General features: G+C 49.3%; 9 protein-coding genes and 1 long non-coding RNA gene across 45 annotated transcripts; 2 read left to right on the top strand and 8 right to left on the bottom strand.

Annotated features, from left to right (window-relative positions):
- The first annotated feature begins 10,657 nt into the window (after positions 1-10,657).
- On the top strand, positions 10,658-13,350 carry Fam240a (family with sequence similarity 240 member A). Its single transcript, XM_087564096.1, is given in 3 exon segments — positions 10,658-11,092; positions 12,517-12,614; positions 12,617-13,350. Coding segments are annotated over 3 exon segments (288 nt in total). The 5' UTR covers positions 10,658-10,949; the 3' UTR covers positions 12,664-13,350.
- Positions 13,351-23,974: 10,624 nt separating this feature from the next.
- On the bottom strand, positions 23,975-44,472 carry Als2cl (ALS2 C-terminal like). 28 transcript variants are annotated; one of them, XM_087562426.1, is made up of 28 exons: positions 44,243-44,427; positions 43,792-44,040; positions 40,666-40,775; positions 39,799-39,927; positions 38,914-39,112; positions 38,522-38,587; positions 38,058-38,223; positions 37,466-37,597; positions 36,728-36,847; positions 35,560-35,618; positions 35,353-35,419; positions 34,797-34,993; positions 34,330-34,395; positions 33,885-33,983; positions 33,630-33,791; positions 33,113-33,224; positions 32,111-32,188; positions 31,344-31,474; positions 30,136-30,309; positions 29,930-30,026; positions 29,589-29,746; positions 28,994-29,059; positions 28,441-28,614; positions 27,633-27,675; positions 26,808-26,869; positions 26,564-26,713; positions 26,256-26,352; positions 23,975-25,901 (listed from the first exon to the last, which is right to left on the bottom strand). In XM_087562426.1, the coding sequence occupies exons 4-28, from the start codon at positions 39,899-39,901 to the stop codon at positions 25,821-25,823; spliced, it is 2,859 nt and encodes a 952-aa protein (XP_087418552.1). In that variant the 5' UTR covers positions 39,902-39,927; positions 40,666-40,775; positions 43,792-44,040; positions 44,243-44,427; the 3' UTR covers positions 23,975-25,820.
- On the top strand, positions 43,548-58,603 carry Tmie (transmembrane inner ear). Of its 5 annotated transcripts, NM_001109299.1 has the most exon segments (6): positions 43,548-44,355; positions 48,328-48,543; positions 50,339-50,721; positions 53,577-53,694; positions 56,701-56,850; positions 57,359-58,282. In NM_001109299.1, coding segments are annotated over 4 exon segments (462 nt in total). In that variant the 5' UTR covers positions 43,548-44,355; positions 48,328-48,543; positions 50,339-50,625; the 3' UTR covers positions 57,457-58,282.
- On the bottom strand, positions 48,241-50,644 carry LOC120094265 (uncharacterized). 2 transcript variants are annotated; one of them, XR_015627395.1, is made up of 3 exons: positions 50,556-50,644; positions 48,996-49,088; positions 48,241-48,535 (listed from the first exon to the last, which is right to left on the bottom strand). It is a non-coding gene; the product is annotated as an uncharacterized LOC120094265 (long non-coding RNA). The 2 variants fall into 2 exon arrangements; XR_015627396.1 differs by lacking the exon at positions 50,556-50,644 and adding an exon at positions 49,928-50,339.
- Positions 58,604-59,456: 853 nt separating the features above from the next.
- On the bottom strand, positions 59,457-65,740 carry Prss50 (serine protease 50). 2 transcript variants are annotated; one of them, NM_001447029.1, is given in 6 exon segments: positions 59,457-59,802; positions 60,144-60,310; positions 61,348-61,631; positions 62,466-62,628; positions 65,228-65,458; positions 65,537-65,705. In NM_001447029.1, coding segments are annotated over 6 exon segments (1,227 nt in total). In that variant the 5' UTR covers positions 65,682-65,705; the 3' UTR covers positions 59,457-59,565.
- A 1,505-nt stretch (positions 65,741-67,245) lies between these two features.
- Positions 67,246-79,060, bottom strand: Prss46 (protease, serine, 46). Its single transcript, NM_001008865.2, has 5 exons — positions 78,937-79,060; positions 74,276-74,453; positions 73,800-74,062; positions 72,498-72,661; positions 67,246-67,682 (listed from the first exon to the last, which is right to left on the bottom strand). Exons 1-5 carry the CDS (start codon positions 79,019-79,021, stop codon positions 67,428-67,430), a joined length of 945 nt encoding a protein of 314 aa, NP_001008865.2. The 5' UTR covers positions 79,022-79,060; the 3' UTR covers positions 67,246-67,427.
- A 3,185-nt stretch (positions 79,061-82,245) lies between these two features.
- On the bottom strand, positions 82,246-88,011 carry Prss45 (serine protease 45). Its single transcript, NM_001008864.2, is given in 6 exon segments — positions 82,246-82,736; positions 82,995-83,158; positions 84,116-84,390; positions 84,829-84,976; positions 86,883-86,909; positions 87,883-88,011. Coding segments are annotated over 6 exon segments (993 nt in total). The 5' UTR covers positions 87,989-88,011; the 3' UTR covers positions 82,246-82,463.
- Positions 88,012-95,692: 7,681 nt separating this feature from the next.
- Positions 95,693-100,177, bottom strand: Prss44-ps1 (serine protease 44, pseudogene 1). Its single transcript, XM_087564095.1, is given in 6 exon segments — positions 95,693-96,073; positions 97,717-97,877; positions 98,482-98,734; positions 99,325-99,425; positions 99,589-99,828; positions 100,054-100,177. Coding segments are annotated over 6 exon segments (864 nt in total). The 5' UTR covers positions 100,133-100,177; the 3' UTR covers positions 95,693-96,043.
- A 2,257-nt stretch (positions 100,178-102,434) lies between these two features.
- Prss44 (serine protease 44) lies at positions 102,435-116,047 on the bottom strand. 3 transcript variants are annotated; one of them, NM_001109298.2, is made up of 6 exons: positions 115,701-116,047; positions 115,266-115,422; positions 114,429-114,688; positions 113,130-113,284; positions 112,535-112,648; positions 102,435-102,659 (listed from the first exon to the last, which is right to left on the bottom strand). In NM_001109298.2, exons 1-6 carry the CDS (start codon positions 116,011-116,013, stop codon positions 102,546-102,548), a joined length of 1,113 nt encoding a protein of 370 aa, NP_001102768.2. In that variant the 5' UTR covers positions 116,014-116,047; the 3' UTR covers positions 102,435-102,545. The 3 variants fall into 3 exon arrangements, with proteins under 3 accessions (NP_001102768.2, NP_001388157.1, XP_087419537.1); NM_001401228.1 differs by lacking the exon at positions 102,435-102,659 and having other exon boundaries at positions 111,735-112,648; XM_087563411.1 differs by lacking the exon at positions 102,435-102,659 and having other exon boundaries at positions 111,735-112,648; positions 115,266-115,409; positions 115,701-116,032.
- Positions 116,048-129,781: 13,734 nt separating this feature from the next.
- Positions 129,782-134,979, bottom strand: Prss42 (serine protease 42). The gene is made up of 5 exons (NM_001106863.2): positions 134,754-134,979; positions 134,266-134,422; positions 133,601-133,863; positions 132,063-132,223; positions 129,782-130,104 (listed from the first exon to the last, which is right to left on the bottom strand). The coding sequence occupies exons 1-5, from the start codon at positions 134,977-134,979 to the stop codon at positions 129,889-129,891; spliced, it is 1,023 nt and encodes a 340-aa protein (NP_001100333.2). The 3' UTR covers positions 129,782-129,888.
- Positions 134,980-139,319: the final 4,340 nt, after the last annotated feature.

Genomic DNA, 139,319 nt, shown 5'->3' with positions numbered 1-139,319 from the left:
TCCAGCATCTATGTCAGATAGCTCAGTACTCCAGGGGTGACAAGGTCCTCTCCTGGCCTCCGAAGGAAGCTGAGCACTGGCAGTCTTCACTCACACAGACACACACCCATAAATAGAAACGAAATAAACCTTAATGAACTGAAAAGCCACGAAGGACAATTTCAACCAAGAGGTCCTTCTCGCTTTGGTTCATTTGACCGGGAGACAACCACTGGTGCCAGCCCTGCTCACATTGGGGGGACAACTACGCAGATCTTGGTCCACGGATTAAGGGCTTTCAAAGAACACCATGGCTCTGTAAGTCATCCTGTAAGGTGACCCCAAACTGTAGCTCAGCATGACAGCCAGAGCTCCTGTACCCCTAGAGAGGAGGCAGCTTTGCCTGCCGCCCCGAGGATTCCTGTTCACACATAATCCACACCATGTTCTGAACATCAGCTCCATATCCAGCCAAGTCATGGCCTCTGCAGGCCTGCCAGGGCTGAAGCTTGCCTGGTGGGCAGTGGGATCAGAGAATGGGGACCATTTTTCATCAGGAATAAGGCCACCTTGTCATCTCCGCACTCTGCTGCTAATTGGTACCTGTAACCTTGACAGGCCCAGGAGCTCCTGTAGCTCTCCCACTTAGTGTATAAAAGGCAGAGACCCTGAGGGTTCAGAACCCAGTGGTGACCTCTGCGGCAGAGCCGAGGGAGGAGGGCTGTGGCATTTGCTGGCTCTAAACCATATCAGACGGCCACAGACTCATCTCAGAGGTAAAAGACGTCAAATGTGATGGAGGTTAGTTTGAAGAGGAAGGGAAGTGGGTTGACCCCTTGTAAGCCTGTTGCTTTTAGCTGCTGAGTCAAATTTAGGTCTTCATAACCAGTATATGCAGGTCTTCATAGCTTCAGGATTCATGGTAGCCTATGGTTCTGACAGTTAACTCAGGCCTGGAATTGACCTTTTCCTCTAAAACTCCCTTCTTGTATCTGCTTATCAGTGACCTCTTTGTATGTATGTATGTATGTATGTATGTATGTATGTATGTATGTATTTATTTAAATTTAAGCCAGGTATGGTGGCACATACTTTTAATCTCAGCAGAAAGGAGGCTAGGGTAAGTGAGTCTCTTACGAATTTGAGACTAGGGGCTGGAGAGAGAGAGCTCATAGGTTAAGAGCACTGGCTGCTTTTTCAGAGGACCTGAGTTCAATTCCTAGCACTCACAAAGGCAGCTGCCTGGAACTGCAGTTCCAGGGGGTCCAACAGACACACATGTAGGCAAAACACTAATGTATATAAATTAAAAGTAAATTATTTAAAAAAGAAGAAGAATTTGAGACTAGCCTGGGCTATGTGGTGAATTTCGGGCCAGCCATGACAGCATAGTGAGACTGGCCACATACTAACAGAGAGACGCCAAAATTACAGACAACAAAGGTCTCTTCCTACTCAGAGGCACATCTCAGTGGCTTCTCAATAAACTGGTGTCGGAGCACTGGCCCTCGCTGTATATCATCCTGAACTAAGCTCCTTAGAAGGCAAAAGAACTGTCTGGGATGAGGTTAAAAGGCAGATTTTGATGGAGATTTCGATCTTGAACCAACGATGCGGTTGTACCAATTCCCGAGCGGCAAGAATACAGCTGGCCCAAGGGACCGAGGGCAGCAGCACTCGGTGGGGGTCCCATAGCAATAAAAAGTCTTCGAGACGTCAATGAGCAAATCCGGTACAATGTGCAAAAACGAAAATTTCCGCTGCTTATTTCATTTCCCTTATTTCATTATACTTTGTTTTAGCTGTGTGTAGCTCTGCCGACTCTGGAACTTGCTACAATTCTCCTGCCTCTGCCTCTCCAGTACTGGGATTGCTCCAATTTTTTTGTTTCCATATTATCACACAGTAAGACACTTGGCTGTGTATGCTTTTTCTGTGAATTTTACTCCACAAACGTACAGTGTATCTCGACTCCCCTGCTCCCAATCAGAAGGCGAGAGAACTTTGTCCCTCCGCACCTCTAATCCCAGCACTCAGGAGGCAGAGGCGAGCAGATCTCTGAGTTCGAAGCCGGTCTGGTCTACAGAGTGAGACCCTGGCAGCCCGGGCTACACAAACCCTGTCTCAGAAAAGAAAAGCAAGAAAAGGAAAACCATTAATATATTCCAGATGAAAGTTCTTTGTCAGGTATTGGCTTTGCAAGCCTTCTCTCCGTTTCTAGCACGCCCCTTCACTCTCTTAGTGTCTGTAACACAGCAGAGGGTTTTTTTTTTCCACTTTGGTGAGCAGTTTTTGCTTTTTCTTTTGTGAATTCTGTCTTTGGTGTTATATCTCAGCTCCCTGTCAAAACCCAAACTATGAGGGCAAAAACAAAAACAAAAACAAAACAAAAAAAACAACAAAAAAATTCTTTCCTTTATTTTGTCTTTATTTATTTTTATTTATTTTTTATTTTTTTATTTTTATTTTTTATTTTGTCTTTAAAAGTTATATTTAGATATATAAACTGCTCTGAGTTGATTTTTGTATTGAGGTCCATTTTTAAAAGATTTATTTATTTCATGTATGTGAGTGCACTGTAGCTGTCTTCAGACACACCAGAAGAGGGCGTCGGATGGCTGTGAGCCACCATGTGGTTGCTGAGCCATCTCTGCAGCCCTGATTGATTATTTTGGTACTATTAATTGAGACATTATCCTTTCCCTGTTGGGCGGCCTGCTGCCGGACTCTGCTTTGAGCCCTGTGTTAGAACTTCAGTCTGTCAGTGCCATTTTCCTCCATTAGGAAGCTTTAGAGCAAGTCAGGTGTTCCTCCAACGTCATGCTTCCCTTCCCAAAGTTCTCTGGTTACCCGGGTTCCTTTACCTTCGGCCGATAAATTTCAGTATCAGCTCGTCTGTATCTGTTTTTACAATCTACCCTGGATTTTTTTTTTTGCGTCATAATACATGCATAAATTAGTTTGGGGAGACTGGCGTATGTACTGTATTGTGTCACAACCTTGTGTATCTCTCATTCTAAAGGAGGTTTCCGGTATTCCCCTCATCAGCCTCTAGCAGACATGTATGTGTTCTCTTAGGTTACTGTCTAACATGTATGTGTTCCATTGAATTAATATTGCAGTGTTTCATGCTGGGAGAATTATTGCAAATGCCATTAAGATTTAAATTTTAGTTTTGGATTGTTCATTGTTCATTGTTAGCATGGGTTGGTTTGGGGGCATTTATATGCCCTACATCTTTGCTAAATTCCTTGATTAGCTCTGGGAATTTATAAATTACATTTATTTATTTATTTATTTATTTATTTATTTATTTATTTATTTATTTATTATTTACTGGGAGAGATGGTCATGTCATACATAGTGCACATGTGGAAGTCTGAAGACAACTTCTGGAAGTCGGTTCTGTTCTTCCATGGACCCGGTACGCTCAACTCATTAGGCTTGAAAGAGCCATCTGGACCCCACCCCTACACCCAATCTGTTAAACGCAGTCTCTTGTAGCTTAGCCTAGCTCTGAGATTATTATGTAGTTGAAGATAGCCTCGAACTTCTGATCTTCCGGCCTCCATCTCCTAAGTGCTGGAATTGCAGCATGGACCAATGCACCCGGCTTTATTCCTTACTGAGGATTGAACCTGGAGCTCCAGGAGCGCTAGGCAAGCATTGGACCCACTAGGCTACATACATCCCTGGCCCCTCAGGAAATTTTGAGTGTTTTATTTTATATATACTTGAAAAGAGTACCTGTTCAGCTTCAATCTAGTCAGGTGACACTCACGTTTTTAAATATCCGTGATTGCCTCTGGATCCTCTCTACGTTTCTTTGATTATTCAGAGAGGAGAAATGTCATTTCTACCACACCCAGATGTGTCTGTTTCTTTGCCCAGCTCTGCCAGGGTTTGTCCGTGTGTCCTGAAAATCCTGCTGCTTTCAGCATTCTCGCCTTTTCCGCGCGTGTCTGGATGTGGTTTCCTTTGGATTCAATCTCTCGAAACTAAAGATAGAGGATTTATGGAGGTTTTTGTTTTGTTTTGGTTTTGTTTTTCCAAATTGGGAGACTTTGGCTTTTATTTGTTCCAATATATTTTCCTGGGCTTCACTCTTTATCCCCTCTAATTCTTTAGCTCTAATTCACAGAATCCCCCTTTTCCAGTCCCTCGGGCTAAAATCTGAGCCTTAGGTGGCCGAGTTTTGCTGGGACAACCGAGAGAAAGTGGCCAGAAAGATCAGCTCCTCCCTGCTGGGCTGCAGCGCCCTCTACTGGAGGTCAGGTGTTTCGACGTCGAAGCATCGGGAACTTTAGTTCTTGCGCCGTTTCTGGGTTTCAGATGGCCTTGAGTCTAAACTGAGGACCGCAAAAACAAACGGAAAGTTTAGCAGTGCTCACTAATCTCGCAATTCTAGTCTTTCCCCACAAGCCTCCTCCGACTACGTGCAGTTCGGAATCTCACATGGCAGCTCACGGTTTGTGTCCACTCCTTATTGGCCTGTTTCTTTGGTGAATAGTGAGGTTTCTGTCCTCCATTTTGTCAGAAACTGGAACCTTTCTATTCAGTACAAGCCATGACTATAGAGGAAAATCCAAGGGATGAGAAAATGGTGCAGGCGTCTTGCTACTCAAGTACGAGGATTTGAATTCCAATCCCAACACCGATGCAAAGTCTAGTGTGATTCTATGCATGCACACCTGTGACTGAGACTGCAGCTTGCGGTTGACCGTGTAGTCAAAACATGAGCTCTAGGTACAGGGACAGAACCTGCTCTAAAGGGACAGGATGGAGAGTGACAAAAGAGAATACCCTACACTGTAGAGGGCCGCAATAACATTCGCCACCGCTAGATGGCGCTGGCTTCCACTGTGCCCCACGTGGAAGGCCAGGATAGCTTCCGCCATTACAAGATGGCGCCAGCCTTCGCCGTGCCAGCCGACTTCCTTTCAGGAAGTTAACTGTGTGTGCATGTGCAAGAGTGCCTTCGTGCCAGGTCTTTGCCCACTCCGGGGCGTGCCTATGAGATCATGGGTAAATAACCAATCAGGCGTGGACACGCCACATTAGGGTGTATATAAGCAGCGCCATTCTGGGGCTCGCTCTCTCCTCTTCAAGATGTAATAAACGCTTTGCTGCAGAAGGATCCTGGTGTCTGCGCATCGTTCTTGCTGGCGAGACGTTGGGCGCGCGACACTACACTCTCTGGCTTTTGTGAGTATGGATGCATCATACACACGCACACACACACCATACGCACCACAATATACACAAATACACACAGACCCCACACACATACACACAGATATCACACACACACACACACACACACACATACACACACACACAAAGACACCACATACACATACACAGACACCATACATACCATACCGTATACAGATATCACACACATGGCACACACATACACACATACAAAGATACCACAAACATATACACAACATACCATACACAGACACATACACAGACACCATACACACTATACCATACACAGATATCATACACACACAAAGCACACACATATATACACAAACACACATACCACACCATACACAGATATCACACATACACACACAAAGACACCACACATACACATAGGTCACACACACACACACACACACACACACACCACACATATAGACATAATACACACTAATACACATGCACACATGCAAGAAGGAAGATGAGGAAGTTAAGAGAACTTGCTGGGGTTGGGGATTTAGCTCAGTGGTACAGCGCTTGCTTAGCAAGCGCAAGGCCCTGGGTTTGGTCCCCAGCTCCGAAAAAAGGAAAAGAAAAAAAAAAAGAGAGAGAGAGAGAGAGAACTTGCTGTAGGACCTGGGTTCAATTCCCAGCACTCACTCTGGGTAACTCACAACTACCTGAAACTCCAGTGTACACACAAGCAAAAATAAAAATAAATCTTTAAAAAATGTCAATAATAATAAGAATCTGGAAAGTGGCTAAACATTTTTAGAAATTTGAAAAGTAATCTTGTTAAAAAGTAGCTCTTAGGAAATGCTGGCCGTGCAGGAAGCTTACTCTTGGTATGCACAATACACTGTGTAACAATGAGGCTTTCTAGCCAAGAGTCATAAGAATGACCAGTATAAGCCAAAACTCTTTAAAAAAAAAAAAAAACCCTCTCAGATTCCTCCATTTGGTCCTAATGCCCTAGGTAACACGAGACCCGAGGGACTGAGCTGTTGGCATGGCATCGGACTCACGGGGGACAAATGTTCTCTTCTTTCATTTGACTCCCTGAGCATGTGTCAGCTCCCCATTCAGAATAGATGCTTCACAGATGTGATCGGTTCAAGTTCTGTGTAACTGAATTAATGCTATGGTTTAAGCATTGATTAATCCGGGGGAGTGGCGCCATGGTGACTGGAAGCCGGAGAGTGAGCAGAATTAACTTCAGGCACAGTCTGGCCCGTGGTCTCCTCAGTGAACAGACACAGGGGGGTCGTTTATTTCTCTAGAACAGTCTCCAGTGCTCCCAAGAGCTTCCCGGTTATTAGCGCCTCTCCCTCACCCTTCTGCAAAGAGAAGCGGTTGGTCTCTGTAAAATCGAGGAAACTAAAACACAAACACAGGAAACACATGCCTGTGACAGAATGTGCTGGCCCTTCAGATGAGATGCTGACTCCAAAGCACACCCGTCCCATCCCCGTGGGTGAAGGCAGTGGGCCAGGACTGAGTCTCTATACCAAGGATAGAAGAAAGAGTTCTTCACCTTTATAGAGCTTAACCAGTGTAGTACGATCTCTCCATTTCAGTGCACAGGTTGACAAATGTTAACAATTGCACCCGGCTACCCAACCAGAATTATAAACAAAGACACAGCATGTTTTCATAACACTACAAAGTAGCCAGGACCTTCTGCCCAGACCAACTAGAAAACTCCATCTGGCTTCTGTAGCAGTGGCTACAGAAGTGGCTCAGCACAGACTCTGAGGAGACCACTTCCCTCCCAGGTTATCCCTGCCTGTCAACCAATATGCATGTCCAACACCCGCCCCCAAGCACCCACAAGCCCCTTGGGCCAGATGTGGATTCACTTTGTCTCAACTCCCACCCTAACAGCTGACACAAGAGATGTTTATGTCTGTGATAAGAATCAGCCCCTGCCCTGGGTTGGAGAGACGGCTCAGTGTTTAAGAGCACTGACTGTTCTTCCAGATGGACCTGAGTTCAAATCCCAGCCACCACATGGTGGCTCACAGACATTTGTAATGAGAACTGATGCCCTCTTCTGGTGTGTCTGAAAACAGCTACAGTGCACTCATATAAATAAAATAAATATTTAAAAAAAAATCAGATGAGGTGGATGGGAGTATTAGGTATTTTTCGTCGTCTTTACTCTCGCTTTCATATTGTCCTGAACGTGTGTTTTTAAAGTTGTCACGTATTTATTTTATTTTACTTATATGAGTGTTTTGCTTGTTTGTCTGTTCACCACATACGTGCCCGGTGCCTGCAAGGTCAGAAGAGAGCATCACATCCTCTGGAAATGGAGTTCCTAATGGTTGTGAGGCACCGTACGGTTGCCGGGGACTGAGCTCAGGTCCTCTGCAAGAGCAACCCCTGCTCTGAGAGGTGGAGCCGCCTCCCTCTCCCGCTCCTGATTTCCCGGAAGTTACAAAGTTACAAACCGCAACCTCTGTAGTCCTGCTCCTCGTGACACTGACAAGGAAAACAGATTGAGGAGTTGAGGGGGATGAAGGTGAGATGCCCTAATAAAAATGATTTTCAGGGGCGTGGCCCCCACCCTAGCGAGCCTGAGAAAGCGGAAGACAACAGGCAGGGAGTCAGTTCTCTCCTTCCACCATGTTGGGCCAAGGAAACCGACTCTGAGCCATCGCTCTGTCTGGGGTGTTTCTTTGTCTGCGTGCCCATATGGAACACCTCTGGGGACGTGGCAGTGTTCCGAGGGCAGAGGGGCGAAAGGGCTTCCCTGATGCTCCTCTGAGTGTGGGCTGTTGGGTGACATTGCTTCACCTAGAAACCATGGTTGCTTGTCACCAAACCATTACGTGGCAGTGAGCAGACCAGGCGTAATGAGAAAGAGTCTCAGTCACATATCCAGGAACCAGACGGTCGTGTTCAAACGAAGAAAATGGAACTCTCTCCTGAGATGCCCATTATGTTCCTCCAGCTTTGGTGACCCCCACCAGACAACAGTCAGAAAGTCTGAGGTCTGAGGCTGTAGTCCTAACTCTGGGAATGCTGAGTGGGCCCAGAAGCTCCTAGCCAAAGCAATGTAGTGAGATTCTCATCACAAAAACAAAACAAACAAACAAACAAACAAACAAACAACAAAAAAACCAACTCATGAATTGCAGTCCACGTCTGTAATCCTAATACTCACGAGGTCAGAACGAAAGAATCAGAAGTTCAAAGTTACCCTCAGCTATGTAGGGACCATAGACCCTGTCTTAAAAAAAAAAAAATCAAAATTCAGAACTTTTTGAGTGCTGACACATTGCCACAGTGGAAAATTCCACATCGTGAAATTGTTTCATGCATGAAATTCTCTAAAACGATGCCTAAAATTGCATCCCCGCCATGTGCACAAGGCGTGCAGCAAACACAAATGAATTTCATGTTTAGAATTGGGAAAGCATTCCATTATGCATATGCAAATATTAAAATATCTTTAACCATTTCTGGTCTCAAGCATTTTGGATAAGATATTCAGCTTGTAAATGTACTCAAAACTTACACGTTGCAGTGTGCTTTAAATCTGTGACCAAGTTGAACTTAAGAGAAATATTGAAGATAAGAAAAGTGGGCACCATAAAAAAACAATTTTTTTTTTGGTTCTTTTTTTTCGGAGCTGGGGACCGAACCCAGGGCCTTGCGCTTCCTAGGTAAGCGCTCTACCATTGAGCTAAATCCCCAGCCCCCAATTTTTTTTTTAAAGCCAAGTCTCACTATGTAGCCCTGGCTAGCTTAGAGCTTGCTATGTAGACCAGGCTGGCTTCAAACTCACAGAGGGCCATCTGTCTTTGCCTCTTGAGCCTGGCAGGAATATTTTTAAATTTAAATTAGAAATAATGTTTTAAGTTTAAATGTTTAAATCAAATAATATTTTAAAGATTTTACTTTATTTGTTCGTCTGTCTGTTAGGCGTCTCGAGACAGAGTTTCTCTGTGTAGCCCTGGCTACCCTGGAATCATTCTGTAGACCGGGCTGGCCTCAAAACTCAGAAATTCCCAGGTACTGGGATTAAAGGCGTGAAACAACCACCAGCTGGCATGATAATTCCTGGATGTGTGACTGTTTCTGTGCACATGATTACAGATATATTTGGGGACCAAAGGAGGGTGTCCATCCCCTGGAGCTGGAGTTACTGGCAGTTGCGAGCTGCCCAACCTGTGTGCTGGGAACTGGGCTGGGATCTTCTGAAAGAATTGTAGCTGTTCATGACAACTGAGGCATTTTTCCAGCCCTCTGAGAATTGTCGTTACGAGCTGAGGACATTGGCTCAGTGAAGACAGAGGTCTGGAAAAAAAACATGTTTTCAATCTCCTCTTTACTTAGACCCCACCCAACTCTCATGGTCGCTGACCTTGAATCATGGGCCAGACCTTTAGGAGCCGCGTTGGCCCTTCATCAGCACCCAGCCGTCACACCCTCATCTCCATCTGACCTGCTGGGCTTGCTCTCCCAAGTTCTGTCCTCTGTCTCTCCCCAAGGGTATTCAGGCCCTAGGCACAGCAGGGGAGTCTTCATTGAAACCCCTCTTCTTCACTGACCCCCTGGGCTGACCACTCTGGATCCCTTGAGAATCAGTGCACACTACAGCATCTCTGCCCCTCATACTCTGGCCTCAGCTAATCCCAGGCTGCCTCCTGCAGCTTGGTCATCTCTCCCCGGGACCCACTCTTACCCGTCCAGTCTACGCCCCAGCACGCCTTGCACAGAGATAGTCTGGGCAGCCCTGATTTCATTCACACACATATGGGCAGACCTTACTGCTCTTAAAATAAGACCCAAATCCTCTCTGGGTGAGCCACAGCTTTCCCTCCAGATTGGCGTCTCCTGTGCATGCCTCTTTGGGGGACTCCAGCAAACAGGAGCCGCTGCTGTCCTTGTTTAGTTCAGATAGGGTCTTTTCATGCAGCCCTGACTGACTGGCACTCTCCATGTAACCCAGACTGGCTTTGAACATACTTGCTGTCTTAGTTGTGTCTTGTTGGCTGGACTTACTGAGCTCTGGGAGTTGAGCAATGTGTGTGTGTGTGTGTGTGTGTGTGTGTGTGTGCGTGCGTGCGTGTGTGTGTGTGTGTGTGTGTGTTAAAAGTGATCCCAGAATTGCCGAGGCAGACTTGAGTGGATCTTTATGAATTTGAGGATAGCATGATCAACACAGCAAACTCCAGGTCACCCGCAGCCACACGGTGATACCCTGTCTATTTTTTTAAGTGAAAATTAGGGCCATCTAGCATGAATGGTGCCCATGTGTGTGCATACTGACTGAAGACAGCTTGGCATTGGTTGCATCAAACCCTGAGATCATTTGTTGTCACACATCCCTTGGGTAGAAGGCTTAAAACTTTCAGAGTTTGTCAGGTCATCATTTGAGATGACACAGGTGACTTCTGTCACTGCTGAGTGAGTCACTGCCTAGCTCCTCATGTGGGTGCCCCAACCCCACAGTGCACATGCCTGTGCTTACTGTGAAGGGATGGTTCTCCTTCCAGTAAGGAATTTTCCTCCAGGCCCGTGTTCACAGCACTCCTGCCCAGGTACACTCCACTCTTCATACTTGGACCTTCTGTCTTCAGTTCTTACTGTGTGTTGACAAGAGATGCCCTCAGGAGGCCGGGTGCCTCAGGTCCTGTGGCTGGCCAGGGTCCTAAGAAAACTGCGGTCTGTTCAAATGGATCCTGTATCCTGCAGAATCCAAGGATCACGCTCTGAAGGGCTTCAACGGCTCCTTTCTTTTTCAGGGGATGAACAATCAGTACGTCCGTCGAGAGGTCTTCTGTAGGAACACCTGCCACGAACTCAAGCGGTTCTGGGAGAGGGAGATCGGCAAGCAGACGTGCTACAGAGAGTCTGAGGAGCACCGCCTGGGAAGGAGCGCGCTGAGAAAGTACGCAGCACGTGTCTCGTTCAAAGCGACTTATGCACTTATATGTTTTCTGTGATGTCTCGCCTGTATGTCTGTGCAGCACGTGCATGCAGTGCCCTGGAAGCCAGAAGAAGGTGCTGGATCCTCTGGAACTGGAATAGCAGACTTGTTAGCTGCCGAGTGGGTGTTCACGATCAACTGTAACTCTAGCTCCAGGGGACCCAACACCTCTGGTGTCTTTGAATACCTCCTCTCTCTCTCTCTCTCTCTCTCTCTCTCTCTCTCACACACACACACACACACACACCCTCATCTACAGGAATTTATATACATCATTTGAAATAATAAAAATAAGTACTGGAGATGGCTCTGAGGCAAGTCTGGGTAATATGAAACTGTTAAAAAAAAGAAGAGGGACGTTGGGAAGGAAAGGGAGAAGGGGGAAGGGAGGGAGAAAGGAAGGAAGAAGGAAGAAAAACAGCTACAAAATGGACAGAGGAGAGGGCTCACTTAGTAAAACATTTGCCACACAAGCATAAAAACCTGAGTTTGATCCCCAGCCAAACAAAGTATTCAGGCACAGCGCGGTGCACACCCATAATCTCTGTGCTGGGGAGACGGAGGCAGGAGAATCACTAGGACCTGCTGGTTAGCCAGTCTAGCTGAATTGGCCAGCTCCAGTATAGCGAGAGATTTCTTTATCAAACAATAAAGTAGGGGCTGGAAAGATGGCTCTGAAAGAGAGAGAGCCTCGGGGGTTGGGGATTTAACTCAGTGGTAGAGCGCTTGCCTAAGAAGCGCAAGGCCCTGGGTTCGGTCCCCAGCTCCGAAAAAAAGAAGAGAGAGAGAGAGAGAGAGGAGAGAGAGAGAGAGAGAGAGAGAGAGAGAGAGAGAGAGGAGAGAGAGAGAGAGAGAGAGAGAGAGAGAGAGAGAGAGAGAGAGAGCCTCTTCCAGAGAGTCCAGGTTCAATTCCCAGCACCCACATGTGTGGCCCACAACTATCTGTAATTCCAGTGCCAGGGGATCCAATTCCCACTTCTGGTCTCTGGGACACCAGGCATGCACGCGGTACACAGACATTCATGCAGACAAAATATTCACACACAACATACAACACACATACAACACACACACACACACATTTAATTTAAAAATAAGGTAAGGGGCAAGAAAGCAAGCCACCAGACATTGATTTCTGGTCTCCGAGCGCAACGCTCCCCCCACCACTCCCCACATGCATACATATATGTACACATGGAAAACCCAGTCAGAAAGTGACTCTGCCCCTTTCCACTCAGGAAAATAAAAACACAAATACATTTGACTTGCAAGTCCTCCATGTACCCTCCTAAAACCCGAACGCTGAATGGCTTCAGGGAGGACGCTTCCCAGGGCCTCAGCTGCAGTGACGAGGAGGGCCCCATCTGTCACGTTTCTATTTCTAGACTCAGGGAAGAATGGAAGCAGAGGCTGGAGACGAAGCTGAGGCTGAGGAACAACCCAGATGAGGCTGAGAAGCAGACAAATGTCAGCTGAGGGCTCCCGCAGCCCCGACCAGGGCACCGGAGGTCACTCCGCTAGAAGCTAGTTGAACCCCAAGCCCCTCTGCTTGCACATCCTTCCCTAATGCCCCATGGCAGCTGCTTGCCAAGTCTTCCTCTCTGCATGGAAGTCAGGCTACTACTCCCAACGCCTCTGAACGTGAGCTTGTTTAATATCAAGGGGTTTGTTTTCATATCACTCCCCTCTAGCTTTAAAATACTTGTGTTTTAAAGTACGAGCATACCAGAAGGGTGCACATCAGAAGGGGTTCCAATCTTCCTGGTCTTACTTTAAGCATTGCCCCACCGTTTCACCCAGGAAACATCACTACATGAAATCTGTTCTCGTATTTCCCTTTGAAGAGAAGAGCCCATCTACAGGAACAGTAGCACCAGTAGTCATAACATAAGGCTTGCGAAAAACCAGCCTCTGTGTGAACTCATGAACCATGTCTCTCAATAAAATATGGAAATAATTTTAATAAACTCAGTCGTGTGCTAGTCCGTGAGCACTCTCTTCTATGTACGCATTTGGTGGGATCTCCACGAGTTTGCACTGGTTAACTTCCAGTCTGTTAGCTCAACCAAGCTGGTGTCAGGCCACACCAAGGGTGCTTAGCACACAGGTGCTAGACTCGGAAGTGGCATTGTCACTCCGTCTCTTGGGTCCAGAATTGTAAGGGTCACCATCAATGACAATGCAGTGGTAACTGGGTCTGGGAAACCTTTTTTTTTTTGTTTTTTGGTTTTTTTTGTTTTTGTTTTTGCACAAAGGAAAAGAGGAGAGAGATTCATGATTGTTGTATATGAGACCTGTAAGTCTTTAAACACAGGGCTAATTCAACTGGTAAACAGAAAAGCAATTCCCTGGTCACATATGCATTTATTACTATTATTATTGTTGTTGTTGTTGTTGTTGTTGCTACCATTTACTACACTTTAAAAATACTTACTTTCGGGGCTGGGGATTTAGCTCAGTAGTAGAGCGCTTACCTAGGAAGCGCAAGGCCCTGGGTTCGGTCCCCAGCTCCGAAAAAAAGAACCAAAAAAAAAAAAAAAAAAACTTACTTTCATTTAAAATTATGTGTAGGCATGTGTACCTGTGTGGGGAATGTGTGGTGTGTGTATGTATCTGGGGGGGTGCATGTGTATCTGGCAGGGGGTGGCATGTGTATCTGTTGGGGGGAGTGTGCGTGTGTACTTGTATGGGATATGCACATGTGTCTGTGTAGAGTGCACATGTGTGTCTGTGTGTGGGTGTGCATGTGTGTCTGTGTGTGGGTGCGCATGTGCGTCTGTGTGGGGTGTGTGCATGTGTGTCTGTGTGTGGGTGTGTGCATGTGTGTCTGTGTGTGGGTGTGTGCATGTGTGTCTGTGTGTGGGTGTGTGCATGTGTGTCTGTGTGCATGTGTCTCTGTGTGTGGGTGTGCATGTGTGTCTGTGTGCATGTGTCTCTGTGTGGGGGTGTGCATGTGTGTCTGTGTGCATGTGTCTCTGTGTGTGGGTGCGCATGTGGGTCTGTGTGTGGGTGTGCATGTGTGTCTGTGTGCATGTGTCTCTGTGTGTGGGTGTGCATGTGTGTCTGTGTGTGGGTGCGCATGTGCATCTGTGTGGGGGTGTATGCATGTGTGTCTGTGTGTGTCTGTGTGTGTCTGTGTGCATGTGTCTCTGTGTGTGGGTGTGCATGTGTGTCTGTGTGGGTGTGTCTGTGTGTCTGCGTGTGGTTGTGCATGTGTGTCTGTGTGGGTGTGTCTGTGTGTCTGCGTGTGGTTGTGCATGTGGGGGTGTACATGCAAGTGCAGGGGACTATGAGAGCTGTAAAGTCTTTGGGAGCTGGCGTTACAGGTGGATTCGAGCCTCCCTCTGCCCGTGCTGGGGATTAAACTCAGGCCCTCAGCAAGAGCAGTATAAACTCTTAAACTCTGAGCCATTTCTCTAGCCCCAACTACTACAGCTTTTTATGGACAAGAAAACAGAGGCTCAGAATCGTGACACAAGTATAAAATGGATTAGTGACAGAGCCGAGATTCGGTATCAGTTCCAAAACCAAAGCAAATCCTCATTTCAAAACATCGCACTAATTAATGACCGCCCAAGTGTCCCTACTTCATGACTTGTGCTTGGTGGTAATGTATTTTAATCAAATACCAAAATCCACGTATAAGATGGTGCTAAAATCCCACTAATTAAAAAATCCTCAGTGGAGTCTGAATTGAAGAGTTCAAGTGTGGGGCGTGCATGTGACCTGTTTCAGATGCCGGGAGCCTGCACCAGCTCCCTAGAAAACGCACGTAGGTCTTGTTAGGGCCGGAAGTGAAACCTCCCAGGAAGGCTCAGGTTTGAAGCACCTGGTCCTCAGCCGAGAGCCCTCTTCTGGGGAGGTTTGGATCCTTCGGGCTAGTGGGTAGCTGCCAAAGTGGGCGCTGGAGAGAGGTTATACCTGAGGGTTGAGCTCCCTTGCCGCTCAGATGTGAACAGCCACGCCACAGGTTCCAGTCACCACAAACTGAGCTGCTCCCAACACCACCCATGATATAGACTCATCCTCTAAACTGTGAGCAGAGATGAACCTTCCCTCCCAGAAGCTGTTTCTGTCAAGAGTTTTGTCTCAGCACCCGGAAGAGAAAGGTTATGTTAGTAACAGCACAAAGAATGTCAGCATGGGGCAGTGTGTGTGTGTGTGTGTGTGTGTGTGTGTGTGTGTGCAACAGCCAGTTCAACTGGTGTTCCAAATCAAGGAGTCCCATCTCCCCGGTGGACGACATGTGTCCCCCTGTCTCATTTTCCATGTTCGTGTTTACATTGGATTAATTTAAAAGGTGGGCACACCGGTGGTGTGAACAGTGCTGAACACAGCTGAGTAGATTAACAAGTCTCCAGTAATGGCAATTTAGGGAATTATATGAGGATAGCAAACTTTTCTTTTTTTTTTTTTTCTGAAGCTGGGGACCGAACCCAGGGCCTTGCGCTTGCTAGGCAAGCGCTCTACCACTGAGCTAAATCCCCAACCCCAAGGATAGCAAACTTATTCCGACTCTTAATATCAAACTTGGACTATCTTATTGTTTGCTCCTCTGATTCTCCAAAAGTGTTTTTCTGGAAGCCTTTCCACTCCCAGTCACAACTCCAAGTGACCCCGACACCATCTTGTTATCTCAATAAACAATGCTTTATTCTCTTGGTTACTCAGGCTAAAATCTAGCCATCCCAATCTTCTCTCTCCCTCACATCTGTCCTGTCTAGGCTACTCAAGGTCCTGTAAGTCAGCTTTGGGCGAGCAACATGGCTCAGTGGGGGGAAGCTACTCACTGAGAGCTCCTGAGGACCTGAGCTTAGTCCTGGAATCCACATTGGAAGCAAAGAACTGGCTACTGAAACTTGTCCTCTGACCTACACGCATGCACCACGGCAACTCAATATACTCAAATATATACATGTCCTATACACATACACACATACACACACACACACACACACACACACACACACACTTACCCACTTACACAAATGATGATAAGCAAGTGTCAAATGTCAGCTTCACTTTCTTAAGGCAGTAAGATTTAGACTCTAAGCCACTATTCCTTGATTCAAACACTTCCAAAAGTTTAACACACTTAAATTTATCATCTTCAGCAAGGCTTAGTAGTACAGGCCTGTGATCCCAGAATGCAGGAGGTGGAGGCAAGGGGGTCAACAGTTTAAGGACGTGCTGACTGCATAGAAAGCTCGAGATCAGCCTGGGCTACAAGAATTCTGTGTCAACTTTTTATAAAAGTTATAAAAGTCCATCATCTTTAGTACAAATTCAGTCTCCCACACTTGAAGGCTTACTCTTGGGAAGGTAGATTGGCCCATCCATTATGAAAAAAAATTTTTTTTCGGAGCTGGGGACCGAACCCAGGGCCTTGCACTTGCTAGGCAAGCGCTCTACCAGTGAGCTAAATCCCCAACCCTGAAAATTCTTAAAAAAAAAAAAAAAACCCTTAAAAACAGAATTACCATACAAACAAGTCAATTACACTACTCCAGGGTCTAGACCTGAAGGGTTCTAAGTCATCACACCACAGAGACATCTGAACGTGCGTTTATTGCAAGACCATTCCCCATACCTGTCATGGAAGCTGCCCAGGTGTCCATTAATGGAGGATGGATAAAGGGCGTATATTATAGATTACATACACAACAGGACATATAGATTAGATAGGAGACAGAATTTTATGTAGCCACAAAGAACAAAATGATATCATTTGCCACAAAATGGTTGGGAAGCTGGAGAGACGACTAAGCAGCTAAGAGCAGTGGCCGCTCTTGCAGAGGACCCTGGTTCAGTTCCCAGCACCCACACGGTGACTCACAACCATTTGTAACTCTAGTCCCAGGGGGCCCAAGACCCTCTTCTGGCATCTGTGTGCACCAGACATGCACACGGTATACAGGCATCCAGGAAAACACTCACACACACGAACTTGAGTAATCATTTTTTTAGTTATGTTGTTTGCTACAAGTATGGATGCAGCCAGAGACCATGACATTACTGGGGGTGAGGGACAGACTCAAAAAGAGAAATATTGGGCTGGAGAAATGGCTCAGTGATTAATAGCACTGAGTGCTCTCCCAGAGGTCCTGAGTTCAAATCCCAGCAACCACATGGTGGCTCACAACCATCTGTAATGAGATCTGATGCCCTCTTCTGGTGTGTCTGAAGACAGCTACAGTGTACTCATAACTAAAATAAATAAAAATCTTTTTTTAAAAAAGGAGAAATATTATATGCTTTCTCTCACATGTGGACTTTAGGTTTTTTTTAAGATTTATTTATTTATTTATTATAAGTACACTGTAGCTCTCTTCAGACACACCAGAAGAGGGTGTCAGATCTCATTACAGATGGTTGTGAGCCACCATGTGGTTGCTGGGATTTGAACTCAGGACCTCTAGAAGAACAATCAGTGCTCTTAACCACTGAGCCATCTCTCCAGCCCCTGGACTTTAGTTTTTATGTAGGTATATGAACTCCTATCTTTGTCTCTCTCTCTGTCTCTGTCTGCTCTATCTTTTCTTAAAGATTTGTTTATTTAATGTATGAGCACACTGTAGCTGTCTTCAGACACACCAGAAGACACTAGGGCATCATATCCCATTACAGATGGTTGTGAGCCACCATGTGGTTGCTGGGAACTGAACTCAGGACCTCAGAAGGGCATTCAGTGCTCTTAACCACTGAGTCATCTCTCCAGCCCCCAGTCTGCTCTGTCTGTCTCTTTCTCTGCATCTCTTCTTCTGCCTGTCTGTGACTCTGTCTCTGTCTCTTTCTGTCTGTCTCTGTCTCTCCCTGTCTTTATCTGTTCTGTCTTTGTCTCTCTCTGTGTCTGTGTCTGTCTCTGTCTGTGTGTGTGTGTGTGTGTGTGTGTGTATACCTAACACATAAATGGTTCATTTAAGCTGTAAATAGAGCCCTGGTAGGTAAATTAGCCTCTGTGTCAATCCCGCCCCATCAATGTGGTGGCCTCCACACAGGGATCTGAGCAGTCCTAGCTGTTGCCGCTGGAAACCTTGATACCCTGGAGATGAGCTGTAGATGCTTCCTTTTGTTTCCTGTGAGCAAAAGCAATTGGATTAACATGCCTAGCAGCCATGATAGCCAGCTTCTGGAGACATTGAGTGATATAATAAGGAAGGGACATGAAGGGAAGGTTGTGGCTACCTAGTCTTTGTATGGAAAAAGAAGACGAATCGAGAAGACAGAGGACTTGAGATGCCCACCACTCAGGGCTTTGAGGCTGAATATGGGTCACACCGCATCTGGAACAGCCCTTAGGGATGGGAACAGCGTCCATGTGATGGGACACAAGGCTGATCTGTGGGGCAAATGAGGGGAACGTTTGCATACAGCACAGCACTATGTTTTATGAGAGCCACTGCCATAATAACCCCATTCAGATCTGGCTGAGGGAGGGGCTGAATGATACCACGTGTTTCCTCTCTCTTGGCAGAGAACCAGCTTAGCACTGAGCTAGTAACAGGAGGCAGGCTGCAGCCTGTGGGTGAGCTTTCGAAGGTCCTTTAGAAGGTCCCCTCCTGACCAGGAAACTTTCCTAATTCTCCAGACATTTCTGTGGAATGGGGAAGGCCATAGGGTGCGGGTCTTCTAGAACCTTCCCGAGGTATGTCCACTCCAGTAGTGCCCACCGGAACCCAGTCACAGTTGTAATTTTCCCTGATAAATATGATTTCTACTCCATGGTGGCTGGCTCATGCCCTGAGTCGTTGACAACTGGCTCCATTCAAACTCTCCAGGAACCCATCAGCTGTCTCGGGGGCAGCTCTCTAATTGAGACTGACTTATCAAGAGGTTGGAGTAGCTGAGACGCTAAATGGGAGGTGTGTTGTGGGGTGACCCACGGTATTAACAGCATGGTAAGCACTTGCAGGAAGGATGACGGGTGAGTTTCCGGGTAAGAACTGGAAACATAGAGAAGGAATTGTTCCAATGAGATGCGGTGAGGAAATGGTGTCCAGTGGGGCTTGAGAGGGAAGAAATGAGCTTCCCGAGATAATCCCCATCTTTTGAAGTTACTGATCCTATAAACAGCCTTGGAATAATCACCTGGAAGAGGGCAGTCAGAGCCACGACTCAAAATAGATACGAAAACTGAAGGCCAAGGGAAAACTGTCTCCCTGCAGTTCCTACCCCCGGCTTCTTTCCTGTCTTAGTTTGAGTCTCTATTGCTGTGAAGAGACACCATGACCACTGGTGACCACTTTTTCTTTTCTTTTTCTTTTCTTTTCTTTTCTTTTTTTCGGAGCTGGGGACCGGACCCAGGGCCTTGTGCTTGCTAGGCAAGCGCTCTACCACTGAGCTAAATCCCCAACCCCAACCACTGCAACTCTTATAAAAGAAAACAGTTATTTGAGGCTGGCCTACAATTTCAGAGGTCTTGTCCATTTTTGTCATGGAGAGAAGCATGGGGACAGACAGGCAGACACGGTACTGGGGAGGGAGCTAAGAGTTCTACATCTTGATCTGCAGACAGCATAAGGACCTGTGAGCCATGCTGGGCATAGCTTGAGCATCTGGAAAGGGTTTTAAAGACCCTTGATAGCATGAAACAGCAGCTCCCAACATCTAATGTCTGTCTCCTTCGTGCCTTGGTGGCTCTCTTCTCTCCTTCCCTCCAACCCTGACCTTAGAAGATTATGAGAGACCTATATCATGACAATCTAAGTCAGGAAGACCCTATCCTAGAGGGCAGGCCTGGGAGCAACAGACCAAGGATCTGGGACAAAAAGGTAGCAGGACTCCCACCAGTGATCCTGGCTCCCACGTAGACCTGAACTCAGGGCTACACCCACCCAGCGCTTTCTCAGTACTAGGGATCCAGCCCCCCAGGCTGCTGCCCTGTGGCTTCCGGGGATACAGGTGAGGAGAGCTCCCAGCTCCTAGAGATAAAGGAAATGCCTCTTCCTCCTGCGTTGATGAGATCCTTTTGTGACAACAGAGCAAGAGAAGATGTCACCACCTCAGTGAATAAATTGGACAAGACTCACCCATCCCTGTCACCACCAACTCCCTCCAGGGGCACTGCAGGCCTTGTTTAGCTCTGTCTCCACACCACCCAGCCAAAACACAGTGTTGTTATGAACCTGGGGGCTGAGGGAGGCAGCTGGATTCACACAGCCTTGTCGCTCAGTTCTCCTTTGCTCAGACTGTGACTCCTCTCTCCTCTTGGAGAAGCTACACATTGTGCCTGCCCCTGGCATGCTTCTGCCCTCTTTCCCTCCATTCAGACCTGGGTTCAGGGATCTCTCCCAGAAGACCTGGGCATCAGGGTGAGGAAAGAAATGGCATGCCAGACTCCTCCTGTCCCCTTCTCCCATGAACAGCAGGGCAAAGGGTCTGAATTCTTGCCAGTCTCCTCTGCTCTGCCCACCCCTTATCCCTCCTCAGTGCCACAGAAACCGGATCTGATTTCCAGTGAAATTTCACTGGGAGATGGTTTGGAATCCTTGTCATTCTCTGTCCCTGCCCGCTCTCATTGACTGTATACCACTCTAAGCTAAGAGCAAGGTTCTTGAAGACTCAGAGCCCGCCGTTCGCTGGGGAGGACAGGGGAGGGTCCTGGCTATCTTAGTCACTACCTCATCCCTGGGGGTTTGATCCACGTTTTGCACTAACTCCATCCAATGAAAACCTGAAGCCCATGTCCCTGCATCTGCCTCCTTCCTCCTTCATGAAGATCAGTAACAACAGTGTTCAAACCACATAACGTGGCACTTGTCTGGGACTAGAGGGAGGGATTCTGTGTGACTCCAGGAGGGGGCTCAAACAGTCAAGGAAATTGAGATGCATCAGTAAAAGCTAAACAGGATGCAGGGAAGAGAAGCGGCAGGGGCTGTGGACCCTGGGGGAGTAGGCCTTTGCAGGAAACGCTGTGGAACCAGGAAACCCGCAGGACACAAGGGAGACTCTTCTGGGAAGAGCAAGGGTCGGGGGGTAAAGGAAGGCCATCAGGGACTCTAGAACTACTAATATAGGTGGCAAGTTGTCTTAGTTTGGGTTTCCATTGCTGTGGAGAGAGAGGCACCATGACCAAAACAACACTTGTAAAGGAAAACATTTAACTGTGGCTCTTTAGAGCTTCAGAGGTTTTAGTCCATTATCTGCCACAGATGCAGGTGGATATGGTGCTGGAAAAGGAGTTCAGAGTTCTACATCTTAATCCACAGGTAGCAGAGCAGACTGTTTTTTCCACACTGGGCAGAGTTTGAGCACATACATATATGAGACCTTAAAGCCTGCCTCCATAGCAACACTTCCTCCAACAAGCCACGCCTACTCCAACAAGCCACGCCTACTCCAACAAGGCCACGCCTCCTAATAGTGTCACTCTCCACGGCCAAGCTTTCAAACATGAGTCTATGGAGGCCATACCTATTCAAACCACCACGTTCCCCTCCCTGACCCCCCCCCCCATGGGCTTATAGCCATAACATAATACAAAAATCCGTTCAGTCCAACTCCAAAATTCCCCATAGTCTACAACAGCCTCAAACTTGCTTAAAAATCCAAAGTTCAAAGTCTCCGAGATTCATGCCATCTCTTAACTATAATCTCCTATAAAATCAAAATAATTAAAAAAAAAAAAAAACCAGATCACGCACTTCTAACATAAAATGGCACAGGATATACGTTACAGTTCCAAACGGGAGGAAAGGCAGCATAGTGAGGAAATACTGGACTAAAATAAGACAGAACACCCGCTGGGCAAGCTCCAAACTCTGCATCTCCATGTCTGATATGAAAATGCTTCTCAGACCTCCAGCTTCTTTCAGCTCTGTTGACTGCAACACGCTTCTTCCCGTCGGGCTGGCTCTGCTCCGTTAGCAGCTTTTCTTAGCAAGGATCCCAAGACTCTGGTATCTCCAAGGCAACCAGGCTTCACCTTCACAGCGTCACACAATGGCTTCTCTGGGCTTCCTTGCAGGGACACCCCTGCCACGCGCCTGGCCTCAGCGACTTTCCCTAGTCACGGAGGGAGATTCCATAAACCTCTTTCTTCTATCCTTGACTCTAAAACCGGAACCACATGGCTGAAGTCGATGAGGTCTGCTGCTAGCTGGGGCTGGAACATGACCTCTTGTTCAATTAAAACGTCGCCAGCTTTCTGTTTTGGATGACTTCCTTTGCTGCCTAAGCTTGGCTGTTTTGGAATTTGCTCTGTAGACCAGATTGGCCTTGAGCTCAGAGATCTGCCTGCCTCTGTCTCCTTAGTGCTTGGATTAAAGACATGTACCACCAAGCCTAGACCTAAGCTTTCCTTTAATTCTGTTTTCCTACCTCATGGGTACAGCATCCCAGGGTGAGGTCTGGACAGCCCCTTAGGCTCCTTGCAAAAACCCTCCCTGCAGGGGCTGGGGATTTAGCTCAGTGGTAGAGCGCTTACCTAGGAAGCGCAAGGCCCTGGGTTCGGTCCCCAGCTCCGAAAAAAAGAACCAAAAAAAAAAAAAAAAAAAAAAAAACCCTCCCTGGGGAGCCTGGGCCTGAGTCGCAGATGAGGTGATTAAAAAGCCTACCAGGACTGTAGTCACAAACCAGAACTATACCAAAAAAACTTCTGCCTTATGAGTAGAGGTGCAGACAGCAGTGCTTGCCCTGGAAAGGATCCTTCCAGGCACAACACAGCTTGTTCAGTTTCACCAGGAGACGGCCAACAGCCAAGGGGATGGCAGTGTGGGCTGGCACCCGTCATTGGAAGCTAGATGATCCAAGCCCGAGCCACGCAGATAGACACTAGGGGTATGGATGGCAAAGGCCTATTTTCTGATTGTGACCCACAGGGATCCTACATTAAAGGAGCCTTCGGCAATGCCTACCAGCAGAAGCATCAAGATGCATGCCCAGGTAAGGACCAGAGTGCCGGGATACAGGCACATAGGTATGGAAACTTTTTGGTGTTAGGACCAGGCCATGAAGCCCGGAGACTCCGGCAAATGTGCCCAAAGACCAGATTCACAGTTGGGCGATAAAGGAACACTAATGCCCAGACCAACTTTACCCAGTCCTGGCAAACAGACTTTGCAGACCCTTTGACCTCTCTGGAGTGCCCCTGGGTGTGGCACACAACACATTCCCTTTATAGGAACGATGCAGTTCCCACTTAGAGAGCAAGCTCCGAATTCCCAATATCCCTGTGTCTGAACAGGGCTTTGGCCCCTCTTGTAGCTGAAAGTTCCATCCATGGGCAGCTACCTGGGCATTTATGAGCATCACAAGCTACTAGTCACCCACAGTCAGGAGACACCATGAAGAGACAAAATGGGGATGTGGGGGCTTCAAGATGGCTTGACTCAGTCAGGTACCTGTGCAAGCCAGAGGGCCTGACTTTTACCCCCAGGACCCACTGGGAAAAGTTGGGCATAACAGGCATGGGAAGGAGTCTCCCCATCCTCTGCCCTCCCAACTTGAGTTGTACTTTCTAAGAAGGTGATTCCCCCTACTGTTGTCCCCATTCCCAGAACAAAACATGTTGATCATTTCTTACTGTGCCAAGAACTGTGCAATGACTGAGATTAAAGCTGTTACACACACACACACACACACACACACACAAACACACAAACACAAAGCTGGGTACAGAGCTGCATAGCTGCAGTCACAGACCTGGGGAGGCAGAGACAAGAGCATCCCTTTGGCTTGCTGGTGAGCCAGTCTAGGCAAATCAGTGAGCCCCAGGTTCGAGGACAGACTGCTTCAAAAGAATAAGGTAGAGAAGAGTCAAGGACAACACCTGATGTTAGCTACTGCCTTTGTATGCGAAAATATGCACATGCCAACACTCACATGTGCACACATGCACCCACATAAAGATGAAATGGGTTTATTAAAAATGCTGAATAAATATGTAGACTGTAGTTGTGGCCATCCCCCAGAGAAGGAGAGAGAGAAAAAACATCATGAGGCAGGAGGGGGGAGTGAAAAGGCCCAGCAAAGCTGTATGAGACTAGCCGTGTCTCAGCTCAGTCTTGCCTCCTGACTCCAGGTCCACCTTCTGGGAAGCCTGGAAGTGGGGTGGAGTGACATCTGGCCTGCTGATTCTCTTATTTCTTGGCCATACCTACTGGATCTAGGCAGTTAGGGGTATTGATGATAACAGCCATGAACTCCTCAGACTGCCCTCTTGCATGGCTCACATGTCGAAAATCAGGAGATGTTCCAGGCTAGACATCTACAGAAGATGGCCTTGCACTGACTGTAGGTGAGCCCATCTGGTCTGCCTCCAAATGCAGATGGCTGACTGGTACTCTCTTCTGCTGTCAGTCAGCTTCCTTCCTGCATGCCCGTCATGTGTCCGAGGGGTCTGCTACAGCCATGGCTGCTTCTGGAACCCACCAGGGCATTCTGGAAACCCTGTGGACTCACAAAGACCAGAGGCCCAAGTTCAGTTAGTGTTGGGGGCAGGAAGGTGGGTGGCAGGGTTTTGTCACAGCTGAACTGTGTCACAGGCACTTAGGGCTGTCTTTGAGGGAGGAGCCTTGGTCAGTTTAACCCTTCTAAGGATCTTCTTGGGACATGGGTTTCTGGTAGAACTCGAGTTCAGGTCCTATATTTGTGATAAAATATTTGGTGGACCCAGCCAGAGAAAGCCTTTTTTTGCTTTTCTAAGGTTTGACGGTGCAGGAGAATCACCAGCTCTCTTCATACATGGCTTCACGATTTCTGAGGGCCTCTGGAGGTGCCCCTCCCTGAGGTTCCCACAGGCCTGTCACAACCTTATTAAGTGTGTACTTTTCTCAGCATCTCTTTCAGTCCTTCACAGGCTGAATTGGTGGGAGGCATACCCAGGAACAGTGACCCAGAGCTCAGGACTGGAACCAGACTTACTCACGGTCCCCAGCCAGAGATGTTTGTCAGTCAGGGTGGTAGCAAGCTCTGGATATGCTGGCTGTCTCTCCCACAGAGAGGTCAGAAAGTGTTTCAGGTATGTCTGCTGGCAAGCTAGGCCAGGTGAATGGCTGCTGGTGTTTACGCCCCTTGCCTTTGCAAAGCCTGCCTGAGGCAACTGAGGCAGCTTGGCATGGACCTGAGGTGTTTCTGCCACAGGCCCTACTGAGAGACTGGCTTAAGCCTGAATCCCAGTCGAGGAGGAGGAAACAGGTTCCCTTGCGGGAAAGAGAACTGAGCAAACAGAGCCTTCTGCAGTTTGGGACCATTTCAGTCCAAAGAGCTGAACGAAGCCAGATCTCGGGGAAGGGCTGCCGTGAACTGGACTGGAAGAGCGGTGGAGACCATCATGCAGCCCCGAGAGTGATGACTGCAGAGTAAGGGCTGAGGTCAAGCGGAGCCAGGGCTCCTCACCTGAGATGGTGCTAAGTCTGGGAAAAGGGTTACCAGAGCCCAGACCAGAGGCCAAAGGAGAGCCATGAACTCTGGGGTCACACTGAGGCAGCTAGGTGTGTCCCCGTAGGAAGCAGAACACCATCTCCTTTGAGAACCATCGCTACAGCCTGCCTCCATCAAGGCAGTGAGGAGCAGGTGTTCAGGAGCAGGTGTTCAGGAGCAGGTGTTCAGGAGCAGGTGTTTAGGAGCAGGTGTTCAGGAGCAGGTGTTCAGGAGCAGGTGTTCAGGAGCAGGTGTTCAGCGCTTGTTTCACCAAAGTCCACGGCGGGCATGTGGCCCCTAGCACCGCACTTGGTCCACAGTGGCCATGTCACCAGAGTTCTCTTGCGTCCCAGTGGCCAGGCAGGTGGTGCAGCCTCATGTCTTCCTTCTGGATGTGCTCATAACAGGACTGGAGAGAGACAGATAGACAGACAGACAGACAAGAGTGGGACCAGCTGGTAGATCTGCTCCCAACAGCATGCATGGTTCTAGGCTCTGAAAGCCATTGTTCCACCTCCCCGTGTGCACACAGCCCCAGCTAGGAACAGCTGTCAGCCACACTCTGTAGGCCAGCAGCCTTCCCTCTGCACACGGCTTGGAACTGTGGCCTGAGGGGCTGTGAGGCTCACTTGCTCTGTGAAAAGCACCAGCCCTGTGAGGACCCTTGCCATGGAGACACACAAGGCGGGGATTTGAGCTCTTTCCACTATGGTGTCTGGGACAGGGAAGGAATTCTCTTGGGCTCATAGCCCCGGTCCCTCACCTCTAAAGCTGTAAGCAGGAAGTCATGGAGGCCACCTGTGTGGATGGGGTCCATCATGTCTCGGATCAGGTGGATCTCAGCTCCCAGATGCTGAATTCTAGAGAAAGTACCATGGCAGCAATGGAGAGAAGGAGGAGGTCGTGGACAGACACCCCACATCTGGGGCAGCAGCCCCCACATAGAGAGCTAGACAGCTCTGAAATGACCCCAGTGGTGTCCCAAGCTCCCACGAGACCGGCTCCTTTCTGGGCCTGGACTCCCTCTCTGTCCTGTGTTTGGTGTAGACAGCGTCCCCAGTCCTCACTCACCGAGCTCGGGACACCACGTAGATAAGCAGTGGTAACAGGTCATCCATGGGCAGTTTGTATTCCCGGCCTAGCACCCGTGACACGGTGGCCTCAATTTCCCCATAGGTCTTCTCAAGCACCTCCAGCTTCTCCCGAGGGTCCACTGTGGTGCTGTAAGCAAGGTGCGACCCCTGGTCAAGGCCTCAGGGCTCAGTCTTAGCAGGAGGAAGATGAGCTCCCCTCCCTGACTAGGGCAAACACTCACATGATCTTCTGCAGACATTCAGTGGCCGACAGGAAACACTTGTCCCGGACTAGAGAGTATCTCTGTAAAGGTGAGAAGCAAACAGAGAACCAGACTGACATCCTTTGGTCCTCAGGGTCCCTTGCCACTCACACCTGCGCCATAACTGAATTAATTACACTCCTGCCCCGGTGGCTAAGTGACCCAGGAAAATCCCACAGCTCCTCTGTGTGCTTCATGGAGGAACTAGGATCAAGGGGTTGAGAGGACCAAGAGGGACAGATCATTTGGTGACACTCAATCCCACAAGCTATTATCAATGGTCGCCAGACGCAAGGGCTTCCTGAAAGCCATGTTCCCAAGTTGACTTCCTGCTTTCTGACTCTACGGGTTATAGGGTAAGATGGGGATGGGTTAGGATTAAGGTTAATGGGCTCAGTGGTAGAATTTTTGCCTAGCATTGCAAAATGCTGTGGGGGTGGACAAGAATCTGTCTCCCTAGGAGGATCCAGATGCTCTGGAGACCGTGGGTAGACTCATGTGCCCTTAACCATGGCTGTCCGGTATGGCTTTTTACACAGGAGAAAACTGAGACTCAAAGCTCATGTAGCCGACCCACTGCCACAGACAGGAGAAGAAGAGCACCTGTGGTTGAGCCTGATCACGTGGGAGCTACATGAGACCGGAAGGAAGCCTGGAGTCTCTCCTCCCACTCCAGTCTCTCCCCAGGCAGTCGGGACTCAGAATCTCCAGGACCACAGGCCCCTCCTCCATCTAGGACCACAGGCCCCTCCCCCCAGGACCACAGGCCCCACCTCCCAGGCAAGCAGAACACAGCCCTCTCACCTGATTGCTTGTTAGCCTGAGGTCCTTGAGGGGCCACAGATGCCTGAAATTGGAGACATGAGGGATGCTTTACTAGTCTGTGCTCAGAGGACCTGTTTCTGTGTCCTCCCCAGGAAGGGCTAAGCATGAGCAAGGGGAAGGGAATGGGGTCACTGTGGTATTTTTGGGTGTATACACACAGCCTAAGGCCGGGAAACCACTGGGTCCTGAAGGAAATCTTCTACTGCTGTGTGACAAAGGAACGCTGGGCTCTGGAGGAGAATGGGGCCGGCTGAGAGCCCAGCTGGGACAATCAAGCACTTGTGAAATGCATGGTTCTGAGGGCACTAAGGAAAAAGGATGTGTTAGAGGGGGTGGGGGTGGAGGAGGGCAGCAAGGCGGGCACTAGATTATGGCAAACACCTGTCTGGCCTGCTCCCAGAGCAGCCCTCAGTTTCCCCTTGGAGACCCCCGCCCCCCCCCCGACTCTCAGTCCAAGTCCAATGGTGGATCTGGAGGCAGGCCCAGTCAATGCTGGCCGGCATTCAGAGTAGAACACCAAGCCAGGAGGGGCTCTAAGAGCACTGTGGGAACTAAGGGACAGGAAAGGCCGACTCTCTCTGGGAGGTGGGGGGACAGTGGAAGCTGGGGTGGCTGGTGCGGAGCTCAGGCAAAGTCAGAGGGGAAAAACAAAGGTGTCTTCCTTGGCGAGATGCTTGAGCACCCAGACCCAGCCACCTCCCCAGGGTTCTGTGGTGTTGGTTGGGTAGAGCCTCTGCAGTGGCCTCCCCCCAAGAGCCCTTAGCTAAGCCGGCAGGGACAAGCTTACTTCTGCACATCCAGGAACTCCAGGAGCTTGGTGTCGGGGAACAGGCTGAGGTTGGCGATGCCCCGGCTGTACAGCCCGTCCTCTCTCTCGTGGAGAAGCAGATACAATGTGAAGAGCTCCGAGTAGAAGCTGGGTAGGAGGAGGGGCAACAGCAACCCGTGCACCTGAAGGTCCCTGAGAGGCCGGGATGGGAGGGAAGCTGCTGTCAGGGCCACCGCTGCTGGAGCCTGACCCGGGGGACAGCTGACTCCTGCTCTGTGTGACTTAGACCCATCTCCCCTACACCTCAGTCTCGGGGTGCACAGGAAGGCGGAGGCCTCTGACAACTGCACCCCTCTCTGTGCAACTCAAGCGTGAGGCTGTGAGGGCACATTTAGAACAGAGATGGGCGCGTGGTGGCCCTGCTCCTGGGTGGCTCCCAGGACCAAGGTCGTATGTCACTGCATTGTATAAATGGTTAATGCGCCATGCTTGGTGAACAGCATACATGCCCAGTGCTCTCCTAAGAAGCATTACCACCCAGAGGGAGGCCCCAGGTACGAAGGCGGGGTACCTTGTCTCCATGCTCTCCTCTTCCAGGGTCTGGCCCTGGCGCAGCAAGGCGACCTTCAGCAGACCTCTGCAAGCCAACGAGATGGGCATGATACGGCTGCTGCCCATGGAAACAGGACCCCATCCTTCCATCCTCCCAAAGCGAGGGCAGGTGGTCCCATCTTCCAGAACTGGCTGGCTAGATATGGACTGAATGCTTGCAGAGTCTAGCCTCTCCTGCCACTGGGAGTCCAAGGCTGGAGCTATAGTGAGTGCTGGGCGGTGCTGGCACTCCTGTCTGTAACATTCGTGGGATCTAGGTTCTACCTGCGACAGGACAGATGGAGCTTGAAATCCAGGGTCACGCTCAGCCTACAGCAAACGTAGGGTTTCTATAGGGTCAGGGGTGTGACAGGGACCAGATAGGGATCGGCCCCTGGCCAGGAGCTAAGGGAGGCCCTTGTTGTCATCTCTTACACCTCTGGCTACCACTGACACACTGACCGACCTGTACCAAACAAGACCTGAGTTAGAGGCGCCCGATAGAGCCAGGCCTTGGAAAGGGCAATCCTGGGCTAGTCCCTAGACAGTGGTCAGGAACCTGTGTACAGGCTCACCTGTAGGCAGCCCAAAGCTCCCGGGCGTGTTGCTTCACCTCCTCCTGGGCCATTGCCTGCAGGTGTTTGTTGGCCCCTATGCCCGAATACGTGGCCTGGAAGGTCAGCATCAGGGTTTGGAGTAACTTCCCCAGGGGGTGTCGGGAATTGCTCAGAGCCTGGATCCATGAGAGACCACAAGGATGCTTAGAGCCAGAGTTTGGAGCACAGTGAGCCCAGACCAAGCCTCCCGGACAGGAGCACCGGACGCCCTCTGAGAACCAGGAGCTCCAAAGGCCTGTCCCCGCCAGTTAGCACCACGCTGTGAGACACAGGAGGCCTCCCCAAGCCTGGGCCCTCACCTTCCTGAGGTACTGCTGCAGGGCCTTGGGCTTTCGGTGCTGCAGCAGCTCCTTCAGGATATCTTCCATGCTGCCCACACAGTCCTTGGGGTGGCTCCTGGAGCACCATGCACAGTGTCCCTCACCCACCCCCGAGTCAGTACCCATCCTCGGGAGCTTCCCAAACCCTCTCTGACCTGCAGGGACATCAGGAGGGTCAGGCTCACCTCTCACAACACAGGTACTCCTGGGACTTGCGTAGCTCCCTGGAGCTCTGCACGTGGAAGCCCAGGAGGGCTTCCTGCAGTTCCCCAGGACAGCCTAAACGCAGGAAGTCCCGGAAGGGGCTGTAGACTCCCTGCCAGCGGCTCTCCACAGGGAAGGCACCCAGTCCCAGCTGTCTGTGATTGGGGAACAGTGAGAGACGCACAAGGTGGAGTCAGAGCCAGGAACCTCCGTGAAGCACTAAGAGGGTTGGTGGGACCAGCCTGGCCCCAGGAATGGGCAGGTCAGAGAACGCAGACAGATGACCTCCAAGGCAAGCAGAGGAGAAGACAAGGCAGAGAGAGAGGGGCGTTGTGTTCTGAGGTGGAGAAGAGACAGGTACACAGTTCTGAAAAGGGCAGAACCCACACGGTAGGTCTTGGATCAAGATAGACCACCGCCCAGAAGTCTGGGATTTCCTTGCTTTTCCCTCTCTCCTGCTTTCTCAGAGCCTCCCTGTGGTTGATCCTGCCTAGCTAGTCAAGTGAGACCCGACTGTACACCTCACAAAGAGAACAGCACCTTGCTATCACCTCACAGGGGTGCCACACCTGCACCCCACCAGGCTGGGACAGACCTCTCCGGGACCACTCTCCTCTCCCAGCTCCTGCTGTCAGCGAGAAGTAGCATAGCATACAGGGACAGTAGGTGGATGAGTCCTCTCTACCCCTCTCTAATCTCTGAAATGCGGCTGGGACCGTTTTCTGCAATTCCCCCTTCGACACAGCCAGAGTCTCAACAAGAGTTATTCGCCTGAACTGACTTTTCGAAAGGGGTGTTCTGTTCTTATAGGAAAATAATCTGTCTCACAAGCTACTGCTTTGAAGCAGGGTGATTTTGCTTACCAAGTTTCTTTTCTTCTTCTCCTTGGCTACCAGGGAGCTCAGAACCAGACCAAGGGGCACTATAACTCTGTCTGTATCTAGGTGTCTATCTCTCTAAGATCAATTCATGATCTTTCTAGAAAAAAGAAAAAAGAAAACCTAAAACCAGGGTCAGAGTGAGACTCACAAATCCTATTTTTCTTCCAGTTTATGCATGGCAGTCTATCCATCTACCACTAGACCTCAATAGCCTCTGGCTGGAACTCTGGTAATAAGGCCCCTGCTGAGCCCAAGGCCTTGGGCGGGAAGAGACACCACACACACTGCCAATTAGGCTGGGCTCTCACCTCTTGCGTGTACTGCTTGGGTTGGGCGGGAGGGCAGTTGTGTCCAGCACTCCCTGTGTGTACAGTCCTTTATCTGTCCCACTGCAGAAAGAACCCTCCAAGGTGAAGCCATTGGGGAAGGTGACCTTGCCCTGAGGGCAGAGAGAAGGAGAGGAGAAATGTCTGTGTGCCCAGCCAGCTGTCCGGGCAAGTATGTCAATGCTGGGCCTGTTTGAGTGGGTCAGATGGAAACCTCTGACCATGTGTCCCACCTGTCTATTCAAGGGGCTAGAATATTCTAGAAGCCTCACCCACCTCTGCTGTGAGGCTAGGTGGCTTGGTCCAGGGATCTAGAAGGGGCAATTCCTCGCTGGGTGGAGTTGCTGAATTCATAGCACTCAGGAGTACCCATAAGGCACCAGACCTGCCTGTCCTTCTGCATCAGAAATTATCCTCAAGTCTCCAAATGCCCAGCGTGAACACAACTACCCTTTACTAGGTCAACTCTGTCGGGGACGTAGGAAGAATGGTGACCCTGGGGACAGCCGTCCAAGACTCAGGTGGGGCTGGCACAGCGCAGACACAACCAGACTGTGCCCTTTGGGCATGAGGCAAATCCTCCAGTTCCTTGTCACCTTGCTCTGTCAAGTCAGTACTGCATGCTTCATACATGGACATGGAGCCCCTTGGAGCTCCCATCCGGTCCTCCAGCTGCCCATCCTCTACCTTCAATCTAGGCTTTGAACCCTGACCTTAAGGGGTGGGGTGAGAAGTGGAAGCCCGCTCACCTTTCCTAAGAGCGTCAGCTCCCTCGTGAAAGTACCTTCATACAGAGAATCATCCTCACACAGCAGGATGCCTGGGCCCTGGAAAGGAAGGAAGAGAACAGAGGAGAGGGAGATGAGATTGGACAGAAAACCAGGGTGGGTGGACACTGACCCACAGGGCCAAGAACCCCCAAGCCCTGGCTCTGCCCTCCTCAGAAGTGTTTCGTCCTGTGAACCCCATCCCTTGCTTTCCCAAGTTAGCCCTCAGACTTGGCTCATTCTCAGCAGCCTCTTCAGGAAGCCCCAGGTTACTCAGGAAGTGCTGGCTTCCTTTCAGCTGTCCCTACTTCCCAGCCACTGCCCTGGGTCCTCAGGGCTGATCAAGTTCCCTTACTACCGCACCTGCCAGAAAGCTCATTGACAAGTTCAAGTTCAACTTGTCCCTGACTCTGCACTGAGGGGTTCTTTTTGCGTTTCCCTCCCCCCTTTCTTTCAGGTCTCCTTTGGTTCTTTCCAGAACAAACTGGAGTCTAAACAAACAAGCGGTAAAACCAGGTACAGCTGCTGCCCAGAGCCCCACCACTGGGCTCATAGAGAGGTAGGAGGCAGGAGGTGGAGGCCCAGGCTGGGCGGACTGGGTTTGATCTCAGTCTCAGCTGGATGTGGCTGTGATGTTGGGCAGGTTCTCTGATGTCTGCCATCCATAAACAGGTGTCATTCTTATGCTAAGGACAATGGCATCTATCACAGGAGTCACTCGAGGACTCCAGAAGATGGTGAAGGTTCAGCCAGGGCCAGTGAGGGGTCCATGAGTGCCACTGGCTGTCCCACGGCACACTTGGCTCTTCCTAGCTCATGTGTGTCCAATCATTGACTTGAGTTGCAAAATGGGGAATCGAGGCTAGAAGCCGGGATGGTGCCAAAGTCAGAGTAGACGGTGGCAGAGCCGGACATCCCTTGTCATCCACCCAGCTTGGCTTTCATTCACCTACAGAGTGCCCAAAGCGGGGGGTACACACTCACAGCCATCTTGTCTCCTTGGAATGTGCCCTGATAGCAGACGCCTGCCTGGGTGACCACGATCCCGGGGCCATGACGCTGGTCAGCCTGCCACATGCCAATGTAGCGCTCACCCCTAAGGGAAGAGGAGTGTGAGAGAGGAGGCTTCTGGATGCTGGGCTGTCAGGGAGATGGATGGCGCTAAATGATGAAGCCCGAAGAGAACAGAAGATGGTAGGAGAAGGGATGCCGGGTGGAGCCCCCTAGAGGTAGCAGGAAGCACAGATGGAGGGAAGCGCCGCCCCCTAGAGGTAACAGGAAGCAGACGGAGGGAAGCGCCGCCCCCTAGAGGTAGCAGGAAGCACAGACGGAGGGAAGCGCCGCCCCCTAGAGGGAGCAGGAAGCACAGACGGAGGGACTAGCCACTATACAGGCAGGTGTCCAGAACAGAACAAGATGAAAAAGCTGGGGGGTGCACAGGGGACAGAGAGACTGCGGCTTGAGCCCGCTGGACCTCTGGCTTCTCTCTACCAGCACTCACCTGTCCCTGTCCTCCTCGATGCCGTAGCCGCTCCTCTGGCCTCTCTCCCAGTGGCCCGTGTACCTGAAGGGCTGGGGGGCCTGCGGGGCGCTGTCGAGGACGCCAAATCCATGCCGCACACCGGCCTGAAAATAGCCCTTGTACACCTCGTCAGTGCCATACCTGGAGAGATTCGCCAACGGTTCCACCTTGAGGAGCTCAGTCCAGAGGACGCGTCTCTCCACACCTTTCCCCAGCAGGCCAAAGGTCACTTACTCACAGATGCCGTACTCACACATCCTGCCTTCCCGCCAGTGACACTTGTAACAGTCAAACTTGTCCTCAGAGGCCTGGGGCACCAGGCAGATGCCAAAGCTGGTCGGGTGGGGTTGGAAGTGAGTATCCAGGCTATTTGCCTGATCAGATGACCCAGTCACATCCCTCCAATGTTACCCAGTTGTTCCTGTCTCCAAGGAGTCCCCCAAGGATATCACAGTCCCCTAGTCCCTTACAAAAGGTCCTCGGGACACCCCTCCCCCACCACGGGAAGGCCGAGAGGCCCACGTTCCTATTTCCCACCAGGTTCTCTTTCTGTGTCTATGTTGTGAGAGGAGCTGGGCCATCTGACCACCCCTGTTTGAGGCTTGGGAATTTGGGGCAGCCAGTGGGTAACAGCCCCTCTGGTTGCCCTACCTGCCAGCACCCGCCCAACCAGCCTTACCCATGCTCCAGGCCCTGGTAGAAATCCCCAACGTGGTTCCGCCCGTCTGGCCACTTCAGGGTTCCCCTGGGACACAGGAGGTCCACAACATCAGGTCACCAGTCCCATCCCCAGAGAGCTGCATCCCCAGATAGCCCTCTTGAAGACCCTCCCTTCCTCTACTCTAATTTCTTCCAACTAGACTTCCTGCTCACCCAGCTCTCGGGAGAGCACCGAGATACCTCACGGAAAGCGCTCCCATCTCCTGGCACAGCTGAACAGACAGCCTTGTGGAGCACTGGGGTACCGTCAGTCAACCCCTTCCCACAGGGAGAGCCCTGGAAGCGTTTAGTCTTCTTTCCCCTTGAACCACAGGAGTTGAAGAACGCAACGTGAAGCTTGAGAAAACCCCTAGTCAATGGGGTCTTTTGTGAGCTCCTTCTTTCTGCTGGAAGTGCTTAGCCCCATCGCAAGCAACGGTGACTTACTTGCCGTGGGGCTTGGCTCGACTCCACTCGCCATCATAGGTAGCCTGGTAGAGCCTGCCCTCACGGTGGAAAGTATAGGCCAGGCAGCGACATTCGGGAGGTACAGATGGCTCCCGGCCTGATCCCAGCACAGGGAAGTCCTTCTTGCCACATAGGGCCTGGCACACAGCCTGGGTCACCTTCCACTGCCAGACAACCTGGTGGGGACGGGGAGGCAGGAAACATGTCATCGCCACTGCAGGTATGTCCTAAAGAGGCCGCATAGGGGACCTAGTCCCTTCCCCTCAACTCCTTCCTCAAGCACAATGCCCTCCTATGTCATGGCAGCAGACCTGACTGACATCCTTCAAGTAGCCCAGGGACTAGACAGCCCAGAGGGCTGCGCAAGGGGGTGGGAGCAGGCCTCCACTCCAAACAATGATGGACAAACTCCTGCTCCTCTAACATCCTGACACCCAAGCCTAGGCGCACCCCTGATCCACTTCAGAGCCTGTGTGATTGGCACTCTGCCCTCCCCGGCTTCTGACTTGACCGCCCTCCCTGTTCCTGCATTCACCTGGCCTTGGGGGTCTCTGGTGCAAAAGGAGAACTCGTCTTCAGGAGTGAGGATGTGGAGCACACACCTAGGTGGACGGGGAGGATCAGTGAGCCCCATTTCTGTGCAGGGTTGGAAGTGGGGCTCATGTGGGGGGCCTGGAGATGTGACCAGATTTCATAGGGCGCAGGGAGGGAAGTCCAGGGCACCTGCAGAAAAGTCACTCACTTGTCTTGGCTGGGGTCCACCCACACCAACTTCAGGTCGAAAGTGTGGACATTGTGGCCCTGGAAGAAGATGGGGACGGTGTTGCCCGGAGCTGTGTTTACAGAGTCACTTGCACTGGACCCTCCCAGATATGTGGTCCTTCCACAGCGTCCTGTTCCCCTTTAGCTGTAGCTCCTCCTCCTCTTCTCATCCTAGGACCAAGACAGGCCTCCCTCACCCTGCGAGGGTGAAAGGGTTTTCTAGAAACACAGCTGGCCCCTGGCAGCCTCTGCTGCGAGCTTCCAAGGCTCCTCTGGCCTGGGGCCTGAGGCCCACTGCTCAGCCTGACATGTGCAGGCTCATGCACCTGCCTCCGCATTCTCCATGCTCTGAGCGTCTGCTGCTCAGCCGCCACGCCCTCCTGGGCTCGCCCTCTGACTCTGAAGGGAAGGCCCTTTCTCTGGAATGCTATCATGTCTCCCACTGGGCCCAAGCAGGCTGCTCACTTGACCTGGAAGTGGAAGGGTCTCAAGGCCAAGCCTGAGAATGGAGGAGTTTATAGGTCATGGCAGAGAGACAAGTGAGTCCCATAGAAACAGAGTAAAGGCCCAGGCTAAAACAAACTCTCTCTCCCTCTCCCCATCCCTCCCTTTGCCCTTCTTCCCTCTCACCCTCTTTCCTCTCCCCTTCCTCCCTCCCTCCTTCCCTCTTCTCCATCTGCTTCTCTCTTCTTCCCTCTCCCTTATTCCCTCTCCCCTCCCTCCCTTTTCCCTCCCTCCTTTTTCCTTCTCCATCTCCCTCTCCTTCCCTTTCCCTCTCCCTCCCTCTCTTATTCCCTCTCCCCTCCCTCCCTTCTTCTCTCCCTTCCTCCTCCCCCCTCCCTCCCTTCCTCAAGTTGTTGTTTTGTGGCAGCAACAAGAAAAGGAACTCAGACAAGCAGGGAAGGGCTAGAAACACCTCTAGCAGACAAGCTGCAACCGCAGGAGAGGAGGCTACAGACATGGTCAGAGCAAACCCCAAGCCAGGCTGACAGGCTGAGGCAGGGGAGACAGTGCTGGGAGCACTGCAAGTGCCAGGTGAGTTTGGCCAAGGTCACTGGCTCTGGGACAAACTCTGACGCCTACTATGGCTTCCTCCTGACCCACCATCCTTGGCCTGTATCCTCTACCTCATGTTACCCTCTCCTAACCTGCAGCAGGACAAGGGTATCATCAAAGAGCAGCACGCGCTCAGCCCGCAGTGGGGTGACCACCACAGGGATGTCCTGGCTGTCCTGTAAGAGGCGGTGAGTCGGGGTACAGAGCACATCCTGGTGGGATAAAGAGGGAGACAAGAAGTTCCAGTGCCTATACTGGAGGCTGCTGGTCAGTGCTGCACCTCTCTCTCTCTCTCTTGTACCCCAGACACCTCCCGGAGACCATCCCAGCATGCCAGGAGTATCACCCAGGTCTGTCTGTCAGTCTGTCTCTCACTGATGCTCCAAGATGCAGGGGGCAGGGAGGGGAGGGGTCACCCTGATCTAGCCCAGAAGATCAGCTCAGTTTCTTTCTCTGTCCTTTCCTGGGTGGTCTCCACACTGGCCCCATCTCAGCCGGCAGGTACTTGATACCATTACCCAGTATGCTATACCCTCTGTCACCCACGGTTATTCTGACCTGCTCTACTCCTGCTATGTCTTCTGGGGACTTTCCTTCCTGCAGGGGCATTATATGCTGTGCTAGACAGTGGCGGGCATGTGTAATTGGTGGTACCGCCAGAAAAGTCAGTTCTGCTGACCCAGCAGATGGCTAAGGGTGACTTGACAGCCACCAGTCCTCCTTCCCAATGGGGAAACTGAGGCATAGAGTTGCTCAAACCACCCAGCACGGCCTCACATCCAATATGGAAAACAGCCCCTTCCTCGACTGTCCCAATGCCCCAGACTCACCCTCAGCCGGCTGCTAAGGCTGTGCCACAGGGCCTGTGTGGCCATGGCTTGGTCCAAGGCCTGTTGCATGAAGGACTGCAGGTTTCCAAACAGGGTAACTGCATGCATCACCAGCTGCTGGGCTGGGTGGTGCTGCGGGAGGACAGGGAAGGAGGGGGGATCTGACATACTTGGAACCAAGCCCCATCCCGGTGAGGGTTATGAGAGCCCCAGCCTGGCCTCAGCCAGTCAGGCCTAAACGGAAGCCACAGCTTGGCTCACTCGCTTCTCCCTGACAACTCTTCTGCAGACAGGAAGTGGGCACAAAGGCACTTCCAGGTGGATATTTCAGTGACTCCATAGCATGGCCCTGAGCCACATGTCCTCGTACTGAGTAGAGAATTCTATGTCTGTACTTTGGGTGTCAACCGTCCCACCCAGGGAAAGCCATGTGCCCAAGATTCCCCAGGGCAGATTCATGGCCTCAGAACCACTCCCCAGGGAAGGGCTACCCTCTCTCAGGCCCCTCCCTAGGACTTAACTTGGTCCCGAGCCTGAGCCCTTTTCCTCCTCTTCCCCACACCTCCGTCCTTGGATTGCTTTTGGTACCCACCTCGTCAAGGGTGTCCCTGAGGCTCAGAAGGAGGAGCACGTATTTCTGCACGTGGTGGGCGAGTGGCTGGCGGAGGGCCTGGCACAGCGTGGTGCCCACGGAGCCCTCAGAGCTCCCGGAGGACAGCAGCTGCCGCAGGGCCTTGCGCTGACTTCTCCAGAACTCACTGCGGTTAGGAAGGGCCACATACTACCTCCCCCTGTTCCAAGCCCACGTCCACCTGTACCATCCCTGGTTGTAACTTCTCTCCCGGCTCCTAGACCCAGGGACACCAACCCTGAACCCCATTGGCCCAGCAAAACAATTAGCTCTCTTCCTGGGGGGCTTTGTACCCTCATCTCAGAGGAGATAGGGACCCTAACTACAGACACCCAAGTGGTGGGTGCTTTGGGGTGGGCTTCCCCAACTTTAACCCTGACACTCAACACCCTCACAGGGGGCTACTGTGGTAGCCCCAAGCTCACCTCCTTTTCTTGGAGACCTTCTGAAAGGCTTGCACCACCAGGCAGTCAGTATAGGATTTGATGTACCTATGAGCGACCCAGGATCACCTTGGAAGTCCAGCTCCCAACTCACACTCAATCCCTGCCCTCTCGGGGTGGAGGGGGGTCCCAGACCCCACCCATTGAGCAGCCAGAATCCTGATGGTCCAGGTAATTGCTTGACGCTCCTCTAGCTGTGACCCACAGTTGTATCTCATAGGCCCGGTCCAGATCTGAGCCTCTAAGCCTGCTGTCAAGCCAACACCCTAGTCCCTAGGAGACCCACTCCAGCTGACCCTCAGGACCAAATGGCAGATGTGGCACTGTGGCCCAGCAGCAGATTGCCCGGGGCCGGGGCGGGGGCGGTGTCTTACTCCATGTGGGCCTGTAGGACATAGTCAGCATTGTTCAGTAACAGGACGGCCTCCAGACTCATGGAAGGTGGGTGATATAGCCTCTGCCTCAGAGAAAGCAGGCTCTGCTCTGTCACATCCCACAACCGCTGGGCACTCTCATGCAGCTGCTGCAGAAGCCGAAGGCACTCTTTGCCACAGGGATCTGAGGGTTCCGGGTCTGTGGAAAGCAGAGCTGCCCTGAGCTGGCATCGATGCATGGGCCTGTAGCGCTGAGTTGCTCAGGACGGTATTACCCATCGTTATTATTATTATTATTATTATTATTATTATTATTATTTTACCCCATATTGCTCCTTGGGGCCAGGGCATGCTGGGGTAAAGGTCTGGACCCTGAGTAGTTAGGGTTAGACTGTGTCTCCTACTTAACAGGACAACCCTAATCATTTTGGGGAACCAAGACTCCTAGCTCCCCTGAGTCTCTGCCTCTTCTCTTTAGAACCAGATGCAGAATGTGGAGCCCTCGAGGTCACCTCCAGCCACCTCAGAGATACACAGACAGGCTGTGAGAGAGGAAAGCACCTGCCCAAGGTCACATTACAAGGAAGACCCCTTACGTGTCCTGCCTTCTAATCAGGGCTTTCCAAAGCATCACAAGGAGCCCTTCGTGGGAACAGGGAGTCCAGTGGATATGTAGGCCTGTGGTCCTCAGGGGCCATTTGGGAAGGTAACAGCCATGACCGGGTGGCCAAGGCATCAGCTCCATCAAAAGATGGCAGCATCAAGTGCCAGCACTTCCACTTGAGTTTGAGAAGGCTGTCTCAGAATGTCTAACAAGAGAGAAATCTCATCCCCGGGGGCCACTCCTGGGCCCCCCTCCCTTCTCCACCGGGGGCCTAAACTCACCAGCTAAGAGCAGAGGCTGCAGGATGAGACTGATGGTTCGAGCAAGAGTGGTTGAGAAGACCTCCTCCAGCCGAAGCAGGTCTGTCTCCTCAGAGCTACACATAGCCAGGGTGTGAGACGCTCGGCCTACTGGGTAGGAAGGACACAGGTCACAACCCAGAGAACGTGACAGCGGCACAGATATCCTCCCCAATCCCCAGAGGTAAGACCTGTCACCACCCATATCAGAGTCAGTGAGTAGCCTAGCTTCTCACAGAGAGATCTATTCTCCCTGACGGGGCCCTGGGGAGGAATAAAAGAGCTGAAAACTACCAAGAGAAGCATCCCTTCCCACCCAAAAGTATGAGCTCTTCCAGCTCGGTTTTGGCCTGCTCAGACACTCCTTGAATCCGGGCACCCAGGGGGATAACTACCTAGTCGGTCTTTGTTCTGGCCATCTTTCCACTGAAGGCCTCCACTCTGTGATCTTTGGGGGAAGGGACAGGCATGCTGTCAGAAGACCTCAACGATACTCTGATATCCAGGTTCAGGGTCCTTGTCACTGAATAGAGCTCAGTAAGCCAGGAGGGATCTGATACTACAGCACTCTGGAGGCCTCCGGATGAAGCCACAGAAGGGAGAGAGACTAGAGACTCGTAGAGAGTAGTGGGGCACACCCTGCCCTGGGGAGGCGGAGTCAGCAGGATTTTGCTATGGACTTGAGGGCAGCCTGGGCTAAGACTGTGACCTTGTCAGAAAGGAAGGGGAAAAGAGAGGGAGGAGGGGAGGGAGGGGAAAGAGCAAGGAGAAAACAGCTTAGTAGTGTGGAGGCAGGGGTAAAAGCAAAGGCTCACTGGAGCGCCTGCCCAGCCCATGAGGATGGCCCACCTTCATTGGCCAGCAGACGAGCTTGACTTTGCCTCAGTCAACCCTGAAGATCGTGGAGAGTTTCAGAACGAGGTAACTGCAGATCAAACGTCAGACTCAGCAAGGCAAACCTGGTGACAGGTGACAGATGGGGCTAGGCAATGAGAAACCTCAGCCTGGACAGGGGCCCAGCCCCACATGTCTACCTCCCCCAACCAGATTAGCCGCCTGGCTGGGTCCCACTCACAGTCACTGGGGTAGGCAGGTAGATCGGCTAGGACTTTGAAATGTTCTGCCCTAACTGAGGGACCGTCTAGGCAAGCAGCAGTGCGGCGTCCTGACATGAGGCAGGGGAAGTGAGGAAGTATGTTTGAGCCTGTCCAACAGTTGGGCTATCTGTGGCTCTGCTCAGCCAAAGCCTCCTGAAGCTAGCTAGCCCCCTTGCTGTCTTCACTTGGCAAGGACGTTCATTCATCTATGCAAATGGCCTGACTGGAGAGACGCCTCAGGGTGGGGTCAAAGTGTCTTCCCTCCGCTTTGTCCTGACACTCTGAAAACTTTTGAAATTAGCAGCCGGGGGTGGGTCAGATGGCACCAGGGTGGCCAACGATGGGCAGATGACATCAGGTGGACCCCAGGAAATGTTATGGGGGGGCTCAGTCTTCCTGAAGGCACCCCAGATGTCACAGGAGCATCACAGATCCCGGGCAGAACCTAGGACTCCAAGAGAATTGGCTCCAAAACAGAGTAGGGCGGGAAGCTCAGAACTCTGGCCCAGACATTCCTGCCCCACCTTTTCCTGCTGCTGGAGAGGAGAGGCAGGAAAAGGAAACTGCTAGATGCCCAGCAGCAGCCATCTTTGCAGGCAGTAAAAGTAGTGCCTCCCAATCCCCCAAACACACACACACACACACACACACACACACATACACACGCGCGGGCTCGGTGGGGAGGGCAGACCATGAGAGCCCAGCTGAAGGATTGAGGTGGGTCGAGTGACCTGGACCTCCCTGACCCTCAACAGTGTTTCCAGACATTGACAGAATGGAAAGTCTATCACTGTAACCTCGAACTACCCTGGTACCCAGCCCACACCTTGCCTGCAATCCACAAGAGATCTCTCTCAGCCTGTTACATCACAGCTTACCCACCCCTGGTCCTCTCTGAAATGGAGATCTAACTAGATCAGGACATTTCAAACTCCTGTGGTTGCCCCTCAAAAGAATAAACCGCAGAGAGAAGCTTCTTTTGGTATAGAACGTGGTCCTTGAGCTCCACAATCCCCAAAAATCCTGAAACATAGACTGGACCTGGGTGGGTGCAACAGACCCAGGTGAGCAGTCCCTAACTCTATAGTACCCTTCAGGTCTGTGGTCCCTGAAGGATTTCCACCCCCAAGAAATGACAACCCCCAGAGGAAAGGGCAGACATTGAGCGGAGTTGGTAAAGGTAACCTCAGAAAGCTGTACCTGAGGCTAGGAGTCTGATGTTGAAGTCTCTGAGCTAGGAGTTCTGGGCTCCTCTGGAAGCAGTGATGTGATTATAAGATCAGACACCGGTGTTGGAGAGCGTGTGTGCCAGCAAGAGTATTCTCCTGTCTAGCCCTAAGCCCAGCCTCTAGCCCACACCACTACCATGTCAACAACATGGGTTCCTCATATTCTCCCTCCTGCCAACTCTGGAGTCTTTAGTGGCAGGCTGTGCAAAACAGATAAACTTGAGGCATGGAAAGTCCAGGAGGGTCTAGAGATAAGATATATAGATGAGGGGAGGAGCTCAGACCCAGGCCCCTTGGTTCCCTAACCCTAACAGGCTCACCAGAACTAGGTGGCTCAGAGGTGCACAGTGACTCACTGACATACACGGTGCATTCCTAGCAGGGCCCAGCCTCCCTTCTCATCCCCAGGTAGACTTGATGCTCACAAACAGGCAGGGTGAGGCCAAAAAAGTTAAGTTGGGCGTGCAGGTGACTCAGCTATTGTCCTTGTGGCCATCTAAACAGTCACTGGACCTTTCCTCTGCATTCCTGGCCTCTGTCCACAAGTTTGCTCCCAAGCAGGGTCACTGGAACTCACCCTGTTCTGGCCCCTCAGGCCCCTAAGCCGCACCCTAGCATAGCACTCACTCTGGTATTTCCTGGTCTAGACTGGCATAGCCTTTATTTCGGCTGTGGAGGCCTTTTCCTGGCTTATGCTGGAAGCCCATTAATCAACCTACATGCCCGGTGGGCAGAGAAGAGTGTGTCTGCCCCAGCCAAGTACACAAAACTGTCACACCCGCCCTCGGGTCTACAGCCCCGGTCTTTGACTCTCCACGGGTCCAAGATTCTTGCCCTACACGCCTCCCAGTCTCTGCAGTCGCTTCCCCTTCCTCAGCCTGCCATGACGCCCAGTCAGTCCCGGGAGTTGCCCGAACTACTCTGCTCCAACATTCGGACATCCGGCTACGCTCGTCCCAGGCAGGCAACACCACCTTCTCGGCTTCTCTGTCAGCCCTTCCGCCCTAACCAGCCAGGTCACCTGCTCCTGGCAGCCTCTCCCTCTGGGTGATTAACTCGCACCAGGTTCTGGCCTGGCCATAGGGCACTGCGCTCGCACTCCGCACTGCTGCTACGTGTTGGACCCCGCGCTGCGTTTAAACCGGAGCTGGGTGTCCACGGGACCCGGAGGAGGAAGCTGAGCCCGAAGATGGACGGCTCGTGACCATGGCAGCGGGAGGAGGCGAGAGCCCCCACCCCACGCCGAGCTCGTGGGGCAGCGGACCCCGCCCACCGACGCGCGCCCTTACCTGCGCCATGCGCCCCGGTGCCCAGAGTAGCCGCGCAGCTCCGCACCCGGCCGCCCTCCCTCTCCTCGCCCCGCCCCGAGGTGTTGCTCGCGCGGGGGCGTCTCCGAGGAGGCGGGGCGCGGCCTCGGAATGTCCCTAAGCAAACAACTCTCTCCCCCGAGCCTCTCCCGCCAGACTTCGAAAACTCCCCTCCGGTCCGCGAGCACCCCGGGATCGCACCCAGGCTGTCTTTTCGCCTCTTACCTCCCTCTCCCGATCTGAGACGGCAGGCAGTGCCTTACCCACCGACTCTGAGCAGGCTGTACCTCTGAGACCTTGCCGACCCCCATTGGGTCACCCGGCCTTTTCACCCCTACACACCGGCGAAGGAGCCCCGGGTAGATTCGGGAAACTTGTTTAGGGCAGTCGGCCATGATGACCCCGCAACCCCTGGACTGGGGGCGCTTCGGTAGCAGCCACTGCTGCGTGTGGCCTTGAAAGAGGCCCCCTGCATTCATTCCGGGTACAGCCTGAAGCTGGCCAGTTTCCTGTGCCAAAGCCTTCGACCTTGGAAAGAGCCGCGCAGTTCCAAACCAAACTCTTGGAAGGAGGAGGGACGATGGTTCAAACCTGTAACAAAGATGCCTGCTGTCCAGCTGCCGGGCTCCCGTTTGGCCAGAAGCAAGTCACCCCTCCGCCTGCAGTGGCACCAGGCCTCTGGGAGCTGACTAGCCTGGCTAAATTGCTTCTAACCCTTCCAAGTCTGAGCACAGAGAGAAGCCTGGGGAAGAGGCAGCTGTGAAAGAGCAAGAATGGTCCACCTGCCCCTTACCCAAGTTTTGGACGGCCTCCATGCGTCCTGCCAGAGAGAAGAGAGACTTCTAAGAGTCTCTGAGAAGGGGCCTGCCAACTTCAACAGCCCTGGCTCCCTTAGGTCGCTTTTTGGTGAGCATTTAAGTTGGGCCAATCTGCCCTACGGCGACAGGCTCTGAATTTGTTGCCCAGTAACCCTATCACAGATGCGGCTCACATTCACTTCCCTACCCCACAATCTTGATCTCCAGTCTCAAGAGCCCTCCCCTAGCCTCTTCCCTCCCCACTTGGCCAAGACCTCTCCTTCCTTCCAGTCCTTTCTTCCTTTCTTTTAAATACTTTAAAAAAAAAAAAGTAAATGTATTACAGGTTCTCTTTTTTTTTTCCGTGTATGATGTGTATGCATTCATGCAGGTGTGTGTGTGTGTGTGTGTGTGTGTGTGTGTGTGTGTGTGTGTGTTTGCGGGCGTGTGCATACATGTTTGGCTGTGTCCTCCAGTGCTGTCCCTTTTCTTTTTGAGATAGTCTCTCATTGGCCTTCACCTAACCACACAGACCAGACTGACTGGCCAGTGAGTACCTGCCTGTCCCTGCTTCCCCAGTGATGGGATTACAAGCGTTCACCACCACACCTGGGTGTTTCACATGGGGTTTGGAGGTCAAACTCAGGTCCTCATGCCTGTGTGCAAGCGCTGAACTGACTGAGCTGACTCTGCTGCTTTCAATACTCTTTCTCCTGTGCACCCCCAAATGTCTGCTTCTCTAACTGCCTTCTGCCTGCCTCTTTTCGGCAGGGAAGGTTTGGTCTTGTGCCAGGTGCCTCTGAGCCAGCCCTTTTCTTCTCTGGGCCTCAGTTCCTTCATCTGCACAAGTATCTGAAGGGAGGCTAGGCTGCCTAGGCTCGCAACAGAAAGGAAAAAGGGAAAAAAGGGGCATCCCAGCTACTTTCATGAGATGCGACTTCCTTATCCACTCGGCCTCCTCCCAGGCATCCCCACTCCCTGTTTTATTATCTGCCACGAGGCAAGGCCTACCCAGCATCTCTTCCAGATAGTTCTTGACTGAGGTCCGGATTCTGCCCCCCTACCGGCACCCCGTAGTACCCAGAGGATAGAGCCCATTGAATCCCCCACCCTTGCCCCTGGCATCACAGGACTCCTGTTTCAGCTCCTCACAGATTTGCACATAGCACCCACATACATGCAGTTCCCTTTTTGAGAAATGTGGCAGGATATGTATTCAACTTGGCCACTTGGGCCCTCCACCACTGGAAAGGCAGTGCCATACATCTCCGTGGTAGCAGCCTCATCCGTGGACACTTGTGCATTCATGGATGAGGACATAGACTGACACCCGGACACACAAGAGCTGCACTCAGAACGCAAGGCACTCCCCTACACGCCAGTGTCTTGGTGCATAAGCTCAAGTTCGTGCTCATACAGGTCTGACCCAGGCTGGGTTCAGCCCTGAGCTATTCTGGGTCGGGCTTAGGGCCAACAAGTTCAGGGACGGCCAGCTCCCAGCACACCCAGCTGCTGTGTCACTGGCCCAAACTATCTACCTCCCACCCCTACCCCAGGCTAAGTCCATGGTGGCCTGGATCCCAGCCTAGCTCTGTGACTGGGTGGGTGGAGGGTTTTCCATTCACCACCCCTCAGCTTCTCCAAAGGGAAGCCTTGAGTTCCATTGTATCAAGCTCCAGGAAAGAAATGTCCACGGGGTCTCCTGGCTGTTGCTCAGTTCCCTACCCATAGCTTCCAACCCAGAGGCCCTGGAGGCTGGCTTTGGTCCCCACAGGAAACACATCAGATATAAAAATAGTACAGGAGGGACAAGTAGTAGTCAGCATGCCGGTGTATATGCCACCACTCGGGAAGTGATGCCCTCTTCCAGGGAGCCAGAACCCCAGTCTTGATGGGCCCAGCTGGTGGGGTGCAGGGACACGTTGAGGGGACCTGGTAAGAAGTCGCACAATACCAGACAGTGGTCAGAGCCCTGAATCAGAGGCAGGAGACTGAGTTGAGTGTTGAAATTTCTGAGGCCTAAGGCCAAACAGAACTCCTCCCCTGGATCCCTCCCTCACTAGAGAACAGGGTAGATCTGGCAAGATGGCTCAGCCAGAATGAGCAAGCAGGCAAGTGCTAGACATCCCGGTATCCCGAGTTCAGTCTGGGGAACCCATATAAACTACAAAGAGAGAAACTACCCCACAAAGTTGGTCTCTGACCTCTACATGCATGACGTGGCACTGGGGTATGCACACAAAGGCACACACAGGCACACACACAAATAATTTAAGGGCTGTAGGCCTTTAACCTAGCACTCTGGAGGCAGAGGCAGGGTGACCTCTTTGAGTTCGAGACCAGCTTGGTCCATATAGAAAGCTCCAGGCCAGTCAATGTCACATCATAGTTTTTTTCTATTAGGGAAAGAAAAAAGAAAAAGAGAGAAAATGGAGGAGACCAAGACTCAAAGTAAAGGCCAGCATTCTGACCACAACGTATATAAGTCTCATTTTCATGGGAAAGCTGGAAACACCCTAAATGTCTAACAATAGAGCACTGATTGACAGAGGTCTATGGCTTTGCTTTTATTCCACTGTCCTTCAACAGTGACAATAAAGACTAGCATTTAGCTATGGCTTGGTATGTGCCTGTTTTTACAGACAAGGACTGATGTAACCAGCTGTGGGCCAGGGTTCACAGCCATCAGCATTGGTGAGGTTTGTTTGTTTGATTTATTTATTTATTTATCTATGTATTCATTCATTCATTCATTCATTCATTTTATGTATGTGAGTACACTGTCACTCTCTTCAGATACCCCAGAAGTGGGCATCAGATCCCATTACAGATGGTTGTGAGCCACCTTGTGGTTGCTGGGATTTGAACTCAGGACCTCTGGAAGAGCAGTCAGTGCTCTTAACCACTGGGCCATCTCCCCAGCTCCCTGGTTAAGGTTCTTGTGGGTTTTTTTTTTTTTTTTGCTTTGTTTTGTTTTTATTTTTTTGAGACAGGTCTCATGAAGCTCAGGCTGGACTTGAACTCCTGATCCTCAACCCACCTTCCAAGTGCTGAGTTTAAGCTTTAATGACTACAGATGTTATATTAAAATAAATAATGCAACGAATTTATTAGAGATGTAATTCAAAACCTTAATTATTTAAATTCTCTTACATTAACTATGTGTTGTGAATTTTGAATAGCATCCCATTTTTGCCAACTTTTCCAACTTCAGAAGGGAAAAACAAGAAATTTTAAATAAGTGAGCTTTCAAACGCTGCTGTTTCTTTTGTCTTGCTTTATAACCCTGGCTGGCCCAGAACTCACTATGTAAACCATGCTGACCTCAGACCCATAGTGATTCCCCTGCCTCTGGCTCCTAAGTGCTGGGTCATAGGTATATGGTATTTAGCTTCAATTATCAGATGGTATTCTTACAAGTTCATAGCTTTTTTTTTCCCTCGGAGCTGGGGACCAAACCCAGGGCCTTGCACTTGCTAGAAGCGCTCTACCACTGAGCTAAATCCCCAACCCCAAGTTCATAGCTTTTATACTTCTTTGGTTAATAGCACTTAAAACTACCTCACTAAGACTTTTCAGATGCCCTGTTATTCTAAGTCAATTGGATTTTGAACCTATAATAGAGTATGACAGTATTATGTGCCCACATGGGCGCATGAGAGAGAGAGAGAGAGAGAGAGAGAGAGAGAGAGAGAGAGAGAATGTGTGAGAGTAAGAGCATGTGTGTGAGAGTGTATGTGAGAGAGTGTGTTGTGAGAATGTGTGTGTGTGAGAGAGTGTGAGAGAGTGTGTGTGTGAAAGAGAGAGAGAGAGAGAAGAGAGAGAGACCCTGCAGAGATGTAACCTGCGTTCCCCTCTCTCTTCTCATCCCTCTCCTTCTGTTTATTTTTATTTATTTTTGCAGTGCTGGTGACTGAACACAGGCACACGCCCTGCCAATGGAGCCACAATTCCAGCTTGCCCCACTTTTTGGCAGACAAACAAGACAATGTACTTTAATTCTTAGAATAAATTTATTTGGTTTTATGTGTATGAATGTTTTGCCTCTATGCCACACCACATGAACTCCTGTCGAGTTCAGGAGAAAGTGTCAAATCTTCTGGAACTGGAGTTACTGATGGTTGAGAGCCACCCCGTGGATGCTGGGAATCAAACATGGGACCTTCGCAAGAGCAACAAATGCTCCAAAACACCGAGCCTCTTCCAAGAGAGCGAACTTTGAACATCAGTGCCCTCCCTGGGCTGAGCAGCAAGGGAAGTCCTGTGAGCAGCAGTCCAGTGACTGTGTCCTGATAAGGTGACAACCGTCTCTGTACCTTGCCCTCTCCCCATAATTAGGCCTGTGATAGCCTCTGGCTCCTTATTCCCAGGCTAGAACTCAGAGGCAGAGAGGACCAACGGTCTTCCCAGTGTCACAACCCAGTGTCCCAGTTCCTCTGGACAAAGTTCAGTCTAGCACAGGCCCTGAGGGTGGTTATCCCCGCCTCCCCCACCCCCACCTGCCTCCTCCCCCACCTGCCTCCTCCCCCATCTGCCCCCTCCCCCACCTGCCTCCTCCCCCACCTGCCTCCTCCCCCACCTGCCTCCTCCCCCACCTGCCTCCTCCCCCACCTGCCTCCTCCCCCACCTGCCTCCTCCCCCACCTGCCTCCTCCCCCACCTGCCTCCTCCCCCACCTGCCTCCTCCCCCACCTGCCTCCTCCAGCTGTGATCAATGTGGCTTTCAGTAGCCTGGTCCAAGCAGGCCTACCCTGTGGCTGGAGTTTGAGGAAGTAGGAGGCAGAGACCTGCTGCTTCTGCTGCTGCTGCTGCTGCTGCTGTTGCTTTAGTTGGAGAAGCATTCCTGGGTGGCGGGAGAGGGGGTTGTCCTGTGTTGTTTTGGGATTTTATTTTGTTTCTTGCTTGCTTTGGGTGAAGCGACCCCTAAGTTTTGCCTGCTACCTTGAGATTGACTTTAATGTGCCCCCTGGGCCTATAGTCCTTTTCAAATAGCAGCTGTTTTCCTGGCTTCCTGGTCATCTGCAGTTCTTGAAGGGCAACTGGCCTTCTGCTCCCTGTTGGGGCCTATGTCCTTATCCATCATGGCACATCCAGGATAAAGCCCTTCGAGATCCAGTTGGAAGGGCCTTGCTGAGAAGCCCCCCCCACTCACACTCACACAACACACTCACACACACATTCTCTCTCGAGCACACACACTCACACTCTCACACACTCACACTCACACAACACACTCACACACATACTCTCTCTCTCTCTCTCTCTCTCGAGCGCGCTCGCGCACACACACACACACACACACACACACACATACACACACACACACACACACACACACAGAGCCTGGCCTCCACAGCTGTTCTTCGTGAGAGGAAGATGCTGGACCTGCTTCTCCCAGCCCTCAGCAAGCAGGTGATGGTGGAAAGAAGGAAGGAGGGTGGGAGAGCAAGGTGGACTATTGCACAGGGATGTGCAAGCCCCCACTCCCTCCAAGACGGCAGCCCCTCTCCTAGGTCTCCACGGCTGCTCAGAAACTCCATCCGTGGGTAGTCAACGTTCCCGCAGGGTTAGGCTCACAATGCAGTGTTGGGGATCAACTTCAAGGATTCGCTAGAGTCAAGGCCCAGGTTATATTGCAGGATATTCAACAGAGTCAGAAAATGATCCTCCAGGGGTAGCTACCTTGTCGGCTGGAGCAGAAGCTCCTTCCACAGCACCAAGATATGGCCAGCTCAAACTGTACTATCCCTGGTTCTCCATATTCTCCCCTCCTTCTGCTTTGGTGTCCAGGGTGACCAGAGCTGCTTCTGGGCAGGAAGCCAACCCAGAAAGTCCAGGATATCCCTCAGTGCCTGTCACCATGGCAACATGCCCGCACTGCCCCCCCTCCCAAGTCCAGTACCATTCCCCCCCCAAATTCAGGACGTCAGAATGGGAAGGGCCTCCTAGATCAGTCGATTTCAGCCCCTCCCTCTGTCCCAAATGGAGAAACTGAGGCCCAAGGGAGAAGGGTCAGGGGCTGGGGGAATATGTTGGTCAAGAGCCTACCCCTAAACCTTTCCCTTTCTCCCTCCCTGCTCCCCACCACGTCAGTGCCCTTGGGATGGAGTAGAAGGTCTAAAAGTCTGATAGCCTAGGCGGGGTGCCACCCACACCTACCCTCACCCCAGTAGTGATGGCGCAGGTGGCGTCCCGGGAACCTGACACCCAAGATGAATAAATGATGCGGACTCAACCGCCCGCAGCCAGAACTCTCCGCGGCCGCTGCCACTACCACCGTCACCGCCTGCCGGTGGCCAGGGGCAGTCACCTGGTAGCTCTGTGCATCAGCCCCCTCTGCTCTCAGGACCTGTAGCGGAGCCCGCGGCAAACAGGAGAACATGGCCGGGAGGCAGCGTGGCTCGGGGCGGCTCTGGGCGCTGGGCGGCGCCGCGCTGGGGGCTTGCCTGGCGGGTGTCGCCTCGCAGCTGGTAGAGGTGAGGCATCGCATCACGGAGGGCTCGGGATGATGGCACCGTCCAGGCAGGGGCGGGCGGGTGCGGGGAGCTGACTCTATCCCTTCATCTAGCTTGGTGGGGGTTGACACGACCCCTTGCCCTTCACGCTTAGAGTCACGCCACTCTGATGGCGGCTGACTTCGGGGACACAAGGAGTTTGTGTTGTGTGGAGGAGAAAAAAACAGCTTTGCCATCCGGTCTTTGTTTTCCTAGAGGATGGGTAGAGGGGACTTTCAGTGCCCTTATCTTTCTCGACTTCTAGTCTCATAGAGGATATTCGGACCCTGTATTTAGGGCATGCTGAGGGAACTGGCCTTTCTCTACACACATCTCCCTACCTTAGGCCTGACCCGGGACTGGAAGATCCAACTAGGTCCTAGTGCTTCCTGCAAGGTTTCTAAGCAGACATGTCCTGAACAGTTCCTCTTTGGAAGAGAATAATGAGAAAAGGACAGAGACTGGGAGGGCTGGGAGGATTCTGCCCATAAAGGAGGTGAAGAAGATGGGTGGGTGGAACAAACTGGCCAGAAGCCTGACGGGGGGCCACCTGCAGCCTTTTTAATAGGAGGTAACAGAACAGACTTAGAAGTCAGGAGCTGCAGGCAAAGGGGCAGGAGGAGAGAGTGGAGGACAGAGCCAGTCACGCTCAGGGTTCTGAGGGGGCAGAGCTTTGAACTGGTGAGTCTGAGGGCAACACCCCATGATACAGAAACCTCTACCCCTGTGTATCGTGTCCCTTCTGCAACTGACCAGTGGTGTGGAAGAGGCTGTTCGAGTCAGGTATCAGTCCCCTGTAAGGGAAGCCAGGCTGGCCTGGGCCCCATGGGGCATGTAGGGCCTCTCACCAACTGCCCTGAGGCCCCTGCACAGAAACTCAGAGCAAAGGCTGTGGCCACAGGCAAGTCAGTTCTGAGGCAAGGAGTCTCCCCACTCCCAGGAGTTCATCTTCTCCCAGCTCAGCCCAGCTCAGCAGAGGAAATCACATTTGGAGGCCATCTGCCTAGATCTCACGCAAAGGCCCATCTTCTAAGGAAGCATGAGAGATAGAGGCAGGATTGGGATCCACGTCTCTTCTCACTCCAATCCTGGTGGTGCCCTCTCGACTGGGCTGTGCCTCTGAAGGAGGCAGGACCTCCAAGTCTGAGAATTTCTACCTTTATCAGGGCCTACCATAAGGTGTCTGGTCGTTGCCTGATACCCTCCACCCAAGAGCCAGATCAGGATCTTCCAGTGAGACAACCAGTGAGGCCAAAACATCGGGCCTGTGAAATGGAGAAGAGCTACTGCCAAGCCCCCAAACTCTGACGCTGCAGTCAGGAGCTGAGCACACACACATTGCTCCAACCACTCATATGCCCTCTGCCCATATATGTCTGCCCATCCGCCCACACATGCTTATCCACAGACTTCCCTGCTCTCACGGGGGTGGAGGGTTCCCAATCCACCAAAGGATAATGCTATTCAGCGCTACACTATCGCCAACTTTGCCATCAGACCGGAGAGTCCCCAGAAGCAGCTGGCACTATCCTATTCCAATTACAGGGAGAGAAACTGAGGTCTGGAGTAAAGAGGTAAGGTCCCAACCCAGTGCCTCTTAGTGAGCAGAAAAGAGCTTAGAAGTCACGTACCAGCCTATGGCTCAGTGACTCTAGGCCTAGCATAGGTTAGTGATCCCCTCTGAGAACCACCCTCCCCATGGGGGGGGGGCAGGCAGCTGCTAGATGAGAACACCTGGAAGGTGTCTATGTTTATGGACCTCAGTGAGTCTGTGGGAACGGGGGAGAGGCTGAGAAACAGGTGGCTTTCCTTTCTCAGATAGCCATGAGGGACATTCCAAGCCTGTTCTTATTGATCATTTAGGAGATGACACGTTGCACAAATGCCTGGCCTCACCCCTCTCCTTGTCCCTTAGCCAAACTTTCTGACAGACAGGATTATATCTCTTCCTAGTCAAAACTAGCCCCTCTCATCTTCCACAAGGCACAGCCATATTCCCGTAGACACTCGGGACAAAGTCATGTAACCTCGAAACATCCGGGACAGGCTGAGAATGAAAAACTCAGTTGATAGAGTGTTTGCCTAGCACACACAACCCCAGGTTCGACCCCCCCCCCCCCCCCAGTGCACCATCTACAAAAACAAACACACCCAGGGCAAAGCCATAGCTCAAAAACACCCAGATAAGTGATATGTTCTCCTTGATTTCTAGAAACATAAGGCGGGATACTATCTTTTAATGCACTGTGGTCAGGTTCTCTTAGACCTGAGGCTTCACTGTGCCTCCTAGAAACCCACGGATCCTGTCCCTTTTAGCCGCACTTATATCATTTAGCCACCTGGTGGCGCTACATTACTATTTTTCTAGGTCTATCCTGGCAGGCCTAGCTGTCTGGTGGCATGGGGCAGGAGCCAGTGTGTGGACAACTGTATGAGGAGAGTCTTATCCATGTAGCCTAGCAGTAGAGCGCCATTGGGAGAGGAGAATTAGTCTACCAGGCAGCACACCTGGCCCGTGAAACCGGTCTTGTCCTGTCTCTGGCCTTGGTCCTGAGACCCCATCAGCACTGGCTAGGGCAGGCTGTCCACATTTGCTTCTTTGAGCCTTGTTTCCCCAAGCAACAGCCTTTCTTCTAGTCGAAGTCCATGGTGACACGGTCTGGGACTCTAATCACTGCTTTTATTCTAAACCTTGGACTTTTTGAGGTCTAGGTTGTTGGCTGTGAAGGTCTGAAACATTTTGGGGATTCTAAAACGGGTGGGCTGAGTCCTTGCTGACCCCATCCCAGCCGGCTGGCCTGTGCCTGGCTCACTCCTTTTTTCTCTTGACCCCACAGCCCAGCACGGCCCCGCCCAAGCCCAAGCCGCCCCCACTGACCAAGGAGACCGTGGTGTTCTGGGACATGCGCCTGTGGCATGTGGTGGGCATCTTTTCCCTCTTCGTGCTGTCCATCAGTGAGTAGCTGTACCCTGCCCTCCCCCACCCCACCACAGGAGGAACACAGCCCTTCTAGCACCCCCCAGCCCCTTCTGTACTCCTTGGATTCAGAGCAGCAATTCTGGGCAGTTCAAATAGGCTAGGCGCTCACAAGAGGCCCACCATGGTCTCTGGCACCTCCTCACTCACACAAAGTCCCTGTGGAGGGCTGACGGGCCAGTGGTGACCCAAAGATTTCTGCTGGACCCGGGGAAGCAGCCACATGGCAATTATGTTAATTATAGGGGACTCCAACTGAATCCAGGACATGTCATCTTTCCTATGGCTGGCCTCCTGATGCTTTTCTTGCAGTTCGGCCAATTCAGAGAGCCCACACCCAGGGGCCCCAGCAAGGACACCCTCTACCAGAGGCTCCCCAGACAGTGAGCACACACAGCTTCCAGACTCTGAGCTCTACCTCTCTAAGTGCCATTTTCCAGAAATGATTCATACCTACTTTTCAAAGCGGGGGTCCATTCCTCTCCTCCAGTCTTACTGATGCAATGGGCTTGGAGTGGACCCCTCTCCCTCTCCATTTCGACGTTGGTCAGTGGAGGGGGGGGTAACAACAAGTTGAATGAACACAAGCTAAATGGGACGCCGAGGCACAAAACAAGGGCAAGGAGTGGGGGAGCAAAGAGAGAAGAAACCCACCCCACTTATAACAGCCCATAGAGGAGGGATCTTCCAGGCTGTAGACCAGAGGGAGGCTGGCTGGGAAAGGTCTTTAGAGGGGACAGTATGAGCAAAAGCTAGGAGGAAGCTGGCCTCTATGCCAGGTTTCAGATAAGACCTGTGGGACATCACCAAAAGGTACCCAAAATAGGCTAAAGTGACATTTGAGTTCTAGTGGCAGCTTTCCCAAGAGATGGCCTAGAGTGCTGGATGGCCACGGAGAAACCATCCAGATGTGAGGGGCTCTCAAGACATCTGATTTGTACAGGCTTCTCCTGGCACACAAAGTCTCCAGTGAGAATACCCTCTCCTCCCAAATCTGGGGAACTAGCTGGTGGTATTCCCAGCTTAGGCCTAGAGAGGAGATTGCTCAGTGATGGCCCCAGAAAAAGGTGTGCCTGCAACCAGAGTCCTTATATCTGGAAGGAGACCTCCCTTGATATCAAGAGGCAGTTAGCAACTGTCCCAAGGAGCCCCAGAGCTGTGAAGAGAACACCTCTGGGGTAGCCCCTCATCCCCAGGGTAACAGTTAGGAACCTGAGGCCTCTCCCAGGCCCTGCTCTCAGAGAATGGCGGAGGTGCCTGGGGCCACACCAGAAATTTGCACAGAGTCAAACTAAAGAGGCACGTGGAAGTTATCTGCAGAGCATTCTTCCACTTCTAACTTCATTCCCTAGCATGCAAAAGGGCAGGGACGGACAGTCCCTGTGCAGCAGGTCAGCGGCGGCCTTCTCCATAGCATAGCTTCTGGGAGCGATGGCAGGGAAACTATCCTCGCTGCTTCCCAGACTGCTTGAACTCCGGCAGGCATTAGTGGAGCATCCCCCTCCCCAAATTCCCTCAGGGATAGGGAATATGGCTGAATAAAGTTCCCCTGGGGCTCTCCAGAATTCTTGGTTCTGCCCCGGGCCTCAGAACTTGACCCCAAATTTTCATTCATTTTCTTTGAAGAGAAGCAAGCAGGCCAGGTCAGGATGGGCGGGCTTAGATGGGTGGGCTTGGCTGGGCAGGCATTTGTGATCTTTGTTGAACTGCCAACAGCTACACGGAGCCTTAGCAAGCAAGGTCCTCAGGGTGCCACTGGGGTGACTAGCAAAGGTGACCCAAGCCAGTAGGATTGGAGCTTGAGAAAAACCTTGAGTCCAAGACATCCACACAGGAGTCTGGGTGAGACCAAAGCAGAGCACTCTGGGTAATGAAAGACCATTGTCTGCTCAGGTCTAACCCCAGAGAGCTGTACACTGGGGCCCTGGTGTAGCCAGCCTCTTCCTACCTCCAGCATATTTCTAGATGCCAGTGGCTCCCACAGGAACCCAATCCAGTTCCCAGCAGTGGAGACTTTTAGACACTCTCTTCCATCCTGTCTATCTGTCCATCCATCCACTCATTCCATCCCATTGCTTCTCCCATTCTAAAGTCTGGGTGAGAGAAATGGGAACAAAATATTTGCCTCAAGGTACACAGTTCTGGTTGAATAAGATGACCCTAGACTACCTAGGTCTGATCCATTTCCTCAAAATAGACCTGGCTTGTCATGCCGGGCCCTTCTGTACCTCAGTAGCCTGCCAGGAAGTTCTGTCGGGTCATATTATTTATAATAAGAACCAGCCCCACCCCCTCCCTAGGGGCTGGGGCCACAGTGGTCAGATTGTGGGAGCCTTAGAAAAATAAACTCTGCCTAGCCAGCCAGGTTCTGGCAGCCCTGCTTTGTCCATCACTGGACAGGCCAGCTCCACGCTCTGCTCAGTTGACGTGGCATAGCTGCCTTTAACCAGAAAAACATCCCTGGGAGAACTCCCTCAGAAGTAAATGCCCGGTGCAGGGTCTGGGCTGTCCTCACCAGTTTCTTCCTAGGCAGGGTCCAGGCTTGTCCTCAGGGAGGCTGAAGAGGATGCAGCCACACCCTTGGGCGTTTACTACACCTCTGTCTGTGACAAGGAGGCTGGAGAAGGAAACCTGGGGTGTCTTAGGAGCACCCAGAGAGGCCTAAGTCAGAAGCACAGTGTGACTCTAGGTAGCCTTGGCTAGAGCTGTACCCTCCTCTGGTACCCAGTGTGGTCAGCGACTACCAGACCTAGACTAGCTATAGAATTTGTGGTCAACTACAATGAAAACACCAGGCTCATGTCCAAGTTGCTAAGAATTTGACAGTGAACCATTACAACTAAGCATGGGCCGGGTCATCTTAGGCTTTTGCAGAAGTCTGACGTGACACACGTCTACGCAGGCAGAATCAGGACGAGCATTTGGGTACCACTCAACCTGTCTGAGACCTCACCCTAGCCAAACTTGCTCTGATATCCATACAGTCATCACGCTGTGCTGTGTGTTCAACTGCCGTGTACCGCGGACACGGAAGGAGATCGAGGCTCGGTATCTACAGCGAAAGGCAGCCAAGATGTACACAGACAAGCTGGAGACCGTGCCTCCCCTCAACGAACTCACAGAAATCCCTGGAGGTAAGTAGTTTCCAGTTCAGTTGCAGCCTGCCCTGGACCCTGCAGCCGGCCACTTCCTCGGTCCCACTATTCCAACTGAACCTGTCCCTGCCCTCTCGCTGCAGCTGGTCCAGAGAAGGGACTGGGCATGATCCCAGGAGAGCAGAGTGCAGAAACTGGTCAGAGCCAGGCAACTAAGACAAGGAGCCTGTTTTCTAGAAGAAACTGTGTGGGGGGTGGGGGTGGGGGTGGGGGTGGAATTTAGTCGGTAAGGTCTCTTTGTCACACAAGCACAGGGACCTGAATTTGCTGTTCCAACACCTATATTAAAGACAGACAGCTATAGAAGACATCCAACACCAACCTCTGGTCTCTACACACATGCCCACACATGTTTGTACTCATAGGCATGTATACACACGTATTCCCAGGTAAAAAAGATCGGAGGAGAAAGGGCAGGAGGAGAGAGGCGTTCTGTGGCCTTTTCCTGTCTCACCACTGTGGCTTGGCCTCTTCTCCCTCCCCTCAGAGGACAAGAAGAAAAAGAAGAAGGACAGTGTGGACACCGTGGCTATCAAGGTAGAGGAGGACGAGAAGAATGAGGCAAAGAAGAAAGGAGAGAAGTGAGGGCGGCGTCCTGGAGATGGCAGCCGGGGCTGGCAGGCCCTGAAGCGTAAGTTCAGGCCGGGATCCAGGCATCAAGACTCCGAGTTCATACATGGACGGCAGAGGCTGTGGTCCAAGGGAAAGCCAAGGTCGTGGGCATTACCTCACGGCCCAAAAGATGTAGGGACAAGACTGGACTCTGTTCATTTCACATGGTCAGTCTGGGCACTTCTCACGGGCCACTGTCCCTCTATAGATATAGAGTGGCCTCAAACTCCTCTCCCCATCCAGGCAAGCTTCTGTCCCACCCTTCTTGCCAGGGGCAGAAGTGGCTATGAAGGAGTCAGGGATTGGTCGATGAGGATGGCAGGATTGAACAGATTGTTCAACAACACAGATGGAGGACTGGAAGGGGACTTGTGACATGGGAGATTCTCTGACATAGCTAGATAGCCACCCCAAAGAGCAAGGAGATTGCCCCAAGTTTGACGGTGATCTGTCCTTGGCTTCTAGGGTGTCCCCATTATCAGGAGAATCCCTGATCTGGCAAATGCCAAGCTCTGAAAACAAGGTAACAGCGTGACAGGGCGGAGACCACTGAGGGGCTGGCAGGAGGCCTAGGGCCTAAGGGCTTCTGGCTCAGGGGTGGGGTCTGAAACATAGAAGAATGAGTTGCGTGGGCCGAGTGAGAAAACCTGGGTCTCCTCACGGGAACCAAGAACTACTCAAGACGCAGTGCATGGGGTACGGACTACTGCGGTTGCCTTTTCTCTGGCCAGGACTCTGTCAGACCACCAGTCTGCCGAACACAGTGGTATGCAGGTCCTCTTCTGCCATGTCCCTTACTTTAAAAAGCATCTCTGCCAAGAAGACGAATGAAACGCCATGGAGGGGCTGGCTCCGGAGAGGGGAGATGTACGAAGGCACTTCTAGCGTCAAAATGAGGAGCTGTGCCCGGAGCTGGGGACTGAGACCCTGGAAGACTTTCCCAGTGTGAAGCCTGCTAGAAAGGTGTCCTGAGGAAATCTATAACTAAAGCTGGGTGCCTTCTCAGCCCCAGGCATATAAAACTTCACCCTGAGATGAACTTCCACCCCGGTCCCACGCTTTGCCTGGTCCTTAAGGATTCCTGTAAAAGTGACACAACATGATAGGTGCCTCAGACAAACCTGACATTCTCTCTTTGTCTGACCCCTGTCCCAGACTAAGTGGGGGGAAAGCCCAGTGGGTGAGGAGCAGTTATAGCCACCCCACCTCACCAAGTGGACAGGGAGAGAAACTGAGGAGCTAAGCGGAACTCTCCTCCACTCTACCCCATGCCCAACAGGCCTCTGACAGTTTGAACCTGGTGCTGGGATTCACGGGAATCATCCCTCATCGTCCTACAAGGAGAGGCATGCCAGGATGGCTTGGGCAAGGAATATTGAGGGGGCGGAGGGATCACAGAAGGCCCTATCATGGACACAGAGGACCCTGACTAGGCATACGCAGCTGGCTGACCTTCAGGGTCCCGTCCATGGGCTTCTCTCAAGACATACCAAAACCGCTCTGTATGCAAGGCAGTGGAAACCCAGAGGGGCTGAGGCCACTCGAGGTCATTCAGAGCATCAGCAGCTGCAGCCTGTGCGAAGTGTGTCAGTTCTGCTGGGTCCTTTGTGTACCTGTATCTCTCCAGGCTGGAAGCAGGACTAGAGGGTCATAGTACTCTATGGAGTTATGGGAACAATATTCTTCAGGGTTCCGGGTCCTGGCCAGAAGGCAGTCAAGACCAGGGAGAGTCCAATTCACACTCAAGTCTCACAGAAGGAGCATGCAGCTCTCCATCTAGGGGTCTGGGAGAGAGGTCTGACAGCCCCAGCTTTAGCCTGGATAGCCCATCCTAACCTTCCCGCCGCCCCTTCATACACCCCTCTGCTTTCCACGGGAGCCACCCCAAAACTTTAGAGGCTCCTTCAGGGGTTATAAGCACACATCACATTGTGTGTTCCCACTTCCCACTAGAGCAGGCTCAGACAGGAGGAGACATGGGAAAAAAGAAGTGTTTAATCTCTGCCAGTCCCTGCTGGCTGAGCGCCTCACCCACAAGCAGCACTCAGGAGGAGGGGAAGGAAGGAGAGAGACATGGCAGTGTCACAGAGTGCCCAGAAGGATGAGGAGCAGAAGGAAACCCAGAAGCAAGGTCCTGGATGGCGCCGGAAGGGCCAGGGGCTCCCCACTAAGGCGGTCCCAGATCCACAGCTGGTAGTGAGAGACCTGGAGAAAGATGGGCGGGGCCTCACTCTTCTTGCAGCCCGGGCCCCAGCTCATCACTCCTACCAGGTACCACATGCCGTCTGAAGAGCAGACCAGGGGCTCACCAGACCTCTCCTGTAAGGAGGGAAGAAGTTAAAAAGGTCAGGGAGGTGAAGCCACGTCTGAGGGGGCCGTGACCCGACTCAGGGACCCCACCCAGGATGTTCCCACCAGGTTATCTCCATACCCCCCCAGAATGAACGAACTGATACTTCCTCCCCATAGGACACTCCGTCCTCAATCCACACCCAATTCCCTCCCAGTCTCATCCCCGTCCTCACCTCCATCCTCTCCCACCCCTACCCCTGCTTACTTTCTCACCCTCTCTCCCTCTCTCCCCTCTCTGTCGCTCTCGGCTCTGCCTCCTGCACCCCTCCACCCCTTGGGATAAGTGAGCAAGGGACAGTGGTCCTCACATAGCAGAACTTTTCCCTGTCGTTGTCCAAGGCACAGATCATCTGAGGGCTGATGATCCGAACCAGAGAGTGGATCCTGGAGAACTTGTGGTAGTAATGCTCACACTCCCTGCTGTTCAGGATAGAGACTTCCTTCTCCTGGAGGGTTTGGAACTGGGGCCATAGGCCTGTGGGACATGTCCCCAGTCAGGTTTAGCCATTGGCTAGTCCACAGCCACCGTCTCTGTCTCTTTTGCATAGCAGAGAGGTCTCCATATCTGGGCTATTTTCCCCTCTGGCCAGCAGGCCCCAAGGTTGTCCCCATGGAGGTGCTGTAACATAGTCCACACCTATTGACCTCTTGGCTCTGCTAGTCCTCTTCCAAGTGCAGCCAGCACTCTCAGGCCTAAGTCTTTCTTTTTAAAGCCATTCCTGGGGCCTCTTTCTCACAGTTTCTCCAGGCCCACCCCACAACTCTACCCTAACCCCCACCCCATCCCACCCCTACATCAGCACTCTTCCATTCCACCCAAAATGTGCCTGAGCTCCTGGAGACAGGAAACTTCTGATCACTCCCAGATAGGCCACAGAATGGCGGTTTAGAGGAGGAAATCGGATCCTAAGGACACAGAGAAGGGTGTGTCTCTTGTGCATTAGTGGCTTCCTAAAGGGAAGAGATATTCCCAGCACCCATCAGAAAAAAAATGATCCCTTGACTGGCCATGAGAGGATGTGCCTGTCTTGAGAGCCTTGCTCCTATAGTGGAATGACAAGGGATGGGGGCGGGGCACTGGAATGACGAGGGATCTGGGACCTTTTGAGACTCTTGGCTTTCCAAACATAACCCGCATCCATTCTGGCAACGTCTTGCGGACAGGAGAACCCGCCCTCTTGTACTCTCTACCTGCCAATGTCCTGCGGTCGTGTGTAGGTGACAAGCTATCGTTCGGAGACCTCCCTGCTCTCAAGAAAGTTTTGTTTACATAAGCTTTCGTGATCCTGAGACTTCAATGGTTCCCAGAGGCCTAACTTGACCCTAGTATGTTCTCTGACAAGACCCTCGAGGAGGAGGAGACTTGAGAGATGAGAAGAAGAAAGTTCCTGGGTCAGTCAGCCCCTTAAAAATGATGATCCAGAAAGGTTCATCCAAGGCGCACCCCAGCCACCCCCAAGTCGGCTCTCCCCACCATGCACCCTAACGATGGGGGGTGGGGCTCTGACTCACCGTTAGCCTTGGGGTATCCCCAGCCTGTCACAGTGCAGAGAGAGCCGTCCTCCACCACATACTCCAGGCCAGGCAGGCAGACAGGCCACACGTATTTGCTGTACTTGAGCCCCCATTTGAGCTTGAGGAGACCAATGTCATGGATCCGGCCAACCCAAGACCAGTACCGCTTGGATTGGTAGCCGCTGTTTATGATGACCTGGTTTACTGGCACATCTGAACTGGTTTCTGTGGTCTGGTTAATCCATGGGCTCCCCACCCTCACGGTATAGTTAACACGGTTCCTATGGGAATGGGATAGGGGCGTATTCCATCACCTCATGCTCCAATCCTGCCCTTCATACCACTGTGGCCCTGTAAGCAAATCCAGGCAGGCCACCTCCTGCTTCAAACTCCCCTCCTCCCAGAGCCTGTTCCTCATGACAGAGTCCTGCACACAACGGGTGGTCCCCTTGTGTGTGGAGGGGAAAAATGGAGATTCAGAGAAATGCCATGGCCTGCTCAGAGATGTGCATGTAGGAAGTGGTCTTGTGATATGGTCTCTGTTTCCTCAAGTCAGAACCTGAGTTTTTCTCCTACGTTTCACCTTGATGGGTAACGGAGTCCCTGTGTAGTGACCATGGCCTGAATCTTAAGCCGCCTTCTATGGGAACATGCTCTCACTGGTCAGTCCTCATGGGAAACACAGATAGATGCTGCTCTCAGGAACTTGCAGGCCCCAGAACATTGGCACACCCACCCCTTGGTCTCTACACAAAGTATGCCTGTCTTCCCATCTCTAGTCCACCTGAGAGGTTCTAAGTCAGGGCCTCTCTCAGAAGAGAAGAGAGGGTAATTGGAATGAAAGACCTAGGGCCTTCTGAGCCTCTGAGCCTCACCTACAGCACAGGACTGAAGGGGAGGTCAAAGGGCAAAGGGCAGGTACAGGCCAAAGGCCAAGCCCCAGGAAAGAATCTGTGAGACCCAACCCTGCCTTGCTCAGGGTGAGGGTGAGGCTGGGCCTGGCTCTGTAGGCTCCACACAGGACACGATTGCTACTTGATGGGTCACCTGGGAGAGTGACTAAGAGTCTGGCATTCCAAATGTCTTTCCACCCACCCACCTGGGCCCCAACTCACTGGCTCAAGCAGTGGGCCACAGCCAACACCCACTGGGAGGCAATAAGGATGCCGGCACAGACATGTGAGCCATTAGTCTGCACGCTGACCATCCATGGCCACCGCCGGGTCATGGCTTCTGGGTCCCTGAGAGTAGGGTCTGGCTCCTGGGAGGAGCCGCACACTGAAGAGAAAGAAAAGAGTTTGAAGAAGGACAAGTTCACCCTGCCACATCTCGTGGCTCTGTCCGCATTTCCCTCAGCCTCTCCAGCCTTTCCCCTGTAGCTATCCAACCTTTTCTACGTTTCGCTATATCACAGAGCCCACACACGGATGAACTTCTGCAGCTCCAGAAAAGCCCCAGCACCATCCAGATGCTATTTCCTTGTTCCTACAGTGTGGGCTCCAGAGCACTCTAATAGCAAGCTTCAGCCAGACCATCACAAATGCATCTGTACTTCTGCCTGTTTGCAGACTGCTCCTTGCTCCTTTTAGTTGACCCAGGGTGGATCCTGGCCCCTTCTCTGGGAATCCCCTCTTGTGATTCACGGAGACAGATGACCCAACAGTAAAGCGGGCTGCATGAGGGAGCAGGCACACCCCGAAGAGGAAATGTAACAAAAGCCACGGAAGCTCGCCCGGCCTCTTGGGGACTGACTCGGGATAGCCAGCATAAGCAGATTCACACACCCGTCTGTCAAAAGCTGGGTATTTGTGACATCAAATGCTGGTGAGAACTCTAGGTCATGACGTACCCTCCTGCGGAGGGGAGTGCCAACTGCTAAAGGGCACTATGAGAAAAGTTGTGAAAACTCAAGAAGGGGGCCAGAGAGATGGTTGGGTTATTAAGAGCACTGGCTCCGCGGGGTGGGGGGTATCAGAGACCACCTTTCAGCCCAGAACTTGGGAGGCAGAGGCAGGTAGATCTCTGAGTTTGAAGCCAGCCTGGTCTACAGAGTGAGTTCCAGGATAGGCATGGCTACACTGAGAAACCCTGTTTTGTGGGAAAAAATAAATAAATAAAAGAAACAGTAGCTGCTTTTCCCTAAGCATAAGAGGAGCTGTTCCCAGCATACACGTGGAGGCTCCCAACCATCCATAACTCCGATTTGGAGATATGGTGCCCCCTTCTGGCTTCCATAGGTGCCAGGCACATAGGTAGGGCAGACACGTGCATGCAGGCAATGTACTATACACATAAAAATAAAGGAAATTGAAGTTAACCCTATCTAGCTTCCCAGTTATTCCCACTTAAGTATGTCTTAACCAAATCAGTGCATTGTGCAACCAAGTCAATGGGCCACGGCTAGTATATATATATATATGTAATATATATATACACACATATATATGTATATATATATGTGTGTATATATGTATATATATGTATATATATATGTATATATGTATTATGTGTTCATTTGTAGTGCTGGGATGGGATTCAGGGCCTGGTGTTATTTATGTGTTATATTTTACCATTCCCGTGTGGATGGGCAGACACACACTCCTGTGCGCGTGTGGAGGCCAGAGTTCCTGTGTGTGTGTGGAGGCCAGAGGAGGATTTGCAGAGTCCCTGTTACTCTGTTACTCTCTTGATACACTTCTCTCACTGAACCCTAAGATAGATTGGCAGCTTCCTCAGTAGGGTGCTGAGGTCCCAGCAATCTCCTGTCTCTGCTCCCCATTCTTCTCTCCCTACCCCTAAAGTGCTGGGGTTACTGGAGCATGAGAACACACACCCATTCAGCTTTTTACATAGGTCCTGGGGTTTTAACTCAGGTCTTCCTGTTTGCACGGTAAGAGCTCTCTTACCCACTGAGTGATTAGCTCCCCAGCCCACCACAGCATTTTAAAATGATACTCGGCTAAGGGACTATCAGCACGCACCACGCACGGTACCATGATGTCTCCTGCTAGACTTTTTGAGTCAATTAAAGTGACTGCATCGAATCCTAGGATAACAACAGTCTCTTATGTGGGTCTTAACCACAGACCATTGTTTACAAGAAAGTATCCTGGTACACTGGTGAGGTTTAATTGCCACCTGGACACAGCACAGAGAGGTCTGAAAGAAAAGCCTACATTGATAAATTGTCTAAATGAGATTGGCTGTGGGGTGAGGGGTAAGGGGTGAAGGCTGTCTTGATTATCAGTTGATGCTGGATGGCACAGCCCTCGGTGGTGTGGCACCATCTCCAGGAGGGGACGGGCTATGTAAGAAAACTAGCTAAGCATGATCCTGTGAGAGTGAGAGTGCCATCGAGCAGCCTTCCTCCATGGTTTCTACCTTGGGTTCTTGCCCTGGTTGCCCTCCCTGATGGACTGGGACCTGGGAACGTAAGCCAAATAAATAAAAGTCCCCACCCCCGAGTGGCTTTATCACACCAACAGCAAGGACATTAAAACACCAGGTGGGCTCTGAAACCCCACAAGAAGTTATGCTGTGGACTCTGGGATGGGAACCTGAGACAAGGGGCAGGCCAGGTCAAAGGACGGCCCGTAGCTGCCAGCGGCCAGCTCTGGGTACGGGGACACCACCTCTGCATTCCCAGCACTAGTTTTGATGGTCCTCAGCCTGCCTCCTATTTACCTCACCACGATGCAAGGCCTGCAAGCAAAAGCAGGCCCAAGGCCTGGCCCAACCTTCTTCAGAGCTCAATAAACACTAGTACAGGGACGTTCCCGACTCCTCCTCGTCCTCTGGGTACTTGGTCCCTCGACCCTTTGACCTCGGAGACCAAAAAAATCTAAGAACTCTCTGACCTCTCCTGCTCAGTACTTACAGGGGAGGTTGCCCGGTTTTGTCTTAGAAACGGACTCAGTAATCCCCACAGTGCTCAGGGCCCCCATCCCTTTCGGTGGAGTCGTGGTCTGTGAAGTGTCTGAAGTCTGGTCCTGCCGAGGAAGGCGAAGCCTGCCTGAGGGACAGATGCCACTGGAGGCACAGGAGGCTCTGGGGCCGGTCGGGACTGCGGTGGACAGCGTCGCCGGGGATTCTCCTGCGGCCAAGCAGCCTGTGGAAGGTCACGAGCGGGTCAGAGGCGGCCACGGGTGGGCGTACTAGGGAGGGCGCTGGGGGCGGACGGGCTCACCTGCTGGCCGCCGAGGCAGGAGCAGCAGCAGCAGCAGCAACAGAAGGAGAAGGGCTCGGGCGCGGGTGCGGGTGCGGGAGGCCCCAGGCACACCGGGACCCTGAGGGCCCTGCCCACGGACCCCGGCCCCGCACCAGGGCTCCATTGCGCCGCTAGGTTCCTCCACAATGGCGCCCTCCATCGGGCGCCTCATGGCGCTCTGGTGCCCAGCCTGCGTGGCGCCCCCTGGATGGCATGCGCTGGTACGCTCCCGCCAAAGGCGCGAAAGGAGTGTCTGGCTTGTGTCTTTCCTCAGACTGGTGGGCCCTTTGCCTCACCTCAGCTAATTTCTAAGCTTCTGTGCTATCTCCACCAGCAGCCACAGCAGCGAGAGGAAGGCCAACCCCGACGTCTCAGTACCCCTACTCCGCTCTGCCAGCATCCATACCGTCCTCCTTGAATACTAACAGCTCAGGCCATCGTCCCAGGGCACTGATGAAGCAAAGTAGTGTGCTCATTAGGGTCTCACTATGTCACCCAGGCTGGTCTCGAACTCACAGCAATTCTGTCTTGGTCTCCTAAGTATGGGCCACCGAGCTTGGCTTTAATGACGATTTTGAAAGGGTGCAACATTTGAAGCACTGTGCTCTCTAGATCTACTTACTAAGACCAGAGAGCCATAAGGGAGAAGCTATGGTATCCATTGGTTAACAGTGAGAGCTGAAGGTCACTGTGTTTGGGCTTCTGAGGAACATGAGAATGGTTCAGCAACATAGGTCCTACATTTAAAAAGTAATGCAGTAATGAAGCCTTGGTGCAAGGATACGGGAAATTTTTAGCCAGATAGAAAAAGTGACATTCTCACTTCTTATCAAGGCCTAGGTTCTTGGGAGAAACACCTTAGCAGACAATTTAGTGCTCCTATCCTGGAAAAAAGCAAACAGAGCTGCCACATTTCTGCACCTCCACGGGGGGGGGGAAGGGAAACTGTTGCTCTTAGCCAACAGACCTAAGGTCATTAACAGAGGTCACTGAATCACACCAAGAGCCCAGGACGCAGTCACTTTTCGATCTCCAAGCAGGGACCTACATCACCCACTCCTGCCAGAGACAGAGGAGGAACTGGCTGGGATCTGGAGACCCCTCAGGTGAAAGTCAGGGGTTGGCAGAGACAGGAAGGCATCAGAACACAGCTGGTAGAGTCAAGTCTCTCATCTGACCTTGGGAAGGCTGCTAGAAAGAAGATGGTTTTTATAGGAGGGCCTGAGGAAAGACACGGGGAAGGGGCCTTGGGAATATGGGAGCTGCTGAACTGCTAGGTTTACAGAGCAGTGACTTCAAAGTCTCAGTCAGCAAGAGCAACTTACAGGCTAGAGAGACAGACGGGCCAGTGGTTAAGAGTGTGCACTGCTCTTTCAGAAGACCTGAGTTTGATTCCCAGTAGCCACACCAGGTGGCCCATAACCACTTGCAACTCCTGCTCTCAGGAAAGCTGACACTCCATGGGCACCCACACTCATATGCACATGCACACACATAAATGTAAATTTTGTAAAAGAGGAAATTATATGGGAAACAAGAGAACCACCTCCAGGATCACACAACATATCTGTGACAGATGTAGAGTAAGAGTATCAGAGAAGGCAGAGCTTAAGAAACGGCCAAGTTTTATGTGGGAGGTGTTCTAAAGGGCTTTAGTCAAAGTCAAGAACATGATAACTTCAGATGGCTCAAAAGGTTCAAGAGCATCTTCATTGAACAACTGGGGAACAAAACCCACAGTGGGTCAAGGACCCTTCCCCAAAGTCCCTCTGTCCTGAAATGTTCAGCCTCCGTTGTCCACGTCTTCTGAGGGCTGAGCAGAGAGGACGGAGAAGTAGCCTCCAGGAGTGGCTGTTTAAGAGACAATAGTTCACAAGAGCCACAGGGAGCCCAAGGATACCAGCAGAATGTAGCCAGTGAGGATGAACGGGCTCAGGAAGGAAGGGACGGCCATGCTGGCAAACTTCAGGTCGCCAATCTGTCTCTTGATCCACTGGGTGAAGTGGGAGGTGCTGGTGTAGATGCTTGGAAATTGGCGACGACCACAGCCAAAGTTCCAGCTCACCACACCCATCTGGATCCAGGTCTTGTTCATCTGGCAAACCAGGGAGCTGCCAGAGGCATCCTGCAACGAGAGGGGACAGGAGGCTTCAAGTAGCAGTAACCTCTGCTGGATTAGGTCTTTGTTGTCCTCAAGGCTGCGGTCTAAGAATGAACCTATTCTGTGACATGGAAATTCTGTACTAAGGTCTGGGCTTGGGACCGCACTGGTCTCTTCATTGTTCTGCTAGTTCTGGGACCACTGAGCCATCCTGAAGCCCTGGTGGGCCTCCAAAGTACAAGTGTTGATGGTCTCACAATCTTGCTTACAGAGGGAGATCTTAGGAGCTGTGACCGGCTTCTCCTCTGCTTGTGTGCACAGACTGGCATATCCAGGAAAATAACATACAGTGTCATATATCAGAAGGTAACAGTAGCTTCCTCACTATTTAAAGAAAATTCTTTTTATGGGCTTCTTGCTGCCTAGTGATAGAGCATCCAGCTAGGATGCATGGGACCCTGAGTTCTGTCTCTAGCATAAGAAAAAGGGGGTAGGGAGAGCCTATAACAGTTGAAACTTTTATGAACCAGGAAAGAGCTCTATATACATGTAATATATAAATAATATATCATTTATAAATATATAGTATAATACATATAATATGTGTATATATATATTAAACATAATAAAGTTCTACCTAAAGACATAAGAGGAGCTGCTAACCAGCACAAAGAAACACATTTTAGAAAGAAGCTTTAATGGGCTGGAGAGATAGCTCCTAGGTTATAAACATGTACTGTTCTTCCAAGGACCCAAGTTTTCTCAGAACCCATACCGTGTTGCCCACAACTACCTGTAACTCTTGTTTCCAGGGATAGAAAGATCCGGCCACCATGGGAACCTGCGTTGTACGTACAAACCCACTCACAGACAACACAAATATGTATCATTAAAAATAAAAATGAAATATTTTTCAAAAAGAAAGTTCAAAATCTACAATCCGGAGGTGGATTATATTCAGTCTAACACATCTAAATAAAGACCATCCAGGAAGAAAAGGACGTCAAACACTGTTGGAAATAAGATGATGAATTAGAATGGGACACTTGGGGACAGGGGTGTAATTCAGTTGGGGGAATGCTTGCTGAATATACACAAGGACCTGGGTATGATCCCCAGAATCACATGAACTGGATGCACAGGCACCCTCATGATCTTAGCTCTCAAACAGAGGCAGGAGGTCAGATGTTCAATGCCATCCTCAAACACAGAGTTTGAAGCTAGTCTGGGCCCCGTGGGTTCCCTTTCTCAAATGGACATAAAGAACCCATTGCCTCCCCAGAAGAATCTGAGATGATCTGGATATGCAGGATAATATTGTTTATATAGAATAAAATATGTAACAGCAGTAAGTGTTTTTCAAAGGCACAAACGTCTTGAAGGACGTGCATGTTAGACAAATAGGAGTAGGCCAAGTAGACAACAGGAAAGCCAAGTCTGCATGGTGGAGCCAGAAACTGCAGTATGGGAGTCCTTGCTAGAGTTCTAGAGGAAGAAAGAGCATGTGGAAAGACATACTAGAGGACAGACAGACAGATATTTAATATATGTGGGCACTTTTTTTTTTCTTGCCCCAAAATAAAACCGTAACTCAGCAACAAATATCTTTTCAAGAAAGAACAAAACGTTGACCTTCAGAAACGGAAACAGAATTTTGATCTATAATTATTAGATCTAGAAGCAGAGAATGTCTGCCGCAAAGGCCATAAAATGTGGTCTACACATTGCAAATTTTAGTTAGGGGCTGCGATAGGTTTTAGCACCAAACAAGAGAAGGAAAATAAATTATTCATTAGGATCAACAGTCATTGTCACTGAGTGTTAGGCTCAAAATACTTGAAAAGGAATCAGTAAGGGCAATTCAAGTATTAGAAAACGAAGGAATCGTTAACTTGCGGGATGAAGCTGGGGCTGGGGGTAGGGGTGGAGATGCGATTACCCTGAGGTTTGAGTGAAAATAGAGAAGAGAATCTATACCCAGGGAAAAATTCTCTTCCAGAACCTTAAGACTGTTTATTTACGACTTCTATTTTGTGGATTTAAAAGGATTTAAAACTCTGGTTGAAGGGGGATGAGTCCTAAGGAAGTGCAAGTTATTTAAACTAATTGGTAAAGGGACTTCCAACCAAGCCTGGTGACCCGAGTCCAACCCATGGAACCCACACGGTGGAGGAAGAAACCAAATTCTCACGAGTTGCTCTCTGTGCCCCGATGGCACCTACACACACCCCTGTGCCTCAACACACATAAAATAATGAATTAAAAAAATGAATCAAAAGTTAAAAGCCTTAGGGTTGATGACTGACAGGAAATCTGATTAACCCAATAACTGTGAATAAAACAGCCTAAAACAGAAGGGGGTAATTTCTGTTACTTCAAAAGTTCTGTAACGTGAATTATTTCCCAAGTGAAGCATGTGTGGTTCTCATGCTAAAACTTAACAAAGGGAGTGACTTTCTCTAAACACTTTCTAAAAAAAATTTTTTTTTATTTTATGGGCGTGAGTGTCTCGATTGCATACATGTCTGTGCAGTGCATGTGTGCCTGCTGTCCTCAGAGGTCATTAAGAGGGTGTCAGATCCACTAGAACTGGAGTTAAGGATGGTTATCAGACACCAGTGGGAGCTGGGACTCTAACTGGGGTCCCCTGCGAGAACAACCGTGTTGGGGTTTGATCTTTTGATATGTATTGTGATGATAAATACTGGGCCCAAAGGCCTGACTGCTCCCAGGAATGAGAGAATCCAGCTGTATAACGTGACCTTGCTCCCTAGTTTAAAACTGTTGGTTAAATAAAGGCGCCGACAGCCAATAGCTGGGCAGAAGAGACATAGATGGGGGTGGAGATCTCTGGGCTTGGAGACCACAAGGAAGGAGAGGAAAGTGGAGAGAGGAGAAGATGCCATGGTGTAAAAGTCTTTAAATGGTGGCCATGAGGGCTGGCCGATTGGGAGTTAAGGGCAGCCCAGGTGGAACATGGTAATAACTCAGGGTTACGGACAGGAAAGTAGACTCCAATAGCACAGAGGGTAGATGTCTGCTCAGCTTTAGTGCTGACTAAGGCGTATTAGACATATAAGGTTTTATCTAGGAACTGAATGATCGGAGGAAGGGCAGAAGCCCCTGATTGGGACTAAATCCATTCAATAACACAAGTGCTCTTAACTGTTGAGCCAACTCCACTTAAAGTGGACCCTGGCCTCACTGGAGGTAAAAAAGGCCACATGGTTTATTCTACACAACAATTACAACAATTGCTTATTCCCCAAGGCCAGGTCCCTCTGGGCCCGACTCTACCCTAGAGCCCAGCAGTGTTTGTTGGATGTAAATAAATTAAACCCAACTAGCTGTGTTTCTAGAATGTAGGGAACTCTAGATAATGTTATTTCAGGGTATATTAGTGGCTAAGTTAAAGACAGAGCCTGCAGTGTCCCTCCAGTTAGACTTGTGGGTAAATTTCTCATAGTCCTTTGCTGTGTCAGTGATGCATATGCGTTTGTTTCCTTTCTCAGACATTCTGTCACGTATTACAACTACTTTTCAACTTACCTACTTATAAACCTCTGGCCCAAGAGATACTTTTTATTTGTAAGCAAAGTATGCTTCCATAAAAGGACTTATCTTCCAAAGGAGTTCTGTCTTTTAAATTCAGGAGAGTCGGGACTTAAGAGCAAAATGTTCTCGAGAAAGCGGGAGTCTGGGGACTGGGGAGATGGCTCAGAAGTTAAGAGCATTCGTTGCTCCTGCAGAGGACCCAGGTTCAGTTCTGAGTGCTCACAACCATCTGTAACATCACTTCAGGGGATCCAGTGCCCTCTCCTGGGCTTCATAAGTACCAGGTGTGCACACAGTACACAGACACATATGCACATAAAATAAAGTATTTTAAATAAGAAAATGAAAGATGCATCTCGAAAACATTATTTACCAGAAGAAGCAGTGGCCAAAGCTTACAGAATACCTATGTCTGCAAAACTGTTTGCCAGGGCCTGACCCAGATCTGCAGGCATACGGCTAACATTCAGGAGCATTAAAATGGCCACAGAACTGGGCGTGGTGGTGCAAGACTTTAATCCCACCACTCCAGCACTCAGAGGCAGGTAGATCTGTGGGTTCAAGGCAAGTCCGTCTGGTCTAAACGGTGAGTTCAAGGCTTGCAAGGGCTACATAGTGAGATCCTTTCTAAATAACAAAAATAAAGAACTGTCCATGGATGGGGGGGAAAAATCACCCCTGCAATGGTTTGAATGAGAACGGCCCCCATAAGTTTATGTTTGAAGACTTCCTTTGGAAGGATGGGAAGTGTGGGCTTGTTGGAGGAAGTGCGAGGCTTCAAAAGCCTCCAGCTTTCTCCAGAGTGTTCTCTGCTTCCTGTTTGTGACTCCAGATGTGAATGCTCAGTAGGTGCTCCAGAAGCAGGCCTGCCTGACGGCTGCCATGTTCCCTCTTGTGATGGTGGTAGACTGTCATCTTTCTAGAACCGTAAACCCCACATAACTCTTTCTTCTGTAAGTTGCTCAGGTCATGGTGCTTTAGCACAGTCATAGATAACTAGCTTACACAACTCCTCCCCACCCCTCCATACTGGAAAATGGGAGCTCGGACTTTTGTACTGGGTCTCTGATGGCCACATGTAAAGGAAATTTAAGCCAAGAACTAAGGATGCTGCATGCATTTAACCCCAGCACTTGGAAGGCAGAGGCAGGTGGATCTCTGTGAGTTTGAGACTAGCCTGGTCTACACAGTGAATTCTAGGATAGTCAGGGCTATGTAGAGAGACCTTGCCTCAGTATGACCCCCGTGCTGCCTGCCCCCCAACGCCATCTACACAGTGCACACCTGACAAGTATCCAGGCCCCATTCTGGGCTTGTACATAACATGTCGTTCCCAATGAACTTCTTCTGGTTCTTCAGCAGGAGGAACTGGTATCGATGATTGCAGATTTCGTTGTTCACAATCCTGACAGCCACGCCCTGGACACTATAGGGAGTCTTTGGGGCCCCTGTGGAGGGAAAGATCTCGTCATGACTTCAACTTTGGAACCTATTTCCAACTCACTTACGTTTGTTTGTGAGAGGTCATGTCCTGAGATGTTCATTCATAAAAGCCGCCTGACTTTCAAAATCGTTCCCACTCATTGAACAAATTAAGACAAGAACCAAGACTGGCACACGCCTTTAATCCCAGCACCTGGAAGGCAGAGGCAGGTGGAGCTCCGTGACTTTGGGAACAGCCTGGTCTACAGAGTGAGTTCCAGGATAGCTAAGGCTACGTGCCTCAAAAACAAACAACAAACAAACAACAACAAACTAAACTAAAACAAAACAAGTGAAGCAGAAGTCTCCCAGGTGGTTGGGGTGAAAGTCAAGTATGGAGTGAGAAAGAGGAGATATTTTCCCAACAATTCTGGGTTTGTGAGAATAAGCATTGGTTCACTGCTCCTGGGAGAGGCAGCAAGACCCTAGACGGCTAGATATGGCACCTGCTGCCTGCTGGAAGTTGATGGACTCCAAGGAACAGCAACAGGGCTGCAGCTACTGACTAGAGAGGTCACCTCTATGGCTCATCATATCCGCCAATACAGATCCCCTGTGAACAGCCAAAGACTTAATTTCCTACTATGCTGCAGGCTAAGGACTTGGTATAGGATCTGAGCTAACCTGGCTTTGGGGGTTGGTGAGATGGCTTAGCGAGTGAGTACATTAAGCCTGATGAACTGAACTAGATCCCCAGGACCCCTGGGGTAGAAAGAGAGAACCAACTCCTTGAAGTTGTCCTCTGACCTTCAAGTACCTGTAGCACATGTACGTTAACACACACACACACACACACGCACACACACACACACATACACAAACACACACACACAAACACACACACAAACACACACACAAACACACACACAAGCACACACACACAAGCACACACACACACACACACACACACACACACACACACACACATTTTAACTTCAGAAGCTGAGGTCCTCACGGGCCACTTGTCTCAAACTTGAACACTGTATATCTTTGGGCTCAGGAAATGCTTGCAGAGGACAGAGTGAAGGAAGAAATGACTGAGTGACCCCATGACCGTGTTCTGCAGACACAGGTGTCTTGAGACCTCTGCTCTACTGCACTCACCTTTGGCCTTTTCGAGTCCCCAGCCGATGACCCAGCACATGGTGCCAATGCTTGGCTTGAAATTGACTTCGGGGAGACAGATTGGCTGGATGAAGGGGGACCAGGTGACAGGATACTTGAGCTTCAGGATGGCGATGTCATGGGACATGTGATTGATGAAGTTCTCGTGAATCACGATGCTAGTGACCAGGAGCTCTGAGGAGCTGTTGTCTGGGAGGGTCTGGACTCCCACCTTCACGGTGTAGTTAGCCGGGTTCTTAGATCTGCAGGCCCAGAGAAGAGACAGATCACTAGCAGTTAAGGCCACGAGTGACTGGAGAGATAAGGTTCTGAGTGATAGGCAACCTCGGGGAACAGGTAACTTCCTCCACTCCCAAATCCCCAGGCTCACCAAGATCCATCCCCACTCCCCACAACTCCCCCTCCCCCCAAGGCCTGAAAGCCAAGCCCCCAGGTGAAGACGCCCCTGAGCTGACCTTTGTAAGCAGTGTGCGGCTGTGAGGACCCAGTGGTGGTGGATGAGGGAGCCGCTGCAGATGTACATTCCCAGGAAAAGAATGCTTACCTGCCACGGCCACTTGCCCACCTCCACCACCTTCCCGTTGACCACCTTGCAGGATATGTTGGTCTGACCACAGGACCAGAACCAGGGCCCTGAGGAGAAAGGGGAAAGACGGATGCAAAGAGGAGCCCTCACCCCACAGGCCAAGCAGACTGCAGAAGCATCCTCCAGCCGCGTCCCAAGGAGTCACTGTCATTTGCCCAAGTCGAGGGGGAATGAAGCTCAAAACTGGCAACCACAGACCTAGCAGTGCCCCAGTTATAAAGAAAGTCCCTTAAACAGTGTCCGGACAGCTGTCTGACACTTGTTATGGTTATGAGCAATCACCCCAGGACTCATTCCTGCCCATGGTGTGACAGATAACTTGGGAAAGGAGGAGTGAACCACCAGAGGGGTGAGCTCATCAGTTTAGAGCAAGTGATGGGGCCTCCTGCCAGGACTCCTAATGGTTGTATCTAAAAATACATGGACAGTATTTTTTTTTTTTTTTTGAGACCAGGTTTCTTTGTGAAACTCTGTAGACCAGCTGGTCACAGACTCACAGAGATCCTCCTGTCTCTGTATCCCAGGTAAAGGACTGTGCCACTGCTGCCTGGCTTTCAGTGCCCCTCCCCCTTTGTTTCTTTCTTTTCTTTTCTTCTTTCCTTTTCTTCTCTCTCTCTCTCTCTCTCTCTCTCTCTCTCTCTCTCTCTCTCTCTCTCTCTCTCTCTCTTTCTTTTTTCAGTGATGTTTTATTGTACGACTACAGCTATGGCGCATACCCAGGAAACAGAGAGGCTTGTCTGCCTCTCCTTGACCTCAAGAACAGGAGGATGGGGGTTGGGGATTTGGCTCAGTGGTAGAGCCCTTACCTAGGAAGCACAAGGTCCTGGGTTCGGTCCCCAGACCCGAAAAAAGAAAAAAGAAAAAAGAAAAAAGAAAAAAAAAGAACAGGAGGATGGGAGCTTGCATTGAACTGGAGATAAGATTGAGATTTTTAGTTTTTGTTTTGCCTTTTTATTCTTTCGTCCTATTTTTATGTGCATGGTGTTTTGCTTGTATATACGTCTGCACATCATGTGCGTGTCATACGCAGAGAGGATATCAGATTCCCTGGAGCAGGAGTTACAAATGGCTGTGAGCTGCTTGACCTGGGAGCTGTCAAACCTGGGTCCTCTGGAAGAACAGTCAGCACTCTTAATTGATTAACCTTCTTTCCAGTCCCTGCTTTTTGTTTGTTTTGTTTTGTTTTTTTTTAATTACAGGGTCTATGTAGCCCAGGCTGGCCAGCCAAAGGAAACAAGGATGTTGGTGTAATACTGATTTTTCCTTTCTCTATCTCCCAAGTGCTGGGATTACAGATGTAATCATGCACAGTGGGAGGAAGGTTTGTTGTTTCTTGGTTGGGGGGAGCTTCTGTTGTTGTCTTGTTTTAAATGGGACACAGGTTGTCACTGAGTCCCTCAAACAGGCGGAAGTGGACTCCTTCACACCGTCAGATGCTGCCATGACACAGAGTCTATTCCCTCCGCAGTACCCCATGCAACGTAGAGCAGTGTAGGACTCAACGCTACAGTCTGGGGGACTGTGGTGAGGAAGGTTGAGGGGCGATGAATAACCAATATCCAGAATAAACTACATATTAGCCAAGAACATCAACTAGGTCCTGCCTTGTCCTTGCTGAAATCACTATGGTGTAGATGTAATTTGTGTGTCCCTCCGAAGGTTCATATATAGAGCTGGTCCCCAGGGAGTGATATAGAGAGGTGTTTAGACCTTTGCGAGGTATGGTTTATGGTTGGGGAGCAGGGTACGGTCTTGTTGTGCAAGCACAAGGACCTAGTAAATTCCCAGGCAGATGTGGCAGTGGACACACCTGTAACCCCAGAGCTTACGGGCAGACACAGGTACAGCCTAGGAGCTCTCCTGGCAGCCAGCATGATTGAAATGGTGAGCTCCAAGTTCAGTGAAAGACCTTGTCTCAAAAAATATGGTGGGGAAGTGATGGAGAGAAACATCTTGATGTCAATCTTCTGCCTACACGTGCGCCTGCATAGGTGAACATGCTCACACAGGGGTGGGCTCTGGTGGGAGGGGTCTTTAGATCAGTAGGGACATGTCCTTAAAGGAGTCTAGGACCCTACCAAGCCTCTCTGTGCTTCCTGACTTTACCTAAGTACCCACTCCCAGGAAGGCAGTTGCTACCTTCCTTAAAAGGTTCCTCTCCTATCCCCAACCTCCACTCCATGTGACAAATCTTTAGACTCTCAGCTTCTGCTACTATCAGAGGTAAATGTCCCCTTGTCATCAACTCCTGTGGGCAGAATGTCTTGACTTTCAACTACTGGCCTTCTGTGCAGACCCCTACGTCTCCACACAGTACTGTCTTTTTCTCTCGATGCTCAGGTCATGTCTACAGCCTATCTCCGTGCCTGTCTCCTTTCTCTCTTATCCCCACGCCTACCCCAGAGAGCCACATTCCTAGCCTTCCTCATACGCAGTGGTAGGCTCATGGCCATCCACTGTTGCTGCTGTTGTTTCTTCTTTATGGACACTGTGGTGGGTTTTTTGTTTTGTTTTGTTTTAATGAGAATGGCCCTCATAGGCTCATATATTTGAATGTGTTTCTAAAGTAACTGTTTGGGAAGGATTAGGAGGTGTGGCCTTGTTGGAGGAAATGTGTCACTGGGAGTGAGCTTTAAGGTTTCAGAAGCCCACAGCAGGCCCACCTCTGCCTGCAACTCAAGGATCAAATGTGAGTCTCAGCTACTGCTCTAGCACTAGGTCAGTCTTCCTGTGGCCATGCGTCCCACCATGATGATCATAGTTTAAACCTCTGAAACTGTAAGCAAGCCCTCAATCAAATGCTTCCTTTTAAAACTTGCCTTGGGTATGGTGTTTTATCACAGCAATAGAACATTGACTAAGACCCTTTTGTTTCTGATTTCAGTCTATCTCAACCAAGACCGGTCCGTGTCGATAGTTAGGGGAGGTCTTAAGAAGTTTGCCCTTTCTTTTCCCATACAGCAGCAACCCCAGAGAAAGCCAAAGTTCTGTAAGAAGAGCTTTACCAGTCCCACAGTGACAACTCTGGGTACAAGGCTGGCCCTTTCCTCAGTGTTCCCCATGCTCTGTAAGATCACTGGGTCTCAAAGAAAAACTCTTTCAAGATCTTGTGTCCAAGACAGCACTTACCCCAACCTTTTTCTAAACCTTATATAGGACTCACGGGATTTGGCCTGGATATGCTAACAGCAGGTATCAGCACCAAGGAGGGGGCATGATGGGTTGGCTTTAATATTTTTATTATTTTTTTAACTCTGCGTAGGTGTGTATGTCGACATATTTGCATGTGCATGCGAATGCAGGCGGATCCCTTGGAGCTAGAGTTACAGGCAGTTGTGAGCTGCCTCAGGTGTGGGTGCTGGGAACCAAACCTAGGTCCTCTGGAAGAACCGTGAGCTCTCTTAACCTCTGAGCCATCTCCGCAGCCATGATGGGTTCTTTGCGCCCTTCGTGTGCAGTGTGCTGCAGACCAACCTTGTCCCAGTGCCACTCTTCCATCCATAGCAGGCACTCGGGGATTCAAATGGATTCCACTTCAGACCTCGATACTCTGTTTTTGATGGTCTAGAAGCTAAGCACCCCCACTGACAAACAGGGACCTGATACTTCGTTTGCATTCAGAGGTGGCCACCCGAAAGAGTATTGGCTTTGCAGACTCTGCTCCTGTAAGGTCATAGCTGACTCCCACCCCTCATCCGAGGAGACACAGCAGCTAGGTCCCATGCTGGTGCCTAAAGCTGCCCCTCCCCTAACCGCCCCGGAAACATCACTACTGCCTGACAGGGCAGTGAAGTTCAGGGTTCAGTCACTCATTCACCTATGCACTAGTCCAGGAGAGAGGATGTCACATGATGATAGAAGAAGACAGTCCCCAAGCTGGGCATCATGTACCCAATTCCCAGTTACCACCCCAGCTAGCATCCAGCCAGGCACGAAATGTATAGCCAGCAGGTGACTCAAGGTAGGGGTCCTACCACAAAAACTACCTTTCTCAGGAAGAGAATGGATATCCTCTGCCACTCAAATTTCTCAATCCCAAAGCATCTATTGGAAGTGGTTTGTTTTTGGTTTTTTTGTTGTTTTTGTTTTGTTTTGTTTTTCGAGTCCTGGTTCTATCACACACAAAGCACTAAAGCTGGACCCAGGTTTCTTGGGTGAAACGGAGGAGGCCCCAGCATCCGCCAATGAGGTGTAAATCGTCTCAACTGGGAATTGGTGTAGGGTGAGGGGACACTCAGGCAGTGCAGTCATTGTCTTAAGTCCTAAGACTCCCAAGCGAGTCCTAAGACAAGCACTGATGTTAGTGTGTTCCCTGTTTTTCATCCCTTATCCGTTTGTGGTCACCCTGAAACACTGATGCTGGTGCCACCCTGTATGGGACATGTGGGTCACGAAAGGTCACAGTTCACACCCATCCCACTAGCCTACTGAGGATGCACTCATCCAGTACACCATAGGTGAGGCCCCGCAGGTATGAGGACAGCCAATGGAGACACCAGGCTCTCAGGTCTCTCCTGGTCCCTGTCCTACCTTCCACATGGGGCACATTACTGAGTCTGGCCGAAGAAAGTGGAGGTGAAAGAAGGCCCTGAGGATCCACTGATCCACACGCCATGGCAAGGAGTCCAGCCCTTACTGGTCTTTAGAACAAGATGGAGCGTCTCCGTGGTGCAAGGATTCTAGAACTCAGTTGTTTACTTAGGATCGATGAGGGTAGGCCTCTGCCCAACGGTAGTGGCTCACCCTGCTAAAGCAGCTTCAAGGGGTTGCTACAGCAATGAAGGAGGGCTGCCAGAAACCACCCTGAAATGGTGCTTTGGGGGTTTAGTGCTGAGCCTGTGACTGGCCAAGCCTGGTCCGTTACAATGTCTCCCGAGCCCAGCTCTTAGCAAAGGCCTTCATGATGCCCTCATGCCTACCTCTGAGCCTGGGACCTTGTCCCTTATTGCTTTCTGATAGTGCTAGAGGTGAGGTTTGTGGCAGTGTCTTATGGTTAGCCCATGGAGCTCCCTTAGAGTTGTCAGCCTCCACTGATGAACCCCTAGAGAAACTGAGATGCAACTCCTTTACAGAACGGACAGCTGCTCTGTAGTTGGGGATTTTGGCTTTCCCTCAGGGATTGTATTTTCAAAAGAGAGCAGGTCCTGGGGAGGTTGAGGGATGGGGAGCTGGCTGTGGGGCTGCTGAGGAAGCAGTGACCCGTGGGCTTGGGTCTTTATCCTTCAACAGAATAAACGGTGTCTGGGGCACCTCCCCACCTCTCCACCTTACCAAGGATCCCTGCTGCTCCAAGTGTCCATGACTGCACCCCACTTCTGCTGCTGCCCCCTGCCACCCATACTGAGTGCCTAGAGTGACACATTCTTACACGCCGCTGAGGAGGATGGATTGACATGATCGATCACTGTAGGCAACTGTTTGTAAAGCAGATGTACAGAAACCACAAGCTTCACCCCTAGGACAGCACAGAGGGTGCAGAAGGAAAGACTTCATGGGGCCTGTGGGGAAGCCGGGGGGCAGGGGAAGGGCCTACCTGCTGCCTCAGAGAACAGATGCCCAGTGGCTTCCCAGCACTGAGTAGTCTGTGGCTGCGTGTGGCTACCGTGGATGAAAAAGGCCTCTAAACTAGAACTGCACTTGCTGTGTGGTGTTCAAGTTTCAAGCACAGCAAACTTTTCCCCTTGGGGATTGGTGGCAGAAATGCTCTCGACACAGAAAACAGAAAAGGGAGAGAAAGTGGAGAGAGAACAAAAGAGAGAAACTCTCTGCCTCTGTGAAAAAGAATACCTTCTTTTAAAAATATTTACTTTATGTGGGTTTGCCTGAAAAAAAAATATATGTGGGCGCCACATGTGTTCAGTACCCACAGAGGCCAGAGGAGGGTAACACCCACCCCCCAGAACCGAAGTTACAACAGTTGTGAGCCACCATGTGCTGCAGGGAGAGAAACCTGGGTCCTCTGCAGCAGCAGTCAGTGCTCTTAACTGCTGAGCCGGCTCTGCAGCCCCAGCCTTCAAAAGGCTCTCTTTTGAGAAGAAAGAGGGCATTTGGTCAATAAAACAAAGATAATAAAAAACCAAGCACATCGGTAACCAAGTGATGAAAATGTCTAAAGTTCTATTCTGTGAAGAAAGTATTTTGTATGCATGGGTAGTTTTGCCTGCATGCACGTCTGTGTTCCTGGTACCCAAGGAGGCCAGAGTGGGCATCGGATCCCCTAGAGCAGGAAGCGCAGGTGGTGGTTAGCTGCTGCACAGACGCAGGGTTTAAAAGTGATATCTCTTTCTGTTACTGGGTATTTTATATGTTTGCATTTCAAATGTTATCCCCTTCCCCCCTCTCCCATCCCCCTCCCGTTTTTATGAAGATGCTCTCCAACCCACCCACTCCCCTCCCACCCCTCAATGCCCTGCCATTCCCCTACACTGGGGAAATGAGCCTTCACAGGACTGAGGGCTTCTCCTCCTATTGATGCCAGACAATGCCATCCTCTGCTACATATGCGGCTGGAGCCATGGGTCCCTCCATGTGTACTCTTTGGTTGGTAGTTTAGTCCTTGGGAGCTCTGGTGGGGTCTGGTTGGATGATATTGTTGTTCTTCCTATGGTATTGCAAACCCCTTCAGCTCCTTCAGTCCTTTAACTCTTCCATTGGGGTCCCTGTGCTCAGTCCAATGGTTAGCTGCAAGCATCCTCATCTATATCAGTAGGGCTCTGGCAGAGCCTCTCAGGAGACACCCATATCAGGCTCCTGTCAGCAAGCACTTCTTGGCATCAGCAATAGTGACTGGGTTTGGTGGCTGCTTATGGGGTGGATCTCCAGGTGACTATTTGTCCTCTTACTTGGAAACCTCACCTGAGGGAACTCTGCTCTGCCTGGGACTCTCTACAGGAAGTCCAGCTGACTCAGCCAACTTCCCCAGTCAATTTCTGCTGGGTGTTCTTAGCACCTGATTCAATGGCGTTTATCATCCATCTATCTATCTATCTATCTATCTATCTATCTATCTATCATTATTATTATTATTATTATCTATATCTCTACCCATCATCTTTTATTTATCTATCATTTATCTATTATCAATCATCTACCATCTATATCATCTATCATTTATTACTTATCAACCATCTATGTATCCATCATTCACCTATTATTCAACCATCTACCTAACACTATTTATTACTTTAGTTCTGTTTGTTATACATTCAATAAACTCACTCATTCAAAACCAAAAGTATGGCTGTCGTAGGTCCTTCTCCAAACCATATAAACAGAACTCTAAGATGAACAGGCAAATCCTTATTTTGTGGGAAGGCTCTCAGAAACTACCCGGCTGCACCAGTGTGAAGGGTGGGAGGTATTGATGAGATCTGAAGACACATTTGGCGAGCAGGGAGCAATCGGCGGCCGTAGCACGAACTGTTCAACAAGTGTTTTCAATTCAAATGCGCGAAGCTCTCAGATTGGACAATCAGGCTTTTGATGTGTTTTGAAACTCTCCACAGTGGGAGGATCATGCTTTTCACAATCAGTTTAGAGAGAGGAAAGAAAGAGGAAGGAAGCGGGAGAGAAGGGAGGGAAGGAAGGAAACCAGCTAGACAACTGAGCCTAGAATTCTGCCTGTGGATTGTCGCCACTGTTGGCCCACAAGGCATATTTCACTTGCCCCCTGTACAAGTCAGGAAACTGAGACCACAACCCAGGCCCTTATTCATAGGCCCCAGTAGTAGAAACATGGCAGAAACCATGAGCCCCCTAACTAGGGGCTCCTCCCATCTACTTGAACCTCCAGAGTCACCCTCCAAAGAACAGGGTGGGGGAAGAAAGAAGAGAGACAGCTCATTCTCACACAAATTTAATCTCTGCTCTTGGTCTTAAATTCCAGAACGTTCCTCCTGACAGGCACATCCTCCCTTTCTCCTGGACACTCAAGCAAGGCCTAGCCCACCCACCACAGTCCTCCCTGCTAGGACGCCAGAGCAGGACCCAAGTTCTCCAGGGGTCATTCCATTCCCACCCTGACTCCTGTGGAATATGGAGAGGCAACCTAGTGCCATTCAGCAGAGGCAAAGCAGGAAGAGGAAGGGGTGGGGAGGTCCTGGGCTGACTGGGAGCTGCAGCAGCCAGGGCAGGAACAGAAGGCAGGAGGTCCTGCAGCGCCTGGACCGCGCCCCACGGCTCACTTGCTCCTTGATCCATCCGGTATATTTGTCGATGCGGGTGTATACGCTTAGATTCGGAGCTTTGGTGCAGGCCTTCTCCCACGAGAATATGCCAGCCAGAATCCATCTGCCATGGACTTCACAAGCCAATGGTCCCCCAGGATCTCCCTGGAGAAGACAAGGGACTGAAGGAGGCTCTGCTGGGACCAAAGGACTTACAATGCCCACCCTCTCAGCTCCTCTTGAGAGAATCATTTCTCCTGGAGCTCACTGGCTGGGGCTCCTTTGGCTTCTCAGTTGGAGACCACACCTATGTAGCAGGTGATGGTAAGGGGGAACAGGCTGAGCCCCCAGGAAACAGGCCCCCGTCCTAGGACTTGCTCCCCAGAAAGAGAGTTGCCAGAATGCTTCCAGAAACTCACGTACATAGCACGGGTTCTCCCTATGATTGGTGGTACAGATCATGTTCTTCCGGATAAGGGGGATAACTTGGGGATAGAAGGTCTTCTTGTGGAAGACTCTGTCACAGTTCTTGTTGTCAACAATGGATACCTCAGCCTCCCAAAGCTCTAGACTCCGTGTCAACTTGGCTGTAGGGAACATAAGGGATAAGCTGCGACCCCTCACTCCCGTCAGCCCCTGCTCTGCCCAGTGTCATGGTCCTTCCTAGCCTGCAGATCAGCTGATGACTCTACCACATCTGTGCAGCATCCCTTCCAGCGGTCTTTCTCTGCAGTGCGGGCCGGACAGGGAGAGCCCCTCTGCAGGCAAGGCCTTGGTTCAGCAGCCTCTTCTCTAGGAAGGTTTTGCTGCTGAACCCAGAAGGCTACTGAGTCACAGTACAGCCACGTACACAGGGCCAGGCCCCTGTGATTTCTCTTTCCATGTGTTTGTTGACTTCGAAGCTGCTGACAGCTGCGTCTAGGCGTCAGGTCATCTATCTACTCAGAGTTCAGCTCAGGTCCCCTGAGCTTTGCCTTGCTTGTGTGTGTGTGTGTGTTTGTTTGTTTGTTTTTTTGTTTTTAAAACAGTCTCACGCGGCCCTGGTTGGTAGCAAACGTATGTACTTGGGGTTGACTCTGAACCCATCACTCCCTGGATCCACTTCCCTAATGCTGGATCACAGGTGGCATTCATCCGTATACCTGGCTTCCTCCACACTTGCTCTGTCAGCCTCTGGCTGCTCACCCCAATGGCCTACTCTGTGACTTCCTTTCATGTATTCCGATGCTCAGGGCTCAGAGTACTGCAGCTGTTTCAGTTGTGGCCAGGGAAGGAGGGAGGGAGGGACAGAGAAGGGAGGAAAGGAGGGAGGTAGGGAGGTAGGTAGGGAAGGGGACTTGGTGGCTCCCTAAATCTTGCATTTTTCTATAAGGTAGACGAACACGCCTACCAGCCCAAGCAGTATTAGCCTTACTGCAGGGCTGTGTGAACCATGACAATGGGCACCATATGAGGAAAGACCACAGTCATAGCCTCCTCAAAGGCACCATAAGGGAGAGGACGATAAAGACCCAAAGGGGCGTCCCCAACCCCATCCAACTCACCTGAGGGGTGTTGCTTAGCCTGGCCCCAGCCAGTCACCCAGCACTTCATACCGACCTTCAAGTTGAAGTTGTGCTCTGGGAGACAGATGGGCTGTATGTACTTGTTGAAAGTGACAGGGGTTTCAAGACAGAGAAGGGCAATATCGCTTCTGATGAAGTTCTGGCCCCAGTACTTGGGATGCATGATGATGTCACCCACGGGAATCTTCAGGGCCCAGGGGGAGCCGCTGGGCTGGAGTGTACTGCTACCCAACATCACTAAGTATTCTTTGTTGCTGCAGGGAGGCAAGAGCCCTCCTGGTCCACATCAGTCTCTCCACACAGCTATGCACCCGCCTCCTCCCAGGACTTTTCCTGTCTCTGATGTCCACTCAATCTGGGTTAATCCAGCCTGGGGTGCTCAAGGTCAAAGACAGAACAACCCTCTCATTCACAGTCACATTGGGTCAAGATGTGTGGGTATCAGTGCCCATAAATGTTCTCCTGATGTGGGGGGGTGTAGGTTTTCCTGTTGCCCAGTTTAGGATACAGTCTCTATTGCTCGAGGTCTCATCCCAACTTAGTCAGAGGATCTTGTGCGACACTGAGCCTAGCTCTTCCCATTCTTCAGTGTTCCCTCCTCCTGCATGGTTTCCTATTAGTCCCAAGGGGCCCTGACTGGGCCCACGGTAGCTCTTGGTTTTTTAGATCCTAGGTGCACAGGTGACACTCACCCCTGGATGCAGTGAGCTGCGGACACCACCCAGCTCTGATCAATGAGGGCTCCTCCACACACGTGCTCATTTTCTATCTGAAGGCTCACTTCCCAGGGCCAATGGTGGCGCTCCTCCAAGCTGTCAGACCACCAGGGTGCGCCACAAACTTCAGAACAGGCAATGCGAGAGAATACAGAGTGCAGAGAGGAAAGTCAGAATGACCAGGAACATGTCACCCTTGAGGTGGAGGTGCCAGCACTGTAACATCAGGGCCTCCTTCCCATTTCGAAGAGAAGAGACGGGCAAGTAGAGGATAGTGGACCTCAAAGGTACTGAACTGAGCAAACAATGACAGTTCAGGGGTCAGAGCATAAAGAGGCAGAGAGACCTTTCAGCTGGAGACTGAGATTCAGAGAGGGAGACCTGTGTCCAACCTCAAGACAATGCAGAAACAGAACAGGGGTTCCAAGATGAGAAATGCTTTTCCTGCACAGGATCCTGTTCTTCAAGAGCTGTACTGTCGGCTGCATTTCTTTGATGCCCCAAACAAAACAAACAAACAAACAAAAAACCCTATGAACTTCTCTAAGGGAGGTCTTTACCCTAAGCAGTCTGGAGCGCACAGTTATTAGTTTGTCTACTGGTCTACCAGTAAACAAGGTTTATGAATGAACGAATGGATGAATGGATGGATGGATGAATGGCATAGGTGTAGAGACTCTAAATAAAGTACAATGTGTGTGGTGCTTGGTGGCAAATGCCTTTAATCCCAGCTTTCAGAAGGCAGAGGCAAGTGGATCTCTGTGAGTTCAAGGACAGCCTGGTCTACACGGGGAGTTCCAGGATAGCCAGGGCTATGTAGAGAGATCCTGTCTCCAATAAACAGATAAAATAATAAAAATAAAAACAAAAAAAACTAGTAAAGAGAAGACAGAAAATCTCAGAACATATTTATGAAAAGAAAGGGTGGGTTGCAGGCAGTAATATAACAAAGGGAAATTACAAACACGTTTGGAAGTGTCACATCAAAACTGATGATGTACTAAACTTCGAAAGTTAGTGAGGAGCTGGAGAGACTGCTCAGTGGTTGAGAGCACTCGCTGCTCTCCCAGACACCCAGGTTTGGTTCTTAGCACTCACACGCTGACTCACAATCATCTGTAACTCTAGTTCTATGGGATTCGGCACCCTCTCCTGGCACAAGGCACAGACACATACACAAACAGTCTTGCACAGAAAAAAAAAACAAAAACAAAAAACAAAAACAAAAAAACCAAAAACGATTTTATGTCCAAATAAAAAACGTCTTTAGGGGGCTAAGGAGACAGCTCAGGTGGTAAAGTGCTTGGTGTGCAGGCACAAAGACATGAGTTCAATCCCCAGTACAGGGTGAAGCCAGGCATGGTAGGACACACTTGTAATCCCAGTGCTGGGGAGAAGGGGAAGGCAGATTGCTGGGGCTCGCTAGCCAGAGAGTCTATTCTAGCCAGTAACCTCCCAACCAGTGACAGATTCTGTCTCCGGAAAGAGTGGGCAGCGCATGAGGAATCACACCTGAGTCTGACTTTTGACCTCCACATGCATTTGCGTGTGTGTGCACACATGCTCGAGGGTATGTGCGTGCACACACAGACCCCTTCAGATGAGACTGAGTTACAGAGGGAAAATTGAAAGAAGCAAGGGTTGGACAGAAGCAAGAACATCGTAAATCAACCCCAGAGTCGGTTGTGAACCTTATTAGAGTCCTGACAACCCAAGGCAATGGAGTCCCATGACCCCAACCATGCACTCCCTGGATCTAAGGGAAAAGACAGGAAACCCCGGGAGCTGGGCTCTTGAGACAATGGCCCAGGAGGCTTGTTATGCAACTGTGGGAAAGGCTGAAGTCTGAGCTGAATTCAAAGTAGCTTTGCATTCCCATGGAAGACCCAGGCATTCTTTGTTTCAAACAGTAGGGTTGTGTCCTGGCAGCTACATGTGCTGCTCCTACCAAGCCAGAAAAGCTATTTAGGCAGAGACTTTGAGAACATTTCTTTTCCCCAGGAACTGAAAGTTTCCCAGTCACTACCCACCTGGTTCAGCGTGGTCCTCATTATAACCTGAGGAGAAAAGGAGGACGGGTGTGAGGCAGGAACTTGTGGCAGGATAGCAGTAAAGGGGTGTCATCGTCATCATCATCACCATCACCATCATCATCACCACCCAGTCCATTCACTCATTCATCGAATGGTACCTAATCTCATGCTGTTCCCCAGTGTGTGTGTGTAATCTCAGCACTAAGGAGATGGAGACAGGAGGTTCAGGACATCACGGCTACCTTAGGGCTCACGAGACCTTTCCCCCACTCCCCAGCAATGAAAGGAGAACAAAGAGGGGTGAGGAGGAAGGGCTGAGGGAGAAGCCACAGGAAATTTAAAAAGGAGAGAGATGTAAATCAAACAAACAAAACCAGGAACAGTAAGGGGAAGAACACGTCAGGAATTGGGCTGAGGATTACATGGAAAATAAACGTGCCAGAGGGCAGCGCCCAGTGCTCATGGCTCTTGGGGAAGGCTGGCCCTGGGAGGGAGGGCAGGAGAAAGGTGGTGCACGCATTGGGGTGTGGTGGGGTATGACTTATGTAAACTCCGCCTCACAGCATGGGGAGGGCCCTGCTCCAGCCCCACCCCACTCAGGAAACACTCTCTTTGGCAGTCAGATTTGGGGGTATATTTGGGGGCTGTGGGACAGGGGAGTGTGAAAAGACAGCAGCACCCAAGGGCTTGACCTCTGCTGGAAATGGAAAGAAGCCAAGGTTTAGAATATCATCCTTTCGAGAGGATGGAGACACGGAAGGCGGAAGTCGCCTGGGCGTGGAGGGAAGTCCCGGATGCTCCTCAGGACTGTTGTCTCCAGGAGGCCACAGTGTAGTTGTGGCCTGAGAAACTTAGGAGTGGCAGAAGAAAGGTGACAGCGAGGTGCGGATGGCACACAAAAGTTTCAGGTGGCGGAAGGGAATAGCCAACCTGAGCTAGACTGGAGGGGAGAGGACACAGGAACAAAGGACAAGAGAGAAGGAGGTGCCTGCCTCACCTAAGTTTGGCCGTGGAGGCAGCAACAGTAGCGCCGCAAAGCAGGTTGGGATCCAGCGCCTCAAGGATCCAGGCCCAGCGTCCAGGAGGCGCAGTGACGTAGCCATCCATGAGTGTGTCCCTGTGGACTGCAGCGATAGCGCCGGCGTGCTGTCACGTGCCCACACCCCTGTACGTGATGACGTCTTAGACACGTGACTGACTTGGCGCCAAGAGCGTGACCATGCCTCTTCAGGAGCTTTGAGTTCTCGCATCTGAACCCAGTCTGGTTCTTAAGATGAGTTCAGATGCCTTGACAGGGACTGGGTCTCAGATTCCAGATCTATATCCCTGGGCTGGGATTGGCAGCTTGATGTCCAGCCTCAGGATATACCTTGTACACAGCTTGTTGCACAAAGAGTTTCACAGTCACTATTGACGAGGGCCTGGAAAGCCCAAGAAAGAAAATAACAACACGGGTAGGAAAGAAGGTTTTGAGAACAAAATGGCTGAACTGGATCTAAGACTAAACCAAGGTGGGAGCAGGGTGCTGGATAAAGAAGGGCATCTGTCCTCTTCCACAGACCAGCAATATGACAGGATGTTACCACTGACGAGGACTGGCTGGGGTTTTTGTTTTGTTTTGTTTTGTTTTGTTTTGTTTTGTTTTGTTTTGCCAGGTTTTGAGCATAAACGGATTTCACAGAAGAATGATCTTGATGGATTTACAGAGCCTCAAAGAGATTGGAAGGTGATCACCAAAATTCCTCTGTTTCCTTTGTTTATTCCAGGTGTCCAGCAGAACTCTGGGGATCCCATCACCCACCCCCCTGTCATTTAAATTTTATTTTTATATGTATGAGTATTTTGTCTGTATGTCTGTCTATGTACCTCAGCATATGCCTGATGCCCACAGAAGCCAGAAGGTGACATCAGATGCCCTAGAGCTGGAATTAGAAGCCACCATGTGGGGTGTGTGAATCAAACGCGGGCCCTGTAGAAGCTCTTAACCACTGAGCCATCTCTCCAGCCCGCAGCCTGGCATTTAAATGAATTTAAATGAATAAACTAACTCACATGTAGAGGCAGGCAAGAGAAGGTTGCCTTCTGTCGGTATTTGGTTCCCAAAGTTAGGCCTCCTCCATGCAGCTGGACCAGCAGCACCTGGGAACTTGCTAGAAATATTCATTCTCATGCCCTGTCCCAGACTTCCAGAGCTGAAAACTCCCTTAGTGAGACCAATGATGTGGAATATATATATATATCAGGGTCTGCAGTGGTTTGAATAGATTTGGCCCCCATAGATTCATGTGTTTCAACATTTGATCACAGAGAGTGGCTCCCTTAAGAGGTGTGGCCTTATTGGAGTAGGTGTGGCCTTATTGGAGTAGGTGTGGCCTTATTGGAGTAGGTGTGGCCTTATTGGAGTAAGTGTGGTCTTGTTGGAGGAAGTGCATCACTGTGTAGGCGGGCTTTGGGGATCACCTATGCTCAAGCTCAGCCCAGTGTGGAATCAGAGCATCCTCCATGCCGCCTGCTGAATGCAAGTCTCTTTCTGCTGTCTGTAGATCAAGATGTAGATCTCCCTGTTCCTCCAGCACCATGCCTGCCTGCACACTGCCATGCTTCCCGCCATGTGGTAATAGACTAAGCCTCTGAAACTGTTAGCCAGCCCCAATTAAATGTTTTCCTTTGTAAGAGTTGCCTTGGTCATGGTGTCTCTTCACAGCAATAGAACCCTGGTTGTGAAAGTGGTGAAGCTTAGCCTGTGTTCCTACCCAGGCACACAGGGAGCAGGACTGCCTGTTACTGCTGCCTTTAGGACTCGGGTCTGAGCTAGCCCAGCCTCAGCTCTTCTGTGCTCTAGTAGGAATTGCTAGTAACCTCCCTAGGTAAACCGGGTCCAGTTCTGTATGCCAAATACCCCAGGTGAGCAAAGTTTCAGAACACGCAGGATGTTCCCCAAACATTTATTCAGTTTGCATTTGAAACCTTCCCTTGCCAGAACCTCCACACAACTTGGGGTGACCCTATGAGGCAGAGGCTGTGCACTGCCTGGCCGATCCCCAACTGGGTACAGGGAATTTCTACCAGCCCCAGATATGTAGGTCCCAGCCTCATACCTCTGCAGGGAGTTGCTAATGTCCCCTTTTCCTCTCCTCTCCTTCTCCTTCTCTAAGCCGTGTGACATAAACAGAGCCAGTCTAGTTCCTGTCCCACTGATGATGTTCTTTCTTCTTGGCAGATGTCCCCCAAGATGTTACAAATCATTGCTCTCCACCTAGCGGGCAAGCTGGCCCTCTAGTCCGGGTTAGTTCACCCACCTTCCACCAGTTGTGGGTGTGTCTGAGACAAGTAACTGGAATACCAGTCAGGGCGCTTTGCAGTCCCCATCTCCCTGCCACAGTCTACTATGGCAGTGGATGCTGACTGGAATTTGAAGAAAAGGGCAGAGAGACAGAGAGGGAGATTGGAGAGCAGGCCCAGTGGGAGACTCAAAACCCTCAGGAAGACAGAGGGCTAAGGAAGTCGCTGAGCTCCCAGGAGGGTCAGGTGTAGCACTGGAGACAGGTATAGGACCAAGACTCCCATGAAATCCACACAGGGAGCCCGACTCAAAACAAACTTGACCCACTCCTTGTATTCAGCGATGTCCGTGTAAACTGAGGGGACAAGGACTTGACTACAGTTGATGTTCCAGCTTACAATCCCCACCTGGGTGTCCCGCACGCGACCTCTCGCCAGCAAGAAAACACGCGGGGACATACGAATCCTTGCTGCAGCCAAAACTTTTATTCAATCTTAAGGAGAAGCCCCGTGCGCCCGCATGGCGTGGCTTATATACACCCATACGCGGTGCATCCACACCTGATTGGTCGCTTACCCATGATCTCATTAGGCACACCCCGGAGTGGGCAAAGACCTGGCACGAAGGCACTCTTGCACATGCGCACACAGTTAACTTCCTGAAAGGAAGTTGGCTGGCGCGGCGGAGGCCAGCGCCATCTTGTAATGGCGGAAGCTATCCTGGCCTTCCACGTGGGGCGCAGTGGAAGCCAGCGCCATCTTGTGGTGGCGAATGTTATAGCGGCCCTCTACATCTCCCCCTTATTATTTATTTTATCATGATCACCCTATCGCGTGCAATGAGGAAACCTCAGCGATGTGGAAGGGCTGATCAAAGGATCATTGAGTCTCTCTCATCCCAGTGCAATGGATCCACAGATCCATGGGGTGCAAGAGCAGAGAACTCAGATACCGAGAGAGAGTCTCTCTCATCCCAGTGCAATGGATCCACAGATCCATGGGGTGCAAAAGCAGAGAACTCAGATACTGAGAGAGAGTCTCTCTCATCCCAGTGCAATGGATCCACAGATCCATGGGGTGCAAGAGCAGAGAACTCAGATAATGACTAATTTTTGAAGATAGATAACCAAATTCCAGGGGAGGCCCCTTGTACAATGGCCACAAGTGCTTGAGTGATAACGGCCTTGTCACGTTTCTGTTGAGATCTGAGTTTGCAAACCAACCATAGCATGAACACTAATCCACAGCATAGGGCTGCACCAAACAGAGCCACTCCCGATAAGTAGTGGGCACCTCATTTGGTTCTCTTCAGCTGTTACCACCCAGGGCCATAGTCAAGCCGCTCCTATAATAAAATTTTGAACTCCCAATTGTTAGCAAGTACTCCAGAAAGTTCACCCACTGTGTTTGTCTAACAATAGATTGGGGGAGGATAACTCCAGACACTGCAGACACAATGTCTGCAGCAGTAATGGCTGCTACAATAGCAGCGAAAGTGTCAAGGTCTTTTCTGGGACAGTTCAGGATCAGTCATTTTTATCTGGAACAACCAGCAGACAATGGAACCATTTCTGAGATCTGTACAACCAGGGCAGAGTTCCCCAGTCCACAGCAGCTTTACGCAGGTGGCATTCCTGTGAAGCTACAGTCTGTAAAATGACCAGTTAAGGCAGGAAGAGTCACCAGGGAAATGAGGGGGGCAGCAATGGCTGGAGTCCAGTCTTCTCCGGCAAGCAGCAGTGCACAGAGGGTTAGAGAGCAGGCCACAGTGGGACGGGACACACGCAGCGGTAACACTGACTGCAGCAACGGCAAAATCTCTGTGATGACAAATGATGAGGGGGAATCTTCCATCTTCCTCTCAGGGCAGAGGAATGACTTCAGGGACCCGAACCAGGAGAGCTGAATCTTTATGCAACCAGGATCAGCAAGTCTCAGCAACCACTCAGGCAGCTGGCACACTCTTGTAGCATCCTGTAGAAAAAACACAAACATTCCCTCTTCCCCATATAAAATATCTGGACAGGATCATGTCAATATGTGGATCTTTCTATTTCACCTAGGCAGAAGTATGCTTAGTTGTAGGGTGCCATAAACTTTGGCATCCAAATTTTAAAATTGAAATAAAAGGAGCATTATTTAGCATACAGGGATAACTCCCCCTTTTTATTTATTAAGATATAGTAAAGATATTATTTATTAAGGTAAGTCCTCGAGGATTAAATTGAGGACACTGAGCACTTGTATTTATAAATTGACTTGTATACCAAATTATTGTCTCCAGCATTATTGTTTTGGATATATAAAGAATGAGATTTTTTGACTAATTGTTCCTATGTAAGGCCTATAATCTGTCTGGTGTCATTGTCCTCCCTTGCTAAAGGGTCCAGGCAATCCAGTTTGAGTTCTTAAATGGTCTATTAAGGAACAGTACTTAGTGCTCTTAACCACTAAGCCATCTCTCCAGCCCCTCACCAGCTTTATTTACCTAAACATAAGCATTAATTAGAAATGTCAAAACCTGTAAATATTGTCCAAATTTAGTCTTACTAGAAATCCCTGAGCCGGCAGGGCGAGGCTGGGAATTGAAAGTAAGCAAATGGAGTCTTCCTCTTTTTATATCAACTCCATTATCATTTTCAAAGAGCTGGGTCTATGGTTTGTTTAGTTGTCTGAGCCAGAGCACTGAAAGGACAGTGAGTTGTCAGACAATTTACACTGAAATCACTCATTGATTTTATTTAAGTAATTGAAATCAATTGTAAACCACAAGCCACACATTGGCTATCAGTATGTGAATTGAAAGCTTGATTTAAAAACAGTGGCTAAACTACGGAATTTAATAATCTGTGTTGAAGCAATAGAAACTCAAGAGAATAAACAAATGATCCAATCATACATGTAGCCTTTTCATTAGATGAACCACCTATAAATACACTAAGCGCATTTCCTATGGGTTGCATGTACAAATATACAGGAAGTACAAAAGCATGTAAAGAGTAAAATTATCAATTTTGCCTGAAAAATTTGTATATGTAATAGGCCAAATATCAGTATTTTGTAATAACCAATTTGATTGTTGTTTGGAATAAGGTATGTTTTACCAGGTTTCTTTTTAAAATACTTCTATGACTCTAGCCTACAATTTTGTATTAACACAACTGACGCTTTATCTCCAATGTGGATAACAAAGACCTAAGTCCTCTGGTAGGGTGAGGTACTTAGCCAATTAACATATCCTTAGATGCTTAAAATTAGTTTCAAATATTCTTTTCTGGAGTAGTGCAACAGCTACTCCCCAAATATTAAAGCTCATTTTGAGAGCAAAGGTTTGTAGTAAAAATTTCCATGCACGCTGAAAGATTTAAAGTTCTAACTTCTTACATTGAAGAAGCAACAAAATTACATAATATAAGGCTATTAGCCATTCTTAATGATATCACTTTATGGGCTCTCTAAAATTATAAGCAAGCTCACGAAATGAAAACTCAAAATCAATCCTCTAAATCTATCTTGAAATGGCAGTTGGAGTAATCAAACTGGCTGTAATGTTCTCACAAGTTTCAAAACCTCATCAATCCTTTGTAAATCCTGTAACAGTCTCTACCTGTTTGATTTTTCTTAATTACAAATAAGTTTGAGTTAGTCAATGTAACACTGGCAATCCTTAATCACAATCTTTAAGTTCCCCTTGTAACACCAGAGCACAACCACAACTTTGGGAAGTCACCTGAGTTCTGAGTACTGACTAGGCAGCTGTTCTTGGGGCAGTGGAATTAGCATCAAAATACAGATAGCTTCAGGGCAAACCACAACTTTGGAAAGCAAAACTCGACCTCCAACAATCTAGTACAAAGTTTGACTGCCAATTTCTATATATGAACACACGATGGTGTAGTCTCTAGTACCTCAACAAAGAGACATTGTCCTAAATTCTTTTAGAAGCCTGGTTTCTAGAATAAGAATTCCATAAAAATATTACCTCAATTTAGACCTGTTTCCCTAGGTTGGCTCATGCCACATGTTGTCTAGAAATGACTCCATCCAAATTACCAGCTTTATGTCAATTTTCTGTTACCAACATTATACCTTTTTAACCATATCCAATAACTTAAAAGCCAATAGTCCATAACCAAGGCAAGTAGAGCATATTTATACCTTTAAAACCAATGAGAAACAAAATTGAAGTGGCTACACATATCTTTAATATTTAGACCAAACACCATTTTTACCTTTTTAGCTATGATTTTAAGAGAAGCACCTTGTCACCTGTTGAGTCAAATAATAAGTCAGGGATTTCTCTAAGAGAAACAGCTGTCAGCTCTTGTACCAAAGAAGCTGAGAAGCTGCTGGCGCCTTTAAGATCAGCTCGTGCAGACGCTTAGCCTCTCGGCAGCTTCTCCAGCTAACCTAGACTCCTGGCTGTAGGTACAGGGCTCTAAAGGCCTGATTGAAACTGTTTTTTTATTCATTTGTCCCTTTTTGAAACGAGTTAAAACCAAATCAAGGTGTGAACGATCAGCAGATAAAGTTTTTACCATTTTTTTCTTTTGAACATGAAACATAAAACATTTAAACAACGAGAAGCAAGAACCACAGACATAAACTGACAGACATGGGGATATCTTGGTGCACCAAGGACAGACAATAGACAAAGAGGGAAAAAACCAGATGGTGTTCATGGTGACTATCCACTCGAGTGGAGTCGATATGGACGATGGATTGTCTCAATTCCTGGACTAGTCCATCAACGTGTTGAAACCCAATTCCTGTAAGATACTGAGATACATTACGGGATATCTGAGCAGCACAACTGACATTCACAAATGGTATGGAAGTGAAACACAGTCCTGAGTATTTCCACTCACAACCCAATTACATTAACTCCATAAAGCTGTGCATGGGCATTGAGATGTCCTTTTGTTTGATTCTCCTGAATAAATTTTCAGGCGGTCTGCCTCTATCAAGTCTAATCAGTATGACTCGCAAAGCTTCCAGAGCCTAATCACACCTTTTACAAGCACAAAGACAAAATTTTTCTCCCAAAATACTGTGTTCCTTTTATCTCCTCCCTTTTTCTCTCCCGGGGCGTTTTTTCCCCACTCTCTCGCCTCCGCATTGGAGGGGACTGTCTTCTTGTTATTTTTCCTTGAGCTCTTTAATTTTTTATCTAACCCTGTTTCTGACACGCCGCCTTGCCCTTCCCCCAACACTCTCCGCTTTGCTGTTACAACTGGGCGGCTCCCATGCGACCTCTGCCGCTGTCTGACGTAGCTAGAAACTCAAAGGCCAATAGAAAAAACCCGAGGGCTTCCACCGCATCTAGCAAAGGAGTGAGATAGAACAGATCAAGGCTAAACATTGTCTCTCAGAGTCTCACCCGCATCCCGCAGCTTCTGGACCCTTTCCGTGAACGGAGGCTCCCCTCGGCGCCGGCGATGGCGAGGCATTTGTCCTGGGTACTCGGCACCAAATGTCCCACGCGCAACGTCTCGCCAGCAAGAAAACACGCGGGGACATACGAATCCTTGCTGCAGCCAAAACTTTTATTAAATCTTAAGGAGAGCCCCGTGCGCCCGCATGGCGCGGCTTATATACACCCTAGCGCGGCGCATCCACACCTGATTGGTCGCTTACCCATGATCTCATTAGGCACGCCCCGGAGTGGGCAAAGACCTGGCACGAAGGCACTCTTGCACATGCGCACACAGTTAACTTCCTGAAAGGAAGTCGGCTGGCGCGGCGGAGGCCAGCGCCATCTTGTAATGGCGGAAGCTATCCTGGCCTTCCACGTGGGGCGCAGTGGAAGCCAGCGCCATCTTGTGGTGGCGAATGTTATAGCGGCCCTCTACACCCGGGTCCATGTGTTGTCAGATTCACAGACAAAGGGGGCTCCCAGAATTTCTCTGGAAAAGAAGAGAAAGAAACCAACTGTTGGGGGCAGAAGAGAGAGCAGAGTGCATTGCAAGGTGCTGGGAGACTTTCTTAGGCACCCAGAGGCTCTCCCAGGCCTACCTCCTTTTGATGACTGAGATTTCACAGATGAAAAGCTCCTATGAAAACCTCAGCACTCTCTGAGCCATGATAGGCCCTCTGCAGTGATCAGGCACATGGACACAAATCCAGTGGAGCACAGAATAGCAGTTGTATATTGAGATATACCTTGAGAGTCTGTCATCTACAGATACCAAGCCCTGTTCAATAAATATCTAAGCCTGTCATATCTCAACTGCAGCCATGATAGCCCTGGCCTCTGGAGTATGTAGCCCGCAGAGCCCACTCCAGCATCTGGCCAGTGTCTAGTTAGACCAGTCGGTCCTGGGTCTTTGAGAACTTAAATATTTTGAGCGTCATCATTGTAATGAGGTACTGCCTTAGAAGTTCCCCCTGCCCTTACTTCATTGAAGAGGCCCCTCCACAGGTCAACTGCATTTCCTTCAACAGCCTGAGACAAGTCCGACTCCCACTACCAGCAAAATTCAGCATGGCCTCACCCCAACCTAAACCCAAGTCACCTCAAACACGCCTTCCTGCCACCCCCAGCTCTGCTTAAGACTCCTACAGGATGGAAGAATCTCAAAAGACTCCGGTCCAGGCACCACACACTTACCTAGATGGTAACTGACCACACTCACCCAGTCTTGGCTGGGCCAGTCTAGAAGTTTGACTTAGCCCTCCCGGCTGCATATATGTATGGCCACATTGCTTATCCCACTGCTCCAAACACATACAAAACTTCCTTCAGCGTTAAGACCTCTGAACCCTTAGACATGCCTGGGTTCCATCACAACAACGGTACCCTCCCCTTTCCAAGAAACTCAAATTTGTACCCATTAACAGCCCAACACCTCCTTCTCAAGAGTGCAGCCTTATGCAGAGGGAAGAATTGGACCTAGGGATCCCAGGGGTAGAAACATCTCCAGTTTCTCTCCTTGTGTTTTGCCTTCCAGAGATTTACAATGTCTATGCTGCACTGCCGTGATGTGGGTCAACAAAGGCAGTATAGGTCAAACGTTCACATTGTCATGGCTGATGAGCGCCACATAAAACTTAGTGAGAAACACTGCCTGCTTTATCACCCCCATATTTAAATGCTTTAGCAAGGTCCCTAGGTAGCACAGGCTTACCCTTTTAGGGGGACCAGACCAGGCTAACTCATCAGAAACTTGAGGATTGGGGTTGGGGATTTAGCTCAGTGGTAGAGCGCTTGCCTAGGAAGCGCAAGGCCCTGGGTTCGGTCCCCAGCTCCTAAAAAAAGAACCAAAAAAAAAAAAAAAAAAAAAAAAAGAAAAGAAACTTGAGGATTCATTCCATAAACCTTAACTAAGAGGTTTGTGCAACATGTAGCAGCCAGGCATGGTGGCTCACAGGGTCCATCCCAGCATCAGGAGGCAGAGGCAAGAGAACCTCTGTGAGTTCAAGGACAGCCTGGTCTATGTAGTGAGTTTCAGAGCTACACAGTGAAACCCTGTCTAAAAAGGCGGCAGATAACTCAAGCCTCTGAGGTGACAACCAAACCATACAGGCTTTAAGGGGCTCATAAACTGACCCAACAAAGGCTCTGTCCCAAGTCTTGCTGACTGCAGATCATCCCTTTAATCACCAGGTTTTCCGACGTCCCCAGCTCTCTCTGGAACAGCTGATTGCAGTGCTTCTAGAGAAGAATGTTTTGCTGAACCTCCTGAAGAAGAACTGGTGCAGACCCTAGATCTACAGAAAGACAATTTAGGATCTATTCCAGAAGACGGGCGGGAGCCATCAGCATCCTCTCTGGCTGCCACTGAGTGTGTGGAGACATGGTTGATCCCTTAGAGGCAAGCAGGCCATGCACTGGATACCCATGCCACAGGAAACAGACAAGACAGGTCTTGCCAGCCAGAAAATGATAACCAAGAACCTGTCAAAGCCTTTATGATAGGAGGGTCGTAGTTGCTGGGCACCAGTAAAGCACCTTTGCTTTTTATGATGGGACCACAGACTTTTCAGACAGGTGGTGCCAAAGCAGGGTAGAAAGTCTAAGACATCCCTCTCTAACTATGCTGCTCTGGCTTAGCGCATCAGGCAGCAGCTCAGGCCTCTGGAGGGAGAACAGCTCAACTTGGTCAGCATTATATTACCCCAGGCCAAATCTAACTTTGACAAAGGCCATCACTCCTGTCACTCAAAAGACTTCTACCACAGTTGCAGTGTGCTCCTGTCAGCCTGCTCTCCCACCTCCTTCCCTGTCACCCAGCTAGAGACTCACCCCCTGCCCTGCAGACCAGCCCCACATCACCAGGTCATCCTACTTCCACATCCCGCCAGACAGACTCACCAGTTTTGTTCTGTTGGCCCCAGCCAGTCACCCAGCATACGGTCCCGCTGTTCACTTGGAAGGGCTTTCTGGGAAGGCACACGGGCTGGATGAGGGAGGAGTAATTCACAGGGAAGTACAGCAGAGCAAGGGCGATGTCATCTCTCATGGTTCGGATGTCAAAGTCTGAAGGGAAAATGATGTCTTGGACTGGGACCAGGGTCACATTTTCGGCTTCAGAATTCAACATGGCATCACCATGTACTCCTTCTGCCTGCAAGGAAGGCACGGGACTGTCACAGAGATCCTGAAGGGTTCATACACCCGCTCTACAGCCGGCGCATGCTTCTAAGCCTAGCCTCATGTTGCATGCCAGGCAACAGCCCACGCCCTCCCTCCAAACCACACCCCTTTCTCCAGGACCCCTGACCACCCTTGCCTGCCCAGCAAGCATGGTTCCTAGACCAGCATAACCTGGAAGCCTGATAAACAGATGATGTTCAGGTGTTACCCGAGAGGGATAAAAATCCTTTTACTGATAAGGAGAAAAAAAAACTTTTTTTCACTTGTTCTTAGCCAAAAGGCCAGGAAGCGATTTCTTCCTTCCTTCTTTCCTTCCTCTTCCTTCCTTCCTTCCTTCCTTCCTCCCTTCCTTCCTTCCTCTCTCTCTCTCTCTCTCTCTCTCTCTCTTCTTCTCCTCCTCCTTCTCCTTCTCCTTCTTTTTCTCCTTCTTCTTCTTTTTGGATGAAAAATATTAAGAGATGGGGACAGGACACCCAAAACTAGGTCCCCAAATACTCATTCATATACGCAGTGGGCTGCAGTCAACACCCATCGCTGGCTGATGAGGGAGCCTCCACATACGTGTACATTTTGACTCTGCAGGCTCGCTTGCCAAGGCCACTTCCTCCCTGCAGATAAACTTCCGTGATTTATCTCCGTAATTCTATGGCCGCAAATGTCTTCTAAAGAGAAATTAAAAGCCACAACTCCACACCTCCATCCCATTCCACACATAGTCAAGGTCATCCTCTCTCTCCAGCCCTCCAAGGCAGGAGTTGACCTCGGCTCCCCAGCCCGGCTGCGTTTGCTCTTTGACCTCCCAGGAAAGCCTGGCACCAGTAGTACCTGGAGAAAACGGTTCTCCCGGAGAGCTCCTACTGGATTCCAAGATAATTTGGGTTGTGATCGCTGAAGGAGGCCCTGATCTTGGAGTCCCAGTCTGGTTTAGAGACACCGGAACTACCGACGGATGCGAAATATTCAGGGGTTTCAAGCGGCTCTTCTGTGCCGGGGACTCTGGATCACTCCGGGACTTCAGGGGCCTATGCATCGGTCCGGAATCTTCCCTGGGCTTGTAAGTACCACCTAAGGAAGAGACCAACAGGAAAAGCTCAGCTTGAGCCACAGTTGCTCAAGTTGAGCTCACAGTTGGCACAGTTGCTGGCTCCTGGGCTGACTGATCCTACAGCACCAGCACCAGCACCAACGCCAACACCATCACCATGGCCACTCCCACCCAAGCCAAGTTCCATGAAGCCACACCTCCCCCACTGCGCCCACCAGGACCCATGTCCCCAGTTAAGGCCTCACTGAACAGAGGCTGCAGAAGCTGAAGCCAGACTAGGAGAGCTAGGAAGCCACCCCTGTCACCCCTACAGAAGCCACCCATCCAAGCCTTGGATTCAGGCAATCCCTCTCCTGGTACTCCCCGCCCCCATCCCCCCAGTCGTGTCTCGCGCAGTGCCTTCGTGTAGGCTGGTCGGCTGTATGCGTGTAGGTCCACAGTTAAGCCCTAAGATGTCGGATGCCTCAGTCATCCACCCAAAAGGTAGCACTGTCTTAGAGACTTTGAAGGCATACTAGATCTTGTCATTATTAAATAAAAGGGGGGGGGGGGCTGGAACACTTGCTGCTCTTGCAGAAGACCTTGATTCAGTTCCCAGCACCCACACTCATAACTCCAGTTCCAGAGGATCCTGTCTCTCTTCTGACCTCTGTGAGCCCCAGGGGCACGAGTACTTTCGCGCGCGCGCGCACACACACACACACACACACACACACACACACACACACGTATGGGGGGCTCTCACATATGAATTACTAAATAATATTTTAAAATATTTAATAAAAGGCCTACCCCAGCCCCAGACAACATAACATCATAATAGTCTGGTAATTTCCCCTTTAATCTCTGTTTTCAAAATAAGGTGCAGACCCCAAACGTCAGAAACACAGAGCTTCAGTAATCAATGTAAAACAACGACGTCTAGACACGAGATTGTGCCAATGGTTCAGGAGCCCCTCCATGTGCCTTCCAGGACACAGCAGGAGGCTGCTCTCCAATATTCATTCATCTTACTCTCATGTAATTAGCTACTCCCACGTTCTGTAGTACCCAACCCCAGACATGCTTCCCTACCTGCCGTGGCCTTTTATTGCATTTACTGTATCTTTAAGAGATGCTCGAAACTGTATTTTCTCCTTCTGTCCCTCAGACTTCATGTGCAGAAATCTTGGTATTGTTTGATATGCAGAGTCTCCTATAGTCTAGACTCTTTGAATTGACCTTAGCCTTAGTCTTCTGGCTTCTCTCGCTTTCCCGAAAGTATGAGGTGAGACCCGAGTCCTGGCCCTTTGTTAACTAGCCAGGTGCTATATTCTCTTGGGAGACACACAGTATCTGCATGGCTTCGTTTTTAATATTTTTTTTATTTTCTGTGTATGAGTGTTTTGCCTGCATGCATGTAAGTGTACAGCATGTGTTCTTGGTGCCCACAGAGGCCAGAAGAGAGCACTAGATTCCCAGGAACTGGAGTTAGGAATGCCATATGGATACTGGGACCTGAACCAGGATTGTCTGCGACAGCAGCCAGCTCTTAACTGCTGAGCCTTCTCTCCAGCCCCACCACATGGTTTTCTTTTGTGACTTTAGGAATGGTTTGATGATTTTGCCTAGAAACACTAATCCCTTAGGGAGTGTGGGGGGTTTGAAAGTAGTGATCTCATAATTATAGCATTTTTCTTTCATTTGATGGCTGGGAATGTTTTATCAAGAGTTTGGATATTAACACATTTTACAGGTTTTAAAGAACTGCAGCTATCAACCCTACTGTGGTGGATTAGAAAACTCAGCCACAATATTTTGGACCTTTACCCACGAAGAAATAAAATTCATTCACCCAGGAGTGGTAGCTCATGCTGTAATGCCAGCAACCAGGAGTGAGAGGCAGTAAAATATCATGCTTAAGGTCTGCCTGGGCTATGTAGTGAGTTCAAGGCTTCCCAATGCTAAAAAGTAAGACCTCACCTCAAGTAATAAATAGAGGGGAATTCATTTCCCCACCCTTGATGGCCTTGTGACCTGCCTCTAACTTTACCCATTTAGATTGTCCTGCTGGTGGGTGAGTACCTTCTAAAAAACAAAATAAAACAAACAAACAAACGAACAAACAAAAAGACCAAAACCTCCTCAAGACCATTCGGTACACTGTGCTATGCTTTATAAAGATATCGTAAGCGTTGAGTTAGCAAATACTGAGCTCTTATTGGAAATCCAGGCGTATGCCCCGTGAGTAAGCTTACAGTATTCTCAGCCAGCAGATCTCCATTTCTAAGTGTGTTACTCTGTAAACACAGCTCCTTGCATCCACTCTGCTAGCTGACTACACTCCCAGCCCATGGCACTTCTAACCCGTGCTTAAAGAAACCTGCTCCAAGAAAACTCTTCATGATGTACATCGCAGCTTCCTTCACTTGGGAATGCTATGCAGCAGTTCAGATTATTGTTGTGGTTCTTTGAAACTGGTGGAAAAACTTCCAGCAAACCCCACAAATATGTAAGAAAAATGTGGAGGTAAACACTTGTTGAAATGGGAGCTGAAGGAAGCTGAGAAACCTGCATGCTGGGCAGTTTTTTTTTCCAGTGCATGCGTACCAGGTTGCTCCGCCCCTCTGCGTGGAGGCGCATGCGTACCAGATGCTCCCTTGCTCTGAATATTCTCAATGCAATGTTGAGCGGGGAAGAGCTCTGCACTATGTGAGACCATTAAATTCAGGGTGCTATGTTACTAGCAACTAACCCCTCAAACTCTTCCCGACACTCGTATTATTCCACTTTTGTCAAGCGTGGTTCCTGGAAGCAGTCTTGACGACAATGAGTGCAGCGGGTTGGGGAGAAGTGCAGTGTCACTGAGAGACTCCACATAAAAACCAATGAGGCGGAATTCGAAGTTCTGAGGAGTTGAGCTGCAAGCAGCCACGGCTGAGGAGGTCTCTGCTGGTTTCACCAGAGGCCCTTCCAAGCCTGACTAGAAGTAAAGGGCTGGCCTTCCTCCCTCTGTCTCTGAATACCAGTGATTTTCTCTGGGCAGAGTCTGGGAAGAGGTTATTTTAGAGGAAGGGTCCCTGGCGGCTAGATGTACTTTTCTGAGAGGCCAACTGGAGGCAGGTATGATTTCTCTGCCAGTGGCATCTAACAGGTACGCTACTGCTTGCTATAGAGTGCCTAGTCCTATCAGTACACAACTCATTTGGTTTTGAACCCAGTGGGTTTTTTTTCATGTATGTACTTTGGTTTCATGGACCCATAGAGGTCAAAAGAGTTCACCAGGTCTCCTGGGACTGGATTTTTCAGGATGGTTATAAGCTACAGTCTGGGTGCTAAGAATTGAACCCGGGTCCTTAACCTCTGAGCCATCTCTCCAGCCCTGACCCCAGTGGTCTTTAATAGTGATCTTGCAGTCTAGAATGATGGGAAATCTCAAGTTCCCCTTAGGCATTTCCTATTCACACCTATAGCGGTTTTTTTTCAAGCCTCTCTCTGGGCAAGCCTGGGGGAATAGCGTTTCAAGACTACAAAATCTGGCCGCTAGAAATAGTCCTTGATATCTGGATCTCTTGACCTTTGTGAGCAGAAACTGCAGGCTCTGTGAGTAGGCTTTGTTTTACATTTTGTAAAAATCTAGTGTGTTCAGCATAGCTCATTGTCTGCCCCTCACCTCCTCCTCTCTCTGCATTTTCCCTTTTAGGAAGAGGTTCCACCCAACAACCGTGCCCCGTAACTAGAGTCTTTCTAATAACTTCTGTTTTAGAATGGTTCGTGTTCCTCTACTCCAGGTGGAGCTCAGGTTCTAGTACTTCAGGCAGCTGAAATACACAGCACCAGACCAAGACATTTTACAAACCGAAATATCCCTGCTGTGGTCCACTGAGGTGCTGGCCCACCCCAGGGAAACAGAATCCCACTGGAGTTTGAAGAGGGTGTGGCTGGCTGCACAGTGCTTGGCTGGGATTGGGGTCGCCATAGTGATGGTGTTGATGGTGGTGGTAGTGCTGCCGAGGTCGGGCAGTAAGGAGCTGGAAGCTTCGAGGCACACTGTTCTTACTGGTCTCTGCTCTTCCTCACATAAGACCTACAGGCCCAAGGAGGATTCCCGAGAGATGCCGGACGCCCATAGGCCCTGGCGTTGAGGAATACCCTTGGGATCCCAAAGATTCCAGATCCCTATCATAGCTTCTATGTATCCAACCTCCACAGGACCTCTAAGACCAAGGGCTTCCTGTACTGCGTCTGGTACCAGAGCTCGCCAGACCTGTCTGGGAGATCAAAAGCATAACCCGGTCTGACTGGGAAGGTGGAATCAGCTCTATCCTAGAGGGTTAAAGAGACAGACCCTTCCTGAGAATGACGTTGACTATACTGGCAGACCACGTGTGGACATGTTTTGGGAATATGCTATAGAAGTTATTAACCAATCAGTAGCAACAAAAGCAATACACACTGATAAAGGAGAGACTAAGGGTTTTTGTTTTTTTTTATTTATTTATTTATTTATTTATTTATTTATTTATTTATTTATTTATTTTTATTTGTTCGTTTGAGACAGGGTTTCTCTGTAGTCCTGGCTGTCCTGGAACTTGCTCTGTAGACCAGGCTGGCCTTGAACACATCACTATTTGCCTCTGCCTCCTTGGTGCTGGGATTAGAGGTGTGTGCCACAATAATCTCAAACTGTGGCTATGGCATCTGCGTTTGCACAAGTCGCCAAGATGCCCGAGAGGAAGGTCAGCATTGTGGATAGGTCAGTGAGCGGGAGTCCACGGAGAGTTTGTCGTCTGCTCAACTTGTACCGCAAACATGAAGAAGCCACAAAAGGAACAGGGAAAGGCACATTTTGTCTTTACACACCCGAAAAAGAAAATAAATGCAAGCAAAAAGGTGACACTCTAAAAGGCCATTGCGCTCATGAGCTCAATGTGACTGTGGCTGTGGCTGCACTCACTGAACCCAGTGGGTGACTAGTAAAAAAGGAAGAGAGGGAGGGAGAAAGGGACGGAGGGAAGGAGGGAGGGAGGGAGAGGGAGGGAGGAAAGGCATGGAAGTGGTAAGGGCACTTTTTGGTGAAGGAGGAATTGGTGAATTGGATCAAGATACACAGAACATGTGTGAAGTTTTCAAAGAATAAAAGATTTTTTAAAAGGAATCACAGCTAAGTATCACCTTATTAAAGGTGGCTTCTCAAGATTAAAGCCTAAGGGATGGAGAGATGGCTCAGTGGTTAAGACCACCTGCTGCCCTTCCAAAGACCTTCATTTGATTCCGAGCAGCCCTGCCAAGCAGCTCACAACTGCCTTTAACTCTGGTGCTAGGAAATCTGACATCATCTTCTGGCTTCTGCAGACACTCAGACATAGACACAAATAAAAATAAACCTTTAAAAAAGATTATATTAATACATTTACACAACCTTAAAAAGAAGAAAAACAGATAACGTGAAACACACACACACACACACACACACACACACACACACACCCCTTGGCACCCAGAAAGGACTGCATTGGTTAATTCTAGCAAACATTTAAGGAAAAAGAATCTACACAAACTTTCTCACAATAATTAAAGAACAAAGAATATTTTCCAAAACAATTCTATAAAACCAGCATTACCTTGGGTTTTTTTTTTTTTAAGCATTTTAAGAAGAACCAAACTTTGAACTATCAAGATGGCTCAGTAGATAGATATAGACCCCAGTCTTCATGAACTGAAGCAACTGTGTATTAGTGTTAGAGGCAAGGAGGAAGCAAAGGGCACCCATACTGGAGGGAAAAAGATTACAACTACATATGCAGGTACTGGAGAGATGGCTCAGTGGTTAGGAGCAATTGCAACTCTTGCAGAGGACCCAGGCTTAGTGCTCAACACTTATATGGTGGCTCACAACTATCTCTAAGTCCAGTCCCAGGGGATCTGATGTCTCTTCTTGCCTTTGTGTACACTTGTAGACACTCACATGCAAGCGAATTACACATATTAAAAATTCTGGGGGTTGGGGATTTAGCTCAGTGGTAGAGCGCTTGCCTAGCAAGCGCAAGGCCCTGGGTTCGGTCCCCAGCTCCGAAAAAAGAAAAAGAAAAAAAAAGTTCTGAATCTTACATTTAAAAAAGTATCTGTAGACAGCATAGGAAATCAGAGGAGAGAGGCTAGAGAGATGGTTTAGCAGTTAAGCGCACTCATCGCTCTTCCAGAAGACGTGCGTTTGACTTGCAGCACCACGGTGACGCACAAGCATCTGCAATTCCAGTTCCAGGGGTCTTCCTGCCTCTTCAGGCACTGCATGCAAGTGGTACACAGACACAGACGCGCTCAAACTACTCCAAACACCTGCAGTCCCAGAGCTTAGAAAACTGAGGGAGGAAAGTCGGCACAAGTCGGAGGTCAGCCTGAGTATCCAGGCAGTACCACCCAGCAGGCTCCAACCAGCAGGCTCTGCCCACTGAACACTCGAACTACCGTCATTGCTGGGCCCAGTCAGTCCCCTCTAGCTGCAAGCAGCCAAGGTGCTGCCCTAGAGGAAATCCCACCAATCCCAGGCCTCCCTGGAAAGCTCCGCCCCTCAAGAAACCCTATAAACACCCCGCCCCCGTTCAGTTCTTTGCTGCTTCTTCGCTGAGCAGAGGCAGCTATCCCCCTATGTTTTCCCCAATAATCTCTTCTGCGAGCTTTGTTGTGCAGTGTGATTTTATAGTACTCCTTGGCTCCAGACTGCCAGGATACCTTTCCCCTCAGAGCTGAACTATAGGAGCGAAACTTTGCGTTAGCAAACTTTACATTAGAATACCAATACAGGGCTGGAGAGATGGCTCAGTGGTTAAAAGCATTTACTGTTCTGAACTCACGTTTAGTTCCCAACACTTCACGTGGTGGCTCACAACCACCTGTAACTCTGATTCCAGGTCGTCTAATGCCCTCTCCTGACCTCCACAGGCAGCATGCAGGGCCCGACATACATGCATGCAAAGCATTCACACTCATGAGTGCAGCGATGGCCGCACATGTATACAGCCACATCACAGCTTACTGACCATGTTACGTGAGCACGGTGTGTTATCTGTTCACCACATAGAAGAGGACAAGCTGCTGAAACCAGTAAGCACTAAATAAATGACAGCAACAACCCCCACAGAGCCTCACGCGGTGGCGGTTTTATCAGTGAGCTCTGTCTTTATCTTTTCACTGTCCATGTGATAAAGTCGACGTGCAAATCCAAAGAAAGCAAACAATGCTAACGGATGCACAGTGACGGTGATGGTGAGGCAATCAGGGCTCACCACTCAGTCAGGAAGCTCTCCATGTGCCTCCTGCATCACACAATTCCCTACTGCCCCCAATGAAATGTTTATTGTAATCATTGTGTTGTTGCTCCTGTGCCTTTCTTCTTGGTTCTAGCTCTCAAACACAGTTCCCTGTGTGCTACCCTCTAGTCTAGTAGGACTGTTTTGCACTTGATGTATCTTTAGAACCATGGCTGCAATGTATCCCATCCCTTGGGTGCCCCCTGAGAGAGACTCTGGACCCGTGACCTCCGACAGTGTGGACTTGGCGAGTGTTGCTCCAGGCTGCTTGTTTGCCTTCCTGTCGCACCCACCTCGGCCGGCAAGGAAGACGCAACACGGTTGGATTCTTCTCAACAGCCTTTACTGCAGGACACCTTCATTGTTGATACAGGGAGGCGGCGGCAGCCAGCCCTAAGTGTTACAGCTTCAAGTGTTACAGCTCCAAGTTTTACAGCTTCAAATGTTACCGAGTCGAGCAGCAAAGCCGCTCGCCTTATATACACAACAGTATGCTAATATTCTTTCAGGGATTGGTGGGACACAAGTCACCCCACTGTCATCCCAGCTACTCGTCCTCCAGAGATTGGCGCGGCATGAACCTCCATTAGCATAGTACCGCCCCAGCCAGGCTGACGTCAGGTGCAAAACCCCACGCATGCACAGTACTGTTGTTAGGAGGGCGCCAGATTCACCTCATTATCATACAGCTGCCCTGACAGGGGACAAGCCTGCACATGCGAGGTAAGTTATTCACATTGGATGGGGCTGGCTGTCGGCGCCATCTTTACTTCACCGCGCCACTCCCTACACCTTCCTACTTATCTCCAGTTGGACTCACGGTCAGTTCTTTTTGTCAACAAGAGAATTAGCACCGTGTTCTGTCCCTGAGAGCCATACCAGTAGATGGTTTCCTTTTGTGACAACGTGGGGAAAGATAGATAGATAGATAGATAGATAGATAGATAGATAGATAGATAGGTAAGATAGATAGATAGAGCTAGATAGTAGATAGATCATAGGTAGTAGATAGATCGTAGATAGATAGATAGATAGATAGATAGATAGATAGATAGATAGAAAGAATATTAGAAGTTAGTTCATTTTAGAGGTGTTAAAGAATTTTTGTTATCTTCACTGTGGTAGATTAGAAAACCTGGGCATAACATGTGGCATCTCCACCCATCAAGAACCTAAATTACCCAGGCATGGGCCTTTAATCGAACCACTCAGGAAGCAGAGACAAGCAGATCTCTGTGAATACCAGTGTGCCTGATCTTCACAGTGAGCTTCAGGCTAGCCAGGGTTATACAGTGTGATCCTGTCTCAAGAAGAAAGAAAGAAAGAAAGAAAGAAAGAAAGAAAGAAAGAAAGAAAGAAAGAAAGAAAGGAAGAAAGGGGGAAGAGAAGTCAAACAACACAGAAAAAGAGATCAAATTAATATTGGTGCTGTCATTGAAATTTGGTCTGGCATTAAGACTTAGCTTTTTTTAAGGCAGAACCCTAGTTGGCCTCCAGCTTACCTAAAATAAACTTGAATTTCTGATTCTCCTACCTCTACTATCCAAGGGCTGAGATTCCCAGTGTGCACTACTGCACCCAGGTATTGTCAAGCTAATAGCCTCATGCCTGCTAGGCAAACTCTACCAAGGGGGCCACCCGGAACCACTGTGACTACCGGATCAACAGAATTTGCCAGAAGCTAAGCTAGACTGAGCATCCTCTGAAAGCAGGTTCCCCTCAGCTTCCAACCGCTCAGAACATTGTCCTAAGGCCAGTTGCTTCGAGAGGAAAGCCCTTCACAGGGACACGTAGACGTCCTTCTCTATGTCCTCAGGTAACTAACTCTTCACCACAGAAAAGACCATCAGGGTATCGCTGTCCCGGTAGAGCTGCCACATAGAAGTGCCCCAGATCTGCACTCCCACTGGAGCAGCGAGAATTGCCCGAGTCACCTGTACAGATGTGAGATACACAGTTGAATATTGTCCACAGGAGCCACGATCGCTTCATACCTTCACCGTAAACACTGACCCATTCACCGCTCCTAGGAGAAAGACCGGCTTAGGTCCTAATAAGATCCAGCTGAAAATAGTCTCATCAACCAGCCATCATATTCGACAGCCTGTGTTTGTGCCTCTCTGTATTATGTGGTTCTGTTTACTCTCTGAAATGGCCGGATTCACAGCCAATGGCACCCTAAATACACTTCCAATAAACTCTTTCTTTCCTTACTAAGACCCATCACTTCTCGCACGTAAGAACCATGGTAGTTAGATTCGTCACTGCTGTGAACAAACACCTGAAAGACACAAATCAAGGTGAGGAATTACTTATGTTGGCTTACCGTTTTCGAGGGTTTGACCTAAGATGGTGGGAAAGGCATGGTGTAGCAGCTCATATTTGGGGCAGTGTGCAGCAAACACTGACAACATAGGAAATTGGTAGGGGACGATATAGTTCTCATGACACACCCTCCATGACATATCTCTTCTAGCTAGGCCCTACCCCTTCTCCATCTCCCAACAACACCATCGTATTATAAATTCCTGGCCCTCATAATCTAATCTCAGAGACATAACTAAGATTTACTTCACTAGTCTCCTAGGGATTTATTAATTCAAGTCATTAATCAAAAGAAACCTCTCCATGCTAAGCAACATTTTTTTTTTTTTTGGTTCTTTTTTTTCGGAGCTGGGGACCGAACCCAGCAAGTAAGCGCTCTACCACTGAGCTAAATCCCCAGCCCCAACTAAGCAACATTTTAAAAATGTGGTTGGGGCCCTTTAAAACCATAAAGTCATTAGCAAAAATCTACCAAAAAATGTAAGAGGAAAAAAATGTGGTCGTAGAGACGGAAGACACTTGTTTCTACAGAGAGCTAAAAGAAGCAGGAAGAGCATCATGGTATTTCGTCTCTGCTAGGAGCATGGGTACCACATGACCCAAATGTCTCCACTGTTCTGTACACATCTACGTGAGACAAGGAAGACAGAGCAACACTGGTCTACGGGGCCACTGAGCTTGGAGTGTTCAATCACAAACACATTAGATCCCTCGGTCTGGTGAAACTCGATGGGCCCCATCTTTTCCTGGATGGAGTACATCCTCTAGTCAGTACCTGAGTCTTACTTGCGATCCCAGGAGTCCTTGGGAGGATGAAAAATATCAGGCTCTCATTAGGCATTTCTTCCTCCATGCATCGATATTTCAAGCCACTTGTCCAGACAACCTGGTTTCATTTTGATGGACCACAGAATCTAGCCACAGGAAATTACTGTGTCAGTTGCTCCTCTTGTCCTGAAACTGCATCTCTGAAGTCTAGTAAGTTGTGGAGAACCGTCTACCACTCACCTACTCTTCTCTCTGTGTAATCTCTTTTAGAGACAGAGGTTGTTTCCAGCCACCATGTCCTGTGACATGTTTTCCCCACACCACTCCCCAAACTCTTCCTACCTATGACCCACTTCTTATGTGTAGCCCCACACCAGTGCCTGACTTATTAAAGTAATTCACAGATGTTTGCCAGAAAGAGTAAAAATGTCAGCATTAGTGTTTGGTATTCTATTTCCTCAGAGTGGGTGCTATCTTATCCTCAAAAATGCTTGAGCTCAATTCTTATTCCCTATACCTAGACGTCCCTCCCATATCACAAACAAAAGCACACACCCTGTTTGGAATCATAAATGTTTTAGAGCCAGGGATGTATTCTTCAGCACATATATATCCTAGTCTACTCTCTCACAGGTTGTTTCCCTCATCAAGGCAACCTGGAAAGGAAAATAGAGACACAGCACCAGTTTGAGAGAAAGGAGTAGGGCAACATGATTCCAAGAGCATTCATTCACCCACCCACCCACCCCCTCATTCACACATCCCACCCATCCCCCTATCCCCTCATTCACCTACTTACCCATCCCCTCATTCACCCACCCACCCCCTCATTCACTCACCCACCCATCCCTTCACCCACCCCCATCCCCTCATTCACCCACCCACCCACCCCATTCACTCACCCACCCATCCCCCATCCCCTCACCCACCCATCCCCCACCCCCTTATTCACCCACCCACCTCCTCATTCACTCACCCACCCATCCCCCATCCCTTCACCCACCCATCCCCATCCCCTCACCCACCCGTCCTATCCCCTCATTCACCCACCCACCCACCCACCCCATTCACTCACCCACCCATCCCCCATCCCTTCACCCACCCATCCCCATCCCCTCACCCACCCGTCCTCCTATCCCCTCATTCACCCACCCACCCACCCATCCCCTCATCCCCCTCATTCACGCACTCACTCATCCGCTCATTCACCAGATGATTCCTGAACTCAGGAGCTACAGAAGATATATTACAATGGCTAGACAGGCAGCCCTGGCCCAGAGCAACAGAAAGTCAACCCGTGGAGACAGAAAGAAACAGGCATGCAGCCTCCAAAGTCAGGAGAACCCAGAACAAAGCACACTACATGCTGATGGGTTCTGGAATATGTGCAGTAGACTCAAGGGCTCAGACAGCCCACCGAACTTAAATGGGACAGATGGCCTCCTCCAGGATTTAACAAAGACTGAACACCTTCCCTAGACACATGGGGGCCCATTTCTCCTTAGAGTATGCTATAGCAACCAAATATTCCAGACGGACAAAACTTCAGAACACACAAGACACGTTTATTCCGTTCATGTCTAAAATCTATCCTCTTCAAAACTGCGCCGCCGCAACTTAGGGTGGTCCCGGAAGTGGCTGTGAGGGAACTGTTGAAGCAGGCACCATCAGGGTTGTTGCTCCCAGGAGGCTTGTGTAGCAAAAGTTTTGTGCTCACGGATGGATTCCCACCATGGCACAGGGAAAATGCTGCAAACCGCAACTGAGCCAGATGTAGACGTCCCAGCTACGCACCTCTGCAGGAAACGCCTCCTCTGAGTATACAGATCTCACGGGTATGTCAGAGTCTCTGGTAAGAGCTATTGGCAGCCAGTTACATCTAGTGCCCGTTCAATCCTGATGAAGTCTCTCCTCTAGAGATGTTCTTTCTCCAAGATAACTCAAGGAGACGAGTTATCTCCCTCCACTGGCAGGCCAGGTAGTCCTCTACCCGGAAGTGGTCCACACTCCTTCGCTCCAGGTAAAGCACAGACTTAATACAGTGGTAGCTGAGGCAGATGACAAAGGGTACCAGGGCCGGATATTTTACAAGCCCCAAACTCCCTGCTGTGCTCCACAAATCCCAAGTAGAATTTGAAGAAAGAGCATTGGCAGGGAAATTAGGTCTGAGGAGAAGCCTAGTGGAGGCTCAGAAACAAGAGGACCATGGGCTGTATAGAGATCATGGGGTCACCAGGATGCCCAGGTGAAGCACCAGGCACAGGCTTAAGAAGAGGAAGCTTAATGACTTCCAACACGAAGCTCGACTCAGTTCCTTAATGATCCAGTCTCTGTAGTAACTCACTTCTGTATAAATTCCAGGGTATCCGATTCGACCACAGCCAAGGCCCCAGCTCACGATCCCTACCTGCACCCATGTCTTATTAAATTCGCAGACCATGGGCCCCCCAGAATCTCCCTGGAGGAAGAGAAACAAATGACAGGAACGAAATTGATTCATAGGACAATAGGTCCCACCCCAAGGCTCTGGAGAGCCCTGCATCCCTAGGAGATTTCAGAATTGATTTTTTTTTTAAACAAATGAAAAGTTTTGCCTGTTCAAAGAGGTGAGCTGAGTATAAACCACTATGGTTCTCCCTTTCTGAAGTCATGACTGAATCAGTTACCCAAGCACACGGAAGGGGCTGAAAACATGGAATTTGTATTACCTCCTCCCTGATCCACCCCACCCCCATCCTCTGCTGACATCATCAGCTGTCTTCTCCTGGAGGATCCTGTCAGGCTAACCCAGGAGCCGTAGTGGCTTGACCTGACATCCCATCAGCTTGGATAACAGTAAATGGAAGATCTGGAACACAATCGCGGCCCCAGTGTCTGGGACTTAGGAACATCCAGGGAAAGGACAGCAGGGTAGAGCAACAAGGGACCCATGAACTGACCTGGCAGGCATCTCCTCCTTTCTTATTATAGCCACAGACTCCCCCTTCCTGGACTAGGGTAAATATTCTTCCTGTGATGTCCTTAAGGATCTGATTACATCTCTCGTGACGAATAATACTTAGGTCAACCTCCCGAAGCACCCTTGATGATCTACCTACACAGAGATCATTTTGGAGGGGGTCGATCTGCATTCAGTAAGCTGGCCTGAGTCAGTTGTACCTCCTCGGGGTCTCAATACAGTGCTCACATACAGATATACTCACATTCAGGTATACTCACACACAGGTACACTCACACACAGGTATGCTCACACACAGGTATGCTTACACACAGGTATGCTCACACACAGGTATGCTCACACACAGGTTGCTCACACACAGGTATGCTCACACACAGGTACACTCACACACAGGTACACTCACACACAGGTACACTCCAGCTATTTCTTGAATCTCACACTGAGGGAAACGGAGACCCAACCCCACCGAGAGTAAAAGATGATGTGAAGTCCAAATCAAAGAAGCAGAAGAAAGAATAGCCTAAGAGAGGAGGATGAAATCTTGTCAGCCTTTGAGGTGACAGGTATGTGATATGCTCTCACTGATGCTATTGATAATCAGGAAGGCATCCTTACTTGTACCTCTTGGACATGTGGTACCCCAAAGTAACAATCTAAACTCTTCCCAATAATGGGAGACCCCAAAGCAGTCGTTCTCGGCCCTCTAATGCCTTAATACAGTTCTTCATGCTGTGGTGACCCCCCCCAACCATAAAGCTATTTCCATTGCTACTTCTTAACTGTAATTTTGCTGTTATGAATCTACATTTTCCAATCATCTTAAGTGACCCCTGTGAAAGGTCATCTGATCCCCAGAGGGGTTGAGACATGTATGTATGTATGTATGTATGTATGTATGTATGTATGTATGTGTCAGTATCCCCAGGCTGAGATCCTGCACCTTATAGACTCACTGACTTTCCTGGCCTCTGCTTCATACAAGCAGCTTCCTCTCTATCAAGGTAGGTACTTCTAGCTTCCAGACAGGTCATCATACCCTAAGCGAAAATCCACCCTGGTGAGTATCCACCCTGGTCAGTACTTAAGTCCTCAAGCCCCAACAAACCAATAGAAATTCACCAACAGTTCCTCTCTCTTACCACCTTCTCTCTCCTCTCCCTTATCTACTTTCTAGAAACTCTGGCTCCCCGTCCCCCACTTTAGCCTCTTAGACCAATCCCAGGCTACTAAGTAGTCTGATCCCTGGTCCGTACTTGGTGGAGTCTTACTTTAGGCTCACCTCGTTCAATTGTTTTGCCCCATCCAGTCACCCAGCATAGGGTCCCCGGTTGTACCAAGAAAGACTTTTCAGGGATGCACACAGGCTGGATGTTGACACTGTAATTCACGGGGAAGGCCAGCAGAACAAGGGCAATGTCGTGTACAATTGTTCTCATCACAGAGTAATCTTGGTGGACAATGATGTCTTGAACTGGAATCTTCACTGACATACTGGACCACAGGTCAGCCTCTCCCATCGACACTACGTAATCCAGATGGCTGCAAAGAGAGCCTGAAGGGTCTACACGCTTCCTCTGCACACAGTCAAAGCACTTTCCAGCCGGATCCTGTTTTTCTAAAGCGGCTGTCAACATCCTCCCTGGGTTGAAACCCTATTCTCTCCAGGACCCCTAACCACCCTAGCCAGCCACCAGATGGTTCTCCAAGTGATACTCTGACCAGTATCACTATGGAAATGTATCAGAAATCAAATAAACGTTCCGGGTGTCAACTGAAACTAAATTAAAAACAAAACAAAACAATGAAATCCACAAAAAACAAACAAACAAACAAACAAACAAACAAACACCCTGGCTGTGTCATCTCTCACCCACCCTCATTGGTTTTGACATAGGTTCTCCTTCATTCTGTGGCCCCAGCAATCCTTCCAAGTGCTGGGATTACAGTCATAAGCCATCTCTACAGGCTCCCCTCCCCCTCTCTCTCCCCTCCCCCTCCCCCTCCCTCTCTCCTTCCCCTTTCCCTCCCCCCCCCCCCGCTCCCCCCAAATAGAAAGCAAGAGGGGCAGGCCCTAGTGCCTGGTTAGAGGCCCAAGCCCAGCCCTCCAGGCACTCACCCGTAGACACAGTGGGCTGCGGTCATCACCCACCATTTGCTGATGAGGGAGCCACCACAGATGTGCTGCTTGTGGACCTGCAGGCTCACCTGCCAGGGCCACTTCCTTATGGGCGCAGGCTTTCCACCAACTATCCTCGCAGTTCTGTGGCCACAAGCTGGAGCAGGTTAGTGAGGGGAGGGGGCTGAAGGTAAACTGTTGCTTCTCTACCGCCAGCCAGAGCCTCAGAACCTGTAGAACAAGGCTCTGACCCCCGCAAATCCCAGGGCAGCAGTGGGTCTTTAAGACTCATTAGGGAATGGTGGCGTCCTCTCAGATCTCAAGCCTTGGTTGGGCCCACACCCCACACCCAAGGACCTAAGATCCTCCTCTACATCAGGGCCTCAACCACCCTGGGTCCAGACCAGTTCTCTGGTCATGGCCCAGAAACTTCACCTGAAGTGGGTGGAATCCATGGTGGAAATGATTGCCTTGACAGACTCATGGATGAAAAAGAGTGACCTGGAGTAAATCCCATTGAATCAAAGGGCGTCATGCTACCCCCAGGTTTGAGAGGCAGCGAGGTCTCAGGCATTCCTGTGAGCGGCCTCTCTTGTGGGTTTACACCCGGGTCATCGAGGCCATTCTCTGACGGGAGAGGAGAAAGAGACGGTAGCGTCCCTGGAACCATAGGGGCTTTGCCCAATCGCGTCTGAAGCAGCAAGAGCCAGACCAAGAGGCGGAGGGAGTCACAGCCCTGGAAGGCCATGCCGCCCGCCAAGGCCTCAACCTGTCGCAGCGCCTCCTCGCGGCGGTTGCCTTGGCTACGCACCGGAAACGGGCGGTTTCATTAAGCGCACTATCCCCTTTCCAGCCTGATCCCTCCTGATCAGCGACCGACTCTCAGACAGTGGTTGCAATCCAAAGCAAAACTCCTTAGAAGAAATGTACCTGAGGTTACTAATCACTGAGACAGGGTGCACACTGCCACCTTTTTGAAAAGTCAACACCCACAAGGTCTTCAAGACCTATTAGCCATAGCAGTACAATACAAGCTAAAACCACGATGAGACATCGGTATCGGGCTTTCAAGAACAAACCTGTAACAACCTCAGATGTTGGCAGAGATAAAGGACTGCCCACAATACTGTGGTGGGGATGGAAACACAGCGGTTCCAGAAAGCACACAGGCAGTTTATTATGTAATTACCAAACACTCCAGTCGTTATACACCTGGATGTTCATTCCCAAGAAATAAGGATTTATGTTCTATTAACCAGTATAAATGCTTACAGTGTTGACATCTTTATTCACCAGCAGCTAAAAATAATGCAGCCGTAAAACCTTTTGCCTCGCTGGGGATTTAGCTCAGTGGTAGAGCGCTTGCCTAGGAAGCGCAAGGCCCTGGGTTCGGTCCCCAGCTCCGAAAAAAAGAACCAAAAAAAAAAAAAAAAAAAAAAAAAAAAAAAAAAACCTTTTGCCTCCTTAAATGCTCTGATCCCTGGAACATGTTAAGTAGGTTACTGTACTTAACCAATGGAAGCACAATAAATCAAGGCTCTTGGTACAAGGAGATTATCTGGACTGTTCAGGCGAGCTTGCTGTAATCACAAGTTTTCTTTTTTTTAACCAACAAGATGACTGAAATCGAGGGAGGAAACAAGATGTCAGAAAGGAGTGGAAGGGGGAGAGGGAGGAGAAGAGGTTGTTGTTACCGTTGTTACTGTTTCCCTGGGGAGGGGTGAAGGAAGCCTCTAGAAACTGGAATCAGGAAGGAAATAAATTCTCCCATTCTCCAAGTGGTCTTAGAACTTGATCTGTAGACCAGGCTGACGTCAGATTTCACAGAGATCTGCCTGCCTCTGCCTCCCGAGTGCTGGGATTAAAGGTGCGCCCACCACTGCTGCCTGGCTCAAGAATTTATTCTTGATTATAAATAGAAATTAATAAGCTGAGTATTCTTTAACTATAAACAGAAAACTTCACCTGCAGAGGCTCCTGTTCCTGTTTTGGTCTCCTAATCCACAGAGTATTGTTGAGCAATTGGAATAACTAGTGAGGGGGAAGGAAGAGGAGAGAGAGAGAGAGAGAGAGAGAGAGAGAGAGAGAGAGAGAGAGAGAGAGAGATGAAACAGTAATGGAGATTTAATATAATCACAGCACACTCTATCAGTGCACGGAATTATCTAAAGCAGATTTAAAATATGCATTTTAGTTTTTCTTCTATTTTCATGTTGCTATTATTTCTTAATGTTTTATTGACTAGTCTCTCAGTTGTCCAAAATTTGCTGCTTTACCATATTTCCAAAAATATGGGATAACTGCTGACCACGGTGAACATCACACTGCCGACCATCTGAATTGTCCTTGAGGAATGTTGAAGTGGAGAAGACACCTAAACTCCTCCATATACTGGAGGTTGGTTTGCATTTGAGCTACCCCTGCCTAGACACTAGCAATTCAGTTTTGTAGAGTCTCCACTGACTGCAGGGTTACTAAGCAACGTTTCCTCTCTAGTTGGGTGTCTCCCAATGCTGTGTGACCTCTAAGAACTGTTTGCCTTCTAGTGGTCCAGTGTTCATTTAACCTAGCGCCCTGGAAATGCCTGTGAAGATCAGCAGTCGCTCAAAGACTAAGAGAGATTGTTATGGGCCACTCTCTAGAGAATATTTCTCAGCCTGGGTTTATCAGCTGACCAGTAACTGGGTGTTTAGGATCCCAGTGTAGCACCGAGCGTTTCTCAAAATAAGCTTTGAAGCACAAACGCCCTGTTCTGGGTCTATATATTTCAGTTAACAAAAATAATTAGCCAGAAGCAGAACTACAGAAGCTAAAAAGGAAGGCTAGTGCATTTTGAGAATATCCCAGAACTATCTGGGCTTTCGTGGATTAGACCTTCGTTTTCGTTTTGGCAGATGGTGCTGTCTCTGTGCTGAGTCACACAGCCTGAATGGGCTCTTCTGTCATGGAGTCAGTTGTGCTAAGATCTAGGGCCCTGTTACAGAATCACTATTTACATTTTTAACTCTTTCTCTGCCTATCTATAGCTGTAGAAAGGACCAACAACCTTTCAGAACAGACAGCTTTTAGCTACTATTTAGACTTTGCAGGCCACACAGAGTTCTGACTACATTCTTTCCTGAAACACAACCTTTTAGGGGCTGAAGAAATGGGGAGATGTCATGCACCTGTAAGGATCTGAGTTTAATCCCCAGAACCCATGTAAAACACCAGGCACTTTGGCGTATGCCCACAAACCCAAGACTTCAGAGTTAGAGATGGGAAGACCTCTCAGACTTGCTGGCCAGTCAATCTAGCCAAATCAGAGAGCTCCAAGTTCAGTGAGAGACCTGTCTCAAAATTAATTAATTGATTGATTGATTGATTGATTGATTAAGACGGAGTAATTGAAGAAGACACCCAACATTGACTTCTGGTCATGCATGCACATATGCATGGTCACAAACACATACACACTAAATAACAAAATACGGCCCTTTAAATGCATGTGTAAGTCAGCTGGGCATGGTGGCACATGCCTTTCATTCCAGGACTCAGAAGGCAGAGGCAGGTGGATCTTTGAGTTCAAGCCAGCTTGGGCTGCATAGCAAGTTCCAGGACAGCCAGAGGGAAACAGGGAAACTCTGTCTTGAAAATAAAAACAACTTTATAGATGAAGCTGGGTGTGGTGGTACAGGCCTAAAATTCCAGTACTTGGGAAATGGTGGCAGAGAGATTAAGGCCAGCCTCGGATACATAGCAAGTTATAGGCCGCATGAAATCCTTTCCCAAAACAAGGCAAAACAAAAGTATAGATATAATTCTTACCATAAGCCAGCAGTCAGGCAATTTTCTTTCTTCCCCCAAAAAATCTATCTACATATTTATTTATTTAGTCTCTCTCTCTCTCTCTCTCTCTCTCTCTCTCTCTCTCTCTCTCTGTCTGGGGACCTGTATGCGGGTACATGGGTGTCTGGGGGGGGTGTCTCGTGTGTGTGTGTGAGTGTGTGTGTGTGTGTGTGTGTGTGTGTGTGTCTAGGTGCAGGTGCACATGTGCCACAAGACATGTGTAGAGGTCATTGGACAGCCTGCAAGGGTCAGGTCTCACCTGCTACCATGTGGATCTTAGGGATCAAACTCAGGAGTCAGGCTGGGGAGCCTCCACCTTGACCAGCTGAGTTGTCTCACTGACCCTGTCTTTGTACTGAAATGCAGATAAACTACAGTTGGCCAACGCCCTGGTCTACAGTATGCTAACCTGAGACTGTCAGGCCTCCAGCCATCTTTAGTTCCAACCTCTGGTTCTTTATGATATCACTCTCTTCCTTTTGGATTTTCGTTGTGCCATATGAAAATTGCTCATACGTAGGAAGCCAACGTTACTGTGAGATTTCCCCCACTTGTTTCTCTTCTTTCCTGGAGCGCAGTTTTCTGATATGTGAAAATGTATTTTATGCTGCATACTTTTATATATATATATATATATATATATATATATATATATATATATATATGTGTGTGTGTGTGTGTGTGTGTGTGTGTGTGTGTGTGTGTGTGTGTGTTTGAGTGTTTTTCCTGCCTGTACGTAAGCACACTGCATGTGTGTCTAGTGCCATAGGAGGTCAGAAGAGGGTTCAGGTGCCATGGAACTAGAGACTGTGAGCCTCCATGTGGATGCTGGGAATTGAACCCAGGCTTTCTGGAAGAATGGCTAGTATTTTTTTTTTTTTGGTTCTTTTTTTCGGAGCTGGGGATTGAACCCAGGGCCTTGCGCTTCCTAGGCAAGCGCTCTACCACTGAGCTAAATCCCCAACCCCAAAATGTGTAGCCCAGGCTGGCCTCGAACTCGTGATCCTCCTGCCTCTGCCTCCTTCAGCAAATCCTACCGGCGTGCGCCACCACAACCAGCGGCTAGTATTTTTAAGCGCTGAAGCATCTCTCCAGTGCCCTGTTCACTGCAGATCATTATGTCAAGAGAACTAATCCAGCTTAGGAAGAGAGATACTGCATTATTTCCTTTGTAGAATCTCTCCCTCTCCCTCTCCCTCTCCCTCTCCCTCTCCCTCTCCCTCTCCCTCTCCCTCTCCCTCTCCCTCTCCCTCTCCCTCTCTCTCTCCCTCTCCCTCTCTCTCTCTCTCTCTCTCTCTCTGTGTGTGTGTATGTGTGCGTGAGAGAAAAGAAGAAGAAGAAAAGAAGAAGAAGAAGAAGAAAGGACCAAGAGAGAGGTCTTAGGTAGGGAAGAGAGGGTGATGGAACACATGTAACATGAAAACAGAAGGGGGACATTTCAGGGAGGAGGCAGAGGACCAACAAGAGGAAAGGGACCCCGGAGAAGACAATGGAGCATAAGGATGAAGAAAAGCAAAGCACAACTGCCATACGTGTATGAAAATACCGTGAAATTTAATATTTTGTTCACTGACAATCAATTGTGAAAAATAGACAGCAGCCAGGGATGATGCTATGCACCTGTGATTGCAGCACACATGAACCCGGGGCAGGAGGATTGCAAATCCCAGGGAAGCCTGGGCCGTGCGAGAGTCTCTGACGATGATGACCACCATGATGATGACTACGATGATGATGATATAGAGTGGCACTAACATCTCCGTTTCCTGAAGTTCTCACATCACCACCTCTCTTGTTTAAGAAAATACCAAACTCAAAGACTGAGATTAGCCCTGGCTCTGACAAATTTCTAACATAGTCTAGCTCAACTCAGCATCTCGGCAACTCCTTCCTGCCCCGTCTTCCACACAGCGAGATACAGGGTTTGAAGGCTACTGTGCATAGACATGATAAAGAATAAACTCGTGTAGGCAGACCCCAAATAACACTAAGGACATAAATTGTGAGTTTGAGGACAGGAGAGAAAACTGTCTACAGTCTAAAATCAGGGGGTCTCGGCTCCTTCTGCTCAAGTTTGTTTGCTTGCTGGGTTGGTTCTTATTTCATCCATTCAACATGAATTCCAGCATTTCCTCTCCATCCTCCTCCTCTTTATTTATATTTTATATGTACAGGTATTTTTTATACATGTGTTTTTGTATACTTACTTGCATGTCTAGTGCCCACAGAGGTCAGAAGAGGTGTGGAATCCCCTGATTCTGGAGTCACAGGCAGATGTGAGTACCATGTGGTTGCTGGGAATTGATTCCCGGTTCTCTGCATGAGCAACCAGCGCTCTTTTTTTTTTTTTTTTCTTTTTTTTTTTTGGAGCTGGGGACCGAACCCAGGGCCAAGCAAGCGCTCTACCACTGAGCTAAACCCCCAACCCCGAGCAGCCAGCGCTCTTAATGGCTGAGTCATCTCTCTGTCCCATTCGTCCTTTCTTTGCTGTGTATGTATGGTGGGGAAATGGGTATCGAGACAAGGCCTTTCTACATACCCCTGGTTGTCTTGGAACTTGCTATATAGACTAGGATGGCCTTGAACTCACAAAGACCCACTTGACTCTGCCTTCCAAGTGCTGAGATTAAAGGCGTGCACCACTCCAGACTTCCTTTTTTTTTTCCATTTATTTATTTTATGTATATGAGTACACTGTAGCTGTCTTCAGACACATCAGGACATCAGATTCCATTACAGATGGTTGTGAGCCATCATGTGGTTGCTGGGATTTGAACTCAGGTTAAGAGCAGTCAGTGCTCTTAACCGCTGAGCCATCTCTCCAGCCCTCCTTCCTTTTCTTTTTTAAAGATAGCACCTCACTAAAAAGTTCAGGCTGACCTTAAACTCAGACAGCCTCAGCCCTCAATCCTCCTTGCCTCCAACTCCTGGAGGCAAGGAGGGCTGGAGTTGGAAGCACAAACGGTCACGGACATGTCTTTACTGTCTTATTGTTCCTTTATATTCACTCACTACACCTGGCTTCTTAGGATATTAGCAAGTGAGTTTATTATTTCTCAGTGTCAGGTAGAATTGCCTTGTTTGTCATTAAACTTTAATAGACATTTGGATTTTTCCAGATTCTGGGAAGTATAAACATGTAAATATTGTATATAAAAATATAAATATATCAGAGGAATTGAACAGTTGTGACTCCTTCCTGCAGATGCCATATGGAAAAATCACAAACAGGACAAGTGCTGGGTGTAGAGGGCCGCAATAACATTCGCCACCACTAGATGGCGCTGGCTTCCACTGCGCCCCACGTGGAAGGCAAGGATAGCCTCCGCCATTACAAGATGGCGCCAGCCTTTGCCGCGCCAGCCGACTCCCTTTCAGGAAGTTAACTGTGCACATGTGCAAGAGTGCCTTCATGCCAGGTCTTTGCCCACTCCGGGGCGTCCCTTATGAGATCATGGGTAAACAACCAATCAGGTGTGGATGCGCTGCGCTAGGATATATATAAGCGCACCATGTTGGTGCGGCAGAGGCTTCTCCTTAAGATTAAAATAAAAGTTTGGTCACAGCTAGGATTTCTATGTGCCCGCGTGTTTCTTGCCAGCGAGAGGTTGCCTGTGGGACAGCTGGGGACCAGCCCTGGCAGTTCTTTCTGGTTCTCTCCTAAAGGTAGATAAGGGAGAAGAGCATGGGGTTGGGGGGAGACTTGCCTGAGAGATATTTAGGGTTGTAGTAATAAGACGTTTACCTGTCTAAGTCATTTTGCTGAGGTGACTGACATGCCTGTCATGTCAGAGTTCTTCTGAGGCTAGAAAACTGCAGTCTCTGTCATTTAGCACTTCATTGTAAAACAGCAAGAGATTAAGTAAAGAGCCTTTTTCTCTCTTATCTAGAGACCTCACCTCCCACTTGTCAGGCTAGGGGGAAGTTTGGAGCAATAAATTTCTATTGAATCAGAAGAGAGTCATGCTTGAAGAAGAACTTTTACATAATCGAGTATGGGTTAAACTCACATAAATTCATATACAGATTCATGCTTACACATTCACTCATCTTTATTCAAACCAGTTAGGCCCATCTACATACTTTTCTCATAATTACATACTTACACACACATCCATACTTACATATGTATATGGAGCAAAAGATCAAACGCCAGTGCAGAAAGAACTCACTTATTCTGGATGAAAAGTGAGCTCCAATCTTGATTGCATAGAAAAAGAAAACACTTCTACCTTTTATTGCTAAATGGATTAAACCCAACTCTGTAAGAAGAAAGTTTGTCCTCTTTTGTAAGACTAAGCCTTGCCTCGCTATTAAGAAAAGACGATGGTTAGGAGAAGTCTGCCTGCTCCTTCTGCTCTCTCTGCAGTCTCTTATTTCTTCTTCCCCTTCTGCATTCCGCATATTGCTCTCTTAATTTTTTAAGTTGTCTTATAATTTCTAAGTTAGTCTACTCTGCATTCTCTTTCTAATCTTGCTCTCTCTCCTCCTGCTCTAACAATGCCCTTGCTCCTGAAGCTCTTACTTCCAGTTGCCTTTACTCCCAATGCTATGCCTGCTAATCTAATCTTTCCTACTCTTTTGTATCTTTTCTAGGAGAATAGATCACATGGTTTTTCCAAGCATCTTTTTTTTTTTTTTTTTTTTGCAAAAAAGTTTACTGGAAGTTCAAACATAAATTCAAACCATAAATTGAATAAGAGGTTTACAACAGAAAATGTTTGCATGCATATCCATTAAGAGTAATTTTATCTGGGGCTGGAGAGATGGCTCAGTGGTTAAGAGCACTGATTGCTCTTCCAGAGGTCCTGAGTTCAATTCCCAGCAACCAAATGGTGGCTCACAACCATCTGTAATGGGATCTGATGCCCTCTTCTGGTGTGTCTGAGGACAGCTACAGTGTACTCATATAAATAAAAATTAATAAAATATTAAAAAAGAGTAATTATCTGACTAAACATTTATTATCTGTCACTTGCTCAACTGGTTTATTGAAAGTTAAAAACCATAACTTTTGTGACTAAGGTATTATTGAAGTTTTGCATAGATTACCCCAGTCAATATTTTTATCTTCTGTCCTTGCACCTACAGTAAATCCTTTGCTCCCCTTTGTATGACCTTGGATTAATTGTTTTACAACCTTTTGGAATGTGCTCTAAGTTGTAGATGCCTGCTTGTTATTGCAGAAGCAATAAACCCTTGACACTTGAAGACTGGCAGAGTTCTCATTGCAATGTCCACATAAGAAAGGACTTAATGACAGTCTTATTAAAAAAGATTTTGGGGGTTGGGGATTTAGCTCAGTGGTAGAGCGCTTGCCTAGGAAGCACAAGGCCCTGGGTTCGGTCCCCAGCTCTGAAAAAAAGAACAAAAAAAAAAAAAGATTTTGATGGGGCTGGAGAGATGGCTCAGCAGTTAAGAGCACCCGACTACTCTTCCAGAGGTCCTGAGTTCAATTCCCAGCAACCACATGGTGGCTCACAACCATCTGTAAAGAGATCTGATGCCCTCTTCTGGTGTGTCTGAAGATAGCTACAGTGTACTCATATATAAATAAATGAATAAATCTTTAAAAAAAGATTTTGATAATTACTAATATAATTTTAGGAATTCTTATAGAATTATCATTAATTAAGAAATCACCTATTTGTCTATATAGCATCACTACAAGATAGTATGTCTTTGTTGTTCTGCAGAAATCTGCTCAAAAGGGTGAGCTAATACCTAGTGATTATTATATATATTTAATAATAACAGGAAAAGCATATTAATAGCAGGAATATTTCCTAACATGTAATTCTCTCAGCCTTGCCTAAAGGAGCAAAACCATCATAGATTTTTAGCCTATAGTGGTACAATCTGTCTTAGTCAGGGTTTCTAATTCCTGCACAAAACATCATAACCAAGAAGCAAGTTGGGGAGGAAAGGGTTTATTCAGCTTAAGCCTCCACACTGCTGTTCATCACTAAAGGAAGTCAGGACAGGAACTCACACAGGGCAGGAACCTGGAGGCAGGAGCTGATGCAGAGGCAGCCATGGAGGGGTGCTGCTCACTGGATTACTTCCATTGGATTGCCCAACTTGCTTTCTTGTAGAATCTAGGACCACCAGCCCAGAAATGCCTCCACCCACTATGGGTTGGGCCCTCTTCCCTTGATCACTAGTTGAGAAAATGCCTTACAACTGGATCTCATGGAGGCATTTCCTCAAGGGAGGCTCCTTTCTCTGTGATAACTCCAGCTTGTGTCAAATTGACATGAAACCAGCCAGTACACCATCTCAGGAAGATCACGAGCTGGGTTTTAGCTTCTCCTAGACGGCCCCTGGCAGATAAGAGCTGGCCTCTCTGCCTTCATTTTTGTGTTACCTTAAACTTTGGGTCAAATTCTTTCTCAGGTCTGTATGTTGTTGCAGGGTATTTGATTATAGTGTAAACCCCAAGATTATGGTATTTACTGGGGAAAACCTGTTTTTAGTTGTGGTGAGGCTCAGCCTTAGCACATACCTTTAATCCAAAACTTTCTGCTTGAATATTATAAACAGGATAAATTAAAATCAGCCATAGGTCAACAGGCAGAGCAAGCAAGCAACCAGTTGACAGGAAGTGAAGGAAAGGCTCCCAAGTCTTTATTGGTAAAACTGAATGATTGAAATTTTGTTAAAAAGAACAGTATGTAGGCTTGTTGACCACTTAAGAACAGCTTATCTAAAAACCTCACAATCCAGTTCTAAATTCACCTGCAGTCTCATTCCTCCTTAAGACTGAAGACAGGCAGATTAGAGCAATTAAAATCTCAGTATACCTATTTTTTTTTCTTGTATCGTGTATAGTTTAAAATTTTTAGTGTGTGTGTGTGTGTGTGTGTGTGTGTGAGAGAGAGAGAGAGAGAGAGAGAGAGAGAGAGAGAGAGAGAGAGAGAGGGCGCTCATGTTAAAGATATAGAGGCCAAAGGACAGCTTGCAGGAAACACCTCTCTCCTCCTACTGTAGGGGTCCCAGGCATAAAACTCAGGTCACCGGGCTTGGTAACAGGCTCCTTTACATGCAGAGCCATCTTACCAGGTGGAGCTTATACTTTCTATGTATGCCTTATGTGAAAAATCTTTGCATACCCAAGAAACACAGATTTTCCTTCTGGCTTTCTTCTAGAAGTTTTATATAGATTTGTAGTTTATATTGAATTCTATAAATTAGTTTTAATTGATAGAATGAAATAGATATACTTTGCAAGGCGAGAACCAAAGGCCATTTTTCTTCCTTTCTTTTCTTTTCAAGACAGGCTCTCTCTGTGTAGCCCTGGCTGCTTTGGATCTCTCTGTGTAGACCAGACTGGCTTCAAACTCACAGAGATCCACCTGCCTCTGTTTCCCAAGTGCTGGGATTAAAGGCGTGTGCAACCACCATCAGGCACAAAGGTCATTTTCCTAACACCCTTTATTTTTTGCCATACTGGATATTAAATTGAGGCCCTCATACATGCTAGATAGGAGCTCCACTATACTAAAGTACATTCCCAAGCCCTCAGCACCATTTACTAAATATAAAGACTCTCTTCCCCCATATAAGATAATCTGGCTGAAGAGGGGTGGACCTATTTCCAGATTCCTTGTTCTGTTCCCCTGATCTATATTCCTGCCCCAATGACAATACATCCCTGTATTGATTAATGTATATTTTAAAGTCTTGAAATCTGTATTGTTGGTATTAGTCATTCTGAGCTTTTGATCTTTCCATATACATTTTAAGATTTATTTTTATTTGTGAGTGGATATACAAACACGTGGCCCTTAAAGGCCAGATACTCTGGAACTAGAGTTACAGATGGTTCTGAGCAGCTTGGACATAGGCGCTGGGAACCAAGCTCAGGCCTCTAGGAGAGCAGCAAGCATGCTTAACTACTAAACCATCACTCCAACCATTTTGTTTGTGTGTTGACATACAAGTGTGTCTTATCTAATGTATGCATTTGGGTGTGTGCAGGTTCATGTGCACAAGTGTTGAACATGGAGGCCAGATGTCACCTTTGAGTATTGTACCTTAGAAGCTGTCCCCTTTGTATTTTTGAGACGGAGCCTCTCACCGGGCCTGGAGTTTGTTAGGTTGATCTGGCTGCCTGAGCTGTCCCAAAGGTATCCTGGCCTCTGCCTCTTCAGCCCTGGGATCTTAGGTACATACCACACCTGGATTTTTATGTAGGTCTGGGGATTGAACTCAAGCCATCATGGTTGCACACCCAGCAATTACACTTTACAAACTGAGCCATCACCAAAGCCCTCCATACACGTTTTAGAATCAACATCTAAGTTCCAAAAAGGCTGCAGCTTGAAAAATGTGAATGAATTTGTAACCACAACACTACCGAATCACAAGATTAGAAACCAGACAGAGTGCCACGGTATTTAAGAATATGTAGATAGATACGTGACAGTGGAAACTTCTAGTTTCTTTGGAAATTTAGTTACGTCGAGCGATGTTTTGCTGGGGTACAGGAGTGAAGGGACGTCTTGCTAAAGCAGACACATGAAAGAATGTTTTCCTGAAGCAGACACAGGTGAAAGGATGTTTTGACATAGCAGACGTGTGAAAGGACCTGCCATGAATGTGACCCCACAGACAGTGGGAGACCAGCACTGAGCATTGGTTTGATTTGCTCCACCTCGCTATTCAATAGCGACATGCATGTATTGGTTTGCCTTACAGAGCATTGCTGGTCTCAACTAGTGGTGATGCCGTTGAGAGAAACTCGCCAAGGAATTGCCGTGAGGTTCCTAGGGCAGCTTGCTGCTTCTGCGGCCTCGCCTCAGACCAGTTGTCAAGCCTTGAGGTTTCTTCAGGATTGAGCCACAGCTGCTGGTTCGTGCCTGGTGTTTGCCTAGAGAATGGGATCTGTTGAGTCGTGTTTGGTGTTTGCTACGGGACTGAACCGCTGCCGCAGATCGAGCTCACCCCCAAAGAACTTCTGCTGAGCAGGTCCACTTCTCCTTATCCTATAACTTTTCTCTTCCATTGCCTCTGCTGGGTGGTGGGCTGGAGGAGAGGTTGAACCCTTACTAAAGGTAGGCTGCCTTCAGAGATGGAGTCAAGGAATAGGTGCTGAAATACACTGCCAATTAGTGGTTCAAACTGATGTCAAAACAAATGCATATCAACAAATCAGACTGTAACAATTTAATAAACGTGAAAGGCATCGAAACACAAACTCTGATCTCCACCATACACCATGAACAAAAATTAATTTGTTGATCACAGATATGAGTGTCAACGCTAAAACTAGAAACACTTTTTCTGGGGGAAATATTACAGAAAATTCTTCATAACCTCCAGTTAAAAGCAAACCAACTCTTAGATTTAATAATCTTATCAGAATATGTGAAGGATAATTTTAAAAATCAGCAATAAAAATTATCTGGATTAAAAATAGCAAAAAAAGAACTTTAAAAAGAGAATATGCAAATGATCCCTAGTGAGGGAGGATGAAAAATTATTTACTGTGACAAGAGAAGAAGAGGAGGGGGAGGAGGAGGAGGAGGAGGAAGAGGAGGAGGAGGAAGAGGAGGAGGAGGAGGAGGAGGAGAAGGAGAAGAAGAAGAAGAAGAAGAAGAAGAAGAAGAAGAAGAAGAAGAAGAAGAAGAAGAAGAAGAGAAGAAGAAGAAGACGACGACAAAGAAGAAGAAGAAGAAGAAGAAGAAGAAGAAGAAGAAGAAGAAGAAGAAGAAGAAGAAGAAGAAGAAGAAGAAGAAGAAGAAGAAGAAATCATAATCATTCTAGGACCTAGTTTGTGTTTCCTGCTGGCTGGAAGAAAAATGTTCTCAACAGAGCTGCTGAAACCAAGAGTGCAGAGAAAACTTTGCTTTTCTTAGAGATGCCACAAATGAGTGTTAAAAGCTGCAAGTGCAGCCAGGCAATGGTGACACACTCCTTTGATCCCAGCACTTGGAGGCAGAGGCAGGCAGATCTCTGTGAGTTTGAGGGCAGCCTGGTCTACAGAGTGAGCTCCAAGACATCTAGGGCTACACAGAGAAACCCTGTCTGGAAAAAGGAAAAAGAAAAGTTACAAGTACACCATACTTGTTCAGGCCAGAGCATGGGGCCTTTGGGTTTAGCGTTCCTAACTGTCCTCTTGCCGTTAGGCCTGAACAGGGTAGGATACTTCATAGGCCCCCTTAGTTTTACTTATAAAAGGAAATTCTCTAGGAGAAATAAGGAAATCTGCTCGCATGGTTTCTTAATCATTTTTCCAGTTTCACTTTATCTTTGAACATGGTTGCAAATTACATTCTATAAGAAATGTAACTTCACAAAATCATAGGTATAGACATATAGAGAAAACAACTATAGCTAGGACACAGTTAAGACACTTAGGGTTCTCTCTCTCTCTCTCTCTCTCTCTCTCTCTCTCTCTCTCTCTCTCTCTCTGTCATCACCAAGCTAGCTCTAGTATGACAGAGTCTGAGGTAAGAGCCCTGAAACCACAGCCAGGTCTAGCACTTGCCCCACCCCTGATGATATCCTTGCCCAGGTCACTGTCATTTAACTGGCAGGCCAGTTTGCCTTCCAACTGGAACTGACTAACCTTCATTACTGCCAGGCAGAGCACAGCTCAGGAGGCTTGAGGCCAAGGATGGCAACCAGATCACCAGGCAGAACACTTTGAAGTCTCTCAGATCCCCTGCTTATTTCCCTGGGGCAAGGGATCCTCAAATAGGATTTGAAGAAAGGGTATTGGGAAGGTCAGTCGAGAGGGGCTCCGAGAGAGGATGGGAATGAGATGAGCCATCACCATGTCCACAGGATGTCACAAGGTCAGCAAACACAGCAGTAAGATGAGGAAGACCACTGGATGCAAACAAGCAGTCTGGTTCACCACGGTGATTAGCCACTTGTTGTAGAAGGCAACGTCTGTATAAACTCCAGGGTGTCCTTTGCGACCACAGCCAATGCCCCAGCTCACAACTCCTATCTGCACCCATCTGTTATCAAATTCACAGGACAACGGGCCTCCAGAATCCCCCTGAAGAAAGAGAAAGAAACATATGGAGAGAGTGGGATTGATCCCCACTAGGTCTGGCTAATTACAATGGAAGACACCCAGGAGACAGGCTCATACACAGTCTCCTTGGAGCCAAGTGCAGTAGCAGTATCAGCCCTAGTGAGGGTGAGGCAGGAGGATTTCAGGGAGTTCAAGCCTGCTGGACTGCATACCAAGACACTATATCTCAGAAAGAGAGAGGGGCGGGGGAAGCACCTGTGGTATACCCAAGCCTCTGCTGATACACAAAAGCTGGAAATGGGTGTATACATAGGGCCATTGAAGAGTTAATGGGGAAATGTTAATGCTCTGAAGTTATCTTCCTCACACTGGTGTTAAATTCTGAATTCCACTCCCGAGGGGCTGGAGACATGACTCCGGGTGGTTTAGGGCTCTTGCTCCTTTTGCAGGATTAGTTGAGAACAGCCACATGGTGACCCATAATCACCTGCCACTCCAGCTCTATGCCCTCTTCTGGCTTTTGCAGGCACTGCATGTACACAGCGCACATAAATACATGAGGGCAAACCATTCACTCACAGAAAATGAAAACAAATCCCCTTTTAAAATCCCGTTAAATATCATTGCTATGTAGCAGCTCCTTGCATTTTAATGCAAGGTCTCCCCTAACCTCTACAGCAAGATCCTTGTGAATTATAGAGCCCATTTATGCATAATCTTCTCCCAAACCTGCTTCAGAGACCCTAGCAATCACTTCAGTGAAGAAAAATAGTCTTCCAGGGGACTGGAGAGATGGCTCAGTGGTTAAGAACACTGACTGCTCTTCCAGGGGTCCCAAGTTCAAATCCCAGCAACCACATGGTGGCTCACAACCATCTGTAATGGGATCTGATGCCCTCTTCTGGTGTGTCTGAAGACAGCGACAGTGTGCTCATACACATTAAACAAACAAACCATAGGCTTCCTCAGTATCTCTTACAACCCCTAACCTCACGTGAACTGATAATTTGACCTTAGACACGCTTTCCTCATTGCTTGGTTGCCCTAGACCCTCGCACCCAAGCATCCCTAGAACTTAATGGCATCTTCTCTGTGCTCTGAAGACATTAGTTCTGGAATTACACATCCAAGGGAGCCACTGATTAAAAGGAAAATCTGACATGTTCACCCAGCCACATTTCCCAGGTCTGCCTGGGCCACTCTAGAAACTTAACCACATGCAACCCTACATCTTATTGCTCCAGACATTTAAAACCTCAGTATCTTCTACCCCAGTGTGGGGTACAAACCTAGGGCTGCTTGTCTATTGCTGTTCACCTCTCATTCCTGAAAGGAGACAAGACCTCACTACATAACCAAGACTCACCTATGTAGGCTAGTCTGGCCTTGAACTTTTGATCTTCCTACCTCAAACTCTTGAGTGCTAGGATTACAAGTATATACCACACACTTGGACAACATAGGAAGTGCGCTCAGATCTCTGATCCCCTGAGCATACTGTTCCCTATCTCTAAAAATGATATCACAAGAGGACCTTCAGTTCATGTCTTTGGACTTCCACAGCAGGCGGATAGCTATGGCTTAATGCTGCCAGGTTGTGGTATAGGTAAACTGAGTTAACAAGGGCTCATGGTCCCTTCATTGTGGGAACTGCCACATAGGGGAACTCAATGCAAAAGATTATTATATTACCAATCTCCAACATCAACACATAAACAGGAACCCCAAACATCCACCTATGCAGGTTCTTTAGAGAGGACCAAACCAGCTGGACATGGTGGTGTCTCCCTGTAATCTCAACGCTTGATGCAAGCCGATCTCAAGCTCAAGGCTACCCTGAGCTACACAGAAAGATCGGGCGAGGCCAGCTCCTGGAGCCATAGGGTGTTGGGGCTCTCCCCGTGAGTTTTCTTGAGTAACAGAGTTAGCAAACAAGCAGGCCTTGACATCTGAGGCTAAGGAAGGAGCCACGAACTGACCTGGCAAGCATCCTTTCCTCCTTCTTTGTAAGCACAGACCATGCCTCTCTTGACAAGATCAACAGAAGTCGATGCCATTTTCTTCAACATCTCATTACATTCCTCATAAAGGATGATGCTTTGGTCCACCTCCTGGAGAATTTCTGTCGGAATTTGTGGTGCTAATGAAAAAGATCAGCAGTGTATAAATCTGACCAATGGACTGCACTCCCTCAGACACCCAAGAGTCCCACTGGACAAAGGCAGGGAAATTAATATTGTCCCCCATTTGACACGGAGGAAACGGAGACTTAAAACTCTTATAGGAAAAGATTGAGTAACAGGCAGAATTGAGCCAGGCCTAATGGCCTAAGTCTGTAAGTCTTTGGGAGGCCAAGACAGGACAATCTCAAGGGTAAGGCCTGCCTGAGCTATAGTGTGAGTTCAAGGCTGTCTTGGGCAACTTAGCAAGACTCTGTCTCAAAACAAAACGTAGAAAGGGTTGTGACTATAGCATAGTGCTAGAGCCCTTCACTAGAATGTTCAAGGGCCTGGGTTCAATTTCATGCTTAAAAGGGGTCAAAACTGAGAGAAGGGTAATATTTCTGAAGGGAAAGCAAAATCTTAGAGGATGAAGAAATGACAACCCATCAAACACATTACTGGTGTCCATGCGATAGAGAGGAGATGGCCTGTGAAAATTATAGAGAGGGGATAGCCTGTGCATCTTTTATTTTTTGTTTGTCAGTGAGATGGGGTCTTTACATAGATAGCCCTGACTCGTCACAAACTGTCCATACTCCTGCATGTAACACCACACCCAGCCAATTTTCTTCACACTCTAGAACATGAATCACAGGGACAGAACCCTAACAGTTACCACGCGTGACTTCTCACAGATAAGAAGCGTACCAGCAGAGACCTGTGTGTGGCTCACCCAATTCCCCTAGGCACAAGGAACTCCATAAATACCAAGATAGGTACTTCCATTGAGAAGCTGGCCATCAGCTCATGGTGTCCTGAGGAAAAATCCACCCAAAGTGCTGGAGAGATGGCTCAGCAGTTAAGGGCACTTGTTCTTGCAGAGGACCTGGGTTCACATCCCTCAGCGTGTGGAGACTCAAAACTCATAACTCCAGTCCCAGGGGCTCTGACACCCTCTTCTCTGCAGGTATCAGTTCAGGCATTTGGTGCATAGACCCTCGCACAGCAAGTGAAATAAATCAAATGTGAATTTCCACCCAGGAGAATCCCACCGCCTCTGGCCTTTGTCCATGGGGAATACAGCAATTCCTATAACCACTCAAGCACATTGCCCCACAAGTCTGCAAGAGGAGATTTGACACAACTCTAGTTCCCACGAGAGAGAGAGAGAGAGAGAGAGAGAGAGAGAGAGAGAGAGAGAGAGAGCGCTTTCTTGGGCTGTCATCGGATGTTTACCTTGACTCCTGCCAAGCTGCCTGCCACCCACCCGTCTGCCAAGGAATCTGCCGCCCCACCATCTTTTGTCTCTTACTCTAGGAATAAGGCCGAACTTCCTTCTGAGCACCAAGTCTTACCACCTGGATCTGGTTTGCCCCATCCTGTCACCCAGCATTTGGTTCCCGCTTTCACATGAAAAGTCCCCGTAGGGACACAAATAGGATGGATGCTAGAGGTGAAATTCACGGGCTGTTGGAGCTTGAGAAGGGCAATGTCATTTTGGACAACGGTAGTTGTTGAGAACTTAGGGTGGACAAAGATGTTCTGGATGGGAATCACCAGACTTGTATTTTGCCGGTAGACACTCCGATCGCCCATCTTGACGTTGTACTGGACTCGGCTGTGGGAAAAGATGTGTTACCTCATGAGCCATGACTATACCCTTTCCACCTGGTCCCCGTTTCTCGACATGGCCCCAACCAACCTCTTTTGCTACTCTCTACCTTCCTGTCTCTGTCACTAAAACTCTTTATTAAAAAACTCTTGGGGCTGGGGATTTAGCTCAGTGGTAGAGCGCTTACCTAGGAAGCGCAAGGCCCTGGGTTCGGTCCCCAGCTCCGAAAAAAAAGAACCAAAAAAAAAAAATCTTTCAATTGTTTTGCCCGTGCCGACATCCTAAGTATTTCTAGTAACAAGATGGTCATAGCATGACTGCCCCCTTCTTTTGTTTTGGAATGTTTTTGTCAGGCAGGTAGATTAGACGGCCGGGTTTCCCTCCAGAACTTTCCCCATCACTCCTCACCTGTGTATGCAATGAGCCGCAGTCAGCACCCATTGGGAGTTGAGGAGGGATCCTCCGCAGACGTGCATGTGTCTGACCCGAAGGCTCACTTGCCAGGGCCACTTTCCCTCTTCCGCATCCACCCCTCCCATGATTTTCATCAAGGGTTGGCCACACACTGAGTGAGGACGAAAAGAACTCATAAGAATTAGGCCCTCTCTTCATGCTAGCGTTTCCACGGAAAGCACCACGTGCACCCCCCAACGATAGCCAAGGAGTAAGCTATGTCTGTCCTGTTGACCACCACAGGCACTTCATACCCTCAAGGCTACCGTGTCATACACGCCCCATGGCAGTCATATCTCACAGAAGCCACAGGCAAGGCAATCAGACTCTACGCAACGTGGCCTGAGCTACACCCACGTCTCTCAGACTCAGGGTGTCATTAGCTCCCCCTCAGGGCCTTGACACAGTCCTCCCCTTGCCACCGACAACCCTTACCAAATTACCTATGGAAAAGTTCGTGAAAGGAAAGCGGGTGGTAGACCCCTGGGAGGCCACTTTGGACGTGTGCACCGGGGTAGGTGGCGGTGAGTTTTCCCCCGGAGATTCACTGAGCCCTGAGGGGAAACCGGAAGTAGAGAGTATGGAGGCAGCTGCCCAGGCCTCGCAGGGCTTCGGCTGAAGCAGCAAGAGGCAGGCTACGAAGCCCAGGGAGCCACCTCCGGACGCCATGCCACCACGTAGGTCACCCCAACCCCTCCCAGTAAGATGGCACCCGTTCTCCAGGTTCACGTGGCCACCCTCGATTCTGTCAGGAGAAACGGGCTCCCCAAAGGGCTGCAGGAGGCGCCAGTGAGTCGGACGCATCAGTGGCGAGTCGCGGCTTCTGACACACTGAGCACACTCTGGCCTGGGCCAGAGGAGACAGCCATCCTTGATGGAGACCTCCCAATTCAGGACCCTTACTTCCTGCGGAGCCTGACGAACTGGTAAGGACAGAACTCTGGGAATGAGAGAGGAAGCCCTAGGTCTCCAAAAATGTACCTCAAACCGAGATTCATTCACCAGACTTCTTTCTGTAGGCTATTCTTCTATCTCAGCTGTGGGACAAGTGGAAAGAAAATTAGCAGTGTCCAGGCCTGGAGAGATGACTCAATGTTTAAGAGCACTCAATGCTCTTGTAAAGGACTGCAGTCCAATTCCCAGCACCCACACGGAGACTCACACCAGTTCCAGGGGATCCAGTGTGGTCCTCTGGCCTCTGTGGGCACCAGGCATGCACACACATGCAGGCAAAATACTCAAGAGGCAGGAAATAAAAATAAATGCATGTTCTTAAGTTAGCCACCACCAAAGAACCTGTAAGTCATTCCATTCCTACTACTCTCTGTCCCTGATGTCTTCTGTGGTAACTTGTGGTTTTCCTCTTTGTTGCCCAGAGGCTCCAGGCCTCTGATCTTGGGCATCATTATCCCAAGTGGGAGAATGGAGAGACAATAGCAGCCACTGCCTCTTTCAAGGTTGACCGTACATTACTCTCCAAATCGATGTATGTTTCAATGTCTTGGCGTGGTGGTTTGAGTAAGAATGGCCCCCATCGACTCATGTGTTTGAAAGCTCGTCCCATAGGGAGTGGCACTATAAGGAGGTGTGGCCTAGTTTGGTGGAAGTGTGTCATTGTAGGGACTGACTTTGAGGTCTCCCATGCTCAAGCTATGCCCACCCGGTGTGGCTCTTTTGGTCATAGGAAAAGTGGGAAAGTCAGTCATACTTTCCAATAATTGCACCCACCTCCACCAGAAGCCTCTGCTTTCAAATCGTTTCTTTTTGAGACAGAGTATCTCATGTATGCAGAGAAGGCTCTCAATTTTTTTTTTTTTTTTTTTTTTTTTTTTTTTTTTTTTTTTAGAGCTGGGGACCGAACCCAGGGCCTTGCGGCAAGCGCTCTACCACTGAGCTAAATCCCCAACCCCGGCTCTCAACTTTTGCAGCCAAAAATTACCTAGAACTTCAGAACCTCCTGCCCCCACCTCCCAAGTACTGGAACAATAGGCAAGTTCCATCACACCAATCTTAGGCAGCAAGATTTAAAACAAACAAACAAAAGACACTGGGTGGTGGCAGCACATCCCCTTTAACCCCAGCACTTAGAAGGCAGAAGCAAAAGGATCTCTGTGAGTCCAAGGCCAACCTGGTCTAAAGAGAGAGTTCTAGGACAGCCAGGGCTATACAGAAAAACCCTGTCTCATGGGAAAACAGAACAAAACCACCCAGGGTTGGTTTTGTTGCCCATGCTAGTCAAACTCTCTTACCAACTGAGCTATAAGTCCAGCACAGCGAGGAACTTCTAACATTTTGTGGAATGCTCCAAGAGTTACCCCCACCTCTTTGAACCAACAAACTGAGCTCCTGGTAGGCACACTCCCAATCTGGACTTAAAGTGGTAACTAGCAGTAGTACTCAAAGCCCATGTGAATTCTCTTGGTAAGGAAGCTTCTTCCCCCCAGCCCCCTAACCCCTGCCTCATACTTTGAACCTGTCCTAGATCGTGCTGGAATGTGATTTTGGTTATTAGATCCAGAGACAGTGAAGGCACGACCCAAATTGTCAAGTCTTTATAATACAACGTTTTCAAGTAAAGCTCTGACATCTCCAAGCTAAAAAGGCAAGACTTGTCAAATGAACCAATGAGGCTGATGGCTTCTATTATCAAGAGAGGCTCGATGCAGCTGAGAGGTTAGGAGATCACAAAATTGCCCAAACGTGCCCCCATTTAAATTGTCCTCACTTCCCCCAATTGGCACCTTAACTCTCATGGAAGAAATTTGCGTGAAGTCGTTCATTTGTGTTGAAACTGAAGCAGCCTCAAATTGCAACTCCATCGATGGTGCAATTATACAAAACATGAAAATACTTCTGAACCTTTTAATCATGAGGCTAGAAATCACAGAATCTTTTAATCCAAGAGGGTAAGATCAGAGATTGCCGGTCAGTCAAATCGCTCAGAGGGTGGAGGGAGACACTTGACATGCGAGCCTGAATCGAACCCCAGAACTCACGCTAGAAGGAGACACACGATCCAAAGAGTCTTCCTGAGCTCCACACATCCTTCTGTACACACACACACACACACACACACACACACACACACACACACCACACACATACACATACACGCACACATAAACACACACACCACACACACATATATACACACACACAAACACACACCATACACACACATACCACAGACACACATACACACACACAAACACACACACACACACACCACACACACACACACACATACACACACACAGACATGCTTGGGTTTGAACCTAGTGCCTCATGTGTACTAGGCAAGTGCTCTCTACCACTGAACTGTACACCCTCCACCTCAGGCCCAGTAAATTATCTTTAATATGTAAAAGGCAGAGTGTGGCCTACTGTTAAGACTTTAGAACTTCCAGGAGCTGCAGATCCAAAGTAAATTTGCACCTTTTCATAGGCCTTTCTTCATAAATTTCCATCAAGTGTTTATGAGAAAGATTAGAGGCAGGGCAAAGGACCAAAGAAAGCCTTGCTTAGAATGTGGTTTAGAGAAGGCAAGCAAGAGTGAAATACTGTACAAGAGGCATGAAGCCAGTCTCAGAGCCTTCTACTCTTTTCTCACCCTGACCCCCCCCCCAAGAAAGCCTTATACTAAGAGGAAGGAGGATTAAAAAACCTGTGGGGGCCACGAGGTAGTTGGGTGAAGACATGAGATAACCTATGCTAGGAGACCCCATCATCTGCCCAAAACATGCACCTGCCTAAAGAGGCTATTAGAACTAAAGCACACACACTCACGTGCACATACACGCACACATGCACGTGTGCACACACATGCGCACACCCTGCCGAGTGTCCAGTGACAAGTAATAGCAATCTGCTGCTGGCACAGTGGTTTACGGAAGCGTGGAAAAGCCACCTCTCTGAGGCAAGGAGAGAAAGCCAGAAACTTACAATGGGACAGACACCAAGAAAAACTCAGCAGCTCTGAACACACTGGTATGAGGACATAATAATAATAACAACAATAACAACACTAAGAGAATTTGAAGTCTGTACTTATGAGAGTATCCATGGCAACCACAAAGTCTCATTTGATTATCTCAATGCTTCCCACTGCAGAGAAGACATAGTCAAAGTTGGGAGTGCAGCTCAGTGGTGAAGCACTTGACTACCACATGCAAGACGCTGGCACCACAGAGAAGGGAGGGAGGGAGGGAGGGAGAAGAAAGCTAACTGGAGGTGCCTAGGTTCATCTCATACATGTTTAAAAACAGAGCACAGAATAAAGAACTGTATCTCACACCGTGGTGCACACCTTCAATCCCAGCACTTGGGAGGCAGTGGCTGACAGATCCCTGGGAGTTCATGGCCACAGAAACCAAGCAACAACACAAACTAAACAACAAACAAACAAACAAACAAACCCACAAAAGGTGATGGAGGAAGACAGACAAAGCATAATGTTTGCTGTTTTAGGCTGAATCTTGATTTAAACAGAGACTCGGAGGCCATGAAAACCAAAGCCTGACTATCGGATGGCGGTGTTTGTGCTGGAAGGAGATCAGTGAGAGGCAGGAAGAAGGAATGGCGGAGGGCAGCGCACTGTTAAGACCAAAGCACAGCGATACATATGGCATGAAAATATCACTGTAAACGAGATCAATCCTTTATGCTAACTAAAAAAATATTTCTTAAAGAAATACAATTCTTTTCTTTTTAATTTTGTTTTGGAGACAGGACCTTACTATGTAGTTCTGGCTAGCCTAGAACTCTGTATAGACGAGGCTGGCCTCGAACTCACAGAGATGTGCCTGCCTCTTTCTCCTGAGGGCTGGAATGAGATCACCATGGCCAGCACAATGTGGTCTTGAAATCAGGGCCACTGGGAGAGCACATTCTACTCCAAATCCACTAGCACTTCACCTCTCCATGCAAGATGCTGCCATCACTGTACCACACTCACGTACGTGGTCGTAGCATCCTAACCTGGGTACTCAGAGCCTAGGCCCAAAGGATCA

This window comes from Rattus norvegicus, chromosome 8, assembly GCF_021556685.1.
Source record: "Rattus norvegicus strain SHRSP/BbbUtx chromosome 8, alternate assembly SHRSP_T2T, whole genome shotgun sequence".
Lineage (NCBI taxonomy): Eukaryota > Metazoa > Chordata > Mammalia > Rodentia > Muridae > Rattus > Rattus norvegicus.
This window is presented reverse-complemented; position numbering and strand designations above follow the sequence as displayed.

Excerpts from the sequence above, each read along its gene's own strand:
- Als2cl (XM_087562426.1), bottom strand. The coding sequence starts at position 39,901 with ATGTGTAGCTCTGAGGAGACAGACCTGCTTCGGCTGGAGGAGGTCTTC. Across the intron at positions 33,225-33,629 it reads ATCGAGGAGGACAGGGACAG|GGGTGAGCGCTACATTGGCA; the intron begins GTGAGTGCTGGT and ends CTCTTCCCTTAG. Across the intron at positions 30,310-31,343 it reads CCAAGCAGTACACGCAAGAG|ACAGCTGGGACTGGGTGCCT; the intron begins GTGAGAGCCCAG and ends CCCCAATCACAG.
- Prss50 (XM_087560042.1), bottom strand. The coding sequence starts at position 65,729 with ATGAGGCGCCCGATGGAGGGCGCCATTGTGGAGGAACCTAGCGGCGCA. Across the intron at positions 65,459-65,536 it reads CCTGCCTCGGCGGCCAGCAG|GCTGCTTGGCCGCAGGAGAA; the intron begins GTGAGCCCGTCC and ends GACCTTCCACAG. Across the intron at positions 62,629-65,227 it reads AAAACCGGGCAACCTCCCCT|TGTGCGGCTCCTCCCAGGAG; the intron begins GTAAGTACTGAG and ends CTTTCTCTTCAG.
- Prss44 (NM_001401228.1), bottom strand. The coding sequence starts at position 116,013 with ATGGCCTTCCAGGGCTGTGACTCCCTCCGCCTCTTGGTCTGGCTCTTG. Across the intron at positions 115,423-115,700 it reads ATGGATTCCACCCACTTCAG|CTTGTGGCCACAGAACTGCG; the intron begins GTGAAGTTTCTG and ends AACCTGCTCCAG. Across the intron at positions 114,689-115,265 it reads GCAGCCCACTGTGTCTACGG|CCATCTGGATTACGTAGTGT; the intron begins GTGAGTGCCTGG and ends CTCTCTTTGCAG.
- Tmie (XM_087563412.1), top strand. The coding sequence starts at position 50,626 with ATGGCCGGGAGGCAGCGTGGCTCGGGGCGGCTCTGGGCGCTGGGCGGC. Across the intron at positions 50,722-53,576 it reads TCGCCTCGCAGCTGGTAGAG|CCCAGCACGGCCCCGCCCAA; the intron begins GTGAGGCATCGC and ends TTGACCCCACAG. Across the intron at positions 53,695-56,700 it reads CCTCTTCGTGCTGTCCATCA|TCATCACGCTGTGCTGTGTG; the intron begins GTGAGTAGCTGT and ends ATATCCATACAG.
- Prss42 (NM_001106863.2), bottom strand. The coding sequence starts at position 134,979 with ATGGCGTCCGGAGGTGGCTCCCTGGGCTTCGTAGCCTGCCTCTTGCTG. Across the intron at positions 132,224-133,600 it reads GGGCAAACCAGATCCAGGTG|CACCACAAATTCCGACAGAA; the intron begins GTAAGACTTGGT and ends CTTTTTCATTAG. Across the intron at positions 130,105-132,062 it reads GAGGAAAGGATGCTTGCCAG|GGGGATTCTGGAGGCCCGTT; the intron begins GTCAGTTCGTGG and ends CTCTTTCTTCAG.
- Prss46 (NM_001008865.2), bottom strand. The coding sequence starts at position 79,021 with ATGGCGTGTGGATCAGTGGATCCTCAGGGCCTTCTTTCACCTCCACTT. Across the intron at positions 74,454-78,936 it reads TAATGTGCCCCATGTGGAAG|GGCCCTGGTTCTGGTCCTGT; the intron begins GTAGGACAGGGA and ends CTTTCTCCTCAG. Across the intron at positions 67,683-72,497 it reads GGGGCCTGGATACTTGTCAG|GATGCCTCTGGCAGCTCCCT; the intron begins GTGTGCACTGTG and ends CTCTCGTTGCAG.